Source organism: Lagopus leucura, unplaced genomic scaffold (genome assembly GCF_019238085.1).
Source record: "Lagopus leucura isolate 7727_CA_CO unplaced genomic scaffold, USGS_WTPT01 Super-Scaffold_100008, whole genome shotgun sequence".
NCBI classification, from domain to species: domain Eukaryota; kingdom Metazoa; phylum Chordata; class Aves; order Galliformes; family Phasianidae; genus Lagopus; species Lagopus leucura.
In genome coordinates, this window is record NW_024962265.1 from 6,521,910 (window position 1) to 6,666,088 (window position 144,179).

The 144,179-nt window shown below is 42.9% G+C and overlaps 1 protein-coding gene across 4 annotated transcripts; it reads right to left on the minus strand.

Annotated features, from left to right (window-relative positions):
- Positions 1–50,064: 50,064 nt before the first annotated feature.
- On the minus strand, positions 50,065–111,350 carry FAM107B (family with sequence similarity 107 member B). 4 transcript variants are annotated; one of them, XM_042872807.1, is made up of 5 exons: positions 111,224–111,266; positions 109,105–109,218; positions 59,321–59,504; positions 54,607–54,760; positions 50,065–53,178 (listed from the first exon to the last, which is right to left on the minus strand). In XM_042872807.1, exons 3-5 carry the CDS (start codon positions 59,446–59,448, stop codon positions 53,062–53,064), a joined length of 399 nt encoding a protein of 132 aa, XP_042728741.1. In that variant the 5' UTR covers positions 59,449–59,504; positions 109,105–109,218; positions 111,224–111,266; the 3' UTR covers positions 50,065–53,061. The 4 variants fall into 4 exon arrangements, with proteins under 4 accessions (XP_042728741.1, XP_042728744.1, XP_042728742.1 ...); XM_042872810.1 differs by lacking the exon at positions 109,105–109,218 and having other exon boundaries at positions 111,224–111,350; XM_042872808.1 differs by lacking the exons at positions 109,105–109,218; positions 111,224–111,266 and adding an exon at positions 73,689–73,756.
- Between the last annotated feature and the right edge of the window lie 32,829 nt (positions 111,351–144,179).

Genomic DNA, 144,179 nt, shown 5'->3' on the forward strand with positions numbered 1-144,179 from the left:
TCCTGGAGAGCTACATAAGTGACTGTCTTCAGCTCTGCTGCATTTTATCATGGTATCTTTTTTTTTAACAGACATTAATCACCCAATTATTAAGAGTGACACAGCACTTACAGTCTTATCGCTGCAATCTAATTAACTTCTGATCCTATAAATCAGTGTTGTACATCAAATATGTAGTATCTATGGACCGAATCTCTTATTTGCTCCACAGGAACATTTAGCTGTGCCAGTTACGAGTGAAGTGTGGTATAAAAGAGAAAAAAGCAATTTTTGCATACTTTAGTCCTTCCTAACTTAAAGCACTAATTTCCCATGGATATCCCAAACTGGAAGGGACTCAAGGGTCATTGAGTTCAACTCCCAGCTCCAAACAGGACCATCCAAAACCCAAACCCCACGTCTAAAAGCACTGCCCAAACTCTCCTTGAGAACTGGCAGCTCAGGGTTGTAATCCTGAGCAGCCTGTTCCCCAGGAAGCAATGAACTTGAGGCAATGAGAGAAGAATACTGGACAATTTGGCAATAGAGAGCTTAGTTCTGCCTGGTGACTGTCTTTCTCCTGCTGCATCCCAGTGACTGCTGCACCCAGCATCCTGATGCACCCTTTGTCAACAGCTCAGTCTGCACTGAGTTCTTCAGAGCACATCCTCATGGTAGATGGCACCAGATTTTATAGATAATTTCCCTTTTGAAGCCCTCAGAAGGTGTCTGGCCAGATTCTATGCTTTTGAAAGATATTTCTTTCTAATGTCTTTGGAAGAAAAGCTTGATGTGACTTTAATAATAACAAGCACTGTTCCACTTCCTTGGAAATGCAAGTACAATGTTGCCAGTGCAGATGTCACATCCTTAACAGTCCTTGACTCACTGAGGGGGAAAATTTCCCCTCCCTCCTCTCAGTATGAAGTCTATCTGTTCTGATATTCATGTGCACAGCAGTAAACACAGTTTCAACATTTAAATGTGGTGGCAATGGTGACTGACTACATACATCCTTCCAGGACTTCGAGCAATCAACAATCTCTGCATTAAAACAGGGGAAGGAGAAATGAGGAGGGTTCTTTGACTCAGGCTGAAAAAGCAGCCAGGTGCCATGAGGTGACAAATGCTGTGTTCCCAAGGTCACATACCACTCCAGAAGGACCCAGACTTTAATCCTGTCCCTGGAGAAAGGTTGTCGTTTGAGATTACAAGCAGAGCACTGACAGCAGACAGGGAACCTGACTGAAGAGTGAGGCTGAGACATTGCTCCATGCGACTGTAGCCCCATGGCCTGGGATTTCGGGTTGGATATTAGGAAAAAAGATTTCTAAGAAAGAATGCTGAGGTACTGGAACAGAGTGCCCAGGGAGGTGGTGGAGTCACCATCCCTGGAGATGCCCAAGAAAAGGGCAGATGTGACACTGAGGGACATGGTTAGTGGGCGTGCTGGGGATGAGCTGATGGTTGGACTAGGTGATCTTAGTGATCTTTTACAAACTAAATGATTCCACGATTCTGTGATTTACAGGTGTGGGTGCAAGAATGCCCACCCATTGCTGCACCCATCGTAATGCAGACCAGGGCCTCCTGTGCCACCTCATGGTGGCTGCAGAGCTGCAAACTCCAGTCACATCCAATGAGACATGACAGTCTCAATGAAATTTATTTTGCTTCCCTTGGCTAGATGATCAGTGCTCTGAGCATATCTGACAGCTTCAACCATCATCAATTACTGCTTTCACTATGCAGTGAATCTGTGTCACACCTTCTGTTACACAGACCATTGAAATTCCAAAAAAAAAAAAAAAAAAAAAAAAAAAAAAACAGAAAAATGCTGTGATTCCTCTTTTTATATCAGTCTTCTAAAAATATTATACCTCAATAATAGGAACCTAACAGGAGACTCACCTGCTGTGGGATTTCTTCCTCACACGGTACTCAGGCTGCCTGTTGGAAAGCTGTTCTCTAAATGCAATGATATAACTAATGTGCTTTTGTTCTTTATAGATTTGGGTTCACAGCAGACCAGAGTGAAGTCACTGAAGCAGTGCCTTTGTCTGCAGAAGTATCCAGATCTCCTAGTGCTCATGGAGAATCATTGCTTCCCAGCTCTTTGGGTTCCTCTGTGCAGGCTCTGATGCTGCTCATCATAAGAACAGATGGGCTTTGTGAGATGACTGAGCACAAGCTGCCTGCCAGGCATGATACTGATGAGTGTTACATCTCCATCCTATTTGTGTATGAAGAGGAAGGAGGGAGTGGCTGAAGCTGCAGGATCCCAACCCCTCACCATGCTGACACCCAACATGCAGAAACAAGCCCTTCTTACCAGGCAGGAGAATTAGACCTTTGCCATGAGCCCTGCATTGAGGTGCATGATGGATGAAGAACTATTTTCTCCCAGGACATAACTGAAGGATTTTGCAATTCCCTACTTCCCCACATCTTCATCCAGGAAAACCCCACTGTAGTTAACCATGGCTGCAAGGCCAGGAAATGTGTCAAGCCCTGAGAGATTACTGTGCTTGCAGACAGCAGCACATTAAGATTTTCTGCCATCACAATTCCTGTGTGGGAAGCAATAAAGCTTCACTCTTGGAAAATAAATATTTGTTCACGTCAAACAAAAAGAAATCAATGAAAACACTGAGTTGGAATATATACAGAGATCCGAAGCCTCAGCTTTCTGGTTGAGCTGAATTAGGCATCAGAAGGCCTGGGTTCATATTCTGAGAGAGTCACTGTTCGCTGAGTGGCCTGGACCAGGTTGTTTGCTTGCTCTGTGCATCTGTTTCTCCTCATGAGAAATGGGGCCAGTTGTATTGATGTGAAGTAACATCTATTGGTGCCATGGAGTCTCATTCATATCAGGAAAGATGCAAACAGAACACCTCTTGAAGCTGTAACAGTCTCCTTGGAAGTGCCTTTCAGTAGCACTATCTGCAGCTCATACATAGACCCAAACCTGCTATCACCAGGGATGCTTAAACACTCTGATTAAGATTGGTGTTGAGTTTTGCATGGGGGACTATCTACCAAGCATTGCAAAGCTAGATAATTACATAGCCTCAAGCTTTGGGATGCTTGGAGGTCTGAACTTGTCTCTAAGCCTATATTATCTCTCTCTGCTGTAGGAGGCTACAGGTTTGTCTGATGCATGCAGAGCAGAAAGCAGTCTGTGGTTTCTAGGCCTTCCACCAGCCCATAACTTTCCATATAAACTAATCACTGTGCAATATTATTCCACTTGTCAACAGTTCAGGAGGAACTGACAGATCCTGGTTTAACTATTTAGCTCTGCCAGGGGTAATGAGCTCTCTCATGCATTAAATTAAAAATGACACTTGAAAATAAGTACATTATGGACCAAACACAGCACACAAATAGGGTGCAAAGATTTAAACTGCTGCCTGGTGGAGAATTGCCAATGAAGCAATGTGCATCTCATTATCCAGACTTGCACTGAACACATCCACTGCAAAGCCCATTGAATATAGATGCATTTGCTGTGGGCAGTGCCTGCTCTCAGCATAGACAAGCATGGCTGTTTCCCCTTGGAACAGTGCTTGAGTTAAAAAACTCACTGCCTTCCTTAGGGTAGGCAAATTCTGGGCATGGCAACTTGTACTCCTCTTCATCCCTTGCAGTTTTTGGGTTGTGCCTCATGGTCTGTTTGCAAAACTCCCTGCTACTGTCAATGGTGGTTCTCTATATGTTCTCTAACAACTGTGGACTCATGGTGGTCCATGCATTTTCCTCCTTTCTGCATTTTACTTTGTAATGCTTTTTAACCCAAGGCTGTTCATTGTTGTAGCAGTGTCTACAACTTCTTACACAGACACATAGCTCTATTTACCTGGTGTAGGGAACCTGCTTTGGCAGGGGGGTTGGACTTGATGATCTCTGGAGGTCCCTTCCAACCCCTACAGTTTTGTGATTCTGTGATTTAGTCTTGGTGATGAAGCACAATTCCAGCCCACTGATAGGCAGAATCATAGAATAGAGTCACACAGAATGTCCCTAGTTGGAAGGAAACCATAAGGAATCAGAATCAATGGCTTTAGTTGGAAGGAACCTTAAAACTCACCTGGTTCCAACCCCTGCTGTGAGCTGGTTGCCACCCACCAGATCAGGCTTTCATTCAACCTGGCCTTCATCACCTGAAGGATATCAAGCCCAGCTCCTAGCTCCACACAGAACTACCTAAAAATTGAGCCACGTTTGAGAGTTTTGTCCAAATGTTTCTTGGACTCGAGGTAGATTTTGTGCCCCTTAACCCAAAACTTGGTTTGTCCAAAGTCAGCTATGTGAGTTGATCTTTGTAGTTAATGGAGAGTAACTGGAATTTTTAAGGAATAACTAATCTGGTCTTCTTGAATGAAGTGCATTATCTGCCCTGCTAGTATGTCTTATAAACTGAGTCACTCCACATTTTTCCAGAGCATCAAATAACACTGGGAAAGTAAGACTGCAATAGAAAAGACTACTGGCAGCCCAGCTAGCTGGCTTAGGTTTAGTCTGCAGACATCTGAAGTTAGGAAACAGGAATCTCCCCATGTCAGTTATGCTTTTAAGTGAGATGACACTACAAAAAGAAAACTTTGAATGAAGAACACGTGTAATACTCAGAGCCATTAGTATGAGCTGAAAAGGAGTATGTAAAAGGAGATGTAATGAAGCTTGAAGTTCTCCAAAACTGAAAGCCATGGACTGAAGCTGTGAGCATGAAAAGACCAGCTTCCATAGCCAGGCTGGCAGCTGTGACAGCTGACACAGATATATATACCTGCCAGGGAAGGATATAGATGCAGACACTGCAGAAAGCTATGAGAGTGTGGCTGTGCCAGAGAACAGCCCAAGTTGGACATAGGACACATGTTGTATCCATCTGTCCCAGGAGGATAACAAAAATGTCAACAAGTTATCCAGTTGCTGCTAGCACTGTATTCTGCATGTCCTCCCATAGTACAGAAAGTGCTCTTAAAAAGAGACACAACATTTTCAGCAGATTTATAGGCTGTCAATTGGCTAAACGTATACTAACTGGTTAATAAATTCTATCAAAACAGTATCCTCTGGAGTATGGATATGGAACATTTTCTGTCAAAAGTTTGCTATCCAGTATATGGTGGTGATTTTAACAGTGAAGTTCTTATTAGCTGAACACCCCTTCAATTTGATGTCAATGCCCTGACATCAAAGGTGGACATTGGTGGTCTGGCAGTAGAGGTTGAACCTTCCACCCAGCATTCCACTATATTTTGTTGCCCTACAACAGATGGCAGCAGAGGGGCAGTCTGACAAAATGATGCCTGACACAGCAGTGCAGATGAAGCAAAAGTGTGTCACTGAATTCCTCCATGCAGAAAAAATTATATCCATTGACATTCATCAATGCTGAAAATTTATGGAGACCAAACAGTGGATGGGAGCACTGTGAGGCAGTGGGTGGTGCATTTCAGCAGTAGTGACAGCAACAGTGGGTCACCTCCACTGGTGCAGAATTTTATGAGCACAGAATGCAGGCTCTTGTTCATCACTGGCAAAAATGCATAGATAACAGTGGTGACTGTGCTGAAAATGAGTGTGTTGTAGCTGACAATAACACTATCAAATAGTGTTATTGTCCCTTTGTATCTGTTGAACTTTCCATGGAAAAATAGGAGGCTTTACTCAGAGAGTAAGCTATGTATAAAAGAAATTATCCTAGTAAAAGAAATCCTAATCAAAGCATTAATTTCCCTGAGGTTGCAAGGAGACATCAGGACATTTACAGCATTACAGAATGGCCTGGGTTGGAAGGGACCTCAAGGTTCATGAATCTCCAACCCTCCACCACAGGCAGGTCCATCAACCTCCACATTTAACACTAGACCAGGCTGCCCAGGGCCCCATCCAACCTGGCCTTGAAAACCTCCAAGGATGGGGCATCCACAGCCTCTCTGAGCAGTGTGTTCCAGCACCTCACCACTCTCACAGCAAAGAACTTCCCCTGACATCCAACTTAAATCTTCCCTCCCTCAACTTGAAACCATTTCCCCTTGTCCTGCTGTTATCTACCCTTTCAAAGAGTTGACTCCCTTTCTGTTTATAAGCTCCTTTTAGGTACTGAAAGGCTGCAATGAGGTCACCCCGCAGCCTTCTTTTCTCCAGGCTGTCTTCATAGGGAAGGTGCTCCAGCCTTCTGATTACCTTCGTGGCTCTCCTCTGGACCCTCTCCAGCAGCTCCCTGTCTTTCTTGTACTGGGGGCTCCAGACCTGGACACAGTGTTCCAGATGGGGTTTCACAAGGGCAGAGTAGAGAGGGATAATCACCTCCCTGTCCCTGCTGGCCACCCCTCTTCTAATGGAGCCCAGGACACCATTTGCTTTCTGAGCTGCAAGAGCACACTGCTGGCTCATGTTAAGTTTTTCATTCACCGGGACCCCCAGGTCCTTCTCTGCAGGGCTGCTCTCAAGGACTGCTCCTTCCAATCTGTATAAATGCCTGGGATTCCTCTGGCCCAAGTGCAAAACCTTGCACTTTGCTGTGTTAAACCTCATTAGGTTCACTTTCTGAAGATGCACTCAATTCCATTGTTGACATCATTGGTAAAGATGTTAAAGAACAACACTGGTCCCAAGACAGACTCCTGGGGGATGCTGCTTGTTACCAGCCTCCTTTTATCAAAAAGCCACTGCAAATAGGAGAGACATGCATGAGTGTTGTAGTGACAAGCACTACATGCTAACAGTCAAGCCAGATGTGTGAAGATATCCATCTAGAGCAGAAATAAAGACATTTATTCCTATAGATATTAGAAAAATGAAATTCATATCATTTGGGGTTTTAATCAGAGGCCCCAATCTGTGTTGAGTAAGTCTACTTCCTCAGACTGTAGAAAGTCTTCCACCAGGAGAATGTTTCTCTAGGAGAAAAAAGTGAGTGGCCCCATCCACTCTGCCAAAGCACACTGAAAACTGAGTTCTCCTCCTCTAGAAACCTGGGTGGCAACCAATCACCCCTTTTCAGCTGCACCATGACTACATTTGTTAAACTGGCTTGTACTCATTCCAGCAGAGCATCCCTGGTGCCTGGTACCAGCTTTGTCCCACAGTGATGAGCTGTGCCAAAGCCAGAGGGAGTTATAGCTGGTATCCAGAGGGGTTGCTGGGAAGGGAAGAACTCCCTGAGAGGGAGAATCACCTTATGTGACCGAAAGGGAGGAATCAAAATCAATCTTTTCTCAGCAGCCCTGTGTGTCATAACTTAGCTGACTTGCTGCCTTGAACAATGCCTGAGGAGCAAACAAAATTCTCAGAAATCCTTTCCTGGATTGCTCAGAGTCATTCATATTCATTAGTGGTTATCAGCACGCAAGCAAGACCCACATTAATTAAATATCTTTGGCATTTGGGAATTGCGGAGTTTGTTCTTGTTCTGTTTAAGTTTGCTTATTTATTAGGAGAATTAATTTATTCTGACCTAACTTCTTCTGACATCTTTTCCACTTGCAGACAGGATTATAAGCAAGGTATTGGAAAATGCATTCACAAGGGTGGAGAGAGCATAGCAGGGATGTTGAAACCCTACAGTCCAACCTCCAATTTAAGAAGTGCTTTTTAAGGCATCATATAAGAAAAACATGGGACAACTTCTTCCTTTCTTGGCTCCTTCTCAAGAAATCATTCTACCAAGAATGCTAATTACCTTTGAACTTAAATCTAAATGAATTGCTTCCATTACCGAAACAATGCATGCATGTGTAGTTATTTCCAGTTCTTCAAAAATCAATTCACAGCGTTAACACATGGCAGTTAAAAACGCTGTGGTCAGGGATGTGAATCTGCTGACAGACCCATTGTTAAAGGCAGATACCTTCATTCAAAACCACCACGTTCACAAAGTTCATTGCCTGATATTATTTTTGATAGCATCACTCTTTGTTGTTGGTAACTCAATATCATTACCACAATGGCCTGCAGGGTCACATTTCAGCAGCAATCCTACAGTGACTCCATCTGAGCATTGATTTATTCCTTCATTTTTATCAGACAGAAAGCCTTCCTATTGCACCATTTTCCTTGTTAACTGAAGGATGGAAAAAAAAATAAAAACATCTAAACTACTTCAAAAGCATGAGGTAATTTATAACAGGTATTATTTCACTGATATGAAACAACTGCTCCAAAGGGGAATAAACTTCAAATAATAATAATAAATAAATGGTTGTACACCTTTGCATCACAAGCAAAACAATGTAGAAATCCTTTCAGTAGAAAGAAGCTACAGAAGTGTTGAAGAAAAGGATAGATGTGTTACTTAGGGACACAGTTTAGTAGTCAATATTGATAGCAGATGGGCAGTTGGACTAAATGATTGTAGAGGTCTTTTCCATTCTTAATGATTCTACAGTTCCATCTCTGCTGCTGCTATACTAACAGCACATGACACTTCTGCCTAAGCCAGGAGAGTTACAGATGTTTTATATGTATATTCATAATGAGGTGAAATTTTTATTAAACTTGCCTGTAGAAGCTATTGTAGAGCCTGAATTATATTTACTACAATATAATAAATTTTCAAAGCAGTGGTGACACCATGGTAACAATATTGATAATGCAATTATTCATGCCTCTAAAATAGAGTCACATCTTTGTGACACGCAGCAGCACTGTGCAATAATTGAACACAATTAGGGTTCCTTTTTTCTAAGCAGGAGATGAGGAATTGAAAATACACTTCTCGGTGGTAATTTGAATCAGTAACTATTTACAGAGATCCATGGGAGGAATTAGCTGAACACAGCCCTTCTGTTTTGTTGTTTTGCTGTTGGAAAAGATCACTAAGATCATCCAGTCCAACCATCAGCCCATTCCCACCATGCCCAATAACCACATCCCTCGGTGCCACATTTACCTTCTCCTGAACATCTCCAGGTGATATGACTCCACCACCTCCCCGGGCAGCCTGTGCCAATGCCTCACCATTCTTTCTGAGAAGGTTTTCCTAATATCCAACCTGAACCTGGTGCACCTTAAGGCCACTGCTTGTTCATTATCCATTGCTAGTGCCACCAACACATACAGCTCCTAAATGAAGGCCGAAGCTACCTTGCTGTGACATACGTTGATGGAGCACAGCTGAAGCCAATTAAACTCCAGTGTATTCTACACTAAAAGATGCATTTCCCTTCCAGGTTTTGCTAATGATAAGTCATTCTAAAACTATCCTTGTTAAAATTAAGTTTCCTCATTTAGTTTCCCCTATATAGTGAGAAGGTATTTGATGGGATGGGATGGAAAATCTCATGGAAAAGGACTTAAGATGTGAATGTCAGACTGTTTTATTCACTTTCAGTGAATTCATACTTCAGCCTCTGAAAACGTAGAACAAGTACGTTACTATGACTGTGAGATCAAGAAAAAACACTATCTCATGTAGGAGAAACCTATTCCATTGAATTTGCTGAAGATATTGGCTGCATTTTAGCAGGCGCATTCAGTCTAGTCTGCGTCCATCACAAAGACTGCTCAGCATTTTTCACACTATGGGAAGTATGGTCAGGAAACACCTGAAGGGAGTTAATAAAGAGATCTCTATCAAAAGAGGCTTTTTTTTTTTTTTTTTTTTTTTTTTTTTTCACCAAAAGCCCACTGCAGTCAATAGCATTACTCGCACGCTTAGTATTAAACATGTGCTTAAGTGCTTTGCTGGACAGAGGCCAGGTGGCTCAACACTTTGCAAAAAAGAGCTGTAAGTGGAGCTTCCTGAGTTCTGGCTGCCCTTCAGCATGGCCCTCCTTGATTCTCTAAAACTTCCTGGAATAAAGAAATGCAATTAATGTATTTGTTAAGAGAAACTTAAATTTGGGCTGTTCTGATTGTAGAGTTTGTCTGACTCTGCAGAAATTGAGCTGCAGAAATGTTGGCAGTGCAGTTTCCTCTTCAATGAATCAGGTGGGTCGTGTTAATCAGAAGACTTATGCTAGAAGAAGATGGCAAGAGAAAGCTCCTTGCATGCAGACAATGAAAACAATGAGCAAGGGGGTGCTTCAAGGCCCTGCAAACAGCAGTTGGAACAGAGAACTCAGCATCAGTTCTCAATCCTTAGAGGCCTCCATTTATTAAAAGCACCAAGCACATTTCAGTCTTTGCTTTTTGAGACACAGATGCTCAGAGAGGTTGTGGATGCCCCATCCCTGGAGGTGTTCAAGGCCAGGTTGGATGGAGCTCTGGGCAGCCTGGTCTAGTTTTAAATGGGGAGGTTGGTGGCCCTGCATGTGGCAGGGGGGTTGGAGATTCATGATCCTTGAGGTCCCTTCCAACCCAAGCTATTCTGTGATTCTGTGATGCTGATGCAGTCCATCCTCTTGTCTTTACATTCTGGCCGGTCTGGACCATAGGAGATTTACAGTCAAAGTATGTGTGGTCAGTTTGATGGGGACTTGATGATTTTAGTAATCTTTTCCAACCTTAATTCTGTGATTCTATGATTCTGTATACCAAGACAAACCCATGTATTTCATGAAATAATGACAGGGGAAGAAGCGTGTGTGCTCCATTCTCGTGCAGATACAGTCAGTGCAGACACCGGCCCCTGGGCAGAGAGAAGCACCAAAGTCAAACAAGGAGCAAGCAAACCCAGTAGTGGAGCATTGTCCTGGGACAGAGAAGTTGGGTCTATTCCTAGGTTCTGCTTCATGTAAAATGTAGAAAAGGTGCTGAGTACTGAGAGCCAATCCAGAACTCACCTTTTTCAGAATTGCCAAGCTCAACTCTTCTGAGCACGCTTTGATACTTTGCTTTTCCAGAGCCTGAATAGAGACACTGTACTACTTTTGTTCATATCATAGATAATGGCATTCAGCAATGATGTGGCTGAACTGAGAATGTATCTAGGCTAAAGATGAAATTTCAGATGTTCAGGTGCAGATGAAAGGAAATGAGACCCCTACATAACAGTCTGCACTGAGATAAAGGAAGGGTTAAAAAAAACTTGCTTGCAACTGAAATTGAGAAGGAAGGGGGGAAGTTATATTTTGTTACCTTAAAACCCTGTCCTTTCATTTCCAGTCCTATTGCTAGAGTGACTCAGACAGGGGCTGTCTGGCTACAAAGATAAGGACAGATGTGATGACTGGTCTGTACAGTTAATGATATATGCTTTATTGTCAAGCTTCGTGTTGTGTAAAGTCAATAAGCCTCATAGCTATCGATCATGTTGGGAAAGGAAATTAATTTGGACATGGCTTGTTTTGCAATATGATAGGTATGTCTGCACATCATCACCTGACAGCCCTGAGCTATTGTGCTTCCTTGATTTTGATGGGATGCATCTATCCAAAATCTGGATGAATAATAAAAACCGGTGGTGATCTTTGAGAAACATCAGAGTTGTGATCATGAATAGAGGGCAGTAGCTAGGAAATGACTTACAGGATCTTTTTTCTTTTTCTTTTTTTTTTTTTTTAATCAACATGGCATATTAATCAGTGTTAGAACAAGCACACTTCCACTAAGTTTCACACAGACAACTATTTTTGCTCATAAGCAGATTTACAGATATGAAGGTCAGCTGGAGATGTAAGGTTTGCAGGTCATAATCCTTACTTTGCCGATTGTGATTAAAAAAAAGTTACAGTTATTACTACAAAGTTCCTTGCTGTTTTTACACTTACGTCCATTTCTCCATTAATCCATCATGAGCTGTGTCAGAGAAAAGCCCACAGATTTTAATCAGGTGGAAGTGGTTTGTTTTTCTGAAGGAAGAAATTTCCCCCGAACCACAGCACATTATGAATTTTCCATCCCTAGTAGATCGACCGAATGATATTTGAGTCACAGTGAGAAATGGAGCTGCATGGTTGGATGAAAGCAGTAAAAATAATCAAGTGCCTTGCTGAGCATGCAGTGTTGCTACTCTGCTTTGCTCCATCTCTTCATGAGTTACTATCAATTTTACTGCATCAAATGAGGGAAGATACTTCAGAAAACCACCTTGCAGGAAGGTACTAACTCTATATATGTGTTTGGACTTCTTTTGTGGGTAATTTAGATGCAAAACTGATAAACAAACAGAAAACCTTTCTTGTTCCAATTTTTCAGTCTACTAGCTTGCAGTTTCTGGCTCGTATCACACAACCTGCAGACAGTCAGTATATACACATCCAAAGCAAACCGGCACAAATTCTTCCATCAGTGCTAGTTGTTTGCCTGGAGTTTCGTTTGCCTACGTTTATAGCTGTGGAGATGGCATTAACAAAGCCAGCAGTAATAAGAGACCCTGTTGCTGCTCCCTGCAGGCTTCCCGCTACCCCAAGGCAGGATCCCTGCACCCTTTTATCTGTCTTTTCAGCCCTGACAAGTTTCAGGACCTCATAGAATCATAGAATCACAGAATCATTAAGGTTGGAAAAGACCACTAAGACCACCAACCACAACCCATTCCCACCATGCCCACTAACCATGTCCCTCAGTGCCACATCTGCCCTTTTCTTAAACACCTCCAGGGGCAGCACCACCTCCCTGGGCAGTCTGTTCCAGTGCCTCATCACTCTTTCTGAGAACAAATTTTTCCTAATATCCAACCCGTGCTGGGTGTGTTCTATTCCCATCATCAGTCCTACCTATGGGTGATCACACAATATTCAGAGGTGAAAAATAAACTCACTCCTCAGGATCTGGCTATTTTTTTTGAGTGGGAACTGGCTTGACAGCAGAGCCTGTGGCTTCCTGAAACGCTCCAGATAGGGGATTGATCCTGGAATCATCATGTGCAGGTAATTCTCATTTACTGCCCTTATAGCAAGCTTTAATCTTTTCTAAACAGCTCTCTATGGCTCCAAAGGGACACATCTGAATGGCCCCTGATAGGTTGTCATCATTTCGCTAATGGGGGTTTTAGCATTTGACTAATGGGCAGAGACCTAATTCCACTTCTCACTGCTGCCCTGCAGAAAGTGTGGTCCTGCTTTACTCCCCCGTGCCGGAGTCTCTCTGCAAGACAGGTGTGACATTAAAAACAGAAGTGCAGAAGGATCAACCCAAGACCCCTCCAGAGTTTAATTAAACTGAAGTCTTCATTCATCACAGTGGTGAGTAGAGATGGGTGAGAGAAGACTTGAAATATTTCCACCAATTGATCTATGCAATATTTTTATTCTTTGCTTTTGGAAGGCATTAGGATGCTGGGGCTTGGTGTTCTTCTTTCTGATGGTGAGGATATGAATGGACAGAGACTGTTCTCAGCAGTGCATAGAAAAAGTTGGACAAAATGTACAGAGCAAAAGGAGCAATGTGAAAAGTCCATTTGATTATTAAATGTATACATTTGGAGCAGAATGCCCTGACAATCTGTGTAATCACCATCACTGGAAATTTTCAGAACTCAGCTGCATAAAAAGCATCCAAGCAGCCTGACCTGATTTGCAAGTTAGACCTGTTGTGTACAGAAGGTTGGAATACAGACCTGTGTTATTCAGTCAGCCTGTGACTCCACAGGCAGTTCAGAAACTGGGCTGCTAACATTAACACACTGAGAATTACAGAACATCCAGATGTTAGATGTTCTCTTAAAACTAAACTCAAGATAGATGAATCACAGATCTTAAAATAAACAAAGAAAACCAAACTATCTACTTACTGAAAGAGTAAACTCGTTCTTTTATTCTCTGTGTCCTTTTGGGAAGCTGAAGATGTAACTCAGATAGTGAGGTCTCCCACTCTCCATACACATAGTGTGTCTTCAGGGTGTAATTATAGGTGAAAAATCATATTTACAGAAGATCTTTATATTCAGTTATTTTCCTGGAAACCCTCTTTCCACCTTGGAGCCAAACCTCTTCAGCAGGCAAGTTCAGCATTTCCCACTCCGAATGTGTGGTAGTCTTCACTTTGAGAACACCTCTGTAGCTTTGGGCAGCTTAGATCTTGTGAACTTCATCTGGTCCTAATGAGGATTCATCCCTATTTAATTGGGAAACCATGTAAATATCTCAGTGCAAACCTTTTTTATGCATGACAGTTCACACCAAATTATGAAACAGCTGCACTTAAACGAGGAATTACATTGTGCCTCTCATTGCCGACTCATTTAAAGCAAGTTATAATAATAAAACAGTTGGAGGCCCTACTGCATTAGGCAGACCTAAACCCAGTGTAGTCTCCAGACGTATCTTTGAAGAATGTTTTGATTAAATTCTTAATTTAGATTACATAAAACATCGCTCGTGCAAAACCTGTAACTATCATAGAATTGTAGAATAGTAGAAACAAAGAATGGCTCAGGTTGGAAGATCATCTATCTCCAACCCCCTGCATTTCTAACTGAAAAAGAGAGAGAGAGAGAGAGAGAGAGAGAGAAGGTGAGGTTCAAACAAACATCAATAAATGAAGAGGCTGAGGGTGTTAGTGACTGAGATGGCAGCACACTGCTCAGCACAGACTAATCGACCTAGTTTTTCACTATCACATGATTACATTACCCCAGAAAGAGCGCCCTGACCTCACACCTTCTGCTGGAAGAGAAGTCCTACATCAAACCCACATCCTGCCCTGAAACCACCAGGGGCTCTTAGGAGAGTGCAAAACATATTAACATTAAACAATGCTAATGCACATATGTTAACCCAACAGTGGGGATCAGGTGTTGAAATGTGAATCCAGAACGTGAGGTGTAATTGCCAAGTCCTGCCTATGCCTCTGATTATCCCAGGTCAAATCACTCCCTAGGCTTCCACCTGTAATTTTATCTCAAGTTTCCTAGCTACTTTTTTTTTTTTTTACTTTTTTTTTTTTTTTCCAGCTGATTTATGAGAGGTTTCTGCCCTGTGGAACAAGCAGGGGAAGTTATAGTTACCATACGAGCTGAGATTATTTTTTCTCCCAGCTTCATGATTCTATCCTTTCATTTCACTCTGGTATCACATTTTTTCAGCTCTATGTGTTGTGGAGTGTTGTGCACAATTGCTGGGAAAGCACATTAATTTTCTTTAAGGTGCCATACACCACATAACACATGTATCAGTAAAGTAAGCAATTTCACTGTAAAATCTATGTGTTTCATTATATGCTCCATATGATGTATATATTCTGTTGTGAAATGTTGCCCTCTGTTTGCTACTTAATGTTATGGTCCTCAGGAGGTTACCTTGACTTTCATGTGGCTGCTATACTAGATTTTTTTTATACTCACACAACCTTTTAAGACATACATGTTTTTTTGTTACAGGTACAAAAGGAGTTAGGTTCACACATTGCAGCTTTTATTAGAGCTCACAGAGAGGCCTCATTACTCTGAAAGAAGCAATAATACCTGCTTTAAGGCAAGGCTTCATCTTTTCAATAGCCATATATGTTCCTGTTGTCTGCACGGTAATTTTTTTTTCTTTTGATACTAAAACAGGAAATACTCTGAGAGAAAAAAAAAAGGTTTACTCTTTATTGACTTCACACAGCCTTTTTAATATCGGTCCAAGGGATGTAAAACACAGCAAATGCAGGCTTCACAGTGATGGTGGGAGCAGCAGCTTCTACAGACAGCAGTCCTGAAACTACTGTCAAAAAATCAATTTTGGTCTATTGGAGTCAAAAGACAACAGGGTATAAATGAGAGGGGCAACTGACCTGTTTTCTTAGAACAACTTTTCTAAGACTAATTAATTGGCTTGTGGACACCCTTTAAAGTCACAGCCCTACATTATCCATCACCTTGTCCCACTTTTACACAGTTACACCATCACAGAAGACACACCAGCTGAAATAGGAGCAACGAAGCAATGAACTGGTATCACAAAGTCCATTACACAGTCTTGGAAGTGATGTTTGAAATGAGACCCAATTTTCTTGGCATGGAGGAAAAGTGTGTCAAATTTGAAATCTGACAGGTTGCTTTGTGCACTGAGTAGCGTTGTGCACTAGGTAATAAGAGGTGGCTGAGATGCATGATGTGTGTGATAGTGAACAGACCCTTGTACAAGGAGCTTATAAGTGACCCGTCTGACATACAATTTTGTGGATTAAAATAATTCTGTCCAGAGTGAATGTGCAATGCAGAAAGATGGTAAGCTGAATCCATGTTATGTAGCCATTCGGTATGTTATTCCTGTCCTGGTAGCTTCTCTTCACAGTTGAGATCCTCATCTGCTGTATCCCCAGATCAGCAGCTTGCTCACTTTTTGATCAGTTGAGAGAAGGGTTCATCCGGTGGGCAATATAAAATCTCAGGGAAAGTTAATTTTCTTCTGGAAATGTCTCAAGAGACATGCAGACCTCAAGGGATCTAAGTGTCATTAATCAAACAAGATGATTCTGGGTCAGCTTCCTCAAAGTCAAATATGGTGTGTGGGGCAGAAATCATGACTCAAAAAGGAAGTTTTCAATATACGTATTGACAGTAAAGAGTCGAAGCTGTGTGTTATCAACTGTAGGCACCCAATTTGCATCTAGATTTTAGGTATCAGTGAAGCTGCTCTGCTAACATAAGCATCTCTGTAGGGTTGATGAAGGAAAACCAAGTCCTCTACAGGCATTAGAATGACAGAATATCCCAAGTTGGAAGGGGCCCGTCCGGCTCCAATCTCCACACAGCTCCACCTCAAATCCAAACCCAGTATCTGAGAGCATTGGCCAAACACCCCTTGAACTCGGCAGCTCGGTGCCGTGCCCACTGCCCTGGGCCGGCTGTTCCATGCCCACCGCCCTCTGGTGCAGACCTTTCCCTAGCACCCCCTGCCCCTCCCCTGGCACAGCTCCACGCCGTTCCTTCGGTCCCTGTCGCTGTCACACAGAGCAGAGCTCAGCGCTGCCCTCCGCTCCCTGGGAGGAGCTGCAGCCGCCGTGACGCCTCCCCTCAGCTCCTCTGCTCTGGGCTGAGCAAACCCAGGGCCCTCAGCTGCTCCTTACACACCTCGCCCTCTAGGCCCACCTATATGTCATTCCCCTGCATTGGATGCTGCCCAATAGCTTTGTGTTCTTGTGGCACTCACACTGCACCCCGCACTGCAGGTGAGTGCCTTTTTTTGTGGGGCTGCTCTCCAGCATCTCTTCCCCCAACCTGTACATCCTTTTCAGGGTCGCGGTACTGCCGCCTGTGCACAGTTTTTGTGGCAATCGGTACCTGTTGCTCTTTTACTCGCAGCAGCCCCACAACAGACGGATCTTCTGACAGGCCAGGCAAAACAGACAGCTGCTTAATGTTGTCTGTGTCCACAGCAGCTATTCCAAAGGCCCATCGATACCCCTTATGATCCTTGAATAGCTGCTGAATAGTGAGGACAACGCCTGAGATATGGCAGAAAATCGTGACAACAGCACCGGACAAATATGCCGCTACACTAACATCAGCATGTGACAGATACCAAGAACAACAGAGAACGCCCTTAGTTTATGAATTAATTGTTACGCTCCAAAACTACGAACAATTGCTGTCCCCAATTCATGCTGCCGTTGCTGCTATATCAAAAATGACGGAGCAAGTGTTTCAACTGATTAACCGTGACAAACCTGTAGCAGTATCAGAAACGCTTGATGAAGATCAGGATAATCAAATGAGTCTATTGAAGGAGATGAAGGAGATGATGAAATGTATGCAAGCCCACCTAACTAAAGACGATGAACCTTCCTTCTCACGTGCACCATCAAAGATCTCAGCTGTTAGAAGCAAACGCTCTCCAGCTCAAGTAAGGGATAATACACCGCGAATTGTCTTATGGTATTACCTACGTGACCGTGGAGAAGACATGAGGAAGTGGCACCGTGAACCTACTGCTGTACTGCGAGCACGGGTGAAAGAATTACAAGGCAGATCAACCACCAGTGCAGTTGCTCCAGTTACCACAGGTAATGAATAGGGGGGCCCTGCCCTCAGTCAGGGGGGGGGAAAGGGATAATAGAGTATATTGGACTGTGTGGATTCGATGGCCTGGCACATCAGAACCACTGAAATACAAGGCCCTGGTGGACAATGGTGCACAGTGCACTCTGATGCCCTCAAGTCATGAAGGGACAGAATCAATCCATATTTCTGGAGTGACTGGGGGCTCTCAAGAATTGACTGTGTTGGAGGCTGAGATAAGCCTCACTGGTAAGGACTGGCAAAAACATCCTATTGTGACGGGCCCAGGGGCTCCATGTATACTAGGTATTGATTATCTCAGAAGGGGGCATTTCAAGGAAACTTGATGCCGGGGGAGTGCAGTTACTAATTCTATGTATATGCGTATAACCATGTGTGTGTAATGCATTTAATCATTTTTTTGTTTGTTTGTATATATGTATATATATTTTAAGCATGATGTAACGATGTAGAATAAGGGGTGGAATGTCATGGTTCTATGTTTTTTGGTTTTTTTTGTTTTGTTTTGTTTTGGTTTGGTTTTTTTGTTTGTTTCTGGATTTCAGTATTCCACATCAGAACATCATGTAGTGTACGGGGCATTAAAGTGTCACTGCCCCAATCCCAGGTACCTATCCCTGAACGTTACAACAGTCATGGGATCTGGCCCTTCCAGGTGGGGGGGGCGCTCTCTTGCTGCCTGGCAGTGGGTGCTGGAGGTGCTTTCCTAGCCGTTCCAAGCTTTTCAGGTTTGAATCGGTCCCGGGAACTCTCTCTCTCATCTTGTCTGATTTATTAATCCCAATTGCAATTAAATTGTATATATTATGTTATCTTGTATTCCGATATTATAGTAAAATAAGTTTTCCTCCATAGATTGTTGCCGCTGCTCTTTTCCTCCCTTCCTTCCTTCCCATTTTTGTGGGACTGGGGTGGGGGGGGAGGGCAGAGGCCTGTCGCCCCTGTCACGGACATAGATTGATCTGGTCAACTCCGTGACAACCAGGAATACCCCATCACACGTGCAAAACCTGGCAGTTGCTCTTGTTAAACTTCACTCCGTTGGTGATTGGCCAAGTATCTAATTTGTCAAAATCTCTCTGCAAGACCTCTCTACCCTTTAGGGAGTCATCTGTTCCTCCTAATTTAGTATCATCTGCAAATTTACTTAGTATGCACATCAGTCCTGCATCAAGATCAGTTACAAAGAGAACTGGCCTTAAAATGGCCATTTGAGGCAGAAGTGCACTGTATTTCATGCAGTGCATAGAAAAGATCTGAAGAAATGCAAAGCCATTGCACTGTACAGCAGAAGCGTGTTTTTGAGAAGATAGCGAGAGGGCGTGTGTGAAAAGGAGCAGTTAGGATTAACACAGCCACCCGTATTTTGTCATTTATTAACTCATGAGCTCAGTGCTAAGCCTGTCTGCCCCGGTAAGGGAAGAGTTTTGCCAGGAATATTAATAAGAAGTACAATTTACTTTCCCTTTGTTCAGGTGCAACTTCTATCAATGTTAATGGAACTCAGATAAACAAATGCAGGAGGGAAAGTGGAATAAGAAGGAGTAGAAATGTTAGTGTTCAGATAATACCTCTCAAACATAGGCTTTAGACAGTGGGCTGTGATTTAACACTGTCTTTCATACAAATAAAACACAGCAGACGTGATCTCCCCTTGTTTTTCAACTTCTATACTGTGCAGTCATAAAAATGCTGCCATTCTTATAACTTGTTTTATGCTGATTCCATCAAAGGCATCTACTGGAGAGCACAGAGAAACAGAGCAAATCCTCTAGGATTAAGGGCAGGATTAACATCTCCGGGTTGATAGTTACACCCATGGAGAGGTTAGCCCTATAAAACATTCAGAGGTAAAATACTGCAAGCAGTTAAAAGTTTGTGTTGCTGAAATTGCCTTTTGTATAAAATTCCTGTCATGTATTTACAAAAGCCCTGCCTCTACTAGATAATAGCATATTACAAATTACAAATGAATGCAGCTGTATTTCATTATTAATTGTTACATATTCCCAAGCTGTTAAGTCTCATGGTCTGCTGATCATGCCTGACCCACAAATGGAAGTACTCAGAGCAATAAAATTTCACACACACTCAGTGTCCTTTCTAATTAGCGAATGAGTCATGCCCTATGTCTACAGAGTAGAACTGCACTGCCTGGGTTCCAAGAGCATCGATAGATTGATGTGTAGATGTCAATTCAGATTGCACTGCATATCACACTTTTGAAAGGATCAGAAAATCAGGAGTTAAGTTTTACACCAAAATTACCTACAGGAGTCTGTTTGGGGAGCTGGCTCTCTCAAGAAATGATCGGGGTTTTATTTTATTTTCTCTCGTGGTTATACTTGGGAGGTTTGGATGAGTTTCACATTAGACTAACTCTAACTCTGCTTGTGTTGTTGCTTCTGTGTACGACAGTACAGTGTCCTTCAGTTGGAAGTGGATGCAGGGAGGCTGTTTCCATGGGTATTGTCAGGACATCACCACATGGTGTACACAATTAGTTGTGATGTGCGAATTGCTGCTCAGCTAAAGGGCTCTCTGCTGACAGCAAAGTTTGCTCTGTGACTGAAGTGACTTGCTGCCAAGCGGTTCTGCTGTTCAAGAAAAAGAATGGACTAGTTTAAATGAGGTCATTAAGTCACTTGGCCAAATTCCTACCCCAGGCATTTATCCTGTATGTCTTGTCCAATTCTGTAACACAGATGTTAATTGAAAGCTGGATTTTGCCTAAGAGTGATGCGAATCTCATCCCCCCAAGCTCTCCGAACCACCAGGAAACTTGTAATTCTCAAATGCTCATGGACACCAAAGTGACCCCTTACCCATACTTTGAGGTATTGCTTAAATGCCCATTAAGTTATTCCAGCAAAAGTCAAACTACTTTCTCTATCAAACCCTTGACTGCTGATCAGAAGGATGGATGTATTTCTGACCAGCTGGCTGTCCTTTCTCTCTTTGTGCCTGACAGTATCCCTCCCTCAGCCTGCCATGTGGATTAGAGGACAGTGGCAAGGGCAAAACAGAAAGGGAAAATAGCCCCAGATGACATATTTACTCTGTTCTGCTCTGATTTGCTGGACAACAGAATTTAAACTGTCCAAGAGAGAAGCACAGTTATTCAGAGTAACAGCTGGGTATGAACACCATCACTCTGCTCAGCACATGGATTTTGCAGTCGGCCATTCCTGCAACACCCAAGTTCTGTGAGGAAACGTTGAATCATAGAATCATTAAAGTTGGAAAAGACCTGTAAGATCATCTTGTCCAACCATCCACCTACAACCACTTTTGCCCACTAAACCATGTTCCTTCAATGCCACATCTACACATTTCTTGAGCAGCTCTAGGGACAGTGACTCCACCACCTTCCTGAGCAGCCTGTTCCAGTGCCTTACTACTCAGTTTTTTCCTAATATCCAACGTGAGCCTCCCCTGGCCATTCCTATTCCTTCTCATCCTATCGTTAGTTACAAGGGAGAAGAAGCCAACCTCTTTTCAGGCAGTTATAGAAAGCAATAAGGTCTCCCCTGAGACTCCTGTTCTCCAGACTGAACAGTCCCAGTTCCCTCTGCCACTCCTCATAAGACTTGTGTTCCAATTACATGAACCATTTTCCTCTGAGCAGAGCTGTACGAGCACACACCAGCTTCACATTTTGGCCAAATGGATAGTTTGTCCATTGTGAAATCTTCATGCAGGCTCAGAGAGCTCAGCTGTTTTGCTCCAAAGGGACTTGACTCTATGATTTGAGTCAGCCCAAGGAAATAATTACCAAAGAAATACACTTCCTGGCACACTGGGGTCATGCAAAGAGAAACAGAAATTAGGCTATCTAAAATTTTAATGGCTCTAGCATAGATTAAAATGTTAATTTGCCATCAGTCCTTTTCCTCCTACATTATTTTTTTTCTAATGGATCTCTAACAAAATTCCTTTTTAATCTAGTTGTACTTCTTCCAGCTTATTAAATTTATTTATATGTTGAAATTATTAGTCTCATTACTATTAGCAAGTGCAAGATGAAAGAATGAAAGAACAGCAGAAATTTACATGACTGCATGAGGCTGAAGTGAGCTTTCACATGAGGCTACCAAGCAGCATCCCAGCCCCTGGTGGGTCTATCGTGACTCACAAATGATTCAGACTTGTCTGTGGACCACACTCACAGTGACAGACCAGAAACACAGCACAAAGTGCAGAGAGTTGTGTTGTCTGTGCAGTTTCTATAGGCATTGACTGAACAGAAGGGAAAAGAAGTTATGGAGTTCTTGGTATGGAATGAAGAAATTTTCCACTTGCCTGAGTTACTGTCCTTTGCTGACCTTTACTAAAGCCCTCTTCATGCCAGAACTTCCTAAGAACAGTCTAATTCATATAAATCTATGTAAAATGCACCTGAAAGTCACCTCTATGGACATAGAGATGCATATATAAGGGCTTTCTGACATCGATGTCTTCCCTACACTATCCATGTCTCATTGTAAGCAAGAGCTTCCCAGCACATTTTATTTGTCATTCTTTTTCCTCCCCTAGAAAAACAAGCAAGTAAACAAGCAAAAACAGGGGAATCCACAGATATTTTCATGGTTTCACATCATATGTACTAAAATGCTTTGTCTGTACATACAAGTAATACATCTAGCCATTTTCTCAACACAATATAAGACAGAGGAAATGGCTGGTTCCCAGAATGAAGAGGGATAGATGCAGTGAAGCTACAGCTATTATGCTGCAGTGCATCCAACCCAGAAGTAATTAAAGGCTGCCAAATTTGAATAGCCAATCTTCAAAAGATGTTCCTGGAAGTAGATACCTGCTGCTTCTTCCAGGCTTCTGCTAACTGACTGGAACCTCCAGTAATACCAGCAGTAGTCCAGCTTACAGCTGGGGACATGATGTTTAGCACATAAGAAGTCTAAGCATGGATAATGTCCCACTAACAAGTACCAATTCCAAAGTTTTAATATTTCAAGAACGGGAAGAAATGTGGAATTTGGTATGAACTTGGAAGATCCTTTCATAAATATGTAAATGACTCAAAGCCACAAAGAGAGACAGCAGCCTCAAATCTCTCCTGAAATTTGGTAGTGATTAATGAGACAAGTCCATGAATTAGTCTTTTATTTCCTACTCAGAAATTTTTTTCAGTATTAAAAGGATGGAAAGTTAGCTGTGATACCTCTCCACATCTAAGAGATCTTATACTCTCAGTGCTGGATGAGGAGGTGATTTTGTGCAGAGAAGGTTTACTTTGGGGTTGTTAGTGAAGCTGCAATTCAATCGAACTCCTAATGAAAGGGTAAAGGTGGCCATAATGAATTCCCCTTTTGAAAAAAGGTTGATACGAATTCCTCATTTTCATAATGAAATGATAACACTGCCACTCCCTATCAGGTGCTGTGAGGTATAATAGGCATTTTGAGATATTTTGTTATTCTGGCAGCCAGAATCAGCTGTGCATGAGAAATAAGCATTGTATAAATCATTAAGAAACAGGAGCTTCATATCACGAAAGCACAGACCTACAGGACTGTTTATGTTGAAGAGACTTTCAGAGGTCTCTAGGTACCCTTTACAAAGCTAGATTAGATTCCTAACTAAATCATCTTGCTCTGGGCCATGGCCCACTGCTTTGAAACTTTCCAAGAATTTTCTTATATCCAATGTGTGACCATTGCACCTCTGAGAAAGTACAGCTTTATCTTCTGTATAAGCCACTCTAACAATCAGAAAGCTGATGTCACATCCTTCTTAATCTCTTGGAAGATAAACAAAGCCAGTTCCCACTGCTTCTCCTCTACAACTTGTGCTCTTCATAGCCTTTAACTCTCTCCAGTTTACCAATAAATCATTATTTATTGGTAATGCATAGTATAGAAATGCAAGGTTTTTACATACGTGCAAGACATTGGATTTCAGATCTGCCATACAGTTATGTTATATATGTCTATATAGACCATATAAAGCTAGTTTAAGCATGTTCATCAGCTTCCAAATGTTTTAGCTCTATACATTTCTGTTTTAGTCCTCTTAAGTCATATAGTTTGGACACCTGGCTTTGCAGATGGTCAGACAATAAAAATACAAATATATTCCTGGTACATCTGTTTAAACATTTACAAAATAGCATCTTACTAAAATTTTCAACATATGTAGGCTATTGCTAATATTCCTAATTCACAGTAGTATCCGATGGCCCCACACATTCAGTGGTGATGCTTTATGGTGCAGCACTTCCCTGCAGGAGGAAATCAAGTAGTCTTAAAGAGCTCGGACCAAGGAGTTTTCAAACAATGCTATATAAAAAACAGGACACAAAAAAGGGGAAATGGTGTGTAGGCATGTATTGTTTGCACAAACTGTCACCAGAACGGCCAGAAATAAGTAAGCCTTCAGACTGGCAGACAGTTCTACATGTCTCATTGTTTCCTGCTTCCCACCTTTGAGTTTTGTTAGGATATCTACTGAATGACACTTGTTGAAGTTTTCTGAATCCCTCAGATTTTGTGAGAATTATGAAATATGAAGTGACCATTTCAAGCTTAAACCAAGAAATCCCTTATTTCTCATCTCACCACTGCACACGTTTCTGTTGTGCACTCCTTTCTGGTACTGTTTGTGCCAGAGCTGATGCTGTACACTCTGATATTACCCTAATTTCATGTATTTCTGAGCACAAAAGAAAATCACACTCTTGGATTAATTTTATATGCATAGGTAAAGGCACTATATCTAATCTTCAAAATGAAAGCTTTTCTCAACAAAGCAGACTGTGAGGCCAAAATGGATTTGATAATTCAGCAGAAAAGCGTTAGCAGCAGAAGTCATCAAACAGACATTTTGCCTTACTTGCTGGAACACAGGACTACAGGGACTCCAATGGACAACAGTGTCAAATCGTCTCATTCACAAGTTCAGAATTTTTCTCCATCTTCTATTACCATCTCTGTTTTGGGCAACTAAATTGGGCGGAAGAAAGAAGCCCTCCTAAGCCAGAAACCTAAATGGGATCACCAGGTATGAACAATAGGAGTGATTGTGTGGCTTTCTCATCTGCCTGTCTACACAGCAAATCGGTTAGTTATCTCTTGACATGTTCAAGGAGTCTATTTGTAGCACAGCAGTCCCTCCATCCCAGCTTCATGTAATCTCTTCATCCCCTGAGAAAGTCTGACATATTTAATCTAAATACATCTTCCCCTTGCAGAGGAGAGCTTCACACACAGATGGCTGCTCAAATGTGCATCATCTGTTGGTGTTTCAGCAGTTTCAGTCTGTGAGTTAAAGATTTTCCTGTATCTCCTGACATTCGCTCCCATTGCATGGCTTCCACTCTTTGCAACCTCTGGGCTCCAGTTGAGAACTCTTGGAGATGAACTGTCCTATCTTCTCATGCAAGGAGCCCAGCAGTCATTAGAAAAGCTGTTTTAAAAAGTGGCAGCTCTTACAGGCAAATGACAGGCTGGGAAAGACCTGCTAAGGATGAGGTGTATTTTAAATACTCTCTCTCCTACCCATGGTGCCTACAATAGAAACATAGCTAGCTTAATGGGAAGGCAAACCACAGGCTGAGTGAGCAGAGACCAAAGAAATGAATGTAAAACATAAAATAAAGCTTTTGATATTGTGGTACCAAATGGATTACTCAGAAGAATGTGCTGAAAGGAAACAAGCATCTCCCATTCAATATTTATACATCCCTAGATAACAGCCTTCATTGAGATGGATTTGTCAGTTACAGTGCTGAGCATCCTTTTATGGTTAGTTTCTCAATTTTATGCCTAGCAATAAATGGAAGTGATACTTTCTATTAGCAATGTACAACAGCTGGATTTGGCATGAAGTTCAAAATCTGATTCCAAAATGGCAGCAATTTATGAGACTTGGACAAAAATACATAAATGCAATAAGAAAATATTGATTCCTCTGACTTTCACTTTATAGATTTGACACATGCACTTATGGCCCGGTATAAACAAACAATAACAATAATAGTAGTGATTAATTTCCTTCGGAGCTTTCAGATCTCGCCTTTGAAATTCTGCATGGCTTTGTCTTATTGCCATGACTGTTCAAATTCCCTCATGTTAATCTTACTTTTAATAACTGTTAGCTACAATGCAGCATCTCCAGAGGCTGCAGCAGTTTAAAACCCCATTTTAAAAAATGGGACCTAATTTTTTTACCAACACATATTGTGTCCGTGCTGAAGGGTTCATGATATTATCACAGGTAAGCCAGAAACAGTCAAAGATGTCAAATATGAGAACATCTCCTGTTCTCATAGAATAGACAGGTCTATTGCAACCTGTCTTAATCCTTCATTTCTCCCATTCATTCACTTGTCACAACTTGTATGGGATGTCTTCCCATTGCTGGTGTCCATGATCTGTGTTGGCTGAATTCAGAGCTTCGCTTACAACACTGTTCCTTGTGAAGCTCTTCATTGCCAGTCCAACAAAAAGGGATTTCATGATTACGGAAACATCTCTGCTAGGATCTTAAATTTGGGGCAACAATGAGCATGATCCCCAGGAGCAGTTCATGATGACTGGTATCTATCTTAGCATTATGGACATAAGCTTGTTTGCTTCACAGATGTCAGATAAACTTGATCAGGAGTGCTGGTAAGAATCATAGAATCACAGAATCATACAGGTTGAAAAAGACCACTAAGAGCATCCAGCCCAACCATCAGCCCACCCCACCATGCCCACTAACCACGTCCCTCAGTGCTTCATCTACCATTTTCTTGAACCTCCAGGGATGGTGACTCCAGCATCTCCCTGGGGAGCCTGTTTCAATGCAACACCATCCCTACTAAGAAGAAATTTTTCCTTACATTCAACCTGAATCTTTCTTTGTGCAGCTAAAGGCCATTACCTCTTGTTCTATTGCCATTACCTCGGAGAAAAGGCTGACTCCCACCTCAGCACAGTCTCCTTTCAGGCATTTGTAGAGCATGATACAGTCTTTCATGAGCCTCCTTTTTTCCAGACTGAACAATCCCAGTTCCCCCAGCTGCTCTTCCTATGACTTGTGTTCTGGAGTAGAAGAAACATTACTTTTTGCTCCAACTGACTGCATTGTGTGAATAAGCTGAAGTTTTCTGAATTTGAAGTATTTTGTCAGAGAGGGTTGAGAAAGTTGGCCCTGAGTATCTCAGAAGATTTAAAGAATGAAGGGAGAGCTTCCATCATTCCCCTTATCAAAGAGGAATGCTTAGAGATGCAAGCTAAGAATGCACAGATGTAAAAGTCCAAGAGGTACAGCACACCTTGTTTTCTTATTTATTCTTTGATCTTTAAATTCTCTTGATTCTTGGGTCTCCTTGATGTTTTCATAAGGCACAGATCTGACAGCATGGAAGTTCAGCTTCTTGGTCTGGGAATCCAAAGGATTTTTTAAAAATGGAACTTATCATGACTTGTGTTTGAGACTGCACAGAAACAATGGTGCATAGGATGTTGTAGATCAGCGCTGAAACCAGGGATGGGCATTCCCAAGAGAATTATTTACAAAATGCACAAAGAACTCTTTCCAACCACAGCTGAAGAGTTTGGAACACAGACTTGTCTTTTTAGCTAGAAATTACGGACTCTCATAAGCTGTATTTCATTTAAAAGCCTTTCAAAGACTGGAAAATTGACATCAAAGACAACAAGCAAATGAAGTGTCTGAAAGGAAAGACGATTTTTAGCTTTTTAAAATGCTACCGAAATTCAATATACTGAACACAAATATTGCCACGAGGCTCAGAAATTCTGCAGTTTTTTTCATCTGATTCACTTAATTGCCATTCATACACCTGAGGAGACATTGCTCAAAAAAAATCTTTATTAGAATGTCATTATGCCCCTACCTTTTTAACAAAGGTTGGAAAAAATTTGCAATATAAATCAGAGATCACTGAATCACTCCCTAGAATAAGAGAACACAAGTCCTATCTTAATATTTTAAACTGACCAAAAAAAAAAAAAAAAAGACTTCCTTTTGAAGATGAGTGAGACAAAAGAACTTCCAGATCTATTTTTATGCATGGAGGGAAGCAAAAGATGGGAAAATGTCTTGGTTATTTTCTTCCTACATTTAATTATTGTAGAATGTCACTACTGAGGCATGAAAGAAAACTGCATCATGTCCTGTGTGCTTTGCTGATGTTAATGTTTTCTTACTGCTCCATATTTTCTTCTTGATCCCCACTAAGTGGAAAAGCAGGAGAAAAAAACTGGAAGTAAGCAGATTTCTTGTGAAAATGGCAGGTGTCTTTGGGCTGCAATTCTAAGTCATCCTCATCCAACCCAATGTAGGTTTACTGATTTCACCCAAAACCTTGGGCTTATCTGTGAGGTACTTTGAGCTTCTCCAAATGAAACTACTACTTCTGGAGAGCATAATATTATTGGATTGCCTTTTGGGGGCAGGTGGCTGCAAAAATCTATGTTTTAAACCTTAGGAAATAAAGACAGGAGGCTGACAGGTATGTTCATCAGACAGCTTTCAGCAACAGGGCTTTTTTCACGCATCAGGTCTTTTTGGATATTTGTGATGGTTCATTCTACTCATTGGTATTCTGGAGGGGGTCTGCAGGAGTTCAACTCATATTTCTTCTGTCAACACATTTGTCAGCAACTTCTTAGCATGTCTGACATGCTATGAATATATGGTTCTGGAATCAAAAATACATCAGGACTGAGACATACACTTCTGACACTCACTGCATAGACTAAAGGTATTTTGCTCCCATAGGAAACCTGGCATTCTTTTTAAAAATGTCAGTCATAAGAGAGCACTCTAAGTTTCCTTGAAAGTCTTTTAAATATTAAAATTGACAGTTAAACACCTACTTAATTTTCTCTCCATTCCAGGAGCTCATGTAATGACATTTTAATTAGAAAATTGCATTATTTTGCGATAGGAATGAGGTTTGCAGTCCTGCAGAAAGGAAAATAAAACTTTCTGTTTCCATTTCCATTCCACTTCTAGATAACCCAACTCTAGGAAGAGCCCTTCCCCATTTTCTTTTCCTAAATTAGTTTAAGGTGGAGAGAAAGGTGATCGTCCGATGGAATAATGTCTTTAGAGAAATTATGCATCTATACAAGTCTGTAACACAGTAGTATTTTCGTAATACCAAGGCATCTTTAAAACAATCTTTCCTTGTAACAAGGTCTGGTTTTAATCTTCTTGTCTAGCGATTGCAGATTTTTGTGTAGCCTGCAGAAATGCCAGTGGTTTTATAAGGGAAAATAAAATTGTTTGCAATGTCAGAGGCTCAGTTTGAGTAAAAATTCCATTCCAGTGTTTTCCTTCCTTCCTCATACAGGCTGCTGTTTTGGGTCAGCTCCAAAATTGAACATAGCAGGTTAGCTTAAATGGGAGACTCTGGGTTTTGCTCACACCACATTCAGAGTCAATAATGACTAGCACGATTGCACCTATGTCAACACGTCATTCCCTTCCCTGCATATTTATGCTGGAATAATTCCTCAGCATGATAAAAGCTTGGGGTTGATACAAGGAGAATCTCACACCAGGGTTGTCACAGCAACTGTCCTTAAGGGCTTGTGCAGTTTAAAATAAAATTATCTAATGTGGTCTGTTGCAGTGGGCATTAGAGACTGGAACAGACTTGATGGTCTGCACAAAAGTTTGTCTGACTTACTTCTTGACGGCAGCTAAAACCAGTTATCAGGAGAGGAGATAAGAGTCTGACAGATCCTTACCCTTACCAAAGCTTCTAATTCCAGCAGTGAGGGCCCTTCCAAGCCACACGCTGCCCCTGGGCCATCACATCTAATAGTCCAGAGTGGGTGTATTTGCTGTGAATGTGATCAGCTCCTCTTTAAATCCATTTTTACATGTGATTCCACAATAACTTCTTACAAGGGCAGCCAAATTTTCACACTGTTATGAGAGAACATGTTTCCATCTCTTACTTAAAATGTACTGCTCAGTCATTTTGAAGGTGCTTCCTCAGCACTGTGCAACAAAAGCATAAGGATGGACACACAGTCAAGAACGAAGAAGGGCCCAGCCTGGTGCTCTCTGACAGCAACCAACAAGAGTTTTCATAAAAGAAGACAGGGCTCTGATCCATCCCTGAAATCTGTATCTGAAAGGCTCTCTGACTCAGTGACTTTGTATTTAACCACATTTATTGGTTTTTCTTTTATCACTTTACCCAACTTCTGTTTGAAACCTTCTAGATTTTCAAGACCATCCTGTGACAAGGAGTCCCGTAATTTTAAGCTCATGTTGTATGGAAACCAGTCACTCTCAGGGCATCGCTCTCACTGTACAGCTGTTCATCTGTTCTTTTAGATGTCTTCTAAAGCTTTCTGCCTGTGGGTTTATGTTGGTGCAATTCTTGATAGTGAAAGAAAGAGGAGCTGGACCTTAGGCATTTTCTGACCTGGTCAGGCTGACTCAAGGTCAGGCTGGACAGGCTCTGAGCTGATCTAACTATAGTTATCCCTGTTCATTGCAGGGAAGTTAGACTAGATGACCTTTAAAGATCAATTCCAACTCAAATTATTCTATGATTCTGCTACTGATTTGCTCTACCCTTGGTCCACCAGACACTTCTCTTTTACTCAGGACTGTTCAGTTCTACACACTCTCTCTGAGAGCATAATCACACTTGTGATTCATGGTTTCTCTTTACAAAAGCCATGCTTATTTTCACAATGTATTTATTCATGTGTCTGCTGATTGTTTTATATTACAGTTAAGGAAGATTTTCCTGGTATGGAAGTCAAATATACTCATTAGATACACTAGCAAACCAGAATACTTGTGAGGACATAGTAAATAACCGCTTCAACCCAAGTAATATTTCTGTGGACTCCCCAGAGTCCTTTTTAATGCAGAACCGATTTTTAACAGAATTTCTCTGCTAGCGTAATTGATTCCAGTGACAGGTTACACACCACTGCAGGTAGTTTAGCAAATTCCTACGTGTGTTCATTTAAATTGAAAGCCTCCTTTGGCTCACTCCCACCCAAATAACGTTCAGAAGGACTGTAAATCAAGAACTTGAGACTCACTGAAAAGTGTGGGCTCTTTTTCCTCATGCTAAGCAGAGTGGACCTCCTTGGATCTAGGCAGCTGCAATTACTGTAGAGGAGAGTAGTCAGGAAACACCTATGTTTGTTTACAAAAACAGAGCAGACAATTAGGACCCAATTACTGCCCTTTTTCCAGTTAACGCTTCATTTTCCCTGGCAAATGATTCAGCATGGTGGATACAGGTGAGATCTAAATTGTTGATGATGAAATTGCTCCAGTTGCTCTACAGGCATTTCAGATGAGTTTGATTTAGTTTGTTGCTTTGCACGAAGGGCAATCATTTGTCTTATTGGAGGTATATGTCCCTGTGAGGGGATGGAGAGCATTAGTAGAGGTTGCTTGTGTTACAGAAATGATTTAATCAGTGTGCACCAAACTGTCCTGAAACCCAGACCAAATCCTGCATGAGAACTGCAGGGGGATTTTTTGCAGAATCTCACCAAGGCACTGAACCAATTTGCTGTTGTGGATGAATCTTTAGACTACAAGATTTTTGAAATGCCAAGCTGCCCTTCAGGAGCAAAGATTAGACCTAGTTTTACTTCTGCTTATGTAAACTGGAATAATAAGAGCTCAATTTCCAGTGGGCCAGAAAGGGTTATCAAATCTCCATCTATGTAGCTGGAAGTTTAGGGGATTTTAATGGGGCTTGTTATAAGCATTCCTCAAACTCCTGGCCTTATTCTACATGCTGTTTCACCAGTCTGTCTTTATCTTGACCAGAGAAGCATGGGTCACCAGGCTTCCCACATGCACCCATGTCCGGACTGACCTTGAGTGTCTCCAGGGATGAGGCATCCTCCACGCCTATGGGCAACCTGTGGCAGTGCTTCACTACCCTTACTGTAAAAAAAATCCTTATATCTAATCTAAATTTCCCCTCTTTTAGTTTGAAACTATTTCCCCTTGTCCTATTACCAAAAACCCTGCTACAGAGTCTGTCCCCTTCTTTCTTACAGCCCCCCTTAGATACTGAGAGGCCACTCTCAGGTCACCTCACAGCCTTCTCTTCTCCAGGCTGAACAGCCCCAGCTCTCTCAGCCTGCCCTCATAGGAGAGGTGTTCCATCCCTTGGATCATTTTTGTAGCTCTCTTCCAGATGTGCTACAACAGGTCCACATCTCTCCTGTACTGAGGACTCCCCATCTGGATGCAGTACTCCAGGTGAGGCCTCACCAGCACAGAGCAGAGGGGCAGGATCACTTCCCTTGCCCTGCTGGCCATGCTTCTTGTGATGCAGCCCAGGATACAGTTGGCTTTCTGGGCTGTGAGGGCACATTGCTGGCTCATGTCCAGCTTCCTATCCACCAGTACCCCCAGGTCCTTTTCAGCAGAGCTGAACTCCATCCTTACATCACTCAGCTTGTGGGGGTTTGTGGACGTTGACGTGACCCAGACCGTAAAAGTAAGTATTCTATCTGCACACATGCTGATCATTTTTGTTATGATATTAATTCTGTCCTCTCCTCAATGTAGTTGCCTGATTTCTCCCACCCAGTGTTTGGAAGCTGTATTTCACCTGCTGTGTGTGGAAGCTGTCTACTTACATACCTATTTGACTGCCTTGTCGCCCAGAGGAAGCACAGCCTCCAGGCTGGTGCTGGAACACTGGCCAGGATGACAGAGAAGTAGCAAGCAAGCCCCCCTCTCCTGTCAAAGTAATCCCCTCATCAAGGAGCCCTGAATAGCTCCCAAGGATGAAGCAAATGGGGCTTCCTCTTTCAGACCCAATGCGATGCTTGTGTCCTCTCTGGAGTAAGATGTTTGTAGATAACAAATAGGAGAGGGAGACAGGGAGCATAATGGGGGAGGAGGTGTTGGAGGGAAAAAAAAAAAAGCAGCTCTGCTCATTAGAGGCACAGGAAAGTGATGCCTTTCATACCTGCTCTGCTCCCTTTTACTCCTTCCATTCTTCAGACAAATGAGATACCCACGGCGCACGCAGTGTGTCGGCATGCTTCCTCAATTATTAATGGGTGATGCTTTGTTTTGTTTAATGCCACGATTTTGATTAGTTCATTCCCCTGGGGCATGTTTTTTTCCTCTCACCCTCTTCTTTCCTCCTTCTTTCTGTAGTCAACCGTTAATCCATTTTTCCCCTCATAGCATCACTGAGCCTTTGTTGTGCTCCTGCCGCCTGGCATTCTGCTGACCCGGGCTCAGGTGAGCCAGGCAGGAATGATGTTTCTCCAAAAGGCCATACACTGCCAGAGCCCCTTCTTGGGAGAGAGTGAGGCTTGCTCAGAAATAATGAGAACTGGCAGCTCTGATGGTCCAAAGCTGAGAAACATATGCCTGGCCTGCCTCTTTCATCTCTGTAATTGGGTTTTCCCACTCCTGTCAATTAGGGCTTTTTTCTCTTCCTTCTGCCCCAGCGTTTCTCCTTTGGCAGAGCAACGCATGCGTGTCTGGATGGCTGATAACAAGGACAGCCCTATGGGAGCAGGAGTGGGGCAGTGCACAGAAGGAGGCTTTTACGGGATCATGGGAGCTCTCCGCAAAACCCTGCAATTACTTTGCTGGGAGGGGGAGCACGGTGTTTGCCAGAGGTAGGTGACATCTCATGGCTTTATTTTACTTTGTTGTCTTCAGAGCAGCCGGGATGCTACTTGCTGGTGTAATTAAAGATAAGCTCCTAATCCCATGCGAGGCTTCCTCTTAACTCTACTTCCAGCCATGGGCTATACTCATACTTAAGGTCCAGCTCCTTTCTCTTTCACTATCAAGAACTGCACCAAAAGAAATCCATCATCCCACTGGATCATAGAATCATAGAATACTTTTATTTGGAAGAAACCATTAATGACCATCTAGTTCAACTCCCCTGCAATGAATGGGGACACCTACAGCTAGAGCAGGTGCTCAGAGCCCATCCAGCCTGACCTTGAGTGTTTCTAGGAATAGGACATCCACAACCTCTCTGGGCAACCGTGCTCTGTGCAAGTGCTTCACCACTCTTATAGTAAAAAACTTCTTCCTTATATCCAGTCTATCTCTACCCATTTTTAGTTTGAAACCCATGAAGACAAGCCATGTAGAAACCATATTTATTGATATTATTCATGTTTCTCAAGTCTTTTAAAAATCACTTTCTCTAAGTGCAAGAAAATGTCCAGCTCAACAGCTCAAGAGGATGTGAGAAAGGTGAATGCGTGTGTTAAGTTCTGCCAAATAATTAAAATACCCATCCTCTTCTTGGAGCAGGACATAGTCCATTGCTTCTGTCTCCCATCACAAATATCAGTTCGTTTCTATCAGGAATTCAGAGCTGGAACCTGAGTTCCCAGGTTGTAGGCTGTAACTGTTGGCTGCAGTCATAGCTTTGGCCATCAGCTTAGTTCCCAATCTGCATGCGCTGTTATGACTGGAAATCATAGAGAATTATTCATGGAGTGGATTCAAAGATATTTTTTTCTGTTCAAGAAAAGAAGACAAAAGCTTGTAGCTTTTAAAATTACTTTAAATTTCACATTGCTTAACACATTTATTTTTTTATTGGATAGATAATGTTAAAAAAAGATGTAATTTTTCATTTTTCTTCACCACTGCAAATCACATTTCAAAAAGGCCTACAAAAAAATGAGTGCATCCAAAAATTCCAGAGGCCTTCCTTATTCTTGGTCTCTGTGCTTTTTGTGCATCTTGATCGGGTGCTCAGAAGTCTGCTGGAAACACCCAGTATTTTGTGACTTGGGGTGAATGTGAGTGGCTGCTCTTCTGAACTATGCATCTAAAACCTGGGTGTTCACAACTGGAGAACCAACGCTTCTGGGTCCAAACTCTGTGCAACAATCCAAATTAACGATACTTATTTTACAAAGAATTGGGCTGTGCTGTAGATATCATAGCAAGAACTTTCCTCCGTTCATCAAAAACAGTGGAGTCAGAAGCCAGCTTTGCATACTATATTAAATATTTGGCAAGGTTTTTTCTGTCTGGTTGTTCCCAGAAGGGCACACAGAGGTGGCCATGGGTGTCTGTTTATGCAGGCAAGGAAGCAGCACACATACTTTTCATGTTTCACCCATTTTTCACTGGAAGAAATGCTGAAATGAGCAATTACTGTGATATTTTATATCGTGTTTATCTTTATCCAACCATGTAGGCTTATACAAACTGATGGCAACATCAGATGCCTGGAGGTAGTTATACATCATTTTACATGGTGAGATTCAGGAAAGACAAATTATTTCACAAGCCTCAGCACCAATTAAATTTGTGTTTCATTTTCAAATAATATACTGCAGGGATCTATCCAAGGAGTAAAGGGCTTTGTTGCTAGTGGTCTCTTCTGTGCCTGTGATTTTCCGCCTAACGCTCCTCATCTGAAGCAGTAAGGACAGTACACCAGCAGAGGAGCATCATTCCCTTCCAGACCTTTCTCCCAAGCACATTTTTAGCTGAAATTCCGTGCTGATACAAAGCAAACTGGCTAAGCTAAAACCTTTGAAGCTATGTTATGTCGTGGCAAGGCAGTTGCTGTTCATGTTGATCCCCTCACCCAGCCACCACAAACTCAAAGCATGAGCCAAAAAATTTTAACCTGAACCTCTACAGCTGCTAGAAGGCAGTGGCTTGAACTATAAACTCAACCTTAAGGCCTCAACTGGTGTCACACTGCCAACCCATTCTTCATAAAGGAGTGACCTGCAAAATAAACTTGAAAAATTTGGCAACAAAATAGATACATCAGTTGAAAATCCAGCTCTAAATTTTCTCTGAATGTAATTGAGGACAAAATATTATCTGCATTTAAAGTATTGGGCCTGTACATTGTTTGCACCTTTTAAATTACATGCGATAATTTTATGTCTTTCATTTGTAGCTCCTCCCAAGCTTCTTCATTTATTTTCCCTTTTCTTCCATCATTTCATTATCAAAAAAATGACTAAAAATTAACAAAGGCAGACACAGCTTGAGACATCTCTGCATGTCCAGGGGAGCTGGGAGCATCAAGGTCAACGCATTTCTAGGGTAAGAGGAAGGACCAGCACCTGGCTCTTTCACACTTGAGAGGATGAGCTCATTGCTGGCTATTAGTCTTCTACATGGCTTGAAAGTCTGCCTGTGCCAGGACCTCTTCCTCTTACCAAATCTAAACCTAAATCTAAATCAAATCAGTGGGAATTGCCATTAGGTGCCTATATAGTGCTGTAGATTTGGCTATAAGCAGTAAGCCAGGGAAGGAGATGTAGCCCTGCCTTTATCCTGTGCTTCAGTTATGTGTGTGGAATACAGGAACACTGGTTATGTCCATCTGGACACACAGTCTCAGTATTTTCTGTCTAAGTGTTGAAGTGCGTTGAACTTTGCTTTTGGAAGTAGATCCACCACCCATAGAGGTGTTACTGTCCCTCTGAAGACTGCAAATGTCTGCATCTGAGTCCAATTTCTGTGTTTTCTAGGCTCTGAGCAACCTGATTTCCCTATCGATATCCCTGCTCATTGCAAGGAAGATGGACGAGGTGACCTTTAAAGGTCCTTCCAGTTCAAATGATTCTATGCTGCCTTTCTGAGAGCACTCCCAGACACCCACTACAAACTGCCACTTCTTTCCATCTCCCTTGATCTCACTCATCCAGGTGCTTATCCTAACCAACACTGGCCCCTAGAAGCCAACCTCAGCAAGATGAGGGATGTATCAAACACAGAGCTTGAAGCTTTCATAGAAATTATGGACTTTGCCATCTCCTTCACCCTTTACCAGCACTTGCTGAGTAAGATTCAATGTCCAATAGCTATAAAAACTGTAGACATTGATTTCCAATAATTCCTTCTTATTTTAATCTTCTTTCCAGCTTGTCTGAAATCCTGTGATCATCTTCACTATGTCTTGACACTCTGGTTGGACTAGATGGCCGCAGAGATCACTTCCCACCTCTAAAATCTGTGCTACTGTCAGTTCCAACATTTTGGTGATAAGGATTGGTGATTTCCAGTGGGAAATGATGATTATCTTCCCCATTGCAAGTGCTTCCTCTCAGCATGGATCTCCCAGGTCACTCTGTTTCTTGTCTAGGTCACTTTGGTGGAGAAGGGCCAGCGCAGGGGTTCCTGTTGCGCTCCCTTGAGATGCAGTTTCTTGTTTCCATCCAGGATAACCATGTGAAGGTTGCACAGTGCAGCAAGTTAAAGGAGATGCTGGCATTTCATAGCTGAGAAAAGGACAGACAAAGGAGGCAGCAGGGAAAGAATGGCTTTGAACCACTGCTGTTCAGGGTGTCCCTCTTTTATTTTCTGATAGTCAATTTTAGATTTTTAAACATACTTACTTTTTGATTTCATGCATTAACAGATAAAAGAAGCAAACCTTAATATTAGATTGAATGGACCCCTCTCCCAGCAGCAGTCATTAATAATAACAAATGAGTAGCATTGTTCTGCTGGTCACACCTCTCTGTGGTGCATTCAATTCTATCCTGCTGACCCAAACTGAAACAGAGAGGGAACAGAGAGAGAAAAGGAAAGCTCTCTTACTTGCTCATGGTCCAAATTTCAGGGAAGTCACTCCAAACCCTTCCAGTCTTTCTAACTAATTGTAGAGTAAAACACAGAGTGGTCTTCTAACACATTCCCCAGCATCTGGACTCATCACAGTTGATAGATATTCCACAGTTATTTGGGAAAGAAGAAAAAGAAGCAAGAAAAAGAAGCAATAAAAAAAAAAAAAAAGAAGAAGAAAAAGAAGAAGAAAAAGAAGAAGAAAAAGAAAAAGAAAAAGAAAAAGATGTTAAGTTACTTAAACCGAGAAATGTGTTGCTGAGATGATTCAATCAATGTTGCAATAGACACAGTACTTATTCTTTTCTATTTTCTCCTTTCAGTCTACAGACCAGCAAAGAAAAAATCCTCATTAGGTGATGAAGGGTAAATCACAGCTGTTCCAGCTTGATGTGTTCTGTAAGATTTTAAGGTCATCGTGCTGCACAGAGAAAGAAATGATCTCAGGAAATATTGAGCTTCACGCGTCTGCAGCTGGATTAAGTGTTTTATTACTTACCGCTGAGGACGCTTCTGTTTGACACAAACATATTTGTTAGAGTATTTTATTAAATTACACCAAACATCTGAATTCAGAGTGGAGCTATTGAGAAGGTAAATGTAAAAAGAATTGATGCTACAGCATCTTATCAGCAGTAAAGCTGTAATCAGTTCTGGCAGATATTACTTATGTGCTTGAGGCTTGGTGAGGAGTTGTTCGGATACCACCATGAAGCAGAAGGGGAAGAAATACCAGGAGCTCTGTGGAAAAGGGCTCTCCGGAGTTGTTTCACTCTATTTTTCACTGACCAAACTAAAAAATGGAGGACTGTAGGTAAATCACAGGAAAATAACACTATTTGGGAGAAAAAATGGCATATTTTTTAACAGCTCTGCCTGCACAGGGAACGTTTCTCACAGCCACGATCTGTAGAAGGCATTTGCTGGAGGTAAGGGCTTTTTGCTCATCACAACACAGTGACTGTCCCAGAGGAATATTCTTAGGTTCATACTTATTCCTTTCAATCTGCTTTATAATCCTGAGAGTTATTTGAGCACAGGTACATCCTGAGTCACTTTTGAAATACCAAAGGAATTGCACAGCAGAGATTACTTCCCCCCTCTAGCACGCAAATCATCCTCAAAAGGCTTTGCCTTGAAAGTATTTTTTTTTTCCCCAAGGGTATGTGCTCTTTTATTTGTCAGGGATCAAAATGCTTATGTGAAGATGGATAAGGACCTATTTAAAGCTAGAGTGCTTTGAGACGGCAGCAGCTTTGTTTGCTGGTGATGGTTCTGGAGCACGAATCTTATGGGGAGCAGCTGAGGAAACTGGTTCAGTCCAGAGAGGAGTGTGCTCAGGGGGGACCTTATCGCCCTCTACAACTGCCTGAAAGGAGGTTGTGATGAGGGAGGGATTGGCCTCTTCTCCCAGGTAACTGCGACAGGACAAGAGGGATTGGCCTCAAGTTACACCAGAGGAGGTTCTGACTGGATATAAGACAAATTTCTTCTTGTAAAGAATGGTGAGGTACTGGAACAGGCTGCCCACAGAGGTGGTGGATTCACTGTCCATGGAGGTGTTCAAGAAACGTGCAGATGTGACACTGAGGGACGTGGTTAGTGAACATGGTGGGGGTGGGTTGACCATTGGATCATAGAATCATAGAATCATAGAGTCAGAGAACCACAGAATCATAGAATCATTATGGTTGGAAAAGACCTCTAAGATCATCCAGTGATCACCTAATAATCAGCTGATTAACTGTAAATTCTTGTTGTGGACAAGTTTTTCCTCTGCAGACTCCTCAGATTTGTCCCTGCCGCCTCTCGCTGTAAGCTGTGTCCCACACAGACTCCAGTGCAGAAGTTTTGAGATGTCTGCTACTTTTCTATTGAAGTTCCTTGACCACAATCATGTTTTCAAATTATCCATTCAGCAATGATGAGCACATGCCAGTCTTCTGAAACTGAGCACTGCACACTGCACATGAAAAATCCTCTTAAAGTATCCAAATTCCTCATATTAATCAATGGAAATAGAAGGGTGGTTTTGAAGATTTCCAAGGGGCAAGCCCAAATGAGGGGCTTTACTTGATTAGATCCCTCAGAAGATGAAGGCACTCAGCCATGGTGCTTTCTCCATGGTTAGGTGTCCTTCCGGATGGCAACATTAAATACATACTCATAGAATCATAGAATCATGGAATGGCCTGAGTTGAAAAGGACCACAATGATACTCATGTCTCAGTGATTTCAGTAGAAATTGAAGGTCTGGTCCTAGGTCACAAATGAACTGCACACAGCAAGAGTGAGATTCACATAACTAGGAAAGAGCACTGGTGTGCAAATGCACAACACATTTCAAATGTGTAATTGTGTCTGAATGCAAGCAGCCCGTCTACTCTTTGTGTCGGGTCCTCTGTCCAGTGCCAAATGCACAGCAAGGAACGAGCTGTTCCACTGACTAACACCACAGGGAGTCCTTCCACCAAATTTCATGTTTCTTCTCAAAAATAAAACCGTAACAGACCAGGAAGAGTTTCTAGTTTCTGGTAGACCCCTGCTAACTAAAGCTGACTGATAAATTGGGCACTGTTTTTCCTGGTGCTCCTAGCTTTTGTGAGCCAAAACCACTACAAGTGGCAGGATCTTGTAGGTGAGCTCAGGGTTTCCTAATGCAACAAAGGACTTGTGCGTTCAGCTCTTTTCCTTCCTCAAAAGAGCAAACTCTTATTCTTTTTCAGTTTCCTCTCCAGAGAGAACTTTATTTAAAATTCTGTTTTTACATCTTTTTTCCTTAGTGCCTCTGGGCCTTGAGAAATCTGGAAGCTTATGAATTCAGGCTTAAAGGAGGATGTTTAGAAAAACATCGGCATGCTACAGCCTTTTGTAAAACCCAGATGCAGGCTGGTGCCTTTGATTATCGATACACACCATTCTCTGTCAAGAATCTTTATTTGCATGCTATTGGGTGAGAAATTCCCCATCTAGCAATTGTCTTACGAGGCAGAAAATGCTAATGTTTGTGTCTGCTGCATTTCACTTTTGGCAGAAAAAGAGGCTCTGTGCAGAGATCTTAGCGTTGGCAATCCCTCCTTTCTAGGTGGAGTATGTACCTATATCACATTTGTATATAATCACTGCAGGTTGGTTCCAGCAGAGAATAAAGTGCTTAAATTTATGGCTTCTCTGACTGTGATTGCATCCTGCATCTCATTTGACTGTTTATCATGCTCCATACTCTCAGCCCTCCCTACGGTTGCGGATGTCATCTATCAGAGGATAAACCCTTTGTCAAGTCGTAAATTTATCATTAAACATTAAATAGATACATATTTCTAAGTTACTGACATAAGTAGTTTTTATCTATAGCATATATTACACCTCTGGAACACCTTGCAAAGAGATTTCAACTGCCATGTCCTGCTCGCTCTGCAGCCCCAGGAATTACACAATACTGTCAGGAACAACCAGACCTTCAGCTGGTTAAACTGACAATACGTAGCACCACAGTTGCAGCTCTGCTGATTCGTAGCACCTTGGCCTGACAGCATCTTCTCCTTAATGCCATAGAAGCTGCTTTGTGAGCTCCTTACCATCTCCCAGGGACTGAACTCAAGCTCAGTGTTACCCACATGATTAAGGCAATGCACTCATCAAATGTAGAAGGATGTCTGATTCTTGCTGGGCATGGAAGCTGCAAGGCCACAAACATGTTGACCTGGCTGCAGACACAGAAGATGCAATATCACTTTGATGCAGTTCTTGTTCATGCTCTCCCGTGTGATGCCATCAACACCCAACAGCTGCAGGTATTTTTGCATTACCTTCTCCTTTGCAGACTGTACTGCTTCTTCCTGCTGTTGCTCTTCTGGTCATGCTCCAGGCTTCATTCCTTCCCATGCTTTGTACAAAACCATTTACAGAACCTTGGAGACACTCAAAATTCAGATGGACGAAGTCACAAGTAACCTCTTTTAAGCTTATAGAATCATAGCATCATTAAGGTTGGAAAGACCACTAAATCATCAAGTCCAACCATCTGTGACTGAAAATTGACCCTACGCTAAGGAAGGGTTGGATCAGAGACACCTGAAGGTTCCTTCCAACCTCATCTATTGCACAGACCTATGATCAGTGCCCAAGTGGACAGTCAGAAAGCCACAGGGCCTTGGAAGAACAAGGAGCTGTGAGCAGCAACAGAAATGCAGGCACAGCCAAGGGAGAAGCTGAACAGTCAAAAAGAACTGGTTAAGATTACCTGTGGTATCCACAGAGCCAATGAGCTGAGGAGAGGCCCACAGGAAGGGCCATGGGACAGGGCACTGGGGTTACCGACTCCAGGTCTTGCTCTGGCCCCACCGAAATTTGGGGAGGGAATGATATTGCATGTGTCATGTTATAGTCTGACTTTCCAGAGAGGAACCACAGCAGAAGAACAAGTGTATTAGTTTGATCTTCATGAGCTAGGCGTACAAATAATCCATGCCACTTGATCTTTCCTCTTGCTTTCCAATTTTACATATTTTTTTCTCAGAAAGATGCTAGAATTTAGAAATACTTCCAGGCAACCTTCCAAAAATCAGAAAGTAGAGTCTATCAAATACCACTTTTCCTTTTCTAGACTTCTTAATCAATTTTAATCACAAGAGGATACATCTTCAAAGTGGCACTTAGAGGCAGACAATTCATGTTATAAAGTACCGGGATTTCAGTCCCTGAATCACCATGACTGATGTTAAATAATGACCTGAAGGCAGCTCAATTTTCTGTCCAGGCAAAACATGAGACAGAGGAAACAGCTGTGGGTGTAAGAACAAGCCTGAAGCTCTCTTGCTTAAGAAACTCTCTTTCATGGCACATGTCTCAAGAAGATCCCAGGAGTGGCTGGGAGTTGTGACCTGTGTCCTATATCCTCTTGTGTGCCAGCTTGTTTTTGTCATTGCAGAATCACAGAATTATGGAACATCCCAAGTTGGAAGGGATCCACAAGGATGATTGAGCCCAATTCCTGGCTCCAGACAGGACCACCCAAAATTCAAACCACATTTCTGAGAGCACTGTCCAGATGTCACCCATCCCCTCTGCACCCCACGCAATACCCCCAAGATGAAGGCCCAAATGCAGACACTTTTAGACACGGGATGTTCTACTGAACCCAGTGGGATGTTGAGAGTCTACAGAGGAGTGAGGAGCTGCCATGGTTGTGTTGAAGCAGGAAGGAGGAGGCCAAGACCACACAGTGAGCTGAACAGAGTGCCAGGAATACAGCCCAGCAGCTTTTTGGCTCCTTGTTCCTCATTCAGATCTCAGGATCAGGCTCCCTCTCTCCATTCATTTCATGTAAAAAGAGTAAGGAAAAGCAGGGTCAGTGGTAGGAGGCTGCTTCCAGCGAGCTGTGCGTTGTTTGGAGATGCTCCATGCTTCTGTGCGTTCACAGCAAAGTGATGCAGATAAGAAGATATCTGGGGGGAGCTAGGTAGCTACATTTGAACATAGCTAATGGTTGACAGTAACAAAACAGAGCTGCTCAAAGAACGGGGCTGAGAGCTGAGATCTAAATATAATAAAATACATCATTCACAACATTATTTTGTACAGTGATATCTGAACAAAACACGGGGCTTCAGAGCATGTGGCATTTGTGGGACTTGCAGGAACACAAACAATTCTGTGAGTCTTAAGGCCACGCTTCCTCCACACTCCTGAACATTCTTTCAAAAAGAGAATTATTTTATTACTTGAAAAGGAGCACTGAATTTTTGACAGAAGAAGTTAAAGTGGACATTTGAGATACAAAGTCACTCATTGGTGCATTTTTTAACACAAAGGAGAAAGAACTACAACTATAAGAAGACTCAAACACTGCTCTGCTCTTTGTTTTTCTTTATGAATCATAGAATGATAGAATTGCTCAGGTTGGAAAAGACCTTACAGATCATCGAGTCCAACCACGACCTGACCATACTACCCTAACTCTAATAACCTTCTGCTGAATCATGTCCTGAGCACCACATCCAAATGGTTTTTAAACACATCCAGGGTTGTGAGTTGTCTGTAGGCAGTTTTCCTCTGGCACAAACCCTGCCCTGCCCACGCCGTGTTTGTTCTGCAATGGACTCAAACCACGTTTAAACACTATGGAGAGTGCCAGAGCTGCTGTGCTCGGAGCACAGCCACGAACATCTCCGGCTCCGTTCCTAGCACTGATGCTGGCTCTGCCTGCCCTGAACAGGGATATCTGACCCGACTCAGTGATCTTTCCATGAACTAACCACTGCCTCACAGGAAATGAAACACAATGACTGGAAGTCATGGCTGGAAAGGAATTGTGTGTCTTCTCGCCTTGTTCTTGCTGCACTTAGGATAACCACGACATTTGCAAGACAGCAAGTGATTTTTGAAGCTTCCTTGGCTCAGTCCTTGCCTTTATGAAGACAGCTGCTGCGGAGGAGTTGTTATTCAAAATGTTTTCAGTGAATAGCATCACTTAACTATGCAGGCCTTTTCTTAGATGCTTTCCTCTTATTTGGGAGCTTAGACATCCCAAATACTGTCAGTTTTAAATTAATCTAAGTATATGGGTGCTACCATTGGTACACTTGTCCAGGTGGGTGGCAACCAGATCTAGTGGGTGACAACCATGCCTGGACTGGAACTGGATGATTTTTAAGGTCCCCTCCCACCCAAACCATACTTAAGGGAGCCAGTTGCTGTCTGGCGAGAGAACCCATAGCATGTACCAGATTCATTAAAGACATCCTCACTTCATCCTCATAGGATGGAAATGGGGCACCAACCCCTGTGGTCCCATGAAGACCATATGCTTCCTCACAATGTCGGAGGGGCCGCAGCATCTCAAATCTGTCTCGAGCCTTTTCCCAATTATCAGAACCAAGCTGTGTGAAAAGCCCATCTGTGTGCTCAGCCAAAAGCATTTTGTACCTAAAAGCTGTTTTTTAAAAAAACCAAACTCAATAGCTTTGGAATAAGGGTGCTTTTGAACGCATCAATCTGTGCCGAACTGAAAGAAGCGTGTTTTTAAATCCAAAGCTACATATATAAAGAAGCAAAGTTATACTGAGGTCAACACCACAAAAGCACCAAAAATATCAGTAGCTGATATTCAGTTCCAGCTGCAAGCATTGCTGTGAAAACGGTACATTGCTACAAGCAACAGACATCATCCTATGTTTTCATGTTTGCTTGTTAATTTTTTGGTTTTGAAGTGATTTCAGTTAGTCAGTGAGTATGAGACACAAATGTCAAAGGACTGGAGAACTTGGAGACATTCCGAGCTCTGAGCATCTGATCTAGATAAAGGTATCACTGTTCATTGCAGGGGAGTTGGACCAGATGACCTCTGAAGTCCCCTCCAACTCAGACAATTCAATGTCTCTATGACTCTATGAACTTCAGAAGGCTCCAGAAGCCACTCTGGGGAATGAAGGCTCAGCACATTGCTCCTGGCAGCTCCTGGCACATTGCTCCTGGCTCCAACACTCACACAGGGAGAGCTGTACCCCAAGGCCCTGCAGCTCCAGAGCCAAATGTGCGCTACAGGGTTTGTCTTGTGCAATTCCTGGGTTTCCCTGAGTCCTGCCGTTGCTTCAGAGGTTGCTTTGGGGTTTTTAGTTCATTTATTTTTCTAGACTTCTGTGCTAGACACAACCCTGTTGAATGCCAGCTTTTGGGCATGTCAGGATGGAGCTCAGGACACATCTATTTTACTATATTTTAAGCAATTCTCCTATTTTCAGGTGTTCATTTTGGATTTCATGGGCTTTCCTCAAGCATCAGCAGATCTATTTCCTGCACAGGAAAACCCCAAATGTCACCTGCAGGTCTTAACCCCAACACACAAGAAGGGCTGGCCGTGGCCTACATGCACGCTCTTACAAATGCCATTGAGTGGCACAGGCATGTCTGTGTACGAGGTGGAAGGACACACGGCTGTGCAGAGGGCCAGCAGCCCCCAAATGGAGCATTCCCTGCTGCAGACAGATGGTAAAGGCTGGAGGAGGAAGTGAGAGTGTTCACACGTCAGGAGGTGGTTTGATGCAGGCAGGGAAGCGTGGCAGGGTCTGGCTGATTTGGCCAGGCTGCTGCTTGTCGTTATGGCAACGGGAGGATGCTGCTGGCAGTGAGAGAATGGAGAGCGGGGATGGGGAAGGGGAAAACTTTAGGAAGAAAAGGAAGGATTCAGAAGGGCAAAAAGAGGGAGAAAAGGGTTGTAGATCAAGACGGAAACTGAAGAGGGATGAGTGGGAGCTTGGGATCTTAATGGTGTCCCATTGAGCTCCTTTGTGAAACAAAGCAATCATAGAATTATAGAATAGTTTGAATTAGAAGGGACCCTAAAAGGTCATCTAGCCCAATTCCCCTGCAGTGAACAGGGATACCTACAACTGGATCATGTGCTCAGATCTCTGCCCAGCCTGACCCTGAATGTTTCCAATGCTCTGGTGAGGTCTGTACCCTGCCCAACCCAAGAGGAAAGGGCTGCCGGGCCAAGAAGGACGTAGCAGTGCTCTCCAACAAGACCAGCACCGCTGCTGATGGCTGGAGGTGTCTCCATGGGCTGATATCAGGACCTGGGGTGAGGATGAGCCCTGAAGATGTGCCCCAGCACACTTGGGGGCTTTCATGCCTTCTGACAACACTTTGGGTCTCTGCAGGGATCCACCACTGCAACAACAGCTCGCAGACACCCTCATGCCATTGGCAAAGCATCCCTATGGCCCACAGTGAGCACATCCGTGGGGACTGCAGCCCCATAAAGCGTTTGTAAATCCATCTCCTGAATCACTGAAATCTTCACACATTCAAGGCTTTTTTTGCACAATGTCTCAGCGCAGAGGGACCGTAATGTAATTTGCATCGCAAAATCGCTAATTAATCCTGTGTTTCCCCAAGAAAGCACCAGGTTTTGGTACAACAAGCCCCCAGAGCTCGGCAAGGCTGCGTTTTAGTGGGAAAGCTTTCGAGGAAGAAGAAGGGAAACCCTCCGGACCGCCCAACACCGCTCCGCTCCCTGCGCCCAGGAGATGGCAGCAGCGGGAGCAGCCCGGAGCCTCACACAGCCCCGGCGCAGCGCTGCTCAGCTCTGCTGCTCTCGGTTCTGTCTGCAAGTTATCCCCCAGTGTTCCCCGTTTTCGTTCCCCGTGCTCCCACAAACCGAGGATACGGGCTGAGTTCCCCTCGCTCTGAGCAGCGCTGCGGTTCTCAGCCTCACACACTCATTTTAGGATCCATCCCAAGGACTCCTAATGAATGAAACACCTTTCGTTACAAACCGGGCCTGGGAAACAATCCAGGGGCAGGGAGGCCTGAACAGGCAGAAGGAGCCGGGGGTGAAAGGGGGCAATGGGAAGGGAATTAAAGCACAGTGAGGTTTCAAGGAGGAAAAGAGGGCAGAAAATAAAAAAGAAAAGGTACGGTACAATAGGTTTGAACACAGGAACATTTTATGCTTTGCACAGGGCTCAGCTTTTGGGATGGACTTGCTGTTCAGCCTTGGCACAAGTCTTACAGGGAGCTGGGGTTGTTCATCTGGAGAAGAGGAGCTCAAGGGAGACCTTATCGCTCTCTACAACTGCCTGAAGGAGGTTGTGCTGAGGTGGGGTTGGCCTCTGCTCCCAGGTAACAGCGACAGGATAAGAGGGAATGGCCTCAAGTTGTGTCAAGGGAGCTTCAGGTTGGATATGAGGAAGAATTTCTTCTCAGAGCAGTGAGGCATTGGCACAGGCTGCGCAGGGAAGGGGTGGAATCACCATCGCTGGTGTTCAACAAAAGGCAGATGTGGCACTGAGGGCCGTGGTTAGTGGGCATGGGGGGTGGGCTGATGGTTGGACTGGATGATCTTAGTGGTCTTTTCCAACCTTAATGATTCTATGATTTCCTGATTAATATTTTGAGTGTTTAGGGTGCAACTCAGAAGGAACTGTCTGGGACCAAGAAAATGACAAAAAAAAAAATCAAGATCCGCATTTTGAAGAGAAATTACTCTCTGGCATTCGATGAGTTAATTCCTCGTAGAAGAAATTGATTTCTATAATTAACCATCAGTCTTGAAGCATAAGTACCACTGCAATAAACGTGTCCACTTTTCGGAGCAGAATCCTGGCTCAGCCTATGCCGGCACCGTTCAGAAGACAATTCACCTCTTAAAGGCAGATATCCTGCTGGCTGTAACACGAAAAGCCCCCTTTAACACCTGATAAATCCCCTTAGGGAAGGAGATGGCGTGGGATGCACCAGGCTGCTGTGCTCCAAATCCAGAGCAGGTGCAGTTCCACTGGTGCACAGGGACTGCTCTGCAGGCAGTGTCCTCTGCCCCTTCATACCGAGTGGCACACGATCCCAGTGAACCTTCATAAGGGGTTGAACCTCGCTGCCTGGTTTTTAGTTTTCAAGCACAATGAAGTAGACTTGGCATTTCAATTGCATTACGAAAGACTGCTTTCAGAACAGCTGAAGAGGGGGAAATAAGTATACTTCTTCCCATCTAATCAGACTGAAGTTTCCTGGTGCCAGCCTCAATCTGTGTTAAATTGCTCATGCCATCCGCCTGATCTCAGGCTTGGGTACATAATAGAAGCTAATTCTGAGAACGATTGCTTGGATAATTAAGTGCTACAGCTCTAGAGGGAGATTGTGGTTCCTGGATCCCCTCTCAGGTGTTCGATCTCCCTTGCCACAACCACAGGTGCCACCTCCCCTCACTGCTTGACCCAGGGCATGTTGCTTGTTCCCAGCCCTTTTCAGAAGCCACAGTACCTCATCATTACAAGGGAACAAAATTCTATGAGAATGAATGGATGTTTAGAGGCAGCATTCAAACGTGGCTTCAGAGTCCTTGCAGTGAAGATGTTCCCTCCAGGTCAGGTGTTGCAGGCACCCTTAGAGTCAAAGTGGAGCTGAACTGCAGAGGGCTGCTTTCTCTGCACTGATACAAGTGAAATCCAGGCAATTAGCTCCAACGTGCCCATGTGAGGCAACACCGAGCCCCTGGGTAACCAGTCAGTGGAACAGAAATCCCTGTCTTGCCTCAGAGGGGCAATGTAGGCAGCAAGTGATGGCCTGGCTCCAATTTTATGTTATAGCAATGCCAGAGGATGGACCATGGATATCAGTGCTCTTTTACCATGGCTTTTACCATAGAGAACCATCATCAGTGTTTAAGAGGGCACGGACAATCTTCATTCTGTCAGATCACAGCATAACACAAGCAGTTTAAACTGGTGTGGTGGAGTGAAAAAATATCTGGTGTTCCACTTCTTCAGATCTCACTAACTGCTGGTGCTTTTCCCATTGCTTAGTGTTGTGAATGCAACTCACCCTCCCCTTCACCACCCTAAAGACATCAGTTGTGATAATACAGAAACGGCACCACTTGAAGCTGGTTCATCTCCAGCCACTTTGCTCACTTCTTTAGCACCTCTGGTCACCGTGTTTGCCATCAGCCACTGTAAGGTGTGAATGACATCTATGGCTCCTGCATCTGCCACCAAGAAGATTTAAGAGCGCTTCTCTCCATACAGCTATGGCACAGCGTAGCCAAGTTGCACATGGCCACAGGAGCACAAGCAGAGCCCCGCTGTGAAGATCCCTGTAGAGCAGACCCATGCTTGCAAAGCCACACGACAAAATGTATTAGCTCAGTGCAATCCAAAAAGGCATGCAAAAGGAAGATCAGCTTTTCCACTGGACTTGCTGCAAAAGAAATATCAAATGACCTCCACTTTGTTTTCATTCTGGAGCTGGAGTGAAATATCAAAGGATAATTCAAAACACATTTGGATATGCTTGAGGTAGGAGAGCACGAGGCAATATCTCCACCAGACCACAGAAACCTATTCTCTATTAACTCTATTCTTTCTTACCTCCCCCACATTTGACAGCTCCTGGAGCAGGCCCAGCACCATTGCATCAGCATTACTGCCAGGATCCATTCCACATGCTGAGCAGTTTCTGAAGGAAAAAGCATTTCCTGACATCTGTTCTGAATTCACCACTCTGGTCCTCCTCCCCCACTTCATTTCACTGCACTCTGCTCTGTCTCCCCATCCACCAACACCTGTCTCCTGCTAGTTGGGGCTCTCCAGGATGAGCTGAGGTTCTTGGGGGTGAACTGATCACTCCCACCTGTTCCAACCGTGTCTCCAATGCCCTGCCAGCTTTTCCTCCTTCTCTTAACTAAGATTTTTCTTTCCAAGGCACAGAACAATCTGACTCTAAACCAGCAAATCATTTACGCACACACTTTCTTTCACCTGTCCAGGGTTGAGTGGTAGCTAAATTAAAAGCCCCTTTGCAGGACTGAACCCAGGAGCAGACTCGTTACTGCTTCCTCACTGCCTCTTTCAATGGAGCGGTGATAATGCTTGTGGTTCCAAGGCTGAATTCTGCTTTGATAAACTTAGAAGAAGGAATGACTGCCAAAATTGTTTGGTTCCCATCAGGAGTTTTCCCTCATTGCCTCACTTTGCAGTGGCTGAAAAGCCCTTTTTAAAGATATGAGGAGATAACAGGACTAAGAGACACAACTTACCTTGCTCCTGCAAATTACTTTGTCAGTTGTTTTGCGTATACAAACACAGATGGAGTTTTAAGAACCTAGAAGTCACCACAATCTTGATGCTTCACAGTTTTGATTCCAACAGGACGTGACAGACACTGCTGCATACTCCAAGCATGTAGAAGATTTTATTAAGCATGACTTTGGTTCTAAGTATTCCTCATTTTTGTAATACCTTTAGTTAAAAACAATTATACAAGAGCAAATACAAAAAATATTAAATTATGAAAACAAATCCTTTAAGGCTCCCTTTTTTATATTTATATATATTTATATATGTACACTCAAACAAGTGCAGATATTAACAGAAGGTTAAAGCCACAAAAAATCTAAAAAATTTACTATTATACTATCAAAAGCAAGAATTTTTTAAAAATACTGCCTTATTAGAGGCAGAAGTGGTCAAAGTAAGCAAGCCATTTTCAAATCACTGAAGTATTTGCAGGATTGCTTCAGATCCCCTGCAGCTGAAGGACAGATCAGGAAGAGCTCACCTCCATTGGCAAGCAGCCGCCCAGGACACTCATGCTCTGATAGCTGACTACCACAAAGAGCTACTCATCCCAGCCCAATCCTGACATTAAAGACAGGCTTTTGCTTGTCAAATCAATAGGAGAGTGATTTGGGTTCCTAGACTAAAAGGTCAGCAGGATTCAAAGATGCTCTAATGAACACACTGAAGTGAAAACAAAAACAAATCTACTTCACACTGTATGTACAAGGGGGTTTTCTGGCCACCTGTGTTTCGTAACATGAAACTACCCTGAATCACAAGCTGATATGGAGAGGAAGCAACACGCTTTCTGCTTTGGAAGGCCCAATCCAACGCTTACAGAAGTCAAGGAGAAACTGTTGTCTCCACTGACTCCTGTGCCATTTGGATTGCACCCAACTCCACTCATTTTGCTGTGCCTGCACAGTAGGATTGCCACATTCACTGAAGACAAAGGGCTGCAAAGAAATAGCCTGCTGAAGCCAGAGGAGGGTTTCCTCACTGATTCCCAGACATTTCCACACTGAACAGCAGGTTAATTGTAGAGTGGAATCCAACAGACAAAGCTGGGTAGGCTGGAGAATGGTAAGGTTAAATGTGTGGCATGGAACTCTGGTATGTAACACTGTCCCAACAATCAACAATATGGAACAAATCCAAGCAGTGCAAGTGCCAGAACTGTAGGTCCTCTTCTTATAGGGGAAGAGTGAGGGAGAATCTGCAGCACTGAGTGTTCCTCTTCTGAGAAAATACAAAGAGTTATATTTGGCCTTTGTTCTTTGTAACTCCATAATCAGAATGGTCTGGCAGACCATCTTCACATTTAATCATCTAGATATGAGTCACACTGCAAATCTAAATCAATGGCAATACACTTATCACAATTCAATTTACTCCTGATATGATTATGTCCTCATAATAAATGCCTGGATCTTGAGAAACTGAAGTCTGTCTCTAAGAAACACTGCTAATTGTGAGCGTTTTGTGCCACGTGCTATGCTGAAATTGTGTTCAAAACGTCTGATACTTACAGGAAAGGCAAAAGAAACTAAAAAATCAAACCAACAGACCCTCCCCCACAATACAAACATGCCACTGTTGATATTAGTAAAAAGTGTTCTTGGACAGTTACGTCCTTTGTAAATACAAAGTCAAAATCATTTCATTTAACATCCTAAGGCAAAGACTATGATTAGATCCTCAGCTGATATGGATGAGTACAGCCTTAGTGAAAGCTAGGAACATGCTAAGCAAGGAAGATGAGGAATTCTCCCCACTTTCTGAAGACAAAGCATCTACTCGCACCAGGTAAGAATCCAACTCTATAATCCTACATGAGTAATCTGTTCCCCCCCTCCTCATCCCAGGCTTTCCTGGATAACTAGTAGTCATAAGCATGAAGGACCAGATTCTGCCATCCCTATAAAACTGAACAGTATTTTATTTAATGGCAAGTCATGGAATAACTCGCAGAAAGGCAGAACGTGACAGAATTGGACCTGAAGAGTCGGTGGTAAAACATTTCCCCTCTGTTGAAGTTAGAGGAAGGACGGGATAAAATGAATGTCATTTTATGCCTCACTTCAGGGAAGAATTCTCCATTTTGGTAAATCCCAACCATCAGTTTGGTCTGGTTTAAACACTGCTCTGTTGCAGGAGCTACAGAAAATTCCTTCAACAGCTGAGCAGGAATTGATGGCAGAAAAGACTCCTGATTTCAGTTCCAGCAAATGAGTCATGTGCCAACACTGCACTCAGACCAGCATGTTCTAGGAGGAGAAAGGCCACAGCAGTAAAGTAGGTAGGATTTAAAAATACAAAGGTTAGAAGACAGGTCATTTTGCATTGAGAGGTAAGAGACGTAAATACACAGGTAGCACTGTACATAACATTTTAAGTTTAAAGAAAGAGATAAATCAGCTTCTTGATTCTCTAGTGAAAGGATCATCGAATTTCTGCTCTTTCATAGCCCAGATTCTACATGCAAAACAGGGAGAATTGGGCTTTAAGGCTGCTCACCTGTTCACTGCTGGTGAATTTTAAGCATTCCCATTCTGCCTGCAAGTGCCTGTCCCTGTGGGGATGGGCATCGATGACCAACACACCTCTTGTCATCCCAGATTTGATACAAATTCCAACTGAACACCAATAAATTGTGAGACATACACAGGCTTTAGGTCTAGATGGAGAAAACTTATCTGCACAGTAAAGTTGCATAAGATATCACAGGAGGAGTTTGTTTTGATTTAAAGCAAAATATCATCTGTGTACCTCCGCTAAACTAGAATCACAAGAGAGAAAAAGCAGTGCAACACTGAAGAAGCTTCCCCACTATCCCTGGTTAGAATCTCTGAGTAAGCACTTCCATAAGCACTGGTCCATGACACTGAACTGACAGACTCCCGATGCCACGCATCAGTCCCACAACTGCATTTGGCAAGTCGATCTGTTACAGTCTATCATCCACTCGTCCTAGGAAATAAAAATCTCATCTTCAGTAAGTGTCAGGTGAATGCTGTTCTTTTCCCTCTTGATGGGGCAAATGTGAGACAACTTGCAAAAGTCTCTCTGCAGCCAGAGCAGGAAAGCTGGAAGTCTTAGTGGGCGCTGCCTCTATGAGTCTGGTGCTTCCGCAGCTTCCTGGACCGTCCTCCTCAAGTTACCCTTGACTTTGACAAATTCAGGTGCATTTTCCTGCTCTTCTTGTATCTTCTGTTGCTCCAGCTCCAGCTTAAAGGAGATTCATGTGTTAAATATAAGCATATAAAAGAGAAAATCAAAAGAAAGGACAAAAATGTAACAGTTTCAATAACTGGTCATGCAAAACAATTTAAACTGCTTCTTTTCTTTCTCTCCTAGAAAAAATAAAGCTGAATTTTTTTGGGACTATCTGTTCTCACAAACTATCAGCCTTTTCAAACCTTTGGCTGTAGATCATTCCAGCAGGCTACAAAAACCTGCACTATGTGCTAATGCAGCAGCTTACTTACACACTGCACAGAATAAAGACTGCTTAGCAATCCACAGTGAAGGCACACAGGTCATGTCACCAGAAAGAAGGAAACAACCCTTTAGAAAACTAACAAAAGCTCCTGAAAGGATCTTTGTCTTAGAACACACCATGGTCTCTCTGATTAATGGGGACCACGTTGCTGGTCTTATTTAGCTCACCTCAGTAATGCCTCCTTTGTCTCTGGTTCGCTGAGGAGGAACATGCCCTGTTACAGTAAATCACAACAACATTCCTCCATGTGTCATACTGTCAATTAATGACATCCCCATGATGCTTCCAAAGTCACAGCATTACTTGCAGTGAGCAGGCTTTTCCTCTCCTAAGAGAATTTTCTATTCTACCTGTGTCCTTGGGTGGCTGAATTCCAAATCAGGCATCTTCCCACAGACTGAGCCATTTGAAAGCTGACCTTATCTCTCTGAGGGCTTAAGGCAAAAGTGACAGGATGATATATTTAAAATTACAATGGTTTTCTCCCTCCAAAAATATTTCTATGCCTGATTAAGAAAAACTGTAATAGAAAAAAAAGGGCCAAACATAATAATTGATGTGACTACACCTCATTTTCAAGAGAGTTATTCGATTTAATTGATTTCTGTTGAGAAATTTAATTGATTTCTGTTTTAGAGCATTCATTTTTTTAGAAGTAAATACACAAGGTATTTAATTGAAGAAATTCTGCCTATCAGGTACACAGAGTGCCTTACGAGGCCCAAAGACATTTGGCTGTCCCTCTGCTTTGCAGTTAAGTTTCCCAGCAAAAGACTGCACCTCCATATAATTCTTTGTTTTAGGGTATGAGAATGCTTTCCTTCATCTGAAAAAGCCAATTCATTCATTAAAAAAACCCTCTGTAGCCTTACAAAGTCACCTCGTTTAGTACAAAGCCCAGAAGAAAGAAAAAACTGAGGTTTTTATTCACCAAGTATCTAGTTTTAGTGCACTACAGTCTACCATCTATTTTGGTGGATCATCTCCTCATACAAACGAGGCAGTGGTAGCGTGTGAACTGACTAATTGAGAAAAATTCATTTGCATTTTGTCAGAGGAACTGTGCAAAAATCATCTGCTGCTTCTTAGAAAGAGAGCACCAGGTGACTAGCTCAGAGATTGATGTGTGAAGTCAGTGTTATCTCCCATCTTACCTGCTCCAGTTTCTGCTGCCGTTTCAGTAGCTCTATTTCCAGGTCTGACTTCTTCTTCTGTGCCTCCTCTTCTTTTTGCTGTTTAATAACTTGATCCCTTTTTCTTTTCTCCATCACCTTTTGTAACTCTGGTTTGTTCTGAGGTGCAAGACCCCTTCAAATTAAATGGGAGTAGAAGGGAGAAGGAAACAAGGAAGAAAGATCATTTTTTAATAAGCTGACAAAACCTGTAGGCAGGTTTTCTCAAGTCAACTGGCTGCCCATTTAGGTACTTTGAAAGACAAATATTTAATTAAAAGCAAAAAATAGGCAGAAGATGTGTTGGTCTCCAACAATAAGTTGGAAATGAAGCCATATTATCACTGAGAATGTTTCCCTTTAACACACATGCTAATGTTTCTCCTGAATAATTCCCTGTTAGGGCTCTCATCTTGAGCCTTCCCTCTCTTTTTCTCTGCTCCAGAAGAACCAATTTTAAAAACATCACAAATCAGAGCTGAAAACTAATTTTGGAAAACAAACAAACAAACAAAGCTGGCTGATAATTCAGAGGGACTGCATTCTGACAGTCCTGCACTGGGTAGCATGTCCAGCTGCATGGACAGAACAAAAACATATTGTCCCTCTGGATTTTGTCACATTGCTTCTGGAAATCATTAATGCAGTCCTTCCTTGACAATATGACAGCTTTAGCCATGCCTGGCTGCTGCACTACTTCCATTGAGAACAGTGAGAGCTCCCAGGCTATGCTGAAAATCACACAGAAAGGGGCTAAAACAACAACAGCCCCACATAAAAAAAGGTTGCAGTCACCTTGGAGATCGGACAAAGGGGGAAGGATGATCTGATGAGATTTTAGTTAGTACCAAATGTTTTCTGAGCCCACAGCTCTAAAATGGCAAAGCTTACTCTTTGCAGTTGGACTCGATGATCCTTGTGAGTGCCTTCCAATTCGAGATATTCTAGGATCCTAATTGGAATACCCTCATCATTCCATTATTAGTTGGAGCAGAAAGATCCAAAATATGCCTTTGTTATTGTAGTTTTCAATGGGATGACTGTTGTATGAGCACATCGAGTTCAACATCAGCCATTTTTAACTTCAATCTCAAGAAATTCAGTAATCTGAGGAAGCTTTCAAAAAAAGCATATTTTTACCACTTCTCAGTGTAATATCTGTGCTCGCCTAATTCTTCCATGTGTATCTGATAGCATGTCTAAAAATATATTAAAAAGCCATTTTACAGTGGCATCTATGAGCAACTCCATATATTATGCAACATTCTATCAGTGTACATACCCTGGCAGCAAAATCAAATATTTAGCAACACCACATGCTGCTCCATATTTCTCATAATGCATCTCATGGCCTGAATGCAACAAGCTGCAAGACTGTATTAATATTTTATGTTTCATGCTATTTTAATTACATTTCAGCAGTTAAAAATTAAGTCAGGCAGAGAAAAGCTGAAGTAATATTTTATTATAATGATTACTGCTACTACTATTAACGACTTCTACTACAGCTGGGTCAGTGAGAGCTGAATCAATGGGAACTTCTACACTGATGAGCAGTGAAGGTAGCCATCAATCAGATGCAAGCTGCTAAGTAACGTTACACATCGCTGATTTGGGTGTCCAATTGATCCTAACTACAGCACAACTAACACCTGCAGAAGACCTCTCCATCTCATCAAAAGGGATCAGCAGTCAGGCTGTGAAACAACACCTGTAAGGTCAATCCTGTTCTCACTCCTGCATTTAGAGAGGGAAAGCAACAAGCAGGCTGCTACTGGATTAAGTAAGTGCCTTGTATCACCTCTGCATGATTAAAGTCTTAAAAGTTTTAGCGCAGAGCAAACAAATTGTGCTTAACCACTTCTATCAGAGCACTGAAATTCCTCCACATACGTGGCAATTTGCAATAGCAAAGCATACCCCTTATTTATCTATGTCAGAGGAGGAGGAAGTTTTTCACACAGATGGTGGTGAAGCACTGGAACAGGTTGCCCAAGGAGGCTGTGGATGCCCCATCCCTGCAGGCATTCAAGGCCAGGCTGGATGTGGCTCTGGGCAGCCTGGGCTGGTGGTTGGTGACCCTGCACACAGCAGGGGGTTGGAACTGGATGATCATTGTGGTCCTTTTCAACCCAGGCCATTCTGTGATTCTGTGTGTGTGATAACACAAACCTAATACCTACATCAAGGAAAAGCCTCATATCAGAGGTAGTACCACAGAATAAAGCACGGAGTCCTAAACATCTTTTCAAAGAAGATTTTCTGCTGCTGAAACCCTCAAAGTATTTCATTTCTGCACCAATAAATAAGGCTCTAAAATTAACAGCTGCAACTAATCAAAATCATAATAAGAGAAGAAGGGGTATTGAGGGCAGCACAACTGTTTTGTGTAATAGGATATTCTTCAGAAAGAAAAGAGCTTCATACTGGTTTCAAGTGCTTTATGCTTTCATAAACTTAAAAAGGAAAAAAAGTAGACTTAATTTAGTGCAGTCTCCACATCCTTTACAATAAAATCATAAGTTGAGAAACTTCAACTATCTTCCTTTCAATGCCTTTAAACTCTGTGGTGCTGGGAACTGACTTTGATGTTTAATCCCATTAACAAAAAAAATAGGACAAACACCTATTTAGGCCAGTTTCTTCCAATTCAGTTGGCATTCTGTAAAACATTTCTACTTCTTCCTACCTAAAGAAATGCTGTATTGTGTAAGCAGTTCATTTAGAATTAAGTATCTAAGCCTAGCATTTGTGAGGATTTTGCTGTTACACATAGAAAAGGCCCTTTTCTCCCCTCAAAACACCCCTCTGCCAGAAAGGGAAAAAAGGAGAAACTTTCAGAATGCAACTCTTCTGCCAAATACACAAATCCAGCTGAATTGAAGTAGTTCTTCCTCTACTTTACTAAGGTCCTGGGTCTCAAAAAGCCTGAATGGGTGTTAACAGCAACTTTTATTCTCAAATGTACTCTGAAATAGTTCTTTCACTTCTGCTTTGGGGATCCCCACACCCCTGCCTGTGGGATATGCCTCTTGAGTGGTTCCTTGTTTTGTAGACAGTCTGTAGAGAAGACACTCAGGTGCATCTGTTACTGCAGCCTTAAGTAAGAACTGCACAGGCAGCTGATAAATGAGGGCAAAAGACAAAGGAGCAAATCAAGTCCAAACCACTTCCTGATGTAGTAGCATCCACACTGCAATCCCTCGTAGCATTCGAGTTATCGGAAGAGATGTGAAAATGATGATTAAAGGATCTACTATCACTCCAGCTGCAAGTGGACAAGGAATATTAGGACTAAAATTATGTATCTTATTGAAGGATAAAATAAGATTCCTGAATTGCAAGTTCTGCTTAATCTGTGAGGAGGCAGGAAGACAACACGTCTTCACTTACTCCTGCTAGGACAGCCATGCAAGGTTACACTCTTGACATCAAAGTAACACTGGATATCTTCATCAAATCAGGAATCTATATAGATGTTAGTTTGTTTAAATGGTGGTTTGTTTAAATTGTTTAGATGTTAGTTGTTTAAATGGTGGAGTCCCACAAGCTTGGAGGCTTTTTCTCCTCTGTGCAGTTAGGCAGCTATTTTTTAGTGTTTTTTTTTCTTTTAAAGAGTTGTTTGTTGTTGAAGAGATTTAACAGCAGACCCTCATCTACCCCTGGGCCAAGCCCCTCTGTCTCAGCACAGTTGATGAAATCACGTTCCAATTCTTTACATCTTCACAAGCAATATATAAAGCAACAGCTGCTCAATCCCATCCAACTAAGAAGGAAGCAGAATTTGCAAAATACACAAAGAAACACTTGTGCAGCAGCAGAGCAGGCATCAGGCTATCACTGCAACGTAAGAAAGATCAAGTAAGCACAGAACAACTTCTGAAATAAAATATACAATTTCTTCAGCTTAGAAGTGCTGGGAATGGTGAAAATTCACAGATTTGATGATACTGTTGGTGACTATCAACTATCTGACAAAATCCATTTAGGTTGAGAGCTGAAGACAAAATAGAGTGCTGATAACAAATACGAAATGTGACGTGGGAGAACTGAACCTCTTCCTCATGAAAACAGCCTTTAGTGAGTATTCACAAATACCACATGGCAAGTCTGATTTACATAAGCTTTTACTGAGCTGATCAACTGAATGCTGAATGATCAACAACTGATCTTGTGTTTGACATCTTCAGTGTAGTTTTTGACTGAAACAGACATGGACGACCTTCAGTTAGATTAAGACTCAGATGAAACAGTAGAGCAGCCTATGGCTTTCTTACACAACTATTATGTCAGCACTGTTTTAGATTTTGTTGGTTATACATAGGTTTTTAAGTATCCCATTTGCAGCTGGCATAGGTAGCACCACTGATTACACAACACATAAACAGTAGGCAATACGGCAAAGCCTTTGTAATGAATATAATGATTCAATACTAAAATGGGTATCAAAGCTGCCTGAAAATAAAGCTAACGATTAAATTTGGAAATGAAGATAAAATTCTCACAGAAAGAAGGATTGGACCAATTGAACTCAAATTCAAACAAATAAACACCATGGTTAAGAACTGCAGTCTTTTCATCTACGAGGTTTCCATCAATGAATGTCCAGTGGGTGTGGGGACAAACATCATTTTGATGAAACTCAAGCTGTGTGTCTGGGGTTGAGGAACAGCACACGTGATTGTCAGACTTTTACCTTTTCTGATTCATAAGCAGCTCTCTATGGAGATCTTGATGATTCCGGGATGACTTCACAGGATTAATTAATTTCTGAGGTCTAATTAACTCAGGGTTGTCATCATCTATGTAGTCCGGTTCAGCCATAATCTTTCTTGGAATGGGAAATGGATCTTTGGGTTCGGTGTCCTTACTCACAGTGTCTGGAAAACAAGGGGGGAGGGGAAGACTATGGTAAATCAACACTGAAAGGTCTTTTGAAAATGTACTGAAACACGCAGAGGCACACTTTAATAACACACATGAATAACATTTAAGCTTTTCTGGATAGATTTTGTCTTAGTAAATTAATGTGCTCAGTACAAACACCAGTACCGTTTTTTTTTTAAATAGATGGCAATTTCAAAACCCTTCATCCCTTCACTGGGATACAGAGATTCCTCTCATTCTAATAGCTGGACAAATATTCCAAGTCAAACATGTGAAAATCCCTAATGATCTGAAATAAGTCATAGAATCGTAGAATAATTAAGGTTAGAAAAGACTACTAAGAACACACAGTCCAACAGCTGGCCCATCCCTACCATGGCCACTAACCATGTCCCTCTGGCTTTCCTTGCACACCTCCAGGGACAGTGACACCTCCCTGGGCAGCCCGTGCCAATGCCTCACCACACTTCTGAGAAGAAATCCCTCCTATTCCACTAAAAGCCTTGGCCACAAAAAGTTCAGCATCTGAAACAAAACACACTCAGAGCAGTTCTGTCTCCACTTGCTGTCCCAGAAAGCAGCACACAGAATCCAGCATGCTGCAGCTTGGTGAAACAAACATTGCTCTCTTGATTGGACAAGAAAAAACAACCTCACAGCATGTGGGTTTTACAGAGATGAATCAATGGGACATAAAAGTAAAAAACAGAGACCTCCATCAGCCTGACTGACAGAACAGCTGAATGCTGCATGCTGTAGAGTATGGAGCTCTGAGATGAGTCAGTGAACCACTGGGGTTTGCCACGTATCTTCCATTAGAAGCTGAATCTGTGTTTTAATTCAGATCCCACTGTAACCAGTGCTTACCTCTTGGCACAGTGAAAAGGTTTCCACTGTAAGATACCTTCATACAGAACATTACCAGCATGCAGCAGGGCTGCAAGCAGGCTTACAGATGAAGAAGGGAAACCACAGCACTCGTTTGTCACTGGATGCAGGGAAGCCATGCTGGATTTGAATGTGTCTAACATACCCTGAAAAGCCCTTTCAGTGTCTGTACTTGAAAGCACAATGGGGGTTGCGTGCTGTTATTGGTGCTACATCTCACACATCTAGCTTCTACAGAGCTAATCCCATGAGAAGCAGCTTACCAGAGTGAGCTGCTCTCAGGGTGGCCCTGGCATTAGTTTTTCATGGTGAGGACATCTGTAGCATTTCTGATCTCTGTGGGAGTGTTAGTTCTCACTGGGATCTCTGAAACTAGTAAAGAAAAAGTAGCTGTCAGCAGTGCCAGTGGTTCAAAACAACGTAAGCATATTGCAGCAGATGGCACAAACCCATTTCTGATGTTGACTATACAATAAAAATACTTCAGTCAGCCCTTCAGAGTCGTTCTTGCTTTACTCAAGCAACCACCTATCCCCACAAACACCACATACAAAGAACCCTTGGAAAATTCAGATGAGAAGAAAATCAGTTCTAGTCTAACCTCCTGCTGAAGGTCATATCAGCTATGGGTCAAACCAGGCTGCTCAAGGCTTTATCCTGCAAGGTCCTAAGTCCCCTAAGGCTGCACAGCTTCTACAGGCAACCTGCTCCCAGGCTCACTTTGTGGTGAACTTTCCCTTATGGCAGCTGTGTTCCAGTTTCTGCCTGCTGCTTCTTATCCTCCTGCCACGCACTGCTGGGAAGACCATGGTGCTGTATAATTGCACGTCCTATAAAAAGGCCAAAACTTAAGGAACTACCCCAAACAGAGCCTATTTCTCGATGCACATCACTTACAAGCGTGGAAGTTTACCTTCTTTATCAAATGACTAAGTAAACTAGGTTTTTTTCCCCTTTTATTTATTCTACATAGGAATGCAGCAATTCATACTTCCTTGGTATTCACGTCAGGCCTCTCAACAACTCTGGTATCTACAGGTTTATTTCAGTCAGAGGATGGGTATTAAGTTCTGTTCTTCTATACTCTCAGCTCTGTTGCTCTGGTAGGGCTGCCAGACTCTTGGAAGGCATTTATCATGCACAGCTCTCCATAAAAGCACCGTATAATCATAAAAGTATAGTCTTCTATATACAGTATAACTGTGTAATCAGCCAGAAAATGACCTGCTGCTTCTTTAAGACAAGTTTTCCATCTGCTTAGGCAAAGATGAAAAATGCAGAATCACCCACAACTGTTCGTCATGAACAACATATTGGTTTTCTAACATGAGCCCTCGAAAAATCAATCGTTTCTCAGAAAGTTTGATGTTATATTTTGCAACTTGTATATTTGCTTTTGGCAAAAACTTAAAGTGGAGTCTATTCTTTCTTCTGTCCCATGTCTATTTTTAAAAACATGTATTCAGCTCCAAGGTCAGAAATAGTGGTTTCCTAATGTAACATGAACTCTACCAGAAGCAAGCATGAATGAATGAAATTCCTTTGGGAGCTGAAGACGCTTTCCACATGTGATTAAGCTGCAAGTGATTTCAGCTAGGATTTCCAAACAGAGCTACCACTGCAGGGGACCCAGCTTCTGCTCACTGAATCCTCTTCCACCCTTTGCGAATCTGGGCTGGCCTGGCTGAAGGCCACCATCCCAGTCCTGCAATACGCAACCAACACAATCAGCACAGTGTGATTTCTACCCACACCCTTTCAAAGCAAACACTTAGGAAAACACAGGTAGATTTCACAAAGGGAGACTGAGGCCCCAAGAGTTCAGCACACAATAGACAGGAACCGTGCTGGAAGTGTAAATAACTACTGAGTTTCATTCTGATATTCAGACAACACGTCGGTACATCAGCTGAGCTTGGTAACAGAATCCCATAAGTTCAAAAACAAAGTTTAATAGAATGACAGAATCATCATGATTATTCAGTGAGTCCCTACTATTCATCACTGCAAAAGCCACAACACATAGAGCTGCTCTCAGATCATCGCAGTGGAACATGAAGTGCAGTACTATTACATGTCATTAGTAATGTTCCAGCATTACTGGAAAAACTGGGGAGGTTCAGGTTAGATATTAGGAGGAAGTTTTTCACACAAAGGGTGATGAAGCACTGGAACAGGTTGCCCAAGGAGGCTGTGGATGCCCCATCCCTGGAGGCATTCAAGGCCAGGCTGGATGTGGCTCTGGGCAGCCTGGTCTCATGGTTGGTGACCCTGCACATAGCAGGGGGTTGGAACCAGATGATTAATACGGCCCTTTTCAACCCAGGCCATTCTGTGAATGGTCTCTGCACAATTCTGTCTTGTGAATGTACACAAAGTATTTTATATTTTTCCAAGCCTTAATCCAAACAATCACTTGGCAGGAATATGCTGCTGGAGAGACTCCTTTCAGTCATCCACACATCAAGCATAATCCATTTCTGCATTTCACTGTTACCTTACAACAAAACTGAGATAAAGAGATTTGGATTCACTGGATGTTCTGGCTGAGCTTGTTCTCAATGTAATAATTGCATGCTAGAGGAATGCAGGTAACTTTTAAGGGGAACATCTCCAGGATACATGTCCATTTCTGGTGTTCTTCATTTTTTATTCCATCTACAGAGTTTTGTCCAGCAAAACTCCCCGCAAGACACGTGCCAAGATTGCTATGGACAGTCACTGGCATTTTGAGCAGATTCAAGGTAGATCTTAACAACACTGGGGGAAGGATTCTCCATATGCCAGAGTATTTGCAGCAACAGAGCTCATAAGGCTTCAGAGAAGGAAGTTCATGCAAAAAAAAAGCTTGTGTTTATATGGCATTCTGGGAGTTGCATTTATTTTCTCTTTGGTATTTGTCATACCAGAAATCACCCTACACACATGGAATCTATACATAAAAATTCCTGTGAGACACCAGACATTTATATGATTGTACATATAAGAGACATTTTCACCCTTCAAATGGCTCCCACAATTATTTGCAGCTGTGGAAGCAGAGGTAGACTTGAGGCCCCTTAAAAAGCAGACAAATAAATGCCTAGGAATACAGATGAACATCAAAATAAGACTAGTCTAGGATCCAAAAATTACATTAGAGCTAAATTCATATCATTTCCTCTTTGTCTTACTAAATGACTGAATTAATATCTTCCCCAGAAGCATCAGCCCAAACACTGGATTCCTCCTGAAATCGGATTTTATTCTGGAAAAAGCCAGAACATCTGTTCTGAGCTGTACTGCAAACCATCAAACGCTGTTTTTTAAGACTTACATTTTTAGATCTTTATACTACTTCATAGACTCGCGGTTTGTTACAAGTAACCCAAAGGCATTCTTTAGGAAGAAACATGGTTTTACTCTCCTCCTTCCCATTTTGAGAAGAATTGGAATAAGTGTTCATGCCAGCTCAAACAGTGCTGCCTTGCACAGTCCAGCTTGGACAGAAAGCTAAAGAGCTGCTTCCAATCACCTCAACACTGTACATCAAAGCCCTTCACCATTATCATTTTCGTCTAAATGCACTCAGTGCAGCAAGAGGCACTTGACTGCAAAGATATACGTGATTAATCCACGATTACAGATATCATTAATAACTTCCCACAGTTCACCCTTTCATTCAAAGTTAGAGTTGCTGAAAACAGAATGCAAAATACTCTTCCCAGGCAGGATGCTGATGCCAGCCCATGTCCAAGCAGCTTGGCTTCTATCCATGCAGGCTTCTGCAGCTCAGAGGGACAGTAAGATCTGGATCACAGCAGACTAAATGAAGTAGCAAGCCTGAAATTTTGCTGTCAGTACAATGCCAGAATAATTTAACTAACAACACCCTTCTCACAGGCAGATTTTATAAGCTCTCTGAATATATGTAGCCTTTCTCCTTTGCAACAACGTTGAGATTACCTCACTGGAGTACATCAGTAAGAAAGACCTCCTAAACTACTATTAAATGCAAATAGAAATGGTTAATTTATTAAAAGTATTTTTAACCCTCCTCCTTTCATTCACCACAGTCTGATGGCACATCTCATAGCAACACTCTTAAAAGATGTGTGAGCCTGACAGATGACACTGCAATTGGGCCCACATAAACACAGTCACATTCACTCAGAACACCTTCCTGACTACACTGGCAGTGAACAGGGTCCGTTGGTCCCCAGCCTCAAACCTATGGAGTGAGGTATTGGTACCAGCTGCTAATGGCTTCATTAGCCACACAGCTGCCAAAAGACTGAAGGACCATGGAGACTCCTCACAGTAACTGTGGTGCTGCTCCTGCTCACTTGACCAGAGCAGCACAAAGCAATTTCAGCGATGCCATGAGTTTGGAGAAAAGCAGGGCTCACCAGCTACTGAAACTATTTCTACTGTCATATTAAAATGAACTAAAGCACTCCAAACCTTAGGGATATCCAGTTAACATTCATTTTCTTCCCTTAGTACTGCTGACAACGTAATGTCAACACAGCACAGATAAAACACCCACTAGATGAGAAACTAGAAGAAAAAGGGTCACTTCAAAGATGTTTGTATTGGCACTGACACCTAAAGGGGAAGGGAATGCAAGATCTGGGGCAGTGTTCCCTACTACCACAGTTCTCTCCAATGCAAAGCGTTGCTTATGGCTCTCATACAATTTAAACACTGCCAGGCAATCTCTGTTCCTGCGCTTTGAAGTTCAGTAAAGCCTTGGGTGCTAAGAGAAGAGCCTACATCCCCAGTGAGGCTAATGGCTAAAGGGTGATGCTGGCAAGAGCACAATGACTGGTCCCTCTTAGTTTCCAGTCTATCTAGAAAAAAAGAAAGAGAGACAAGAGTCTTTAAGAGTGTTTTCACCTTATACCGAAATCATGAAAACAAACGAGCATGAATTTACTGTAATCCAAAATAATTTTCCCTACAGCTGCAACCTCTGTCGGCATATCTGAAACGAGCTAGATGTACCAACAGCCCTACAAAGTTCAATTTCTTCTCTTGCTTGGTTAAAATGCTGAAAACATACCAATGAAGATGTGCAATAAGAGGTAGAAAAGGAGAGAGAGTGCCTTGAAAATCTGCAAACAAAGGTAACTGTAAGAGCACAGGGAAGGAAGGAAACCAAGACTTGTGTTCACCACGGCAGATGGAGACCAGGTCTTCTTTTTGCCAGGCAGGCAAAACTCAGGTGTGGATTTTCCCTGTAAAACTGGTTGGCATCTATGTTTTATTAGAGCAGAGAAGGGACAGAAAGACACAGGATAAAAACTAGCGAGCTGTGAATAGCACACATCTTCCCAAAATGTTAGTCCCTGGCCAACCCACTGGCACGCTAAGCTTCCAATCTGAAATTCACAGAAAATAAAGCAAACTATGCACCTTGTTCCCAGAAAGCACTGCGTGTATTCATTTCACAGATCATTGGCATGCCGTGCACACCTCCTCCCTTCCATCTAATCTAATGTCATTCACTTGGCAGGAATAAATCACAACTACTAAAGACGTGCAACTGAAAATGTGTATGTGGCTTTCACCTCTGTGCTACACGGTAATTCTTACGCACCACAGTAAACGTGACGTTCAGGAGAAGTAGGTCAGTGTACATTTCATACAAAAACAGAGCGTTGATTCAAAACCAGAAGTTCCAAGAGTCAGAGGACAGTTTCTTCAGGACTTGACTATTGCAAATGTGAAGAACTATCAAACAGTGTCACCCAGTGGTAAAGGGCTTCCTACAGACAGGAACAGAAGCTTTTGGCACAGAGAGCAGTCAAAGCAGGGGAAGGGAAAAGACTGACCAAAATCAGTGTTTCTGTACAAAACTGCTAAGCTTCTGAGTAAACAAACAAAAAATCCCACGGCCTTTTAGCAGAAGGTCCTACTTTTAAGACGGTCTGTTTGTGAAGCCATCAGCATTACAAGTCGGTCATTTCTCAGTCATAGGAGGCTTTAAGATTAAGGAAGGGTATTTCCACTGGGGGAAAAACATCCAGAGCAGCCAGCAGCATCTTATTAATATGGAGAGTGGAAACATTTCAAACATCTGACATCAGCTGCCAAAAAGAGACTGGTGAGTCTTGAACTCTGTTAAAGTCTAGTTCACACAGTTCAGCAAGATTCTTCCACACAAGAGAGGAACACATGATGATGGTTGTTTCTGTATTTTTTGTATATTTTGTTCACCAAGAACTGGTGAGAGAGGTGAGAGAGCAACGTGTGTTTCCATGCAAGATCCAGGAACACAAGAAGTGAAGCACTGGAACAGGCTGTCCAGAAAGGTGGTGGGTGCCCTGGAGACATTCAAGGTGCGGCTGGATGGGGCTCTGAGCACCTCATCTAGCTGTGGGTGTCCCTGTTCACTGCAGGGAAGTTCATCTAGATGACTTTTAAAGGTCTCCTCCATCTCAAACAATTTGATTCCATGATTCTTAGTTAAATCATGCTCTCTAAATGGAAATCTTCTTCTGGATGCTACAACAACGATGATGACCAAGAGAGATTTGTGCACTTGATTCATTTGAGCGTAAGTCTATGCCAGTTAAAGGACAAAAAAGGTAAACCAACCTTTGATAAGTATATATAACAAAATTTTGGAGTAAGAGAGCAGCTAGGTTACTTGGCACTCCTATAAATACAACTGGCAAGGGAGCACAGCTTTGCTATGTGTAACAAATAGAACATTAAAAAGGAAATCAGCACGTTTGCTGATGACAACAAGCTGTGGGGTGTGGTTGACACACCAGAAGGACAGGATGCCATTCACAGGGACGCAGACAGGCTTTAGCAGTGGGCCTTGCTGAACCTCATGACGTTCAACAAATCCAAGTGCAAGGTCTTGCACCTGGTTGTGGCAGCCCCCAGTACCAATACAAACTCAGAGATGAAAGGATTGAGAGCAACCCTAACGAAAAAGACCTAGGGATATTGGTGGATGGGAAGCTGGATTGAGCCAGGAGTGTGCCCTCGCAGCCCAGAAAGCCAACTGTATCCTGGGCTGCATCAAAAGCGTGGCCAGCAGGGCAAGGGAGGTGATCCTGCCCCTCTGCTCTGTGCTGGTGAGGCCTCACCTGGAGTACTGCGTCCAGATCAGCAGTCCTCAGTACAGGAGAGATGTGGACCTGCTGGAACACGTCTGGAAGAGAGCCACAGAAATGATCCAAGGGATGGAACACCTCTCCTATGAGGACAGGCTGAGAGAGCTGGGGCTGTTCAGCCTGGAGAAGAGAAGGCTGTGAGGTGACCTGAGAGTGGCCTGATCTAAAGGGGAACTACAGGAAAGAAGGGGACAGACTCTGTAGCAGGGTCTGTGGCGACAGAACAAGGGGAAATGGCTTGAAGCTCAGGGAGGTTAGGTTAGGTGTAAGGAAAAAATATTTTACAGTGAGGGTGGCAAGGCACTGACACAGGTTGTCCAGAGATGTGGTTGATGCCCTGGAGACTGTCAAGGCCAGGCTGGATCAGGCCCTGATCTAGCTGTGGTGTCCCTGTTCACTGCAGGGCAGTTGAACTAGGTGCCCTTCAGATGCTCCTTCCAACTGTAAGGATTCTATGATTCTACGAAATGCAAAAGCAGTAACATTAAGAACTGGAGAATACACTGTATATTGGTGTGGTCAAAAGAGCTCAGTCTACTTGACTTAAAAAAATGTGCTGTTTAAGACCAGCTTGTTTATTCTACAAGCAGCAAGGCTGAAGATGGTTGGAGACAGGGACTAGAAAACACATTTCTAAAAATAAGGCACACACTTTTAAAGTGAGGAAAATGCAGTAGTAAATTGACTGAAAGACTTGTAATGTGAAGTCAAAGGCAGTTCAATCACATGGAGAGATCAAATTACAGGATAATTATCCCTTCTAATTTTACAAATTTCTAAGTCTATGAATGCAATTAATAAGCATTTGAAATTAAACCTGTAAATTAGAATCTTTGCATTAATCAGATTTACATTAAGCAGGAACAGCAACAAAAATGAGACCAAGTGAGCTGAGTAGTTTACATGCTGCTTAAGTTACACCAATGCTGTAAATCTTCAACTCGTGCCTTTTGGAGTGCAAGGCTTTAGTGAACCTCCAGATCTTGCTTCGTGCCTCATGCTGATCTTTGGGAAACACCAGCACTGTTTGGAGTTATGGCACAGCACGATCTGCTGAGCTGTCATGTCTCCCCATGTTAATAATGGGTGTAAATTGTTTCTGAATGACAACTTGAAAGAAATTCTACACAAAAGATGACTATTTTCAACACATTTAAAAACTCTGGCATAATGAAAATCACACAGTGATTTTTCAGTGCAACTTGCCCATTTCCTAAGTAAATTCATAGGTAGTTACATAAAAACAAAATACTTCCTCAGACCAGGCAGATGTGAATCGATTACCTGCCAACTCAACCTCTCAAGTTCTCTTCATTTTCCAGGAAGAAAATCCTTTCCTGGCTTTAAAAAAAAAAAAAAAAAAGAAAAGAAAAATCTTTGCTAGTAAAATTGTTTTTTCCAAGTTCTCTCTTCGCTGGCAAGGAGCTTCAAAGAGGCATCCAGCTTATAGGAACTGGAGTTGGACTTGATGATCCTTATGGGTCCCTTCCAACACACGACATTCTTTGATTCTATGAATTTTGATTTCTTAACACAAAGAATATCTTTTCTTAGAAACAGAGAAAAGGAAACTAAAAGGAATAGTTTTCATACACATATCACTACTCCAAGCTAATACATTTCCAGCTTACTCACAGGAAAGAAAAAAAGCCTTCACCTCTGCAAGCTGGTTTTGGCTCTGGCAACTACATCCACATTCCAGTCTGCACTGTGTCCACAAACCGACACCCTTCCTTGCCCAGACCTGTTTTATCTGCTCTCACACTCTGAGATGTATTTTAGGTATGTGGCTCCTCACTGGCACTCAGTCCAAAAGGGCACCACTACAAAGGCAAGGAAGAAAGACCTGAAAGAAAAGGCCAGAATAAAACTGATGACCTGATCCTCCAAAAGGGAGGCAGAGCAAGAAATTAAAGAATAGGCTGTTCCACACCCTCCTCGTGACCTTAACCAAAAGTACCATAATTTCCTAATGGATTTACAAGCATGTCAGTCAGAACAAGCCTTCAGAAAATGTATGACATAGGAGCCATGGCACACATCAGATGGCTTTAAGACAGCTTTGAGATACATGTGAAGTTACAAAACTGCAAAGGTGATTAACAGGGGACCTGAAAGAACACAATGTGCCACAATGCATCTACAGAAACATCACCTCTTCACTGTTTAATGGAAGGAGTCAGAGCCCCAAAGACACGAAATTATAGAAAGCAAAACTATTGACATTGGGTCACATCTGTCAAAGCTGTTGACTTTTACATGCTCTTTGAGCAGCTACAGTCAGCAGCTCTTACTGCAACACCATAAATCAGGAAGCTCTGAAACCAGGGCAGAGCTGCATATCACTTGGTACACAGCAAGTGAAAGGACAGCACATCCTGCCTTGCTCGCAGAGGAAGGGCATTGTTTTCTGAAGAAACAAGAAGCCTCCATCCGAACACCACATTCATGTGCTCCTCACAGAGATGAGCTGCCCATGTCCTTTTAGCCTTGCTTGAATGAAGAACCTACAGTGTCAACATTTAAACCAAAAGCAGTCACACCAGCTTAGCAAGCACGTAGGTGAGATTTTAGCTTATACTCTGGCAGAACAAATTAAGCAATGTGGTGACACTGAGCTGTTTCTAGGGGGTTTTCTAGAACATCACCTTCTTTGGTTTTCTTCGAAAGGTTTGATGAAATTCAGGGAGGGAGAAACAAACCACCACTCCATAACCCATGGATTCCATAAAGGAACTTCTCAACAAATTCCCAGCAGCTAACAAAGAGAAATAAGAAACCAGAGGGATGACCCCAGTCCCTCACAAAGGGATTGTTTGTTGAGCTTGAGTTGGTGACGGGAAAGGAATTTCCTACAATTGTTACCTTTCTGCTTGACAGACCACCTGGAGGGAAGTCCCAGCCTGTCCTCCATTAGCAGCACTGATGAAGGGGCTCAGCCGTGCCACCAGCATCAGTCAGAGCCCCTCAGCTCTGCTCCTTGCTTCCTTCCTTCGGGGTTTCAGCAGATGGATCACTTGCTCTATGTGCTGCAGAAGAAATGGGCTTGGATTTGAACATAAACTGGGAGAACTCAAACTGTCAGCTCAGCTTGCAAAAACGCAAAAGAACAAAACAAGTCAGCAGTCCTATGAGGTACTGCAGGGATCTCCAGCAAACTACTAAAACAAACCGCCCGCATCCCAGAGTCACATGCTAATTCACAGAGCTCCTGTCTCCTCATGTTTGCAAGAGAAAATAAAGATAAACCTCAAAGAAAAAGAAGCCAAAGAACAAAGGGCTGCACAAGACTCGGAGCCAAGAATGGACTGAAAGTCTTTGGCTTAGATGTCTGCTGCCTAAACACATTGTGGCTGCGGGGAACAAAACCAGTGTTAGGTCACAACTTGGCTCTTGCTGGTGAAGATCCGAGGAAGCAGCGCACACAGCTTCTGGAGAACAGAATACCATTTGTCATTCACAGACAGTCAGGCCGTGGTGAATATCTACTGATGAACTCTCCTCACTGTCAGTAGCCAGCTGTACCTGTTGGTGCCTGAAGGCAGCCCTGGTTTTGCCCTCTGCTGAACCGAGGACATGGGCTCTCACTGCACACTGGGCCCAGAACCAAAGACGGAAGCTTGCAGGCAAGCTTAATGTGCAACAAACCATGCTAGGAATCCTTAAGATGTCACCATACTGCATCCCCAGCAAGATATCATCTTACTGTCTCAGATATTTGTAGAATGAACAAAGAAACGTCAAGAGTTTTTTTCTGTGGTCCTCTTCCTGCTCTCCTTCAATAGTTAACTGAGCTATTTAAAAAAAAAAAAAAAAAAAAAAAAAGCCAAATACAGAAAAACTGCAATTAAAATTCCAACAAGTATACATGATCGTGGTTTTTAAACACATGCCTCTGTTTTGGAATCATAAGAGACTAAACAAATGGTCACTGGTGAATACTCAGAGCAATTCAGTGAGCTCAGTGTGCTCGGTCATGGCAGCAAGCACTGCCACTGTTAGCATGCTCCATGGCTATGCAACCTCCAAAAATGTAATGTCTTGTTAGAAGGAGGGAAAAAAATCCTTGTGATCGAGGGTTCAAGGGGAACTGATGTTTGGGTAGTTCTCTCATGCATTCTTGACTTCTAGAGCTGTGCTTCACCTGCAGGAACGGTGGCTTGCAAATACACCCATGTTTCTATCAATAAAGGGAGGTGGAAATCCCTGCAAATTCTTGATCTGTACTACACTCCCACACATTCTAAGCTGTGTTGCTCAAGCTCCTTCATCTAACAGAGCCAGTCCATTCTCTTGCAACATAATCACTTCCTCAACCTCCTTGATTAACAAATATTGCTAAAGCAGAAATTCAACATTTCCTTTTTACTATGTTTCACTGGGGAAGTATGTTTCAAAACTGCAAAAGAATCACTAAGGAAGGAGAATTCATCAGAAAATAAAGTGGAACCTGTTCATTATAACAGGCTTGGTCATGATAGAAGTTCACTCATTCAGAAGGAGAGCTGCCCCATAATTACAGTGAGGAACTGAGTTATGACAGAAGAGAGACTCTATTCTCAGCCCTACCAAATACTGGATTTGTGATGCTGAGCAGGACACTTGGGCTTAAATTAATCTGGAACAGGCTGTGGTTGTCAGCACAAGACAATATGTTGGATACCAAATGCAGAGAGCACAAAACATGCTTTTTTTGGTGAGCAGATCAGTAAGAGACATCATAAATTATGACAGTGCTATGCTTTGTTCTATTATAGGCGCACTTTGTGAAAAAAATTTGGAGACATTTCATGTAAAGCAGACTTTTATGATGGAAAAAATGCTTGTTTCAGAGTCAAAAGATATAATTCAAATAGGTAACTGGCTGCCTGAAGCTTAGAAAATGAAACTGATGATGTTTAAAATAAGTTATGGGTTAGCACATACACAGAAGAAAGCTTAGAAAGAGATTAAAATTAATAACACACCGGCTGGGAATTTTCTCCTGGTGTTACAAAAGAAGTGCATGGGATTTTTAATTCTTATGCCTTAAGGACCATCACTGCCATTTTCACTCTGTATCTATTTCTATGAATTTCTTCCTGCCCAAGTTATTACCAGCCACAAGGTTATTATTATTATTATTATTATTATTGCTATTTGTCTATTGATTTCTCATTCAAACAACAAACCCAGACACATAAAATGCATGTTTTCCTAATTTGCACTGGGAAATATGTCCTCAGAAGCATCTCCAGGATGAAGGGCCAGAATAAGAGCTGGGAGCCTTAGGGCTTTCCTACCCGTTGGTGAATACAGCACTTTCTTCTCAAGTGTGTCAGTAATAAGATGGAGACTCATTTATCAAAATCTGTCCTCTTTAAAGCAGCATGCACTCCTCAGTAATCTCAGTGCTCAGCAGGGCACAAATTCTGCCTCTTCAGACACTTCATCAATGCAAGTTTAACATCTACGTTACCATCTGAATTACAGTAACCGTTTGTGGCAGTCAAGTTTTATTTCATCACAACAACATTAATCTTTTCAACACCAATGTCAAAATCAGCCTTTTTTAAAAATTATTCTGTATCTTCTACATATACAATATTATAAACACAGACTTCCTTCCCAGTCTGCTTAGCCAACAGCCTGTTTGCAGAGGGAATGGTGTCCCACCTGCTTTCATTCTGATCCAAAATGAAACAATCCCCAAAGCTGCGCAGAAACACAACAAAGGATCCATTAGCGGTACTTCAGCGCATTCGGCTATGAAAGCAAACAGGCCATCAAAACTCATCCAGCAGCCCTCCCCTGCACAGCCCATACAATCATAGGATCATTAAGGTTGGAAAAGACCACTGAGATCATCTAGGCCAACCGCTGACCCATCCCTGCCATGCGCACCAGCCACATCCCTCAGTGCCACATCTGCCCTTCCCTTGAACACCTCCAGAGACAGTGACCCCCCACCTCCCTGGGCAGCCTGTGCCAATGCCTCACCACCCTTCCTAAGAAGAAATTTTTCCTAATATCCAACCTGAGTGCTGTGTTTTGAATTCTGGTCCCACCTGTACGTTTCCAGGGCTGCCAGGGGCAAAAGCACGGGTACAGATGTTAACAAATTACAACCAGTAAATGTCTGGGCATGGTGGTTTGAACAGTGTGTAGCTCAACCACATTTGCCTAACGGATCTTTACCAGCAGATGACGGCTTGCTCCAGCCAGTCCCAGATCTTAGACACCTTACTGCAGCATTTGGCTCATGATGTACCCATGTTTTCAAACAGGACCTGCAAGGAAGCAAGATCTTCTAAACAAACAGGCACTGTCAGCTGCCATCATGCAACTTCTTCCAATGCAATATGCTAATGAAAATCAGAAGACTCATCTATTTGTGTAGGTAGCAAGCAAAGTTATTCCAGTTTGGAAACAGATGTGCCACATAAATATAGTCAGTTCCTATAGGAAATCGTGTACGGCCACAGCATTGCAACCAAAGCAATCTGTAGGAAAAGGTTGGAATTTCCTAACAGCTACATCAGACTAGACATCCACATCGGTGGAAAAATACAATCTCCCTTTTTAATAACATAATCAGGAAAAAAAAGATCCCAGCTTCCTCACTGTTCATGATGTACTCAGGCGATGAGGAAGGGGTCACAGAAAGCTGACTGAAATGACAACATTTCAATCATTATTATTTGAGTTTCATTAGAGCTCATGTTATAAATGTACTTTACAAAATGAAAAGAACTTTGCTGTCCACAGACACAGCTGATAAAGTTACTAACTAGCTATTGGAAGGGCTGCAGCATTTTCCCCAGTTTATATCCCAAACCTTCCAGAAAGTCAACGGACTTTGGAGCCTAAATTGGAGAGCTTTTGGAAGTTTTACTTTCAACAGCTTTCAGTCCTTTTCAATCCTGCATTCCTGCAAAGAAATATGACCCTTGGACAAGCATCTCTCACTCAAAGCTAATATCCCAATATCCCACCCGTGTTTTAGTTAATGGTTCAGTTGAATTTCTTCAGAAAAAAAAAAAAAAAGAAAAAAAAAAGTTAAGTGAGAACCTCCATCACCAAGGCTCACCTTGTCAGCTCTACAAGGCTGGTGCTACAAAGCAAGCAGTGCAAGATGGTGTCTTCTGTATCGTTAAGCAGCAGAGCTGTCACCTCCCTCGCAGCGCAGTGTTATGGCACTGTTCTGTATGCAGCTCAGCTCACAACTGCACCGTTTCAAGCTCAATACCCTCTTTCAAGAGTCATTTCCTTCTCACAAACACACCTAATTAAACACACACCTTAGGACCTGGTGAAAAAACAATAAATCTTTGCGGCTCTACAGTGGTCCACATTTTGAGACAGGAAGTGTATGTCTGCAAATTGATTTCGATTCACATCCTACTGTGCTCTGTGTTTTCCTATGGCTTCTGTTCAGCATAAACATTTACTACCGTTGAAAAAGCAGCACTTCCAGGAAAGCAATGCTTACAGTCTCATTCACACAGTGATAAAAATGACAATGTGAATGTTAAAAGTTGGAAGCAAGTGGATGAACTTTGAGAGTCAGCAGCAGGGGTTTACTTGAGTGCACGCCAGCAGTTGTGCCTGTCCAGCAGCGTAAGTGCTGGTCTCACTGCTGGGGAGATCAGCACATTTGCTGGTTGTTTCCAGCACTAGACGAGAAGTTTGTAGAGGCTACAACACAGGAGATTTTTCAGGGAGGTTTATGAAGAATTTCAGAGTTCTTTAAGCTCAGGTTATTTCCATTGATGGAGAATGGTGACATTCGTTTTAGAGAAAAAAAATCCCTTCCCCCAAAATCCCAAAGGACAGCTGCATTACATCAATAAATTGTTTGAGAGACAGGAGGAGATAGCATGGTACATGAGTAAGGCAGATACATGAAAGACCAAGAAGAACTTCATTGGAATTCTCACATCTCGTTCTCCCCTTCTTTACATCAGAGAAATAAATACTTCCAATAGTTCAGCATAGTCCAGCTGTAGACATTTTCTATTAACCTTACTCAAGACCTCAGTTAAAAACTGAAGACAACAACCACTTGTCATAGCCTTCTTCAACATCTTTTATATATCCCACTTGAACCTCTGTTTATACCATTACTGTATTATCTAAATATAAACAAGGACTTGATTAAAACTATGCATATTTATAGAAGCATTCATGTCACCTACGTTTAGGCCTTCAACTGCTGTAGCTAAAATAGGCAAGCAAGCTCCTTATAGCATTAGCATGGTGATCCAGGGGGCAACTGAGAGCAGCTACCCTGATCACTAATGTCAGTTATCATCGCCCTCAATCAGTTGCCAGAGACATTCACCTTCCTCTGCTGGGATTACATGAAGCTCCCCAGTCTGCTTTTTGGCAGCACTGGGAAAGGTCTCCTCAAGAAAAAAGTGGAAAGAATGAGAAATTCCACCCTAGCTTTCATAAACTACAATAACACTGAGCACATCAACCTGTCACTGCTTTCTGCTACATCTCCTGTGAGCCGGATATGCCAGGCTTCACACACTGTATAAAATAGAACAGTGGAAAGTAAGCAGTTTAATCATTTCCTGTATTATTCACCACATTGTCTGCAATACCTTGTGGATTAATTAGCTAGATAAGAAAATGTCTGCACGGGGCAAGCATGTTGTAGGTCTGAAGCAGTCATCTAAAGCCATGTGCTCATGCAAACTGCTGCATTAAGAAGGAAGCTGAATGAGGAAGAACCTATCCTAGCTGCTCCCCATGGGTGACAAAACCCCTTTCCAACCTGTGCAGGAAGGTAATCAAACCATTACACAACTGTGGAAAGTCCCAGTGATCGGGAAAAGAGAAGAGAGGAAATTTGTGCCTGGAAATCAAACTGTTCAAAAGGGCAGAAGGAAGGGTCATTAAGTCTGACATATCTAACTTTGTTCATTTGAAATCTCATGAGGAGTCAAAAAATCTCATCAATCACTACATTAAATTACCATGTCATAAATATTGCATAGTATAAATAATTTTTCTGTCCTTCATGTAGGATTCCAAAGAGTAGTGCAGTATCGTCAACGTTTCAACCCGCTGCTGAGCCCAGCAGGTCCTCAGTACCAAAAGTTCCCAAGCATTCAAACCTGGCCAGAAACTGCAACACATCAACTCCAGGTTGGCGATTAGGAAAAGGTTCTTCACTGGAGGGTGATGGGGCATGGAACTGGCTCCTAGGGGCAGTGGTTGTACCCCAAGCTGCCGAAGTGTTTGAACAGTGCTCTTGGACATACGGTCTACTTTTTGGGTGGTCCTGCATGGAGCCGGGGGTTGGACTCAACGATGGTTGTGGCTCCCTTCCAACTGAGAATAGTCTGTGAAACACTGAGGTCGTAGCCTGGAGGTGGCTACTCAAGAAGTGGGACCAGGGCATGGAGGAAAGGAGAAAAAGAACAGAAAACAGCTACTGTGATCCTTGTCATTCAACCCTGGCATCTAAAAGATGTAACATCTCTACATTGCTGCTTTGAGTTGGTCTATGCCCATTTAGGCTTTATCTGTAGGGGAAAAGAAAAAAGATAAAGAACAGCACCTCCAGGAAGTGCCCAACTCCATTTATCTTAGCATTGGGTAAAACTTCCTTTAGAGTGTGCTTGTGCTGATTTGCCAAAGTCAGCCCAATGATGAGATACCACAGCCAAGACAACGGAGCCCTGCTGGACCACTACAGCAGCCACAGGAAGCCCCTGAGCAGAACTTCTGCTCCCCTAATAGAACCCATGGGCATCCACTCCCACACAGCTGGAAATGTCTCATTTCTGTGCATCCTGATTAAGTGGGAGGCACAGATTTCTGTTTGAAGGCAGTATAAATCATAGCACTGGAAATACCACTGGAAATATTTCTGTTATTTCCAGGCCACCAAACACAAGTAGCACTTACTAGTTTACTACTCTGGTTTCCAATATGAGAAATGACTTGAAGAGAAGCACTTTCTTAAATATGTACCAAATGCCACTGAACACAAATGTGCCTAAACTTTGTTTGAAACAGCTGTGCCTTTAAATTAGCTTATTTTCTAACTTAAAAGTAAGGGACAAAAAAGAGCAGAGGAGAAAATAGTTGTTGGTGTGAGCAGCAAGAAAGACAGATTTACATCTAGTTTCAAAGCAAAGTGCTAGCAGCAAAAAGATTAGATTATTGATGCAGAGAGCAAGAGGAAGTTGCAAAGCTGCTCAACATTTCAAGAAGCTGCGAGGTTTATTGCACTGTAGCTGGGGAAAATCAAAACATTCTTTGAGTAGGATTTAGTAACCGAATAACAAAGTCAAACAGATTAAATGCCACATCTGTTGTTATAATTAAATTAACAAAGTAATGATAGAATCATGCATGTTTTTCCCCTGTGAAATATACCTTGGGTAAAGATGGGTTGTAGTTATACATATTTCCCATTTTATAAATGAAAGAACAAGCCAAAATCACCCTTCCTGCAATGCTATTAACATGAAGGAAAATTACCCCAGGGATAAATCTGGCCAAGAGCTGTTTTTTACCAGAGATGAGTTTCAGAAGCAATTCTCCTGAAATAGGGCTGCGTGGAAATACTTGAAACATTTTCACTGACATCCCCAGACCACTTCTTTAAAAATATATTGGAACAGATTTTCCCCAGTATTAATTAAGTGGAAAATTTGAAGATGGAGTTTTACACTGCTCTGTTTCCACGGAATCAAGTTAATATTCTTAAGGTCTGGATATGAGTCTTACTGGGGGGGGGGTTGTTGTCTTTATTTGGGCAGGGTTGTTTTTTTTTTGTTGTTAGTTTTAAAATAGCTAAGTATCTGTACTCATAATTAACAGCCACTTGATGTGCAGCTCAGCTTGGGTACTGAGAATTGATGAGTTCAGAAATTACAGGTCTGCCACGAGAATGAGAGCCACACACTCACAAAATTTCGTGTTTTGACATTGAGATTCCACGATCAGATGAAGAACTACTATAAATAACATAAGGTTCTACTTTGGGCTGGAATGGGCTGGAGATAGTCTATTACAATCAATTAATCTTCCTCAGGTTATCTGACTCGCTCAGGAACGTGCACAGTTGTTGATGTTACAGCTCTCCACGAGCTGATATACGCAGTACTGCCAAGGGCAATGGCCTGGGTTCACCTTCATGTGTGGGAGTGCAGTGCTGGGGACCTGCAGCAACGCACCCGTTAACACTTCTCCCACAAAGTGCACCAACCAAAACGATGTACACAGACACCAAGCACATGCAAGTTGCTGAAAGCAATGTATCTACAGCAAATTGCACAGCTAACAAGCACTGTAATCGTGTTTTTTGCAGAATCTTAGAAAATGGGGCTGGAAGGAACTTCAAGAGGCTGCTCACCCCATCCCTGCCCCACAGCAAGCTGCTGCAGAACCTCAACATTCCTCATGTCTCCATCCTCTGACGTTCCTGAGCCAAAATGTTTCATTCTTGATCTCAGTCCAAAACAAGACCTGACTTAAACCTGGTTATTCAACTTGTTTTAAGCTCCAGCTGCTTAATTTTTAGTGCTGATACATATACAGAACATCAAACTGGCTGGCCAGTTCCAAAGCAGTAGTGAATACAGAGCTAGGCCTTTGTTAACTTGGGGATAGAAGAAGATACAGAGCAAGAGTCAACCGTACCAGAAACAAAATCGTAATGAAAAGTCTGTTGAAGAGATTTTCATTTCAGAAGCTATCTTTATCACATCTGGAGAACAGCACAGAGGACATGAGAAAGCAGTGCTCCATGAGGCTGCCCTCTGCTAAGAGGGGGTACCAGGGCGTCCATCTTCCCACCACTCGTTCTCATCAGCACAGAAGGATGCAGGAATAAAAGAAGGGTCTGGACATCAGATCCTAGTTTTAGAAAAGTTTCAAGTTATCACAGTAACACATTGGTTCTTGTAAGAAGCAGCTACAGATTATTGAAAGAAAACAACCCAGTACTAAGAATGTTTTTTCATTCCAGAGCTTCTTGGCATGGCAATTAGGGCTTGTTTAGAAGGGTTTCCATCACTTCTGCTACAGCCCTGAAAACAAACTTGTGCACATAAGGAGATGCAATCTTGTCTCATCTGCAGTTCTAAACCAGAATATATATTTCTTTTTTTTTTTTTCTTCTGTCTGCTTATTTCTTTTCATGCAATTATTCAAACAAATCACACATCCATCTCCTGGGAGTCAGTTTTTCCCCAATAATTATGAGTATTTTCCCCTTCTCTGATGTTCTGCAGGGTAACATCATTTGGAGTTGACTGATGTTCTTTCAGGGTAGCATGGTTTGGGGTTTTTTTTGGGGGGGGAGGTGGTGTATGATCCCTTTTCAGTATTACAAAACCTAAGGCAGAGTGTAATAAAAAAAATGTGACACCTCTATTGCTTATTTTTGCAATCTGACATTTTCATTTCATGTCATAATGAGTCTAATCAATCTCTCCTACATTACACACATACCGTATTCCTAACTACTCACAATTAGAAATAGCTATCCGATTTCTTTCTTCCAGAATTGCATGAAAATTAATGTCACTTGTCACAAAGAGTTCAGACTACAAAAAGCGGCACAAAACACTGAGTACTTTAATTCTGCATCGCTCTTTATGCAGATCTCAAATCAAAAGGAACACTGTTAAACACTATTATTAGCTCCCTTGCTTGGATCATCACTCTGAATAGAGGCACTAATGAGATGGAGCCCTGCAAAGCATTTTCTTAGAAGCAATAAAAATCAAAACTAAATCGGAACAACTTGATTCTCTTTTTTATTTAAATTAAAAATCCTCTGCAAGTCACATCATTACCAAGAAAAGTACTAAACGAGGAGTATTTCTGGCGGCTCTGCTTCTTCTGCACAGCTGCAGGTGGGGTACCTGCAGTGACCCATGTGGGAGCCTCTCGGTGACCCTGTTAGGGATGTGATGGTATTCATCAGTGCAGGAGCTAACAGCACTCCAGCACAGGGCTCAAATTCTCAACAAGGAGATTCCACCAGCTGCCTACTCATGGGAATTGCCTGCTCTGCTCCTACACATTTGATCCATTCTCTGAGATCCAGCAAGGACAGTTATCCCAGTAAAGCAGGAGGAGTCCTGCATCGGCTCACGCCATCGCAAAGGCCCAGCCCTCTGACACTGGCAGCTGCAGTGGAGCAACTGCTCTACTCCTGCGAGGAATGGCCAGTTGCTGCTGCAGCCACGTCTCCCCCAGCTGATGCACATGAGAAGCAGGGACATTTCTTCACGTTGCTTACAGAAGCCTTGCCTTTTGTGTCACTTCAGACAGAGCTCATTCCTTTCTATCAGATTCACTTACTTGGTGCGCTTGAATCTTCTAAGGAGCAAGTGGCAAACAGAAAAAACAAAAACAAAGACGACCCAGAAGCTGGAGTAACACTGAGCCCTTCTCAAGCTACAGCTCCTGTATCCAGCACTAAAAGCAGCTATATTTCATCCAGAATGGACAGCTTCACCAACATGGGACAACTCCTTTTCAATTCCCAGTGCTGCCCATCACTGCTATGCTAAAACTGAAATACAGACTACATCTAAAGCAAACAAGGGAGAAACAAGAAACCAGTGATTCAGACTCATCTCTGTACCATCTACTCAGATGTAACATCTTTTTCATAACAACAACTGCCTGTTCTGCCTATGTGCTAAAGGGAGATTGAAAAACAGGGGCATAGAGTCATAGAACAGCCCGAACTAAAAGGGACCCGTAAGGATTCAGTCCAACTTCTCTTGCAGATGTGCAAAGCTCAGCCAGTCAGAGAATAGGCTACAGGTCAGATAAACAGTCAGGACATGTGCATGGTGGAAGACAGCGTTAATTTTTTTTCTTCACAAGGTAGCAAGATGGACAGACAGTAATGCCTACTGCAAAATCATCCTGCAGAAAGTGAGTGACAAAAGTAGGGATCCAGAACAAGTGCATACAAACCTATGTAGTCTGAATACCATATGGAACACACAGAAATGGGGACGTAATAATTGCACGCTGAATCCTGGACAAACCACCTATGGTCCACCATCCAGGGGATTTCCAGGGAAGCCTCTGAAAGTCAAACAGCTCACCAGCTATTAGCGAAGCCCATGCTAAACAGGACACTAAAATAATACTGGAGGAGCCCTTAAACGATACCAGGTGATCCCTCATTAGGTCTTGACTTGCCACTGAACGCAGTAACAAGACAGAACCCAAGGACTCTTTCATTTGAGCAGTTCCCCTGAGGCCCAGTTCCTCCAAAACAGAAAGCAATTACAAAGCTTTCTGTCATGAACCATTAACCTCTCCACTGCCAAAACCTTAGGATTCCTAAAGTTTCATTTCACACACGAAATGCTTTCATACTCTTCTAAATCCTTTATTCAATCCACACATATGAATGAATATTACCTTTATTTGGCTATTAGCAAACCAAATATAACCCTGCTGGCTTTCAGTGAAGTAAAGAATCGAGTGCAGATGGTTACATAATTTGCCCACAAATATTTATGTGCATCTTCCAACTGCTGACTCAACCAAAAGCCACAGAGAGACATAAACCGTGGGGCAAATCTTTCAGCAGGTACAAGTCAGCACAGCCTGAACAACTTGACATACATAATTACATTGCCAAATACTTGATCAAAAGAACAGAGCAGATGCCAGCATATGCTTCATGTATAACAGACAAGAGGGTCTTTGTTGGACAAGAGTTAATTTAAGACTCGTAAGAGGAACTGTATCATATCGTTTAAAAGAAAATCACACTCCAAACACATGTGCAGGCCTGAAAAGAGACAGTGAAAAATGTAAGAAATTACCAGTGAGGTCTGCCCCAACACATTTGTTCTGTTCTCTGAGATTCAGCAAGGACAGTTGTCCCAGTAAAGCAGGAGGTATCCTGCCCCAGCTCGTGCCATCGCAAGAAAGAGATTCAGTGGCAAGGGATAGTGTTATCTACTGCACACAGAGAACAAATGTTAGAGCAGGCAGCCTGCTTGCTGCTCTAAAGCAGCTGCTTTAAGATTTAGGCTGACTGTTGTTCTTTTCTTTGGTGCATCATGTAGCAAACTGCTTTGCTGACCCAATAGTGCCAGCTGGCAAAAATGTTCCATAGAGGAGCAGAAGGCCTTTGGGCTGAATTAGTGCCTGGTAAAAAGTTCATGTTGTTTATAGTGCTGTGAAGCAGAGACCACAATGCCATACTGATGCCAGAAGCATGTGGAAGCTGCTGCGTGTTTGAGGATGCAGCTCAGTATACTCACAGCACAGCGATGTCCTTGAGTCCTTCCAGTGATGGTTAAAATTAGCAATGCAATGGGATGTTTCCTGTCTTGTCTGTTCCCACACCTTTGTCATAAAGGAGCGCCGAAGAGGAAGCCATCCGTTAAGGCACAAAAACCTTGTGTATTCGGGTGAGCAGCAAATGACTGTGCTGTAGATATGCACACAAGAGCAGTCCATGCCAGTCAGAGTTGTGTACTGTGAATTAAAATTCAAGCAGCTTGCACTGCACAAGCACCACATTTGCAGCCTACTTGTCTGCCAGTTTTCTTGCATACATCCAGTCACCCACTAGCAACAGTTCCCTTTCTTATTTCAGTCTTGTGTGGGTTCACCAGATCCAAAAGGCTTGAAAAACACAAGTTGCATATTTTTGCTTTTTGTTGGAACAAAAACAACTGATAAACTGAAACTTTAAAAAAGCAACCATAAAATTGAAGTTCACCAACCACAAACCATTTCCAAAGCCATGGCACTTTTCAGTTCTATTTCACACATTCACACACACGGAGTTTTTGCACATCTACTGAAAACAAAAGATGTGTTCAGATGTGCTCTGAAAAGCCCATCATGCAACTAGGTATCTCATAAATACAAATAAGAAGCAGTTCTAGTCTGATACAATACAGCAGTTTCAATTCAATGCAAAATCTTGTTGGCACTGTGGCTTGAGCCACACAATTGAAAGGAAAGCCATCAGACCTTCTCTGATGTGAATATTTAATGTTCAGAGAGAAGTGAGGGAATTTTGTGTTGAGAAGCTGTTCCATCAGAAGCACATGCTGTTCTCTTAAACACTGCATGTTTTAAATTAGGGTTAACCAGCTTGTAAACTTGCTCAGAAGATCTCCAGACCCCAGACAAAGCCAGAGGAACTCAATCGGAAAAGCTGTGGACAAACAAGATTACCACCCTGCCATACTAGTAAGAAGAGCCTGTCAAAAAGAAAAGAATCACATCACCAAATGGAACATTTTAAAACAATCATGACTAAATATAACATCTTGGTGATGGTTTTTGTGTCTTGTTTTGCCCCTACAACCTCTCTTTTACAATAAAAACATACATTTCTGTGTGTTCCATTAGATAGCGAAAGGCAGCAAAGTCGTCTTCAAATTTTTTACGCCTCAGGCCCAAAGTGATGGCACCCATGGGGGTGAGTTGGAGCTTTTCCTTCCAGGTTCCACAGGGTAGAAGCAGCAGCACTAAAGCCAGAGAATGAGACCAGTAAGAGCAGGGGAAGGTAGAGGAAATACCTTCCCAGACCCATCTTCTTCCCAGGTCTCATCAAAATACCCGCAAGGCAGCCAGGATTCCCAAGCAGACTGGAGGGAGGAAGACTCATACAATCACATCTGAAAGTGTCACTGAGAATTAGAATTTTGAGCTAATTACAAAAGGGCACAGGAAATCAAGCAGAGGATCCTTTTCACACTGAACCCAGACGGCAAGGCAAAGACTGTTTATTCTACTACAGTGAAATATTGTATATTCACAGTCATCACCACAGTGTTGAATAAAGTGAAGGAAAGTGTTGTTGCTTCTTCCTTTTAGCATTCTCTGCTGCTGCACCCTCTGCCATCCACATTCCCACTTCCACTGACACCTTCCTGAAATGTCAGTGCAGTGACTTTCCAGGAATTTGATCCGAGTTCAAAAATCCCCATCTGTTCCCACTGGAGAAGAATGAGATCAGATTGTAAATGCGTGACAGCCTCCTCACAAGGAGACACGCGAGCACAATTTGGTCACATATAAAAGTTGGTCCCAGCTTCCTTTATTTAAATTAAAAACTACAGGCTCATCTCTGTCTTTCTGTAATTAGTTATTCAGATATTCAGATCATAGAATCATGGAATTGTAGAATAATAGAATCCTTAGAGGTGGATGGGACATCTGAAGACCGTCTAGTCCAATTTTCCTGCAGTGCACAGGGACACCACAGCTAGATCAGGCTGCCTAGGGCCTGATCCAGCCTGGCTCTGACAGTATCCAGGGACAGGGCATCAACCACATCTCTGGGCAACCTGTTCCAGTGCCTTGCCACCCTCACTATAAAAGATTTTTTCCTTATATTCAACCTAAATCTACCCTCTTTGAGCTTGAATCCACTTCTCCTTGTTCTGTCACCACAGACTCTGCTAAAGAGTCTGTCCCCTTCTTTCCTGTAGCTCCCCTTCAGATACTGAAAAGGCACTCTCAGGTCACCTCACAGCCTTCTCTTTTCCAGGCTGAACAGCCCCTGTGCTTCTAATCATCACACGCTTAAGTTAAGTGCACACACAGGCAAGTACTCTCAAGACACTTCATTAATCTAGATTTATACGAAAGATGTTTAAAGTTATAGACGTGCATGCACACGAGGAGTTTTTCAAGACTTAAAAGCTACTGGGTCTTGAGAAATGTGGCTCTGGTAGTACTTATTACAGTTATTTAAATAAATTCAAAATAAATGTATGTTTAAATTAGCATGAGACTCATCGTTAGACACCAGCATCATCGTCATCCCCCCCTTATCATTTTAAGAGCTTTTATGAACAACTCAGTTCTTTATTTTGAAGCATGGGATGGGTACCCTTGACAAAAGTACACGTGCACATTAGGAAAACGTGTTCAAAAAAAGAGATCGTCATAGTTTGTCATGACAGTATGCAGCCTCCAGGACACAAATGCTACAAAAGATGCCCTTCACGTGAGCGCATCCATCTTGCAAGTGACTTGCAGGAAGAGAACAGGAGAAGGACCAGCAGCAGGAGGGTGGAGGAGCACATCCACTGGGATGGGGCACAGGGATTCCCTGACTGCCTGCAAAAAACTTTGTGCCCTTTGAGCCATTTTTCAAAGACATTAAATAAATTTGTAAAACCTCAAATGCTTCAGAAGGCAAGATTGAGATCTGCTTCAGGAGTGCCTAAATGAGAAACTGGAGGTGCAATTTGGATACTGTCTGTGCAGCAGGCAGACTGTGCTATGAAGCACGTCAGTGGCAAGCTGAGCTGGGTGTTAGACTTAATGATGCTTGTGGATCCCTTCCAACTTAAGATACTCTATGCTTTTATGGGCACAGGTTTTTGCTTTGCTACAATTACACTGCTACTCTCAGTACCAATGGCAGCACCATGCTGCTGTCAGGCTCTTTGAGGAGGCTGTGGTCCTGTTGAGTGCTGCTCACCACGTGGCACATGTGAGCATCAGACACGTCCCACAGTTTGTACAGAGGTGTCTGTGCTAACTTTCACCACACCACGTCACAGTTAGGACCACCACAGAAAGTGCTGTACAGCCCCAAGTTTACCAAGACCAACATCCAGAGGGAGTTCATGGTACCACTACATGCAGCTGGACACCCATGGTAGAGAAAAGCCACTACATCATAAAAGAAAGGCAGGACACACCACAGCTCCTGGGAAACTCACATTTGTGTGCTTGTTTATCATCTGAAATGCATGAAGTTACCTTCCTGAGATGTTTCTCTTTACCTGACTGCCTCCACATGTAGACCAGGGCTAATGGTAGGAGTAAGAGCCTGCAATCATCCACTGCACATTTCCCAATTTGCCTTCATGGCGCTCTGTGGAGTGCCAGTAAGATGAGGACTGTAAAAAAGAAATGAAACTATCTGTCCAAAGCTCTGTAAGAACTAAAGGCAGACCCTGTGAGTCCCAGCTGAGTACTGTAAGGTTAACTTTGCTGCATTTGACCATCTACTCCACTTCTAGATGCACAGTAACTTCAAATTCAGCCTAGTTAAGTGCTCACTGAGCACTGCTGAATTTTCCTCCACTGGAAAAAGATGACCCAAACTTAGGGAAGATTAGACAATTCCAAGCATCCCTCTTGCTTGCATCTATCTGCACTTCTTTTAAGTCCACTACATTTGCAGCCAAGAAAAAGCAATGTGTTTGCATTCTGCATGTGGTTAAAGCCACATGACTGAAGTCTTCAGTTCCAAAATATACAAATACACACACATATGTATATCCTTTGTCATTAATTAAAATAGTTTTTAATAAATAACCTGGATTTGATTATTTTTTTTACAGTGGAAAACAATGGAAAACAATTCCCCAAATGTGCAAACCATTAACAAAATATGTAAAAAAACCTGAAGTCTGACTGGCAGACTAAAGTTGCAGAATGAGTAAGACTGAAGTCTGTTTAGTATTAATACCAGGAGATCCCTCTGCACTCTAAAATGTGACACATCATTTGCATTATTAGCCCTGTATCAACTATTCATTCAATTTGCATTAGAAACAGGAAGAAATTAACACAGACAACTTAGAAGACATTCAAAGACAGCACTACTTTTTTGTAAGAGTTTCAGTTATAAAAATTCTTCCTGAGCGCTGAATTGCTTTGACAGCCCACATGGCCAGCACTAGAAATCTGTTGATATAACTAATAAGTTTTCATTTATTAATTATAACAGACTCAATTAAAACAAGGCTTCCTTTTCCACTAACTGAATACCAACTGTTATGCATTTTAGAGCTGACCATATGAGCAAAGCTCGTGCACCACTTTAAACTGCAGTTTTCACAGATGAAGGAAAGGTCTGTTCATTTATTTTAACAGGGAAAAGAATAAAACAGAAAAGTAAGAAAAAATGGTGATGTAACCTTGAGGCCAGCATCATGCTGCAGGAAAACACCGTCATGCTTCTGGAAAGAAAGTGCATTTAGACTTAGCAGGCTCTGTCATGATCAGAAAATACTCAGGCTGCTTCTGAATAACTTCAAAGATACCTTACTTAAGTGGAGCTCAGCACACCAGCAATGAACTGCAGCCTCACCTGCTTTTGGATGGTTTGTGGGCTTATTAGTATCAGAGCTGTGTCCATCTCCATGCTGACAAAGGAGTGGGACACGATGATAAAGATCTGCATTAAATTAGAGTCTACTTTTGTGACTGCAAAAAGAACAGGCAACAAAGTCAGGATGAACAAAACTGAGTGCAGGAAGGTTACTCATTCTACCAGTCCCTTATATGTTTAGATCTTCTGGGCCAAACATTAGCATCTACCCACTTCTCCAAAGCAGTCAATCTCACCACCAAGTTCATTTCTTTGTCATTACCAAACTAACCCTCCATGGGGAAGGAGTATTGGCTTCAATAAGCCCCAGTCAATGCACCTAATTTCTAAATTTCAGGTTAAGACAGTAAATCACCACTACTATCAATACACAAGGATAGTGGATATGGCAAAAATAAGAAAACCCTCTTCCCATTAAAAGAAAAAAATAGCAAGAAAATGATTTTTTTAAAGAAATTACTTGCAGAGCTGTTCCGAAACTCTAACCCCCAAATTCCCACATAAATCACATTACTGTGATACCAAATTCCCAAATTCAACTGTGTGCACTGCAGATGAAACAAAGCAAGGGAGAGTAACAAGGCCACTTCTGGAAGGAAAATACCATCATGAAAAGCTCATGCAGTGAATATAACAAGAGCAACAGGCAAAGCTGAGAAGGCAGAGAATGAAAAGCAGTAATATTGATTTAAGGAGTTCCTGGATTTCTTTTTAAGGGATATCAAAGAAGCATTTTATGCCTAATAGGTGCCATCAGTGTGCAAATATTTTCTAAAATAACGACAGATTTATTCTTACCAACAGAAAAAAAAATATCTGTACCAAGTCATAAATGACTCTTTCCTCCCAACAGAAGCCTGCAGCAAAGCACACAGGTGAGAAAGAGCAGAAATGTGCACAAGCCCTCTTACAGAAGAGGTCATGGTGGGAGACAGGTACCTGCAGATTTCAAGAACCAAAGTGACTCACAGACCACGTGAAACAAAAAGAAACCTTATCCCCAGTGAGAGCCCTTTGATAGTGAAACAGTTCAATAGGAGGTGGGTGCTATGGACACTGAACTGATCTGCTGTCTTAATTTCCAAAGCAGATTAAAATGTTTTCATTTGGCAAGCCTGGCTAACCCTGACTTCTAAGAGAAAGCGTATTTATTATTAAATGCCCTTCAAAGGGCTTCAATTAAAAAAAAAAAAAGTGCATTACGTGTCCTCAAAGGGCAATTGAGAGCTTTATCCAAAGCCCTTCTACAAACTGCCCTGAATACATGGTGTCTCCATGAGTTCTTCCCACCTGGCCAGGCACCTCATATGCCAAGGAGTCGTCACCAGTGTCACTACAGCCAGCAAAGAGCTCTCTTGCTCCAGAGACACAGCTCTGGCTCAGTTTTGTTCCATATTACCTTCTACAAGCATTTCTTGCTGGAAGAAGGACACAGACATTTCAGTTATAATGCCAGACGGGATGAAGACAAGTCTCTAAATTCTAAAAGAAACTATCCAGCACTGAAGGGATATGATACTAACACATTAAAACTTCAACAGTTAAGAGTTTTTTATTATTTATTTTTGCATAAGCATGTCTTTCTCTCCTCTCCCCCCATCATTTACTGCTTTATTTGGTCACTGTAGTTGACAGATGGGCTACAAGCACAGCCAGCTGACCCACACTGGCATCCTGATAGCACTGAGCTGCATCCTCAAAACTCGACTCCACAATAAGGCCTCTGCTACCACATCTTACAGCTTTTTGGTTCTATTTTAATTCAAGTTTTCTGACACAGCTTTATTTTGGGTATAGCTTTAATGACATAAGCACATCCCTGTTGTTTATTTAATTGTCCACCAGACAAATCACAGTTTCACTGCATTTACCAAAAGATGCAGTGTTTTGAAAGCCTTTAGCTTATTCTGCTTAGCTTTCAGCTTCACCCCTTCTGATCAACTGCATTAACTTTACATCAGATTTTGATGAGAAATCTTCACTTCCTTAATTAGATTTATGTTTGCATTACAATGCTACTCTTCCATCCATGGTGAAGAAGGATTATAACCTTAACCATACACAGAAAAATAGTATGCTGCTGTTCTGTTATTCCCAGGGGGAAAAAGAAAACAAAGCAGATTATACAGATATCTTACATTTTTTGCAAATCTTTTTTCCTTCTTTTTAAGCATCCACCTGAGGGAAGGAGGATAATATATTTGGAACTAATCATAAATATCAAAAGCAGAAAAGCCACTCTATAAGCCATTTGGGGCACCATCCCTGCAGGCATTCAAGGCCAGGCTGGATGTGGCTCTGGGCAGCCTGGTCTGGTAGTTGGCAACCCTGCTCATGGCAGGGGGGTTGAAACTAGATGATCACTGTGGTCCTTTTCAACCCAGGCCATTCTATGATTCTTTGATATGATTCAATGTTTGATGTTAAGAACATACAAATTCTCACTGACTTTCATTAGCTTTTATCAATGTAAAACAGCAATGGTGCCAGTTCAGTATCTTCTTTTAGTGCTCTTAAAGGTTGGGAAGAATTACAACACAGTTAATTATGTAGATGGAATCAAGACATTTAAGCAATAATCCATGCTCCTTATCTTGTAATAGGTGCAGTGCACAGAGCAGGATGCTTTTTTCCAAGGCTTTGCGTCATGCATGCCTTCATTGCATTGGTACACCTCTTTGGTCAATGCATATTCTTGAATTAATCATTTCAAATCATTTCTGATAAACATTTTTCTCCCATTACAAAGCTACTATCATTCCAGCAAGTTATTGAGAAAAATGCAGCATTAGTACATTATATTTGTTCTTTAAGCCACTAACAAGAATTGAAAGCAAGTCTTTCTCTGAAACAGAATTATTTTTACAAATGTGAGCTTTCTTCCCTTCTGACCTAAAGATCTGAAGTTTAAGAAACAAACAAAAAAACTGGATTATATTCTCTTTAGACAAAAAGTTTATTTGATTGGAAAAAAAAGTGATTAAAAGAGAACCAATATTTAATAATGAAAATGGCTGAGGGCAATAAATAAAATAATTTGGATCCCACAAGCCCTGAGCAGAGCTTTACAAAGAGACCCCAACAGTTTCTTTCTACCTCTTCCCCTTCCTCTTTTTGCATCCTGCTTAATTGCTTTCAATATTTGTGTTTTGAACATTTAAGTCTATTTCATGTACGTTAACAATAAAACTGTAATTCTGCTAATTGATCAAGTCCCATCACTTGAAGTATAAATTCTAATCCTTAATTAATCTGCAAACCAAGGCCTCTTTTCATTCATCTTGCATAAATTGCTCTCCTTCTTTCCTAGTCTTCACAACTGAGAATTTCATTTGTTGATGTTTTCCCCTGTAAGCTCATTAGCAGACTCTTTCCCTCTGCCACTGGTTAGGTTTTGTACTTGGATGGAATGGCTTTCAATGCTGCCAGGCAACAATTGCAGCAATCGTATGGATGGAACTGAACGTGCTTTTCAGTTTACTGCGATTTTGTTAATAACAAATACTCAGATAAATAGCAAGGGTTAAAAAAAAGTTACAGATCTCCAAAGAGGTAACATACTTGATACACATTTCCTTTATTTACTGAGCAAACATACAAAGAAGCACATGATCTCCTCCAGAGAGCCAAAGAAGCACATGAGAGCGTCACAGGGACTGAAGGAGACTGCAGAATCACTGCCTCCCTGCTTGTCTTGCGCACAGGAGACCAGCTGGCAACGACACAGGAAAGCACAGACTCAAAGACTTCCTTCTGCCTGCCTCAGTGGTTCCATCTTCTATGGTAATGGGTAATAAGTCTTCAGAACCAAAGGGAACCAAGAACAGACTATTAAAGAACTTCAAACAGCACTGCGAAAGCCCAAAGGGCACTGGAGAGAAGTGCTGGGACACGACCAGCAATCACCTTTCAGAAACCAGAGCCTTACTGGGGCAGCTGGCAGACATCCTCCACCTCAGCCCAGAAGGATGAGCCAAAACCTGCATAACTGTCCATGTCAGCCAAACCTACAACAGTCCTGTGCTGAGGAACACCCATCATCTCTTTTACCTCCACTGGCAGACACAGACACACAGTGGAAATCTGCTTGAAACATCTGCTTTAACACGCATGCAGGCTTTAACAGACCAGACAGGGCCTTGCAGAACCTCATGTTACATTACCACTTATTGACTCTGGTGGTGGAGAGAAAGCTGAAGTTGTAAATCGCTGACATAACCATCAGCTTTGAAATGCAACTGAAACCAGCTTTAAGATTTCTGTCTTATGACTAATTCTCTTTATCCAGGCATCTGTTAGATCTAAGAAGTCATAACAAGCTTCCATTTCCAAACTTGCTTTTACCCAAGGTAGTCCTGCCTTGAAAGGCTACAAAGGCTCTTCACAATCTGCACACAAATATATTCATGCATGGCTAGGGGGAACTTCTGCACATTCAAAGCTTGCAGTCTGTGGGTGCAGTGTTTTAGAACAGAGCAAGGGACAGCCTCAAAATAATCCCATGCTTCCATTATTCACTTCAGCTTAAAAGGATTCAAGACGACACCAGGGAAAAAATATCAGTGTTGATTTGTATTCCAGGACTATGCTAAATGCTTAAATGAATGATTAAATGCTAAAATCAAAATGATTTAAGGACACATCTTGACTGAAGTGTTTGTAGCTTTTTCTATGATTCCAGCTGCACTCCGCAGAAGGGTTGCTGTAATACAAGCATTCTATTTGCTTAACAGGCAGGTAAGATGCACTAATTGTTGCATACGATACTTATTCAAACTCTTTATTACAGCACTGAAAATGATTCAGTTCCAGTGTTCAAAGCAAATACATTTTCAGCAGCTATTCATAGAAAAGTTGCTCTAAAACAAGTGAAGACAAAGCAAGTTTGCAAAATCACTGCTGCAAAACTGATTTTAATTACTTAAAGACAATCACTTGGAGCAGGTTGGATGCACGTTGGCAACAGATCAAGTTTATTTAAAAAAAGTAATTATCATCTAAAGTTAACAATTTGACTTTTCTTGGTTACTATTCCAGTTGTTTTAAAACTAGTACACAACTTTCTCTGTGTATGTATTTCTAATTTTAAATAAAAAGTTTCAATCTGCCAATTTAAGAGACCTATCCCCACACACACATTCACTCTAGAACAGGCCCTTTGTCAATCCTGAACATACAGTCAATGTTTGCATCTCAGATCCCCATCAGAGGATCCTGGTCAGGACTCACTTCTGTATCACAAGGTTGGCAGGATGCCTACACAGCAAGGTAAGGCATGAACAGCAGCTGTTTCCATACTCCATTTGGCTCCCAGTTAAAGAGCAGAGCAGGGGAGACCACAGCAGTGATGAGTGCCCACAACGAGATGCATGTAGAATTTGCTGCTGGAGCCATCACCTCCAAAATGTCTTCTTAAAAACTTTTATGCTCAGTAGAAAGTCTTCAGGCTCTGGTTATCTGTGTTATTTCCTCCTCAGGGACACAGAGAAGCATTCTTCAAAAGGCACACTACTCAGTGCACAAACCTTTACCTTTTCTTCTTGCTACAGCTCAGCAACCTGCATCTGAATGACTGCTGCTTAGGTACAGACTGGCCCCTTTCCTGCCCAACTTCTCCTCTCACTTTTACTGGCAAGGACAGAAACCACCTGGCTTTCTAGCTCGGATAGCAGAAGCTGCTCTAACCTCCCCACAGCAGCTACCACCCACTTTCCCTTCTCTTTTCATACCTTGCAGCTCTCAGGGCTGGCACAAGATGCTGCCACGTTACCCAAAAGCCAAAGATGAGGGCAGCACATTACCAGATTTGGGAATTTTCAGTGTCTGGAACAGTCTGGCATACAGATGTGGAACCACCTAATAATGTGGGCCTGTTTGCTAAAAGCACAGACCAAACATCAGATTATGTGCTTATGTGTACACGTCAGGATAAAAGGAGGCAGAGATGGTCAAAAAGATACCACTGCATAAATGGTTGCAGAAGCTTCCAGGGCAAACATAGGAGCACAGGGGGAACATGCCAGAGGCCTGCAAAGCACAGCGGAGAGCCACGGCAGGTTTGTTGTGATGAGGGACAGGATAACAGCACTGTAACAGAGAAACCTGAACTGCTTTAACTGGGTCCTTCTCCTTATAAAATAGTTATAAAAAGAAATGTGAGATTACAGGACCAGCTGAAACTGGAGTGCTAATAAAACACAGGAAACCATTGATCTCAACAAGAGTCATTTACTGCACGCATACAGAGTGCTGGGTCTGCAGGGCTGAAATATCCCTTTTTAAATAAATTAAAAGAAAAAAGCAACCATGTGCAGTACCTTGGGAAAGTGCAAACATCAGCACAGCAATTGGAGAGAACCCACATAGTGCAGTGGCCATAGGTTTGCTGGAATCATGGAGACAGAAGATAAAACTTTTTCTGCCAAAACACCAGAACGACCCCTCTAAAAAGCTTTTCACGACCTGCCAAAGTAACTCGGACAACATCATACCATATCCAAAAATGTAGGAAACATACGGAGTGCAGAGAAAAGCTCGGAAGCAGATATAATTTTTTTTTCCACATCACTGACTGTGCTGCTGAGATCTTTTTACCCTGAAGTATCACTAAAAGATCAGCCAGTAGCCAAAAAGCAAATCAAGAACACAAAAGGAGAGACGAAATGCACTTAAGATGTACAATTGATGCTGGCACATCTCAGCCTCAGGAAAAGAAAACCAACTGAACAGATACTTGCCAGAGGATTTTGTAAATACAGATTGATGCTCACGTACCTCTCAGTATTGCATGTGGTTGCAAAGATTTGCCATCTCGTGAGACCATATTCATACACCCCAAGTTTCAAACTTATACAAGTTTTTGCCAGAAACAGTCAGTCAGACATTCTCCTTTATTTCCTCAGATGCTGAAAGCTATGATCTCTTCCATACTCTATCATGTCCAAATTTTGCTGGCTTTTGAAATGATCCACACTTTCTATTTAAAGCTTGAGCCGGAATGGATGCTTAATTCATTTCACAAAGAGTTTGGTTTACGTCTTCCTTTATGAAAGATTTAAGTCATCTAGCTGAAAAGCAGTGTCTTTTTACCCTGAGCAGCTACTCCAGCAGCAATGAAGTAAATAATATGAAACAAAAACAAGGGAAAGAACCAAAGCGTTCTGTAACAAACACAGAAGAGGGTTTGGATTTGTTTTCACGAAGTTCAAACACATGAAGTTTTATGGCTTAATTAAAAAGAGTACAAAATGGTTGAGAGAAGGAAGGCTTCCATTAAAAAGATCTGAACTGGTTCAGCAGTCATTTGAGCTCTGTCTGAGCTCATTTTTTGCCTGGTCACAGTAGCAGATTGCTTCAGCAGCAAAGCAAAAGTTTAGAAAACATAGGATCGAGCTGATGCTAGATGAGAGGGCAAGAGGCAAAGCAGAGGTCATCTCTAAAATAATTACCAGCACTGTATTACAGTCTGCCACAAGACAGCTTTTCCCATTTTTAAAGCTGCAATTATAAACAACACTTACAAGGAAATTTAATTTGAATGGTGAGCAAGGAAATGAAAAAGTGGGCTGGAAAAAAATGATGGATTTTCCTGTGACTCAAGGAGCAGCCCTAGGAAGTCCCTGCTCTCAGAGAATTCCACTTACTGGTCATTGGGATTCTCTATCTGCAGGGAGTAGGCTTTCAAGACACTGTTTCCCCTCCCTCCTTTTGCTGGTCATTACCAGAGGCTGCTATCCTCTGCTATAAATGTTCCTGTGAGACATGGAGAGAGCTGTAAGGCAGCTCAGGACAGCTAACATGCAGTGGACTTCAGCTACTTTAAGAATCTGGGACTCACTCTGGTTTAGGGTGGAGTCATCCTTCATCTGCACTTTTCAGATAGCAAAGTAATAATTTGATGGTGAAAAGATGCTCCTAAAATGCTTTCTTGCTGCAATGACTCCAGCAAAAAAGCAGAGCTAGGAAACTGACAGCATCTGCAATTTACTAGAAATGGCCAACTAGCTGCAGCCAGCCAGAGCAGTGCGTGGGCAAGGATGCTTGAGCTGTGGCCATCAGCATCCACACTGCTGAAAGGCATCCTGAGCACAATTCCTTGGAAAAAGGCCACCACAACCACAGAACATCACCCTGCAAAAGGACAACTGGAAGAAGCTGTGTGTGCCAGCTCACGCTGAGCCCATAGCTGAAGGCAAGTCTGCACCCAAAACGTCAGCCAGGGCCTCAACTCACACTCAGGGAGCCAGGCTTGAAACAGGGTGTGGATGCTGCCACTGCATCCTTCCTTTGTGCACTGTGGGGTTGTGTCCAGGGATCCCCATTAAGGTGGCACAGCTGACATCGCAAATACATGGATATCACAGCCCTGGATCCAGAGGGACACAGCACTCTGGAACTGAAGCTCCACTCCTGCGGCACACCGTCATTCTGACAAGGAGCTAACAAAATGTCCTTTCATCTCAGGCAGCTCAGCCAGGACCCTTTTGACAGCTTAACATTTCATCTGCAGATCTCTGCCTAATCAGCTCAGCATTAGGATCTGCAGTTAAACCTCATTTGCTGGAGCTGAAGATTAGAGATAAGAAATGGGCGATTCGAGAACAAAAAGTAAACAAAGACAATAAGAGCTCTAATTTCCTTCCTCATTAATTCCTCATTGCAACTGCTCTCAAAGGACAATCACCTGACAGTATTTATATCAACTGAGTTTCTGAGGGCAGGTCAGGCAGGTATCATTCTCCAAAAAAGCAACTCAGAACTACAAACACCTTATACAAGGTGAGAGCAGGGAGATTCATTCCTCAAGTAACACAAGCTGCTGTCTGCTCTGGGCAGCCCAGCTGCCCAACACTGGCTCAGACAGCTTAAATCCTGACTTACTGGGTTGAGGAGTCCTTGCCCATTGTGGGTAACTTTTTGCAAGGCAGAAGTTGTCCTGAACAGGAATTTTCCTCTCCAAAGACTCTGCAGAGGGCAGCCACATACTGCAGTCACTCAGGTAGACAAAGCCAACAGGAATCCTACCACATATTTCCTGTGTTGTATATCCAAAGGCAACTTTGAATATGGATCGGCTTGATACAGGTGAGCCTTTAGGATAGCAGCACAAACACACACGTGTAGGGAACCAGGTAAGCTGAGTAAGCAAGATTTCTTTGCATAAAGGTACTTGCTAGCAGTTTTTCCACAGCTCCACTGTGGGATGGAAATGGAAACGTTTTTGCTAACAGATAATAATGACTTAGGCAAGTTTCTCTAGTTTGTATTTATTATGTGGGCTAGAGGCCAGATAGAACATTTACTTCATTAAAGTTTTATTGAAAGTAAGAAGTGGTATGTTCCTAACAGCCCTCCATTTTCCCCAGTAGAACACGGCCCTTTGCCTTCCTTTAATATACTAACATAAAAGAAAATTACAAAAATATACCCATGCAGCTCCCTGCAAGATCCAAATAAAAAACTACTGCTAAAACAAAAAATTAAATTCATCATTCAACATAGCATCCACACAGAAAAAAAAAAAATAATAACACGCAGGAAAAATAGGCAAGGGAAAAGCTACATTAAAAAAGTGAAATTTGGAATAAAAAAGCAAAGGCAGGAAATAGGGCAAAAACCAACAAGATCCTTACACTCCTCAAGTTGGCCAAACACATCAAGCCTTGTTATGTTTGTTTTTCATGCATTACTCACCAGGCGTGTTCATGCACTGGGAAGGACACCAGCTAAAACATGTGGTTAGCGGCCAGCAGAGATAACACAGATAGAAGACACACAGGTCTGCAGCAGCTTTCCTTGCCAACTATTTCCTATTTAAGCAAAGATTGATTTTACATGATGTGACAAAGCCAATGATCCAAAGAAACCACTGCACCATGCAGCCCTTTACTGTAATGCACACTGTGAACGTATCCTCACTGCGGGCTTACTGAGTCTCAGACTCGCTTAAGTTTCCATTTCATGCAAAAGCAAGCTGTGTTTTTCTGTGGCATAACCCTGCTGCATGTTGAACTCAACGGCTGCTCTTTCAGCTCAGAGCCCTGCAATTAGCTTACAAACACATAACAGTTTGAAATAACGAGGTTACTCTCAGCTCTAGTTTTTCAAGACTGCTCAATACACCTCACTGAATTACAGGAATTGTTCATTTGGTTACACTCAGCTTCTAGAAGGAAGTGATACGTAAGCACTGCACTTTTACCATGGTAAAGGAACGAGGGGGCAGACTTATATGGGGTTTTCTCCTCCATCTTCAGCTTCACCGAGTTTTGGTATGGTTCATTGGTCTGACAGTGAGAATGAAAGCGCAGCCAGCGCTCCCCACTGCAGCTACCCACAGAATGACAGTTTAAATCGTGCTGAAGGAAATCAGTGTGGTCTGCTTCCACAACAGGCTTCTACAAAGGTAGCAACCATGTTGTAACGCATTCAGACACATGGAAAGAATGCTGCTCTGATATGAGAGATGAAGCAACCATGAAGGCAACACCTGAGGGTCTGCACATTGACTGCATGAGAACTGGATGACAACAGGGATTTCCTTATGCAGCACAGAAGAGTCCAAGCTCGTGATTCTGGTGCAGAAGGCTCATGCAACTTATCTCACACAGATCAGCTAGAAAGCTTACAGCTCCAGCTCACAGTGCAAGTTCAAACAGATAAACCTCAAAGACTTTTTTTTTTCTTGAATTCTCTCATTTCCTTTTCTTTCCAGTCTACTATAACAACCTGGTATCATAATCTGATCCACTTTTTTCCCCTCCGTAAAGAAATTGGGTCAAAATTTATCAAATAATGATGAAGAAAAGATCAAATCTAAGGTGCCAGAATGCCCATGTTCCATCTGAAAGAAGATGTTTGAAGATCTCTGAGAAGAGAGATCTCTGGCATCTGTAGCACATTTGGAAAAATAAAAATTAAAAAAAAAACATCCCAATCTCTTCCAGCTTTAAGTACAAAGAACTTATAGAGAAAAGCAAACACGCCATTGTCACATTGGACATAATTAAAATCCACTAACATCCCCTCTCTGCTCTCACTACATGCTGCCTCAGCGACCTCCATTCATATCCTTGCAAGAAGCACTTTGGGTCATTTTACAGACTTTGTCATTTGGCTGCATAACTGACACCTATATTCCAATATAGGTGGATATATATATATATATATCCAATATATATTCCTATATCCACTTTTAAAAAGTTAAATTTTAGCAAACTGCCTTATACTGGGTAATGCTAAAGGTTCAGCTCTCCTGCAATAAGAATAGCCCCAGGCTTAGTTACTCAGCTGAGCACAAGTTATATCACTAAAAGTCTTTACTCCTGGCAATGCCTGATTTGCCTTTACATCTCTTGCTTATTTTGTTCATGCCTAGAACAGACCAGGCAGAGACCCACCTGCAGTCCAACATCATTACCTGGCTCTGGAAGACATACACAGCCCTGTACCAAAGCACTCAGCTCTGCTCTGCACTTCATGCCCTGCCTGTGAAAGGCAATGAGGAGTCAAGTAGGGTGCTGGGAGGAGAAGCTCAGTGACACCACCAGCAACAACTGCAAGGCAGACTTTCTCTTCATTGATATTTAGTGCACATGCATGTACACCTCAGCTGGTTTCCAACCAGCCTTTAGTTCTGAAGTTAGAGCGCTTAGGCTGACCACACTACTTGAGCAGTATGAACTCAGAACAGCAAAGTGATTCCATATATAAGATATACTTTATAAGATATACTTCAAGTTCTAGCTTCAATTATAAACCCTAAGCAAAGAAAAAGGGCATTTCAGATGTGCTGTTCTACTCCCCTTCCATTAAGGGCTTCAAAGGAACAGCACTTAAATCTAGTCTAAGCTTTAAATGTCCCAAACTGTAACGATTCAAGCTTTTAAGCTTCCAACCATCCATCCACTTCTCATTCAACAGCTGGTTTACAGAAATATTTTTAAATTGTTTTTAAGATCACTGTAGGACCTTCTGATTGTCCAGCATGCTCTATCACCTGTTTACCTCAGGTTTTCCCTCAGCTGAATGCTGGCTATTTCACATTCAAACGAACCACAGGCACCAGAGCAAACATGAGATTGTTAAAGCAAAGGAATCTGGTTCAAACATCATCCAGGAGAGAAAACCCATTATAGTATGGAAAGCTAATAAAAGTTTGGTTTGCTTTTTTAATTAACTATGTTTAGAAATAAGAAATAATCATTAAGGAAGTCCAAACTGCTTAAACGCATACAGGAGCAACAAAAAAAAATCCTCGTCTCTTCATTTTCACCATAGATGCAAATGCTTTGACCAAAACGTGGTGCAGTGAGTCAAAGTGCTTTCCAAATGCTTCAGAAAAGGGGAAAATCCCCAGTGCTGTTACAATAGCACACGGCTGTCACTCAACATACAGACACTGACATTGCAACAAGAAATGCTCATCCTTTGGCTCAGCCTAAATTCTAATGAAATTCCACACTTGACCAAGATAGGAGGAAAACTGCAGTGTAGCTCAACTGTAGCTGATGACATCCCACCAAAGAATGGCAACCACTTGTCTCTGAGTCAGCTACATTTCCACATTTAGTGCAGTTGCTTCAGGTGATTCACACGCACAGCCTGGGAGGTGAGTGCGGAATCTTAGCAGGATTCTGTTGCAGCTTTTCAAGATGAAGCCCGATTTGCCTGGTGTTCCTCATTTGAGCTTCACTTATTTGGAAATATAATTTAAACTCCAATTTGTCTTAAGGAATTTCCTGAGAAGCAACAAATGTAATAAAGGTAACAACAGAGGCACAGAACCATCAGGTAAGGAAATGACCATGGTCTAACCAGATCCTGTTTTCACCTCACAGCAGTTTCTTAAGCTGCCAACTTACCTAAAGGCCTTTAAGGGAAGATGATTTCTATACTGGTGCAGTAAGCTCCTGCTTGAAATACAAAGTTTAACGTGTTTATGTTATCTTTTCATTCACATTGTTTGCAATATTCCATCCTGTTTGTTTTTTCGTCTTGGTTCAAAGTCCTGACTTAAAATTCTATCCTTTGCTAATTAGTTATAGCTGTAATCAAATCATTTCAGCCTTTGCTTCCCAATTAGTAAAAAAGGACAACAATAAATATTTATCTCATCAAATACATTTGTTTACCCTGACAGTTTGATTTTCAAATACGCAATGACTCTACAGAATTCTAAGCAGAAATTACCTAGTTTCATATCCTGCTATGACCGAGTTACAAGCCAGGTGGACGAGGGAAGGGCTGTCAACATAGGCTACCTAGACTACAGCAAAACCTCTGGCACTGCCTCTCGTGGTATTCTCCTGGAGAAGCTGGCAGCTTGCACAGGTACACTCTTTGCTGGGCAAAGAACTGGCTGGAGGGCTGTGCCCAGAGAGTGGTGGTGAATGGAATTAAATCCAGCTAGCAACTGGTCATGAGTGCTGTTCCCCAGGAGTCGTAGTGGAGCCTGTTCTCTTCAGTATCTTTATTGATGACCTGGATGAGGGCATCGAGTACACCCTCACTAAGTTTGCAGATGACACCAACTTTGAAGGAAGTGTCAATCTGCCTGAGGGTAAGAAGACCCTACAGATCTGGATCTGGACAGGCTGCATTGCTGGGCTGAGGCCAATGGGATGAAGTTCAACAAGACCAAGTGCTGGGTCCTGCACTGTGGCCACAACAACCCTAGGCAACGCTACAGGCTTGGGGCAGAGCGGCTGGGAGACTGTAAAGGACCCAGGGCTGTTAGCTGATGCTCACCTAAACATGAGCCAGCAGCATGTCCAGGTGGCCAAGCAGACCAGTGGTATCCTGGCTTGTACCAAAAACAACGTAGCCAACAGGAAGCAATCATCCCTCTGTATTCAACTCTGGCAGAGCACAACTCCTATGAGAAGCAGTTGAGAGAACTGAGATTATTTAGTCTGGAGAAGAAGAGGCCCAAGTAAAACCTTACTGCTCACTACAACTGCCTTAAGGGAGGCTGTGGTGAGGTGGGGGTCAGCCCCTGCTCCCAGGTAACAGTGACAGGATGAGAGGGAATGGTCTCCAGTTGTGCCAGGGGAGCTTCAGGTTGGATATTTGGAAGAACTTCTCTGAAGGAGTAGTCGGGCAATGGAACAGCTGCCCAGAGAAGTGGTGGCATCACTGACCCTGGAGGCACTCAAGAAACGTGTAGATGTGGTACTAAGGAGCATAGTTTAGTGGCAGTGTTGGTGGGAGGTAGATGGTTGGACTAGATGATCTTAGAGGTCTTTTCCAACCTTTATGATTCCATGATTCTAGGTTAACTACACTAAATAATTATCATAATTTTTTGTACATGCCTTGATGAGCTTTCACATCCCCCCCTTTCTGAGGGATACCAATTCTTACTCCGCACTTCTAAGCTTGCCATTTTGCAAAACATGATATCCAAGAAGTTGTTTGTAGCATCTTACCTCTGCTGGATTTTTGAAAGAGGACTAATAATTGATTATAGAGCCTGAAGAATCTGAATGGTTGTATTTTAAAGTAAAGCAATCTTTCCAGTCCCCTTCCTGGAGGAACAGGATCCAACAGGAAGGAGAGTAGAGCTCCTTATTTCATTGCTTTTATAATAATGACTTATCTTTCTTATTCAACGTTTCATTGATTAAATATGTATAATCTATCCTGCCCAACTTCATGGAACTCTAAACATCTTCATTTCGATAGAAAACTACATCAGTGGCTGTTCTAGCAGTCAATTAATCTTCTTCCCATTAAAAATGAAAAGAATAACAACAAAAAAACAACAACAAAAAAAACCAAACCACTAAATATCCTAAAACAAGGGACTTCATTAATTCAATTCCAGTCAATAATGGAAGGAATAAGCCCTTTTAAAGCACATAGTCCTTCACCTTAAAGTTCACTACCAAACCACCCTTGCCTTCCAGTGCACATTACAGTTCATTACAATTGCAGCCCTCTGCCTGTATGCTACCAGATATGGCAGTCAAAGGAATTAAGCATTAAAACAGAGACATCCAAAGATACAGTGAAACACAGACAGGTAAAATAAGTGACAGCATTGTCCTTTGGCAGCTAGAGCTTTTTTTCTTGCATAACTCTGAAGGAGGAAAAAGTTCTACTGAAAGCTGGTACTGGGACAATTAAGAATTTTACACGGCAGACACTCAGAGACTAATGGCACAGCATTGCAGTATCTGGTGGAAAGCTACATACCTCACAGAGCTGACCTCAGCCTCAGTGTCACAGAGACAGGAACCCTCCTGTGGCCGATGCCATCTGTAGTCACGCTGTGCCAGCAACATCATGGCAGTTTTGAAGAAAGGAAATAAAATGACTTCGCTGCAGGACACCATGGCAGTGGATTAGGAAGAGATCAGATACATTTGAATTGTAATTCAGGCAGAAAATTTAGCTATGTATGTGGACCACTGCTATAGCATCCAAGGGGCCTCCCAAGACTTAAAACCTTCCCTTTCTTTTAAAGTTCTTTGCCTTCAAAAAGTTATCACTGGCCAGACCAATCTTTGACTGCACCTACAACTGACCTCTATTATTTAAGGAATCAACTATAACACTGCACAATGAAAGTGACATCTGTGGCAGAGATTTTCAAGAGAGAAGTTTTGCTTTAGGGCTCTTTCAGTCCTATTTTCCTAGACAATAAGATTTGCTGTATCTACCAGTGTTTCTCCTCTTTGCTATTACTTCCAGCAGATACTGGGAAGTGGATTACATTTGAGTAAAGAAACATGTTTTCTTCTATCTGTCAATCCTGTTAGTTCCCTGGAAGCAGATAATAGGTTAAGTAGATGACATTTTAATACTTCTGCAGAGAAGAGTGGACCTTAACTAGCTAGAAAGTACACAGATTCCTGTAAGGCAGCTTGAAGAGTAGAAAATTACTCACGTAATGCAATAAGCATGAGCAATAAAGCAGTTTATATAGATACTAAAGTCTGTAACTGAACTAGTGACAAAAAAGTAACATGCTTCATCTTTTTGCATTTCTAATCAGCATTTCCTCACTCTCTTCCTTATTTGAACTGCTCCTTGTGGCTGAGACTGTCTCTTTAGATGTGACTGAACAGTGCTGAGCTGACAGGACCAAGAACTCAATCTTCCTCAAAAAGAGGGTGTTTTGATAGAATGATGTCTGTAATGCATTTCAGCCTTTTAAACCAAAAGAGACTGATTGGTGTGGACATTCACATCTGCAATCTTCATATTACATTTCAAGGCTAGCTTTCCAGTTGCTGGAACTTCAGAACATCTTTGTACAGCTTTTCAATGTAACATGATATCAGCCCAAGAAATAATGTTTGCTGCTCTTCAGATACCTAACATTTCTCACATATTACAGCTAAATTTACAGCTAGAATTAATTTCCCAGAAAAAAGAAATAACGTACTCATATTCACTCATATTTTACAAATATGTTTGTAAATATGACTTGTTTTCTTGTACTTGGAAGATGACATGGGTAAATGAAGAAAACAATGGACATGCTTAGACTGTCTTTGGAGAGTTAGCTGCACTAACAGAACCACACAGCCAGGGCTTTCCTTCAGAACACACACAACTCCCTGTGCCCGACACAGGTCAGTGTGTCCTTGTGCAGCTGTGTGTGACAAAAAGTACTCATAGGAGAGTCACAGAGCAAGCAAACCAGGCTGCCTACCAGTCACTTACAAAGTCATCTCTTCGGCTTGCAAAGCCTACTGCCAGCACAACCAGGAAGTCAGTTACAATGCACAATGCTCTGATTTGCTTCTTTGTATTACACAAAAGTACTTCTGAGACTTGGAAAAAAAGGAAAAAAAAATGGATTACTTTTCAAAATAGCCCCAAAATCCCTCTTTTCCCTTTCTCCCCTCTCCCCCCCCAAAAAAAAACCACGCCACTACTCCTTTCCTGCCCTTTTCTCCATTATTTAAAAAGTGAAAATAAAAAACTTAGCTATGAATTTTTGCCAGACTACTTTCAGTGGCAATGTGCCACACATTATGCAAGTTGAACTGTATACTGACCATACATTACAGCTTGCATTACATGACATAGCTAAGCTTCAAGAACAAACAGCCTAGGAGAGTTGGATGAAAAATAAATCATAACAAAAGACTACCATAACCCAATCAAACTCCTTCATATCCTCTCCAGAAATAAACCCCAATATCCTAGTGGATTCAGACGAAAATTGGCTCTTTCTCTACAAAGAGGCAAGCACCGAGCTGCATCTCAGCAAGTCTGGGAAGAGGCAGCCTGGTTCATTCTTCCATGAATGGCAGCAAGGAGCTCAGCTATGGCAGCAAGCCTGAAGGACACAACAGCAACACAGCGGGATAGATAGCCCATCATCTTTTTCCCTGATGATACCTGCAAGGAAACTGAGGTAGCAGGGATGTCCTTCATAGGAAACAACGAAGCAGGGAACATATTTAAAGGACTGCTCAGCAACTCATCCTGCCAGTAAGAAGAAAATTTCCTTTGGCTCAAACTAAATTCCTTGCTCTCCAGGAGTATCAAACAGCAAAGCTTCTCCTTTATTTGCATTAACATGCAAAGCAACTGAAGACCATGCATTTGGATCCGGATCTTTAAGTGCTCTGCTCAGCAAGAGGTGCTCTTCATGCATCTGACAGCTGAACTCCAGCCCTTCTGAAATCTTTATAGCTTGTTTAGAAGCACCCAGCACAGCCATTGGCCTAGATTAGGAGTGCATTTACGCACACATGAACAATCTTGACCCAGTTCTTGTCACATTGTGTCCAACACTGGGAGCTGTGAACTCCATTTTATTATTAGCATGAGAACAAAGGCCTGTGTAAATACATGAGGTGTTATGAACGGCCATTCACTGCACATATGAGGAATGAAATGGAAAGAATCATTCCATTATTTGCCATCATCATCCTCGAAGACCCACAGAAGGCCATCGCTATAGAAATACATCTGGCTGGCAGTGTTTGGTTCTGATTCAGAGCAGATGCCACTGGACTCTGAGAGTTAGCTAGCACCAGCTGGCACAGGCACAGTAACAGAACGTCGTTCTAGCACAGGCGGGAGAACTCTCAACATTCAAGTACACAAAAACAGCTTAATGTGGGTTTTGCTTTACGGTTTCAAGACTCAGTTTCCCTCCCAACAATGTACTACGCTGCAAAGCAGAAGGACGACTTCAACCAGTGCCAAACATGAGGGCATTTTCTCCTCCAAAAGCCTTTACAGGTTGTAGCTTTCTTGCTTACAGGATAGATGACTAATTCCTGGCTGAGGGATAAAACTAAGACCCACCCCACCACAAGAAACAGCAAGGCTGTTGTTGTCCAGGTCATTAAAGCACTTTGCATAGCAGAAGCACATTTCGTGCTTGATCATCCTAACGATAGTTCTCCACAGGATTCTTAATGAAGTTCTAAATGTCATGGGCTGAGACCTGCTAGAAGACACCACACAGGTTTTACATTTTATCCTGCAAGCACGTACACTGCCTGAACTTTCAGTTTAAGTGCAAAAAAGAAGGAAACAGATCACACCTGAAGGAAACAAATTTGTTCCTAGCAGACTGAGCTATTCCTCTCTTTGAGAAGCCCAAAAGGCAAACTTCTAGCTTTGTGTTGCCAGAGAAATTTTTAAAATGTAAGCAAATCCAGAAGTTTTGCTCATTGGATAAATAACAGTGCCTTATTTAGTCTGACTGCATTTGTGCTCCTTGCTCTCCTCATCAAACCAGCATCCTCATCTCATCAAAGTAAGCTGATGACTTGCTAAAGGCTCGGTTAATTCCAAGCTAGACTGTATCTATACCAGAACTCAAACTGCACCAAGCCAAAACATACCCTGCCCTGATAGCCTTAGATCCAGGACAAAAGAATAGCAGTAAATACTAAGCTGAAATGCGTCCACTGGACTGTATCATATTTTTAAATCACAAGCGTCCCAAAATCTCTGTGGCTTGTTCCTTGATAGACATAACTTGGAAACACTGATTTCTCACCTGTGATTTTCCTACCCTTCACCACATGAAACATAAACTAAACACAAAGCAGACTGCAAGCTCAAAATATGTTCTGAAACTAAACATAAGACAGTGAGAGATTGCAATTCCAACCGCCAACAAAGCCTTAGTTCAAACTTCTGTATTCCCAGTGCCATGAAACACAAGCAGGTACCCTGTAATGTTTTCAGGTTCTGTGGAAAGAAGGAAATGCCTTTCCTCACAGATATTAGTGCTGCCTCCTCACAGAATCCCCACGAGAACTCTGCCACAAGAGAATTACCCCCACTGCCCCCTGCTGCACACAACCCTTGGCACTAAGATCAGCTAGGTGTGTGACTGCACAGAACAGAGAAGCAGCAGGACCTACAGAAAGTACCTTTAGAGAGGGTCAGGAGCCTGGTCTCTCATGCTAGGATCTGCACTCACATCATCTAACCGAGCCAAAGGGGCCACAGAGAAGCAGCCATGGTCTCATCAGCACCTTCCTGGCTCTGCAGGGCTCCCACTTCTCTTCTGTTGGCTCTTGCTCACCCGCAATGAGCTGAAGGAGCACCCCAGAAATCCAGCCAGAGACATGTCCGAGAAAACCATGCCCATCATTTAAAGGAAGATGTAGAAAGGAGAAGAAAAATGTTTCTGTTTTCTCTCTCCTGTATGTGCTGAATGTCCTTGTTTAAAGACTCATCAGTACAAAAAACTCCTCTTTGCCATGACCTAACAACAAGCAATATGCATGCTGGTAGTGGCCAACTGCTTCTTCAACCAACCTCTCTGTTCAGGTTATACAACCAGTTCTCTTTCTAGAGATGAACCTTTCTGTCGTCTTGCTTTAGAAATAAACATTAAAGCCTCAATTTCCATGCTCTGCAGGTACATTAACAAAAAAAAAAAAAAAAAATTCAGGCCTTCCACCATCATCTTAAGCTTCAAACCATACAAGCACTGATACTCAAGAACATGCAAGCTATGGCCAAACCAGAATAAACTTTTGACTAGTCAGTGAACTGAAGAAGTATTAAGCACTTCTTTTTTTTTTTTCCACAGAACCATAGAGTCACCAAGGTTGGCAAAGACCTCCAAGATCATCCAGTCCAACCATCCACCTGTCACCAATATTGCCCACTGAACTACGACCCTTAGCAGAACATTTAAACATTTCCTGAACACCTTCAGGAACGATGACTCCACCTCCCTGTGGTAGAGGGATGATCGTTCTTTCAGAGAAGTTTTTCCAAACATCCAAGCTGAATCTCCCCTGGTGCAACTTGAGGCCATTCCCTCTAGTCCTACAGCTTGTTACTCAGGAAGAGATGCTAACGCTCACCTCACCTTAACCTCCAGGTCTTCTTCCTTTGCAGTCTTCCAGGCACTTTGCCCCAAGCCTGTAGCGTTGCCCAGGGTTGTTGTGGCCAAAGTGCAGGACCCAGCACTTGGTCTTGTTGAGCCCATTGGCCTCAGCCCAGCTATCCAGCCTGTCCAGATCCCTTTGTAGGGCGTTCCTATCCTCAGGCAGATCAACACTTCCTTCCAAGGTGTAACCTGCAACCTTACTGAGTGTGCACTCAATGCCCTCATTCAGGTCATTGATAAAGAGAATGAACAAGACAGGCCTCAGTACAACCCCTGGAGAACCCCACTCAAGACCAGCTGTCAGCTGGATTTAACTCCATTCATCACCACTCTCTGGGCCCAGCCATCCAGCCAGTTCTTTACTCAACAGAGTGTACCTGTGCAACCCATGGGCTTCTCTCTGACGTTAGACAATACGTGGAGTTTACTCTTTAATGCTTGCTTTTTCCAAAAATGTCAGAATAGTACCAGCTGGGAAGTGTGTCTGACATGCTCTTCTTTTTGTACTTATGACATGAAAACAGACAGATCCAAAGTTGTACTGTATCAAACTGTCAGATATAAAAATGAATCAAAGATTTTGTAAAGCTGAGCACTGAAGCTTACTGTCTTTAAAACTAACACAGTGCCAGACAATTTAGAGTCAGACAAACATATTTAGTATGGTTACATGCATACAAAGATAACATAGTTCTGTTCAATTAAATCATGTTTTGAAGCTTTGTTGGATCCAAACATCTATCAAGGCCAATTACTGGTTTTGCAGTTCCATTCTTCTTCCCACAACTTTTAAGCAAGAATCCTTGCTTTTCTCTCTACCAGTTTTCTTTTGCTCCAATTTTTAGGTGGTTTTTCTTTCCTTACTAACATTATGTTACATTATGTAACATAACTGATGTTTAGATGTGGCGTTGAGAAACAGAACTGTTTTTGATTAGCACACATAGCACTGTGTAAAAATTCAGTGAATTTTCCCCCGCACACCCTGATCCGCTCACTCAGTCTATCTCAAGCCTGGCTGTTACACTATGTGACTCTGTCAAACAATCTGCCACTTCAGCAAATGCACTGACCGTAACTACCACACAGATCAGCTTGTAAAGAAGAGGCATGTGCATGTGTGAATAACGAAAGATGTCCAAACAGCAGCTGCCATGCAGTTCATCACTTACCTAGTAGCACAGTGTTACTGTAGGACAGCTCAACACAGCTACTCTCAAAACCCTCCTGTGCTCATGATTCAGAGAAACTTCTTAATTTTGAAGAGAGAAAAAAAGGTGCCAAGACTGAAAAAGAATGAAGATTTTAAACCAAGGGATATAAGGTCTGTAGCAGAAGGGGGAGAGCAAATGGGAGAATATTTAGATCTGATTATAAGTGGATCCCCACTTCAACCCTAATTTTCAGGGAAAACCAGCCTAACACTGTAATTACTCATGCTTAATGACACTTAAATGCTGGAGATAAAATAGCAACATTACTCATGGCATTTTGGACCCTGAAAAATACAAGTGACACTTCACCTGCCAAAATCATCCTGGCAAAACGCCACTGACATCAGTGGAGCTTCACTAACCATGAAATTGGCTCATAGTTGCTTTAAGACAATGAAAGCTTTGTTTTAGGAGATATAGGGTATTCGTGTTGTTCTTAATAAAGCCCAGCAAACAATCACTTACTGTTAGTGAGCAAATGCCACTGACAATAAGCAAGCAGCTACCACATTCGTTGTATACACTGCCCATATATTGCTGGGAAAACAGCCATCAATAAGGGAAGAGATTCTCAATTTGTATCAGGAGGAGATTGCTTCTCCGGTTGCCCAAAAGAGCCACAAGTTATTTCCACTTTTAAAATGTTCTTCTATGCTCCTACCTCCCTGCCAAGCCAAAGAAAGTTAAATATCCTGATCAGTGCTGCAGGATTTAGTCCACACATATCTACATATTTAGTCCCACAGTGCAGAACAGACTGCTGCCAGAGTTATTCAATAACACGCCTGCCACAAACTACACACAACCACACTGTGCTCATTCAAAAGACTTCTTCTGCATTTTGATACATTTTTGTTGGACTCCACAAATTCTTAATGAAAAACAAAAGTTCACACGTTCCTATCACCTAATAGAATCACTGAACTATCTGAATTGGAAGGAAACCTTAAAGGTCATCTAATCCACCTCTGCTGCAATGAACAGGGACTCCTACAGCTAGACCAGGAGTTCAGAGCCGAATGTCCCCAGGGATGGGGTGTCCACCAGCTCTGTGGGCAACCTGCTCCAGAGCATCACTGCCCATCACATTGTAAAAGACTTTTTCCCTGTATCCACTCTAAACCTCCCTTCTTTTAGCATGAAACCATTTCCCCTTTTCCTGCCACAACAAACCCTGCTAATGACATTGTCCCCTTCGCTCTTACAGCCTCCCAGGTGTCCTATAAGTGTGCCCTGAACTTGCAGAACCAGCTCCAACCAAGACAGTACGCAGCATTGACATACAGCTCAGTGAGTTCCGGCATTAAAAAAAAAAAGTCAAACAGAAGAAGGAAACAAATAATTAAGTCACAGAGACCTGTGTACACCCCTTACTCATGTGAGCACCCAAGTTCACAGAATCACAGAACTGCAGGGGCTAGAAGGGATGCGTGGAGATGGAGTCCAACCTCCCTGCTAAAGCAGGCTCCCTATAGCAGATCTCACAGGAAGGCATCCAGATGGCTCTCGAATATCTCCAGAGGAGATTCCACAACCTCTCTGGGCAGCCTGTTCTCCTCGATGTGCAGCCAGTTGCACCATTGCAACCCAATGCAGAGGAAGATCTGGACTCGCAACACACAGGAGGGTTGAAACCCCGACTGAGCCACAGAATGGGCGCACAGAGCAAGCGGAGCCTGCTCTCGCTCCGAAGTAAAGATGGGTTCGGATGCACACTTTGCACAGAGAAGTTCAGCTGCGCTCGCTGCCCTGAGCTCTGTGCCATCCCAGCCCCACGCAGCCCCGGACGCTCGGGCGGCCGCCCCCAGGCCACGGGCTCCTCTTGGAGAGGACAAAAGTTGTTTCACGGAGGAAACCTTTCCACCAGACCAAAACCAGGAGGAAATTTGCCATCACGGGCAAAACCGCCGTCTGCTCGGACAGGAGCTCTCCCGTCTCTCTGCCCCCCTAAGAACGACGGGCATCTCCTATTCCCGCGATCCCGATCACACCTACGGGCGGGCAGACGGGGCTCCGCGGCAGCGCCTCCCCCAGCCCAGCCAGCCCGCCTTTGTGTGCCGGCAGACGCTGCACCTACCTCGCCGGGGCGGCTCTCCGCGGGGAACGAGGAGAAAAAGACCCCGAGACGGGAGGAGGGAACGAAAGAGGCCGCGCGGTACCCGCCCGCTCGCCCAGTGCCGGCGCGGCCCCAACACACGCGCGGCTCCGTCCCGGCCCCGCCTGAGCGAGCAGCGGGGCGGGCCGGGGCGAGGCGGGCCGGGGGCGGGTCTGCCGCTGAGTCACCGCCGGGGCGGCCCCGACCCCCAGCCCCGCGTTGTCTTTGTTGTCAGGAGCTGGGGGAAGAGGAGCGGGGGGGAAACTGCGAAAGAAAGGGGGAAAAAGCGATGAGAGAAAGAGAGAGAGAAGGGAGGGGACGGGCTGCCCGCGGGGCCGCAGTCTATCCCGAGGCGGGCGCGGAGCGCTGTGCTGCCTCCATCCGCGCTGAGCGCAGCGGGACGGGCTGCTGTAAGCGCGGGGCTCCTGGTCTCATCGCAGGTGGTTCCCAAACGTGCCGAGGGCGTTAGGCCGTCGACTGAGCTCGTCTACCTGCGAGTGACTCCTCTTTTTCTTCCTATTGGAAGAGGAGCCTCTGTTTTTAGCTCCTGCGTCTGTATTTCTGCTCTCTTTGTCCAAATCTGCTGAAGCTTCGCTTTGTCCCACAGAATCACAGAATGGCCAGGGTTGGAAGGGACCTCCAACCCCCCTGCCATATGCAGGGCCACCAGCCTCCACATTCAATACCAGACCAGGCTGCCCAGGGCCCCATCCAACCTGGCCTTGAACACCTCCAGGGACGGGGCATCCAAACCTCTCTGGGCAGACTGTTCCAGCACCTCACCACTCTCTCTGTAAAGAACTGCCCCCTGACATCCAACCTGAATCTTCCCTCCTTCAACTTAAAACCATTTCCCCTTGTCCTGTAGTTATCTACCCTTTCAAAGAGTTGATTCCCCTCCTGTTTGTAGGCTCCCTTTAGGTACTGAAAGGCTGCAATGAGGTCACCCCACAGCCTTCTTTTCTCCAGGCTGAACAAGCCCAGCTCCCTCAGCCTGTCTTCATAGGGGAGGTGCTCCAACCTTCTGATCATCTTTGTGGCTTTCCTCTGGACCCTCTCCTTTGATTTTCCCACTAGAGAGGAATTAGGATCCCCACTCTGTAAGCAGACACATCCAGGCATTACCCAGGTCCAGAAAACAGGCTCAGATTGCTCTGCAGTTCATCCCTATGGTGCTCTGTGCCCCACAGTCTGTTTCATTGCAATAAGTGACAGAAACAGGACGGAGTCTGCAACATAGCACAGTGTGTGGATGTTTAGAGTATGAACCAAAAAAAAATGACCTTTTGGGATGAAATGTATGTTTATATATTGCTGTACGTACTTGGATTAAATCAGCTTCTTTTGTATATTTATCACCAGGATTATTTTGAGTTTCTTCAGAGCAGATGCCTTGCGTCATGGCACAGTGACAGAAGCATCTTGAATCATCCCAGTGATGGAAAGCTGCTGGGCCCGTCAGACTGCAGCTTGAGGAGCTGAGTAATGCTCAGCAGCCAATGTCATGGGCTCTCCAAAAACCCCAGCCGCAAGAAGCAAGTCTCTGTCGGAGGGATATTGGGCACTCAGCAGGTGGTGCTGTTTCCACTGGGTCTGTCCTAAATAATCCACTGCCCCTGCACGTCCAAGGGAAATTAGTGAGTAGGGAGAAGTGTCTTCTGTGGGGAAAGGCTGAAATCATGAGTGCTGGCATGTATTAAAAGACTACTCAGGTCTTTGTGTGCAGCTGTTCTATCACTGGGGAAAAAAAGGCAACCACAAAGTACCTGTGTGAAACGTGGCAAATGGATGAAAACCAGAATGTGTGTGTTGCTGCTCTCAGTTCTGATGCCTTTTAAGTCTGTTGTCAAGTGCCAACTTATGCAATCAGAGCTATGCTGAGGAAATGTTTTGAAGTGCAACATGATCCCCAAAAAGTCAATATCAGCACTGCAAGCTGGGCAGCTATTTGTCTTGTCCATGTCCACAGTTTTGAGCCCTGACTGTGACCTGTCTCATACCTCAGGTGAGTATTTCATCACAAGAGTGAAGGTAGGTGTGAGGTACATTTCTTCCTGTATGTAGATCCCATGGTTACTATAGAGAGAAGAACCTCATAAAAATTGATTATTTTTAATTAAATGCAGTAAAGTGATGTGCCTAGACAGATGAGACAGTACAGTATTGAATATTGAGTTCCCTCTTCTGTACACTATCCTTCTCTTAGAAACATGCAAGGAAGGTGTATTACCAGACACATGCAAACAGTGAAGAAAAAAATGAACAGCAAAGGCAGCTGGAATGCTAGATTTCCCTATCTTTTGCATTCTTGACCTTACAGACCTCTCCACATCATTTTTGTGTTTAAGCATTAACCATTTATATTCTAAGAATACTTTGTAGTCCTCATCAAATGTTATCTCCATTGCTTTAGACACTGCAGAGGCAGTTGTCCCTGCTCTGAAATCTAGCACTTTACATCAGTATTTCCCAACCCTTTCTGAGCTCAGACAGCTATTTTGCTGCAATATGTACGATTTCCCCAACATATACTGCATATCCACACCTTTAAACAGAATGTAACACTTTGCTGAAGCTACCAATAATTTCTGGGTACCTTGCCACAGGCGTTTTGCATGGTGATAGCTAGCTTGTTCCAGTGATACATTCAGTTTGAAGAGTGTGGTTATGTTACACATACTATCAACTTGTGCTCCATTAGGTGTCTGTAACATCACACAACTACCATGGTTACATCCAGATTGAAAAGCATTGCTGTACACACACAGGAAAGGAAGAATTGGGAGAGAGAAGCAGAAAGTTGGAAGTACTCACACATCTGAGGACCAACGATGGCAGAGATCAACAGGTTATCTTAGTTTCTTACTCGGTGCCTTATGCAGTGTCAAATGATAACCCTTGAGTCAGACATCTCACAAGTAATTTAAGGGGCAGGTCTGTATCACGTGGTTGTCTGGTTTTGGTGGAATAGCTGCTTGGAATGCCTGGGTCTGGAGAAGCTGAGTCACTTTAGCTCAGCTCCAGCCCATAACTGAGGAAAAAGGGCTCATGAGGAGTTAGTATAGTCTCCCAGCCACGAGCCACTCAGGTTCCTTGAGTTCCCCTTCTTCCTTTAAGGCACACAGTGTGTGCCTCATGGCCCTTGACCACAAGCAAATCACAGTGCATGGTCCGTGTGATGAGGAAATTTAACCACAACTGCACTGTACTCATGATGAGCCTTCCACCAGCACACAAAACACAGTACTAAAACTCCAGAAAGAGGTTGAGAAAGTCTCAGGGGTCTTTCTAGATGAAAAGCACTGTATAAATGTCAAGCATTACAATTATATTTTAAATGAAAAGCACTATACTGGAATCTAAACCATGAATAAACTTGCTGCACTTTAGAACAACTCTCAGGCAGGACGGGGCTCTGGAAACACTCAAGATAAATCCCCTTTTTATTAATATCATAGCAAAAAATATATATTCATTCTATTATGTAAGTTTCAAAGAATGTAACTAATTTGGCATTTTGGTATCTTATGAATCACATCTTTCTATTTTGTATTTTAATTGCCTGTTGCTGATTATATTTCTTTTCAGCCAAACTTTGGAATTAAAAGCAAAATCATCCTTTTACTACTGGAGTTCTCTTTGTAGGGCAGGGATTGCATCTTCCTCCATGCTTGCACCATACCTGGCCTTGGAGTGTTACCATAATGTAATCTGAAATAATGATAGTAGCTTTTTTGTGTATGGCAGAAGCAAAGTGGATTAGAGCCATCTGCTGTGGGATTCCCCTTGCTTAATTTTAGCTGTCTGAAAGCAGACGTCTGGTCTAAGCAGGTCATCTAGGGTAGGTGAGAGATGGGGGAGAGAGATTTGTGCCTCCTACCTTAGGTGTCTATTCTAGAACTGGTTAAATTCCTTCTGGAAGTGCCTGTGCTGCTTACAAAAGGCAGCAGCTTGACAAGCTTCAGCTAGTTGCCTTCCTCATAAATTCTTTAGTTGTGTGTAATTCCTTTCCCCAAAGTGGCAAAACGCTTCCCCATTACCTACTTTCATTTATAAATATGAGATGAGCACTGCTCATATAGCAGATAACATGGAGAAGCACTGACTGTACCAGAAAGTGATTTTCTTTGTTGAAACAAAGTCACTTACAGTGTTGTTGATTTTCTTCCTAGAATTTTTCCTTTAATCAAAGTAAATCAACTGGAATGCAAGTTGCTATAAAGACTTTTCTACACCATAATTTTGGAGAATATCTGAAAAAACATCTGCTATGCACAGAGATGAATGAATACAAATGGGAGCCAAACAATACGATTTCCAGTTTGCAGTTCTCCACACAAAACCACAGGAATAAAAGGGATTTCCTCCAAGTTTTCTTGTGTATTAATAATGAAGATCAGGATGCCACCTTTGTTTCCTCCCTTCTGAATACACAGTGGAAGGAAATGATTCTGGATCGAATCACAAGGAACAGTGGAAAAAAATAGTACTTTCCACACTGGCACTCAGGAATTTAATTATCCAGCATGCTGCATATTTATGGAAGAAGGAGACAGATAAATCCCATATGTTAATAGCTGCCTCCCTGTGACTGACCCCTGGCTCAAATATTCCATATTGTCATTAATGTGGCACGGTTGGATCCAAAGTGTGCTCATTTCCCAGGCTGCAGGGGTCGAAAAAAGGAGGATTTTATTCACCTTCCAGCCACAGAATTTCATTTGACCACTGTTTTGGAGACTGTTTTCTCCTTGCCTCCGGACATCTGTTCTGCTCTCCTTAAACTAGGATTAGGACTCTTGGTTTCTACCTTCTCCTCCAGCTGCTGGCTGGCTGGGCAGCCTGTGATGTCATTTTACCTCATGTTCTGATCTAGCAGACTAACAAATATCACCGACTCATTTGATGACACAGCTTGAAATCTACAGATAGGAGACTCTAAAGAGGTTAATCTCTAAATGAAATTAAGTACCGACCTTTACAATCTGGAGCTTTTACCGGATTGGGTCAGGAAATCATCGCTGAACGTGGATCATGGTTTTCTGGGCACCTTCACCCCATAGCGTGCAATTCTTATGTGTCCATTGATTCAGTTTGCATTCTCATGTCCTTGTAGTCACTTTTGATCATTCTAATACCATAAATTGTATTACTGTCCCTGACACAACAAAGCGGGCATCGAGATCTCTGTTCCCAATGTGCCAGTTTCATTTCTGTGAACATTCACCTCATGCATTACAAATATGAGGTGCATAGCTCTCACGGCACTTTTCTGGGGAAATGAGATCCTCAGACATGTGGTAATAGGTGGGCCCAGAGTTGTAATACTGGGCATGTATCAGATTCACAGCATGCCATGGCATCTGCTCTAGACTCAAAGCCTTGAAGTTCAGTGATTAATAATACCAGAATTCCTCTCTGTTTGACTTCTCTAGAGAAAACACAGAGGATGTTTCCCAAATTGAAGCCATTGCAAAAATTCCCACATCCTTCAAACAAGTTTAGATTGAGCTCTCATTTCTTCCTTTCTCTTAGATGGGATGAAGCAGCAAAGCCTAATGAAGACCTAGGAGCTGCTCCTGCTCCCATGGGGATCACAAGAAATTCTGCCTGTACAGGGCCTACAAAGTTGTGCCCAGCTGTCTTCCCGGGAATGACAGAAAGGTTTATAAAAATACAGCTGTAAAAGCTGGAAAGACAGGAAAACGTGACACAAAGCCTGTGAGAAACTCTGTCCCCATCTCCAGTTAGACACATCTGGATTGATATGCAGACTGCATTTTTGTTGTTGTTGTTATTTTTTACATTTCCAAGCTATTTTATTTACTGAAAAAGACAGGCTGCTAGCAGACTGTACTTAAGGTAGCCTTACAGAGACAATGTTGTGTCATTTCCCGTGACAGCACATAACAGTCTTTTTTCCTCCATGATAGGAAAGACAGACAGATGTCCTCCATCCTCTGAACCATAAAGTAGAAACACAGAATCATAGAATCATTAATGTTGGAAAAGAGCACTAAGATCACCTAGTCCGATCACCAAGTACATGTAAGTAGCTTTTTTTTCTGTATTCTACGTCATAATGATTGAACTCCAAAGACTTGCCATGAACCACATACACACTTATAGAAACCCACACACCGGTTGAGACTCTACAGCATCTTCTATTGCACAGTCTGAAAGTGCTGGTTAAGCCTAACAACTCTTGGAAGTCAATGTCAACTCTTGGAAGCACGTCTTTTCCTTATGCTTATGTCTTTTCATGCTTCCTGCCATAGTATATAAGCATGTCTATTTTAGAAATGAGTAAACAGGAGATTTTCTGTTTCAGAGAAACTGTATTTGAAGTTAATGGGAACCTTATAGTTCACCACATTTGAATATAAAATAAAGCAGGAAGAAGAAAGGAAAGAAAACATTGTTTTTGCTGATACCTGACACTTAAAAGCAGAAAGTTTCATCTCTAGGTGTTGAATTCCCAGTATTTCTTTGGGGTTTCCTGGGCAGGAATCCATGAGAATGGGTCGTGCTGTGCAGAGCAGCAAGTCCCATGCAAGCTCAGAGCTTGTGTGGAAGCCCTGCAAAGTCAGTGTACACCCCTGCAGTGTCCAATGAGTTCTGAGTGCATGCAGCTCCCTGTGTAGACAAATTAGTTCTATTTGCCATGCCATAGCTGAGCTGCCAAGCACCCAGAAACCTTTAACGTGAGAGTTAAGATAGCAAATCTCCACTGTTTTTCCATAAAGTCATAGAAAAAGAGAAAAAGCCAAGGGATGACAGATAACTTGGAGAAGTGATAGAGTTGGCAGACACCCAGGTCAACACACTGAGTTTGAAACAGTATTGGCAGTTGGAGTCAGCACCAGCTGCTCACTGTCCAAGTCACAGGCAGGTTGCACACCAGAGTCTATGTCCATCACAGCAGTGGTTCACATGTGTGACCTGCACATGACAGCTTTCTGGCTTGGGCAAGTCTTAGGCACTCTCACTGAAATTCTGCCTGCATTATCTCTGGCACTGCATTCTACCAGTGCAGCCTGATCTAGTGGTTGGCAGCCCTGCCCAAGGCATGGGGATTGCAGCTCAATGATCTTTGAGGTCTCTTCTAACCTAAGCCATTCTATGATTCTGCTAATTCTAGGGTCGTTCTTTCAGGGGAAGTTGTACTAAAATGAGTTAAAATTCTCTCATTCTTTCTCAGTGAGTCATCAATCAGGGGAATACTTGTCTTGTTCTTCTAGACACGTGGGAAAAAACTGTGGGAAGAAACTAAGGACAGAGTAAATGTGTTAGCATCCCAAGGGAAAGCAGAGCCTTGGCCATAACCTGCACTTCCACCCACGGCTTCAAAGTCAAGCAGCAGTGGGTTGTGTGTGATCAAGAAAGAAACCATGGGAAGTGTTGCATCAGAGCCCTCTCCAGTGGATTGTGAAGACATCATGCAAACACAATAGATCCATTTCAGCTTGATCAGCTTATGTTCTCAGCTGAATCTCTAGTCACCAATTCTAATACGAATAATCATAATTTATGACAGGAACATAGGCAATTAACAGAAATAGGTTGTCAACATTGTTCTGCTTTCCCACTTATAATAAATCATTATTCCATGCCCAACTTCTCATTTTTATTTTTTTTTCCCTGCCCCCTGTGGTTTAGCAACCAGCTGGCATTCCTTATAAAGAAATCTGCAGGTTGATTGAGACTGTGGCGACCCTGAAGACCTCTGAGGCTTTCTTATTGACTGACCATATCTTAGATAAGTAAACTATAGCTTTGCTTGAGAGCATCTGCTCAGGGCTGTTCTCCCCTCATTATAAAACCTGATCTAATCCTGCATGTCTCTTCAATTACTGGAGAGCTCAATTCAAGAAGTGGCTTCCCCAGTGAACACAAAATGAGATAAGCTATTCCTAAGTAGGGTAAACATGAATACCCAAGAGTGAAGCTAAGCATTTCCAGGACAGTCTCCTTCTGATTTCTATGTGGTTTCCAACTAAATAACATATCACCACTCCTGTTAGTGTTGACTTATTTCGTAACAGAAAAATGTGTTCAAAACTGGATGTCCTTACACTTGTCAGTAGAACTACTTGTAAGCATTTCTGTCTGCAAGAGCTACATTTGTGACAATTCAGGTGATTGGAAATGCACTAAACAAGCCACTTGCTTTAGTGCCTCCAGTTGCCATAAGAAGTCTTGGGAGATGCTTAATCTCTGTCTGAAGATACAAGAAAGACGTTTTATTTGTGAGATCAGTGAATGCCAGATAGCAAATGGAAAAGGAAGAAGCTTATCTTACTATTTTAGGCAGATGAATTATGTCCTGGACTGGAGGATGAGTTCAACACCTCAGTGCTGATGGAGACAAGTTGTTCTGTTCATAGTTCAAGTACCTGCTGCAAGTTCCAGCCATTGAGACAGCTGCCATCACCGTCTGTGACCATCTGCACATGTAATAACAGGAATGGACAGCTTTGCAGGTCCTGCCTGAGCTTCAGCCCATCTTGAACCTCACCACTGTGAGTACCCTTCCACTGGTGATAGCGATAAGTAGCGTGTTGTGTCGATACAAATATGACAGATATGCTTCATCACTAGTAGGTAGTCATTTTTTATTTACAGCTTTGTGTTTTTGTCTGGATAAACAGAAAGAAACAGAAGGATTTCCTTCATTCAGGGGGCGAATTTATATCTACCAACAAGATCAATGGAAATAGTGAAACCTGACCAAGGTCTCATGCCAATTTGACCCACTGTAACATTCTTGAATTATCCTAACTGTGCATTAGAAACCCAGGTTATGTTCTCTGCACAGCATTTATTTCTGTCTAAGGGAAGTTTGTTATTCTAGTTCAAAAATACAGGGTGAATTTTGACACGTGGAAGGAAACAAATATGCAGTCTCACCACTGCCAACATCTATGTGTGCTATTTATTAGATCACAATTTAGCACTGAGGAGAGTAAGACTGTTTGGAATACCAGATGATAGATGGAGGAGGAGCACATGTGGGGATATGGTGGAACTCTTAGACCACACTTTCTCAACCACAGCTACACAGCCTGCACAGAAGTGGAATCTGTCCTCTTAGAAACTTCTTTTCTTGCCATTTCATTCTGACTGATCATAATATAACGTATGACCAAGATGTTATAATCACAATATAATTGTGTATAATCAATAGATATCAAGATGTTATAATCGCAATATAATCAAGAAAGTAAGGCAAAGCAAACAAGGATCACAAAAGAGAATAAGTGGAAGAGCTTACCCTTGGGTTGAGCTCACCAGAAGATACCAAAAGAGGGGATCTCCAGAAGAGATCCTTCCCCTCTGGTAGCCAGCTCTTAAATAGGTCCAGGAGGGCTGGAGCCTGGCTCCACCCCTTCCGGCAGCACAGGTGAATTGCCTTCACCTGTGCTCCTCTGGCTGACTCAAGGCTCACCTCAGGTGATTAATCAGAGGTTCAGGCTGTGACTCAGCAGTTCCCATACATATAAGGATAGAAAGGGTGGCTGTAGTGTTCAGATTGCAGATCTATCTAGACCATCCTTGATGAAGAACAAATGCAGATGCTTAGGGAATGTATCAGAATGGGGCAAACATGCACAGTATCCCACTGCTCTTGCAGCCTTCAGCCACCTGCAGCCTCTTGAGATGGATGTAGAATTCTACAAATCTGATAACTCAGCAGAGCTTCCCATGAGCACATTCCCTCACATTCACATAAGGTTTTGGCGACGCCATTTTGGAAAGAAATTCCAAAATTTGGTATTCTTTTCATGAAGAGAATACTCTGCTACCACTGGGGGAAAAAATGTGTTTTGTAAATGTTAACTACTCACACTTAGTAAAATCTTATGGGAAACACTATCCTACAATCAATGAAGGCAACCTTTTCCAGCCTCAGCAACGCGGCCTAACCCAAGCCCTTCAAAATCAGTGAGGGTCATTTTACTTGGGCCTACAATTCCCATCTGCCAACATAAATAAACGAAAAGACTCAAAATACATACAGTGTCTTTCAAAACAACAACCAAGTCTACATGAGGTTTCACTTCCCCTAAGTAACCAGCACGGGTCAATGCACTGGTTTTGTATTTTCTAGCTTTGTAACTCTGCCTTTGGCTTATAAGAGAATGTTGATGTTGTTTCAAAAAACCTACGGAGTGTTTCTTAAGGAAAGATGAAAGGATGAATGCTAATGAATGGTGAGTGGGGCTGCTCCCCTACAAACAATTACGGAAACAAATGAGTTCAGTGAAAAGCTCTGCTCTGATTTGCATGGCTATAGTGCTCATCTAGCTAAATTGTGGCCCTTTATATCAAAGGATTAAATCTAGCTGATCTCCTGTGTAATTCCCTCAGGCTTATACCCCGTGTATTCCATTTCTGATCAGCTATTTTCTGTTTTGCTATTAATTAAGGCCAAGGTGCCCTGTACATACAGTAGGTTTTGGTGAAGAGGACTCTGTTATTTACATGCTTATAGGTAATATAAATATTTCCCCAAATAGATGTGACCCATGTAGCCAGTGTGTGCTGTATTTGCATTCTTTTATAATGCAAGGCAGTCGTAGTGTTATGCACAAGTAGATCTCAGGAGGCCCCTGCCTCCCGGCTGCATTGAATAAATCCCCATAAGCACAAAAGAGGGAGAAAAAAAGGAAACAAAAAGCTTCCTGCTAGCTTTTCCTGGAAGTGCAGAAGTGAAATATTTCACTTCCTTCCTGTCCTGTAATATTCAAGCATGGTTAGAAAACATCAGAAATGAAACTCTATAAAAATACAGCCCCCGAAAGGGGAGCAGCAAACGTCTTGCCTTTAGAAACAGATGGATTTGTCCCTGTATATCTGGTCCTCATTACAGCCCTGCAGAAAATGCCTGCTCCTTCCTCTTTGCTCATAGTTACAGGGTGTTTTTTGCCAGTCTGTATAAACTCTTCTGCTCTGTTTTACTGAATTGCAAATTTATCTCCTTATTGATGCACATGCAATCCCCCAGCTGATCCTGTTCTGATGAAAAGAGCTGTTCAGACATAATTTCTGTGTGTTTTTTTTTCTTGCAAATCCTTAAATGAATATTTGAAAACAATCTTGTTTCAGTTTAAAATCAAACATTTTCCACATTTAGTTCATACATTAATTAAACAATGCATGCCTTCCTAAAACTTCTGACAGATATTTCCACTGAGTCTAAAAATCAATTTCTTGTTGGGGCAGGAGAAGAACAGAAAAATTCTTTTTGGAGATACCAGTTCTTCTTCAAAAGCTGATGTTAGACTTCTCGTGATCCTAGGAAAAACCCAGTTGTGTGGATAATTGTCAGTGCTTTCTTGTCAGCAGCTTATGATGCCAGCCTATGCTTTAAGCCCTACACAAATGGCATCTCCATGCCTTTACCACTGAGTCCCCAGGAGCATGCACCCCATTGTCTGTGATCCCTGGGTGTAATGGGCACTGGAGGGATCTTTTATTCATCTCCTGTGATGAGCAGGGTTTTTTTCCATATGTCCCCTCCCCGAAGAGACAGAATGGAAAATCACTGAGGTTTTGTTTATGTGTATGTTGCAGGATGGGTTTTGGAGAGGGAAGCTCTGTGGGGTTTAGTTATGATACTTTGGTTTTGTCCACTGATTTCATTGTCCTGGTTTCACAGTAGCCACAGTAGAGATACCTGTTTGTTTAGTAACAAAGTGAATGGAAAAGTGATGGCAAAGGTTTGGCTTATTGCACATGTCATTTCAGAGACTGTAAGATCAAGTGTTAGGAGAGAGCAAGTTTAATCTTACCATGTGTCACCAGCTCTCCCAGGACCTGCCGTGTCTTGCATATAAACGTGATTTTACCAGTCCTAGAACCATGTCAGGAGCCACATTTGCATATGATAATCTGTGCTGCCATATGAGCTTTGTTTTGTAAAACCCAAAATGGGAATGACTGGGATGTAATCAAAACTCCCTAACTGGGAAGAGTTAGATAAATGGTTCTGGTTTCAGCCTATCTCATTTGTTAATCTTATTAGAGCCATCTCATGCTCATTTAAACTAAATATATAACCCAATTAAAACAATCCTGAGCTATTACATCTACAGAAGCAGACTAAATTTCAGTGCTTCTGACATTTTAGATCATCCAAACCTCCAATCACAGAATGGCCAGGGTTGGAAGGGACCTCAAGGATCACGAATCTCCAACCCCCCTGGCACAGGCAAGGCCACCAACCTCCCCATTTAATACTAGACCAGGCTGCCCAGGGCCCCATCCAACCTGGCCTTGAACACCTCCAGGGACAGGGCATCCACAACCTAAATGTCCAGAGCATGAATATCTGCACTGTCACTTCAGTTTCTTTCATCTCACCCATCATGAATACATTGTGCATATGGGTTAGGAGGTTGGTATGTTTCAGATACGATGCAATAGTCCAAAGTTCTTTAATAGCCAGCATCTAAAGAAGTTATTGGGCATAGAAATTCCTTTCTATGGCTCTACAGGACGCAGGAAAAAATGCTTGGGTCCAGGGATCATGGCAATGTGCTGAAGTGATGGCAAGGGGGGACAGAGAAAAAGGATGGAGATGGAAATTTCTGGTCTATCAGCACAATGGCTTTCCTAGCAGAGATGGACCCTCACCAGGTTCTTTTTTTTTTTTTTGCTGCAGGAAGTAATCTGCTAGCTGGAGACCTCACAGTGGAAGGAAACAAAGGGAAGGGAGTAGTGAGACTGAAACAATGAAATGCTTTTCTCATCAGCTCCTCTTATACCCAGCTGCAAGACGATCTGTTTGCTAGGAACAGGCAAGCAAGGTCTTTTCAGGGAATTCTCATAAGGTTGCAATTAGAAACAAGACACAAGAAATTAAAATGAGCATTTAGCTAAAACGAGCAGAGAAGTCATGGCCAATTTAAAGCTGAGTAAATAACTTCAAGTATATCATTTGTTCTGTGGATTTGTACAAATTAAGTTCACAAACTGTTTGCAAACAGGTTGCAAAATTAAAACCAACAAATAAACAAATAAGAAAACATTAATTCATTTTTTAAATGATTGGTTTAATGAACTCGAGATAATTCTTTGTCTCCAAATTGTATTAACTAGGATTGTATCACAGCTGTAATTCACACAGTGTAACTTTGCCATGTGAATGACAGCAAAGAGAATGGCTCTGCAGGACTTTAAAAAAGCAGCACAATTCCATCTTGAGGTGACTGATAGCTCTCATGTATCAAAATCAGCAGAGGACCCATAGAGCTGGGGAGGCACAGACAGATGGATCTGCAGCCTTACAGTAGGGGATAAGAAAGGCTGGGACTCTTCACTTTAGAGAAAAGGCACCTGAGAAGGGGTACAGCTAAGGTTTACAAGCTCACAGAGGTAGTGGGTAAAGTCCAAAGACAGTTATCCAGTTATCCCACAGGGCCATAGCTAGCATAGCCCCCCAGTGACACCTCTTCATGGGGGCACCCATAGAGCTGATTCATGACTGCCAAGAGGTGTCCAGCAGCACCAGGGAAGGCAATCAAGCCCTTCCAACACTGGGATCCCAAATAAAAAAGTGGTCGTGGCCAAGAGAAAGTGGTGAAAGGAGACTTTAAGCTGACTATTTGTTGAGTATCCTACATCTGTGGGATGTCCTTCATGCGGCATAACTGACCTGAGTATAAAATGAGTCCTAGTTGTATGAACTTGATCAAGTGTGGGAAAATGTGTGAATGACACCATCGTAGATTTCCCCACCTTCATTTTGGTCTGAACAATTCAGGTCAGACTCCACATCCTTGTTTGCATACATGTACAAGAACATGGCTTCCCAAGGTCAGAAATTAAAAGGGGTGGAAACTTAAGCAGAGTGAAGAAACTTAACAGCTGTGTGCACAGAGGCTCAGCTATAGGACATTACTGTGACTTGCTTTTGGTCAGCAGCAGATGCCAAGGCCATGGAGTCCATTAATCAGCATGTGGCCTCCACACTGTGTTTTATCTTCTCAGCTTGCTTTCCTGTTGTTCTGCTTTCCTGTCATGCCTTAACATTCTTCCCTGTAAGGAAGAAATGAGGCTGCTGGTTCTCTGTCCACCCACATCTCCTTTCAGTCCTCCATCCCTTTTCACACTCTGAATACACATTTGAACCTGGCAGACGTGTAGGGGCTGACCCTGCTGCACAGCAGTGACATGATGTGCTGGGAGAAGAGTTAGCCTTACAGGAAAAGCTATTGAAGGATCCGGGCAGGAGAGCTTTGTGCTTCTCTTTCAGTGGAGCTAATGCTTCACAGCTGAGGTCAAAGTGTCCAGCTGACACATGCATTTACACCTCATGGCACATGGATTGGATGCAAATCAAAGATGAATCACTTTGTCAAGTGACTGAAATCCTGAATTTCAGTGGTGTTTCAAACTGACAAAATGACATTTGTCTTCCTTTTTTTTTTTTTTTTTTTTTTTTTTTTGGCACCTGCAAATGACTGTGGGAGTGATTTTCTGTCATCAGTTATATAGGAGGGTAATTTGTGCTTCTCGGAGGGCTTAGCAAAACTGCAGGCATTGCTTCTTTTGTGCCCAGTTCCAGAAGAAAAAACACACCTGCAATTACATGTACGTGGGTGCAAATTGCAGGGATAATGCTTAAACAAGATTTGGAGTTTTCCAGGGAGATTGCATTTGGCTGGGAAACAAAGATAATAAAACTGATGTACCTGAGCTGAGTTTTTTCATGGGAATGTTCGCACCCATTTCAACAACGGTGACATCACAGTATGGTTTGGATTGGAAGGGATCTTAAAAGTCATTTGGTTTTAACCCCCTGCCATGGGCTGGTGGCCACCCACCAGTTCAGGCTGCCCAGGGCCGCATCCAACCTGGCCTCGAATGCTTCAGAGAGTCTTCAAGCAAAGGTAAGGCAGGTGACACCAGAACAAACTCTTCAAATCACCTCTTTAATCATAGATATTAAGGTTGGAAAAGACCACTGAGATCCCACAGTCTGACTGTCAGCCCATCCTCACCAAACCAAATCCACTAACCAAATCCCTCAGTGCCACATCGACACACTTCTTGAACACCCACAGGGACAGGGATTCCACCACCTCCCTGGGCAGCCTGTGCCAATGCATCACCACTCTTGATGAGAATTTTTTTTTCTTAATATCCAACCTGAAGTTCCCCTGGCACAATTTAAGGCCATTATCTCTTGTCCTACCACTGTTATGTGGGAGAAGACACAAGCCCCCACATCACCACAACCTCCTTTCAGGCAGTTGCAGCGAGCAATAGGGTCTCCACTGAGTCTCCTCTTCTACAGGCTGAACATTATGTGTACCCATGCATCCCACTTTGATGCAGGGCAAAAGGAAGCTTTGTGAATGTTGGCTTCTTAAATGTCTACCAATAAAAATACATTACCTTGAAATTCAGGAAATATTTTTCCAGATAGGTTCAGGTGTGCATATCTTCTACAACCCATTTCTCTCTTCATAGAGGATTTGTAATCACAGAAGGAGAAACCATGTGGACTAGGCTTCAACAAATAGCCTTGTTGAAAGAAATCTACTTGCAAAGTGATATGAAGAGATGTCTGCCCCTCTTTTCTGTCTGTCCTTTCCTTTCTGTGCTGTGGCATATACGAGCTGTGAAGAAGAGGATGAGCCACAAGGAGGTTTGTCTCTCATCAGTTTTGCTGATACAAGTCCTTAACTTTGGCTGTCATGTCTCAGATTCAAGAGTGATGAGCCACAAAATGACAGAGGGACTGGAGCACCTCTGCTATGAGAAGACAGAGACTGAGAGAGCTGGGACTGGAGAAGAGGATGCTTCAGATCAGGGGATCTGATCAATATCCATAAGTACTTGAAGAGAGAGTGCAATGAGAACAGAGAAAGGCTCATTTCAGTGGTGCCCAGTGCCAGGACAAGAGGCAGTGGGCACAAACTGGAACACAGGAGGTTCTATGTAAATATCATGAAGCACTGATATTGCCAGAGTGCTGGCACAGGTTGCCTAGAGAGGCTGTGGAGCCTTCTTGAAGATATTCAGGAACCACCTGGACGTGACCCTGGGCACTCTGTGCCGGGTGTCCCTGCTTGAGCAGGGTTGGGCCAGATGTGCCCAGAGGTCTCTCTGACTTTTTTATGTTAAGAGCTGCTTTCGTCTAGAGAAATAATCTAATCAGAATGAATCTAAACTCAGAGACTGCTGAATCCTCCAAGTTTCATCTCAGTGACATATAACATTTCTCCTCCAGCTTTGCTGAAAAAGAACAGACATTGGAGCTCCTGCTTCATTAGAGCATAATGAGGCAAAATTGTGGGGCTTGCTGGCGCCACTCAGCAATTCAACACCATGATCGTCCTCAAAGCCAGCAAAACAGGAGAGCTGCCAGCCCCTCCTGCAGCACGTGGCACTGGCTCAGGGTCAGCAGAAAACATCCATTGGGGTTTTACTAAGGAGCCTGCCATCGCAGTAGCAACAACCGAGTCAGAAGTAGCCCCGATGAGAGCAGGGACAGGGCAGGAGTAGCAGCTGAAAGGCACTGGGGCAGAGCTGGTCCAGAATTGCCATTCCTAAGGGCTGCAGGGAGTGTTAATGGGCCCCATGTGCTGCAGGAATGCAAAGCTCTGCGTGGGCTGGGAGAATTATGCTCTTGACATTGGGAGAACTTCCTGACTGAGAGCTAATTGCTTTGGCCTGTGAGTGTCTCTGCTCCAGATTAATGTTATTGAATGGTAAACCTAAAGGAGCAGCGAAACCAAAGGCAGATAGCTGTCCTGCGTGAGATGCTGCTGGTTTCACCCCACATTTCTGGGGATATGGAGCATGCTTTAGTTCAGTTTGTGTTTAATTGTCATTTAACTGTAATACAAAGATGAGATTGGTCCCATTATGGTTATTTCATAATGCATGTCTCCAACAAGGGCCTACAGTGAAGGCGTGCAGTCAACCATCCCTACCATGCCACCAACCACATCTCTCAGTGCCACATCTACTCTCTTTCTGAACACCTCCAGGGAAGGTGACTCCACCACCTCCCTGGGCAGCCTGTGCCAATGCCTCACCACTCTTTCTGAGAAGAAATTTTTCCTAACGTCCAACCTTCACCTCCCCTGGTGCAACTTAAGGTCGTTCCCTCTCACTGTTACTGGAAGAACATGAGACCAGACACAGAGATCCAGCTGTCCCATTTTTTTATTATCTCTGATTGCTGACCAGTGAACCTAAAGCTGAACTCTTCTTGGGGAAAGAATCAATGTGTTTGAAGGATGTGCTTGAGATGAGATCAGCTGAAAATGTGGACATTCCATTGGAAGCTCGGTGTCCAGGAACTTTGCTTTTATTTGTAACCCACTAAAACACTCAGCAAAGGTTTGTGTGCTCAGTGAGAAGAACCTGCAATGTATTGTAAGGAACCTGCTCAGAGGGGGATTGGACTTGACTAATTCCCGCCTGGAATTAAATCTGGCAAAGGGGATAAATGATAATAAAAAAGGTTTTTTCAAGTACATTAACAGTAAAAGGAAGACTAGGGAGAATGTGGCTCCCCTGCTAAGTGACGGGGGTGTTCTGGTAACGGGGGATGCTGAGAAGGAGGAGATACTGAATGCCTTCTTTGCTTCTGTCTTCAGTGAAAAAGCTCCCCCTTGGGAATCTGAGACCCTGGAGGTTAGTGAGAGGATCTGGGGAATGGAAGACCCCCCTTCTGTCAGGGAAGAGGTGGTCCGGGAGCGCCTAGGCAACACCAATGTTCACAAATCCATGGGACCCGATGGGATTCATCCACGGGTGCTGAAGGAGCTGGCAGAGGTGATTGCTGAACCGCTTTCTGTCATCTTTGAGAAGTCTTGGAGGACGGGGGAGGTGCCTGAAGACTGGAAGATAGCCAGTGTCACCCCGGTCTTCAAAAAAGGCAAGAAGGAAGACCCAGGCAATTATAGGCCAGTCAGCCTCACCTCTGTCCCTGGAAAGGTGATGGAACAGCTTGTACTGGATGTCATCTCCAGACAATATTCAGCCTTGAGAAAAGAAGACTGAGAGGGGACCTGATCCAGGTCTATAAATATCTAAGGTGTGAGGGGCAGAATGGCGAGGCCAGACTGTTTTCAGTGGTGAGTGGAGACAGGACAAGGGGAAACGGCCGGAAACTGCAGCATAGGAAGTTCTGCACAAATGCGCAAGAACTTCTTTACAGTGAGGTGACGGAGCACTGGAACAGGCTGCCCAGGGAGGTGGTGGAGTCTCCTTCTCTGGAGATGTTCAAGACCTGCCTGGATGCCTACCTGTGCGACCTGCTGTAGGGAACCTGCTTTGGCAGGGGGTTGGACTCAATGATCTCTGGAGGTCCCTTCCAACCCCTACAATTCTGTGATTCTGTGATGATCCCCAGAGGTGCCTTCCAACTCCTGCAACTCTATGATTCTGTGAAAAGGTGGAGGGACATGCTGCCAAAGGAGAAGGAAACAACCCTGAGAGAGAAAAAGTGAGTGGCTCTGGAAAGATCTGGAGAAGGCACATGCACAGAGGTTCAGTAGAGATGTCAGTGGGTTGGAAGGAGAAAAAAAGAAATGATGCTCTGGAGTTTGTGTTGGTTTGAGCCCAGTTTGGTTCTTGTGTGTGGGCAGAACTGACAAAAGTCACAGACCGCAGAAACACCAGAAACTGAGGGAAACAAGGTTCCTTCTTAAGGGACTCCTCCACCACATATGATGTACTGAATCTTTATTCCCCAGCTCCTTGTTAACACAGTACTGTCAGGCTCCACTGCCAACCTTGAATACTTCTGATTCATTCCTGTGGTTCCCTGAGCATCCAAATGAGACAGAAATTTGGTCGGCTAACTTATTTAGGAATACCTTCTCCCCTTTCCTTTACTGCACACACTGCAGTATATTGCTGGCATTGTTTAAACTGTTACTGGCAAACAGTATTGCTCTGTACATTATAAATAGAAAGCAGGCAGCAAATGGAGTTAAATGTGGACCGAGAGGCACAAATTCCTAAGCAAACAGTCTGTGTGTCTGACAGGAAATAGAAGAACGTTGTTAAATTTGCCATGGCCAGTCTAATCTAATCTTTTTTTTTTTTTTTTTTAAGAATGTGATATTGTATGTCTACCAAATAACAGCTTCTTAAAACTGAAAATAAAGCCACTAATACAAGATCTCCCCAGAAAATCCAAATTACTTAAACCTTAACACGGCTTTGAATTCTGCTTTTCCAGTGTTCTCGGGTGTCAGATAACAGTGAACAGCAGCTTACACAAACACACTGAGTTGCACAGGCAATAACCCGCCAACATGTCTACAAAGGACAGGCTGGTAGCAAACCCCCACCTTGCTCATAAATACCCTTCATCTGTAGGAAAGATCACAGTGACACTCAGCTCCCGTTATCTGTGATAAAACAAAAACTGTGCTGCAATCCAAGATGCCCTGCAGTGCACTGGTGGTGAAGTGCACCCATCTGTTGTGAGTTCTGCATGACGCAGGCATCTTCTGCATGAAACGCAGCACAGATGTAAAACTTCTCACTGAACTTCTCAGAGTCTATCTTATTTTGATATATATTGATTGGTTTTATGGGTTGGGTTGTTTTTTTTGTTTTCCTTCGAGATTGAAGTTTTGGAAGAATTGTGGTCTCTTCTGGTGACAACTGGAGTGAAGAATGTTGAGTTTGCAGCAGTTTCTATCATTTTCTGCTGGAGTAGCAAGGACTTCTGGAAATTAAGATTAATCTTTCCTGCTTCCTGGCTCCTAAAGATAGCAGGATGCTCTCCCCTAACTGCACTGCAAGCTCATTTCACAGCTAAAAGCTCTTAATTAAGAATTATCTATTCCTACTTCTCCCTCATTTCTTCCTCAGCTTGCTTCATCTTTCAGATTTTAGAGAAAGGTTTTGCCACCCTGACAGTTTCCATTCCACACTCAATATGAGTTGCAAGAATCCAGTCTGTTCAGTGTTCACTGAATATTCTTCTATAGATATCTTTGGGGGTTTACTGTAAACTTGGAGGACCAAAAAATTTCCTTGGACAAGCAGATCATTTTCAGTTTCGTGTTGCAAACCTTGAAACACCTTTATTTTTTAGTGAGATTTACATCAGAGAATCATAAAGATTGGAAAAGATCGCGAAGATCATCCAGTTCAATCATCAGCCCATCCCCACTTATGACATGCCCACTAATCACATCCCTCAGTGCCACATCTGCACATTTCTTGAAGACCTCCAGGGATGCTGACACAGGTGGGCAGCCTGTGCCAATGTCTCACCATTCCTTCGGAAAAGAAATGTTGCCTAATATCCAACTTAAACCCTCCTTGGCGCAACTTACGGCCATTCCCTCTCCTTTTATGATCAGGAAGCAGAAGCTGATCCCCACCTCATCACAATCTCCTTTCAGGCAGTTGTAAAGAACAATAAGATCTCCCCTGAGCCTCCTCTTCTCCAGACTGAACAATCCCTGTTCCCTCAGCTGCTCCACTTAAGGCTTGTGCTCCAGACCCCTTTTTTGAAGGGCACGCATTTTGGTTTTGGAATAGCTTACATTTTCTGCTGTAAGAGCAGGCAGAGTGACATAAGCTTTGCTTTGCTGGAACAAAATACAGAAAAAAACTGCTAGAGGATGAAGAGCTGTATGTATCCCTAGCACTCAAGGAGAGGTTGATAGAGGTCTGGATGCTTCTTGACCTTCCCCTCATGTGAAAGCCTAAGAGCTGAACATCCTCAAACTCTCCATCTCTGCAAGCCAGGCGCTCCTACTTTCTCCCTTGGTGTAAGAAAAGAAGAGGAAGAGAATGCAGACAGGAATTAAAAAACAAGGGCTGAACCATGCCTGCGACTGTACTGAGGTCAAAGAGGATCCTGTGCAAACCCAGAGACCTGGACCTTATTTCACAGTGGGTGTACGTGATCCTACATGCAGGGCACAGCTCCTGTTGATCATTGTTCTGCGGGATGAGGACATGAATGAGCTGGGTCTGAGCAAACACTTAATACACAACAGAGCATTGTGAGTATTTTAATTACAGCCTCTTGCTTGAAAAACATAATGGTGTTCCGCAGTGGTAACTTATACTGCAAATTTGTAATAGTATTATTTACTTATCTTTAGACAGACAACACAGTATGGCAAATGGGAGCTTAATAACTTGTTGATTACTTTAGAAATGTCTTGCAAAAAATATGCAGAAATAAGTGATAATAAAAGAGGAAAGGATTAGTGCTGCTGATTTAAAACTTTATGAGGCAGATTCTAAATCCTGACGCTGGAGCATTTGTTCTAGCATATAAAAATGCAAAGAACAGACTGGCGGAGTCCTTGATCGAACAACTGGCAGGCAAGTAGCAATAAATCATGAAAATTACATTTCCTAAACTTTACCTTTTAATAAATGAGGTGCTGTTCGAAAAAATAGCCTGGGAGAACATGCTCATACAGCACTGCTCGCTCAGTAACGAGCCAAATCCAGCTCTGCATTTTGGCTGAGCTGCACCAGAGATAGATTTGGCTCCGTCCCTCCATAAACATGAATCAAGCTGTTTGCATTTTGTCATTACACTACCCTGGCCCAGGAGGATACATTTCCTTGGCAACTACAATTAAGGAGCTGACAAAAATACTACATATTATCTACCTCATTTTTTCTTCCTTAACGAAAGCTGCATTTCCCCAGCCCTACTCCTCCCTGCGTGAGGAAGATTAAGGGGCCCATCCAACTTCCTGCAACACGAGAGATAACATTTCCAGTGGTTTCGATAGCTACAGCAGAATTCACTTTGTTTTGCAATTATTTATCAGATTGATAGGCTGAGCCAGGCAGCACTTCCAGCCCCATTGGCTCTACTGCCTACACTTCAGTTTGTAAAACTTTTTCTGTCCAAGGTGAAGGGCAAAGAGAAGGAGAAGGTGGCTGCAACAGCGGCTGCACTGAGAACACTCTGAGTTTGCAGGTGTTTGGGCAAGGTTACACTGACTAACACTCTAGGAAATCACCAAGAGCATGAGCTACACAGGTGCTTCAGGATCACACGCATATTTAATGAAATAATAGAATCATAGAATGGCCAGGGTTGGAAGGGACCTCAAGGATCACGAATCTCCACCCCCCCTGCCACAGACAAGGCCACCAACCTCCCCATTTAATACCAGACCAGGCTGCCCAGGGCCCCATCCAACCTGGCCTTGAACACCTCCAGGGACGGGGCATCCACAACCTCTCTGGGCAGCCTGTTCCAGCACCTCACCACTCTCTCTAAAGAACTTCCCCCTGACATCCAACCTGAATCTTCCCTCCTTCAACTTAAAACCATTTCCCCTTGTCCTGCAGTTATCTACCCTTTCAAAGAGTTGACTCCCTTCCTGTTTATAGGCTCCCTTTAGGTACTGGAAGGTTGCCATGAGGTCACCCTGCAGCCTTCTTTTCTTCAGGCTCAAATGACTCACAAAATGCTGTTCTACACATTAAGGCTTTCATCCAGTTGGCCAAATGGATCCTGGTGATATCAAAAGCAAAGCAGTGGGGTTTGGGTCCTAGTCCCTTAGACACTTCCTTGGATACAAAATGCTCTTATATCTCATAGGCATTGCTTGAAGATGTTACACTTCATGGATATCTCTAACTGAATGTGCCATTGGGAAAATGGAGTTGCAGCTCCTTCCTTTTACTACAGTGGGACCTTCAGGCTTGGCTCCCACTTGGTTTCTCTGTAGCAGAGCTCAGATCCTGGCTCGCCCTTTAGGAGCAGCTGTAATCTTTGCCTTCCTCCTGATATGTCAAATAAATTATAAAATAAAGTATTTATAGTCCCTCATGATTTTATGCTCTGTAAAATATTCTGATGAATGCAAATCCCTCTCCCAAACCCTTATCAGATTTCTATTCCTGATCCAGCACAAATCAAGACTAAATATAAGAGAAGAACTAATAACTCAAGGAATTTCCATCATGACTTTTCCCAGCTAGATGTTACATTTTAGGATGAAAATAGCAACATGTGCATCGATTGTAATAACATAAGATAGTCTTCACTGAGCATCAGGAAACTCTTCAAGAACACAGTCGCAAGAAGTTTGTCAAACTTCACTTTCAGGGGAAATGTCAGTGATTTCAGGACTTGTGTACAAATTTTAGGCTGCATCCATGAGCAGTGCATTTGTTCCCTCCTTGGGAGGAAGCTGACAGTGCAAGTTGGCTGCAACGAATGCTCACTGTTGTTAGAGATAAATTCTAGTTCAGCCGACTGAACCCAACCTGCAGTCTTCTGCCTGTCACTCCGACTTGCCAGGAGGTGAGTTCCAGCCAACATATCCATCCCCTGCTGTCTGAGACACAAGAGAGCAGTGCTTCTGTTGACTGCACTCCACAGACCCATCTTGGTGACCTGTGAAGTTTTCACCTGGCTGATGGTAAGTCAGAAAAACAGCAAGAGAACAAAGCAAAGTCTGCTTTCCTCATCTGTTGCTTGCTTGCGTGGCAACATGATAACACCACTATCAGAATCAGCAGCCCTTTTCCGTTCTCATAACAAATCAGTCGTTGCCATCACATAGAAAACGAGCCTGAACCTGCTTTTGGTTGCTTTTGAGTATTGGGTTAGGGGGATTTCCACATCTGTTTCCTGTGCTTGCGGCTGTAGAGCAGGAAGAGCATTGCTCCACACAGCAGCTGCTAACCCTTGGGGGAGCCAGCCTGTGAGCGTGCCTGGAAGTCCTTCACACTTCATCTCCTGTAGCTTTGAAAACACAGACTGCCATTGAACCCACCCAGTATGTGGAGTCAGGGCAGGAGCCTGAATGGGGAGAGGGTTTGATTTGGTTATAGTTAAGAAAAAAAAAGGGGGGGGGGAAGGAACAAAGCAGTCAGTGAAGGGAAGGAAATAATGAAACTTGGCCTGAGCAGGAATATTTCGATTACCAAGCATGCCAGTATGAGAACTCATCTCCTCCCAGGGCATGCCTTGGCTGTATCTTCATGCTCTAATATGGACAACTGCTGTGAAGATTTCCCTAATTGCTCTCCTTTGTTTGCTTCATGAATATCTCCAGGATGTCCTCTCTGCAGGAGGAGACATATTTTGAGCCACTCCTGCTACTGACCTGGGTGGAATGACTGAAACACTTTCCTTGTCACATCGCTGGCTTCTCGCAGCCCTCTCCCCTCTAGTCCATGAGGCTGCAAGAAGTCAACCTTCACTTGCTTAGGAGAGCCACCACTTCCAGTGCTACCAGTCAGCATCATCCTCTGAGGTTCTCTCCAATCTCAGCAGCCAATAAACTCCCCCCTTGATCCATTTTCTTTGTCAGTACTTCCTCACTGTGTGTGGCTGTCAAGTCTTGCACATTTATTTGCTGTAACAAGGCTGTTGCTCTCTTTCTTAGGCTTCAAAGGACATAAAAACATGTAGCTCTTCCCCACTCATTCCCTCCTCACAAAGAAAGCTTATGAGCAAGGAAGGATAAACACCTGTCATTCAAAACCTCTTTCCCCAGTAACCTCTGGCCATCTGGCCCCTGTCTCTTATTCCAAAGCCAGGTAAGTTGTCTGCCTGATTTCCTTCAGCTCGTTTTCACACTTTCCAAAACTTGAAACTTGCTCACTGCTGAGCGCTTGAGACTGATTAAAAATAGCTTGTGTTGGGCAAAACAACCAGTGAGTTTTCCACTGCCTGCCCCATACAAGGATCTCATGTAGCACCTTGTTGAATGCTAATCACAGAATCACGGAATGGCTTGGGTTGGAAGAGACCTTAAAGTCCATCCAGTTCCAACCCCTCCTGTGGTCTGGTTGCCCCCACCAGCTCAGGCTGCCCAGGGCCCCATCCAACCAGACCTCAAGTACCTCCAGGGATGGGGTACCCACGGCTTCTCTGGGCAGCAGTGCCAGTGCCTCACTGCCCTGATTTGAGGAGAGATGAGATGTTACTGCAGAGGTCATCTCTTCAGCTTGGATGTCCCAGTAAGACTGATGAGGGCCTCCTGAAGGCTGGCTGCCCTCATCATGAAGTGGTAGGAAACAAAAGAAGAAAGAATGCGTAATTTTAGAAGACTTCTGCTTCATATAGCAGAAAATAAATAGAGGACATTGAGTGTTGTCCACAAAGCAGCCAATGGCAGCCCAAAAAGCTGGCAGTGCATACAGAGAGACCTTTAAAGTCTTCCTGACCGCATTGTGTTTTGTCTGCATTTCTGTCTTGCATTGTCTGCAAATTCAAGAGCTGTAGCACAACAAAAGCATGGCAATGTACTTTAGATAGCATCATGCCTCTCTTCAACATGAGCTTCCTAAGTAAAAACCAGTGCAATGCAGCATTGCTTATCAAACACTGATGTAGCGTGCTTTCACCTTTATCCTCACCTTCACCTTTTAATCCTTAACAAAACGTGCTCTGAATGTGCAGCAAAGACGAGTGTTAATGAATCCCCAGCGTGCACGGAACTGCAGGGCTCAGTGTGGTGTTCAGTACAGCTCTGGGATTACATACAATTAGAGCGTCTAGACCGCATTCAGCAGGGATATGGGTGGGGTGAGGATTACAGCTGAGAAATCAGACAGATTCAATGAGAGAGTTGGGGGCTGGTCTGTGTGGGAGAGGAAGCCAAGTGGAAATGCAAGAATGCACCAGACAAATTATCACTGGGCCTGACTGTACACCTCCAGCTTCCTTGAATCGTAGAATCATGGAATCGTCTGAGTTGAAAAGGATCTCTAAAGGTCGTCTAGTCCCAACTCCCTTCCACAAACATGGACATGTACAGCTAGATCAGGCTGCTCAGAACTCAGGTTCAGGTAGGCTGAGCTTCACCACCTGTATGCTCTCTGTATGTGGCCTTCTGCTTTGCAAACACCAAGCTTTGATATCTCTTGGACACGAAAGCGCAGAACCTTTCATGTGGTCCCATCAGGTCCACCTGGTCCATATAGAGTCCTGAGTAGACTAAACCCTAATTCCAGGTCCCCAGACTCTTTTAATCCCCAGGCGATGCTGCCAGCCATGGCTCTTCCCTTACAGAATCATAGTAACGTAAAGGTTGATCACCTAGTTCAACGATCAACCTGTCACCACCATACTCACTAAACTATGTCCCTCAGTGCCATATCTACCTTCCCTTCTACTCATCTAGGACATTACTGCCATATGTAAGAATATTCCTAAAGAAATCAATGCACAGTCACAATCTATTTGACAAGCCAAGAGTAACTCTCACATCTGAACCAGAAAAAATGTCCTATTTTCTTTCTCCTGCTCCCCATGCAGGCAGCTGGGCCAAAACCAATCCCTTCATGCTGAATCTGAAGGAACACACAGAGAAGATGACTTGTCTCTCCTCAGCCTCAGGCTCATGGCACAAAGATTGGTTTTCCTATGCTGGAGCACAGCAGCACTGAGCATTATTCTCAATGATATCTGAAAAGTTGTGGTGATCAGGTGAAGTCCCTGGTGACTGGAAAAAAGGCAACATCACACTCATTTTTAAGAAGGTTAAAAAGGATACTGACCTGCCAGTCTCACCTCTGTGCTGAAAAAGATCATGGAACAGATCCTCCTGGGAGCTATGCTAAGGCACATGAAAGACTGGGAAGTGATACGGGAGAACCAGAATGGCTTCACCAAGAGCAAATCCTGTCTGACCAAACTAGTGCCCTTCTATGATGATGTCAGTGCATCAGTGGACAAGGGAAGAGCCACTGATGTCATCTATCTGGATTTCAGTAAGGCCTTTGACATGGTACCCCACAACATCCTTCTCTCCAAATTGGAAAGATATGGATTTGATGGGTAGACTGTTCAATAGACAAAGAACTGGCTGCAAGATCAAATCCAGAGAGTGGTGGTCAGTGGCTCAATAGCTGGATGGAGATTAGTGATGAGTGGTGTCCCACAGAGGTCAGTGCTGGGACTAATATTAGTTAATATCCGGTGGATGGCAAGCTGGACATGAGCTAGCAATGTGCCTTCACAGCTCAGAAAGCCGACCATATCTTGGGCTGCATCAAAAGAAGCGCAACCAGCAGGGCAAGGGAGGTGATCCTGCCCTACTGCTCTGTGCTGGTGAGGCCTCACCTGGAGTACTGCATCCAGATCAGCAGTCCTCAGTACAGGAGAGATGTGGACCACAAAAATAATCCAAGGGATGGAACACCTCTCCTATGAGGACAGGCTGAGAGAGCTGGGGCTGTTCAGCCTGGAGAAGAGAAGGCTGTGAGGTGACCTAAGAGTGGCCTTTCAGTATCTAAAGGGGAACTACAGGAAAGAAGGGGACAGGGTAGCAGGGTCTGTGGTGACAGAACAAGGGGAAATGGCTTCAAGCTCAAAGAGGGCAGATTTAGGTTGGATAAAAAGAAAAAGTCTTTTACAGTGAGGATGGTGAGGCACTGGAACAGGTTGCCCAGAGATGTGGTTGTGTACCTGGAGACTTTTGAGGTGAGGCTGGATCAGGCCCTGGGCAACCTGATCTAGCTGTGGTGTCCTTGTTCACTGCAGGACTAGATGGCTTTCAGAGGTCCCTTTCAACTGTAAAGATTCTATGATTCTATATCCTATTCTTATTTGTGTCTTGAGCTTTGGCACCCCAACAGTACCCAGGATGACATGACCTCTCCTTGTCTTCTGCCTTCCTATTCCATACTCGAGGGAAGTATGCGTAGACCTGCTTTGTGGTTGCTGTACATGGGCTCTGTGTGTATACAATGGCCAAAGACTGCCTTTGGGAGCTCACTCCTATTGCTCCCTCGTGTCAGGCTGCATAGATGCGTCCTAGTGTGTGTTTCAGAGCCAGATGGTCCTCCCACTTGTTGCTTCCCACCAGCCTGTGCATCCAGATCAGAGGGGCCCCAGCAGGAAGGACGTTATGCTGAAGCACAGAAGCTCTTTTAAACACATCTCCAAAGTCTAACGTGGAGAATACCCATGCTAGACTTTGCCTCCAAAGCATACTTAGCCAATTTGATCCAGAAACCCGACCATATTTTAGAGAGCATATCCTTTACACTACTCCAGGCAGGCCTGTGATTGGCAAGCTTCACACAGTTCCAAATGTGAGCAGGAAGAGTCTCTCTCCAGCAGACAGTTAAAAAAAAACACATTTTTCACTGCATGAATACTCAAGTTCACCTACTTCTTTACTTACTCATCCAGCAGTGCTGTTTGGTGGCATGCAGGCACGCCACAGCATCACTCCTGTTCTCTCCCTCTCCCCTCACTAAAATAGGACAGAAGGGTGAGGGGAAAGAAATGAATATTTGTGAGGACAGCAGACCTGTATACAGAGCTCCTGCCCACTCAGACCCTTCTATAATCTCTCAGGGATTTTGCCATCCCCCATGGCCCCAGAAGGAGTGGTGCTCTGTGACACCACACTTTATGGAGAGTGGGTGCAGAAAATACTCTGCTGATCTTTTTGGCACCAAGAAGACATTTTCTACTCTGAACAGACCCACAGAGACTCAGGGTTTTATTCTTGCTTGCATGACAAGCAGTAGGTGCGGTAGGTGTGAGGTGTTCAGGAGTGTTCCGCTATGCCAGAGCTGGAAAAATAAATCTCCAGCCTTTCCATGAAGTTTTCACCACCTGTCCCATTCCTTCCCTGCAGGAAACCCAGCCTCCTTCCCTCCTGTAGACAGTGGCTGGAGCTTTGCTTGTGGATGCTCTTTCACAAGTAACACCAGCGCTGAGTAGTAAACACAGTGCCACTAAACTGGGAAAAGCAATAATTGAAGTTTGGAAGGTCATGATGATCTTTTCTCCTTTTTCTCCTCTTGGGCAAGAGCAGCTACCAAATTCTTAGACTTCTTGTCTCCTCATTGTCTTTTGCCTTCCAGCAGCACCCTGGCATCCCCATGGGTTGAGGTTTTGCCATGGTGGTGGCAGCAGCATCACCTTTGGAAGTTTGTTCAACACAAAGACATGGCAAAGCTACAGAGCCAAGGGAAAACCCCTCTCAGCAGGAGCAGATCTGAATCCTTAAATCATAAAATCATAAAGATTGGAAAAGACCACTAAGGTCATCCAGTCCAACCATCAGCTCATCCCACCATGCCCACTAACCATGGCCCTCAGTGCCACATCTGCCCTTTTACCTGTACTAGTGTTTTTACCCAATGCTATATACATCATGCTTCACACATCCCCTTTAGATCATATTCACATCTGTTCTGCTTCGTACACTCTAGGTTGAGTGACTGAAATTTTAAGACTAGAGAGGCAGAGACAGATCCAGTGGACAACACACAAACCTGACTTCATCAGGAGAAGTTTGGAGAAGATTACTTGTAGAGCCTGTGGTATGCAAATGGAAAAAAAGGAACATGAGAATCACTGAACCTGATCTAATCTAAAGTCCTGTTAGCTCAGTATCCAATCTCCAAGGCCAAATAAGTGACTTCAGAAGCTGATAAGCACATATCTTCAGCCATGAGGTTTCTATTTCTCTTCCAGAAGTGCTGATAACTTAAAAATCCTTAAATTGGGTCTTTTTCCAGCCCTTCTGCCCTAAAGTTTTTCAAGCCTTGTATCTCCTGGTAAAAAAATAGGCACTCGAGACTAAATAATTTAAGATGTGTGAACACAGTTTGTAAGCCCAATATCTCAATATATTGTACTTCATGGTCTTAAGTTAAAAGAAAAGATTTTGTTAGAGGAATAGGTAAAACACTGATAATGGATCTTGGTAGAGCAAATTCCATGGGGAATTGTAATGGTGCATTTGCTGGGATGTGGCCATTACTGTGTGCATCCTCAAGCAGTCACAAAGATTATGCCCTAGATCCCATCCTACAGATCAAAAGTAGCATAAATGTCTCTCCTTCATTCACAAGCAGATACACAGAAGGAAAGTCCACCTGAACCTTGCACACAAACTTTCTTCTACTAAGAATGGTGACAGACCTGCTCCTGGAGAGGATGAATCTGTGGAGCACAAAAGACTGGAGGAAGGCTCCTTGAGTTCTACCCAGGAGGTCTGCCAAAGGTTCAGTACCACCTAAAGGCCATGTCAACAAGATTGCTCCTCTGGAATTTGCCAAGGAAAATTACTGTTATGATTAAAGGAAAGGTTTTGAACGATTAGAAGTTTTGCTGACTCGGTTTCATGTGTTTTAACTGAGTGCCAGATTCTCCAGCAAGACGTTTTTGATGTCTAGGGTGGTCCAAAAGGAATTTCAAGAGAAGCGATTTACACTTTGTATATGAGAGCAGGAGGTGAGGAAAGCCTCACTGAGCACAATGAAAGAGCTCGGGATTTCTATGGAATAAAATAATAACTGGGCTGAACTGCCAGACCCCTTAATGACCACATTCTCTTTCCAGAGATGGTAAAATGATGGACCAGCAGTTTTTAAATGAGCCTTACATTTCCAGGAATCTCTTTGCTTTTTTTTTTAAATAAAGGAAACATGGGATTAGAAGCAATAGTGTTAAGATACCGAGATAAAGGTTATCCTTAAGTATATTTAGCCTGATTGGAAGTAGCAAATATCACAAACCCCTCAAGATTTCCAGCTCCATTTGCCCATTTTAGGAAATACAAATAAATCCCCCAGTATTTGCTTGCTTATCTGCCACATCAAAGGAAAAGTGCTCACACAACAATGTCCAGTGTAGTTCACTCTCGTGCTGGCTGGTGGCTTCACATCCTATGCTTTCTCCCTGCCACCCATGGAGGAAAAGAGAAGGAATCCCATAAAGGAGGTGTTCCTGGCTCCTCAAAAGCTTTGGAGTTGTGAAATGGTCCAGAAGCACCAGGGAACCCATTCCTCTATAGATTCACTTTCCAATAGATGGCCAATTAGAAACACTCACAGTTTTAGGACGGCCAGGACAGGGCACAGCTCACGTGCAAATAACGTGAAAGAATCTGCTTTCTGAGCACTGACATGTTATATGGCATCTGTATTTTGGATCAAATCTATGTGCCATGGTGGCTTGTTTCAAGATGGACAGTATATATTTGCATACATTGTAGAAAAGAAGGTCTTTTTAGGTGCTTCTTATCTCAATACACACAAATGGAGCAGAGTTTAGAAGTGTATTTGTGATACTGATGATGCTTTGAGCCATTTGTTACTGGGGAATAAACTATGTTGAGGCAGTTCCTTTTAATAAGACATCTCCACAATCTGTGCCCTTTCTGCCCCTTTATTTCCAGCACTTCCCTTGATTTTCAGCTTCCAATTTGTTATGTGGCATTGCAGAGAGACTGTCCTAAGGTGTGGGTGCTGCACTGCTCAAAACATCCACTTTCACACACCACGTAGAATTATAGAACTGTTTGAGTCAGAAGGAAATCTTAGAGATCATCTAGTCCAACTCCCCTGCAATTAATAGGAACATCTACAGTTAGATCAAGGCACTCAGAGCCCTGTCCAACCTGACCCTGAATGTCTCCAGGGATGGGACCTCCACCACCTCTTTGGGCAACCTGTGCCAGAGCCTCACTGTTTGATGGAAGCAGTAAAACATTGGAGACCCAAATCCATCTCTGGTCTAACTCTGTTTGGCACTACTGAGTTCTTTCAGCAATATCCTTTTTAGACACTGCTTCATTTGTCATTTGTTAACCTGATGCTAAAGCAGCTTTTTTGCTGCTGAGGAAATAAACATCTTGGCCAGTTTGAGCTTTTCCTGTGTAAGTTGCTACCTCAGGAAGAGAAGTCTGAGATAGCAAAATGTTTCATTCCTCAGTAGCTGAATAAGGAAGTTGGGGTTTAATGGAGAAATTCTGCAAAGCTGTGAGCTAAGGACAGACAGACATGCTGAACTGCAGCTGCCAGCAGAAGAGCAGTGCATATAAACATGGGGTCACCGAATCATAGAATGGCTTGGGTTGGAAGGGACCTCAAAGGTTAACACTGGTTAAGAATACATATGGCCTGATCCTGCATTTAAGGAAGACAGTAAAAGAAATCGTTCCGAAATGCTTAATAATATGCATGGCGCAGTCATGTGCTTTCTTGCCACCAGCAGCAGACATGGCCTGGTGCCCAGGCCTTATTGGGCAGTTTACCACCCAATGCTGGTATTTCTGTCTTGTCAATCATTAAATGTAATGATAAAGTTAATTTAAGCATCCTTGTTCTCCAAACCAGATGCAGAGGAGTGATGTATCCTGTTGATGTCCATCACATTTTAAACCACTCCAGCTATATGCACACTGAGCTACCTGCAAACATTCCGAGTCTGGCACCAAAACGTGATTTCTGCTTTGCTTGGGTGGCAGCCAGCTCACTTGTGGTACAGCACATAACCACACTGTGGCAGAAAGAAGAGAGCAGCCATCCTGTGGATTTTCTTTAGCAAGGAGCCAGAACACTGTTTTCCCTTCATTTCCACTGGTTTCCTACTGCAGCTTTGCTTTCAGGCTCTGCGGAGGTGGGATGGGTGGTTTGAGGCTGCTCTGTGGAGTTTATCCTTCCCCAGCACTGTGGTATTGATGGCTGGTGCCAAGAGAAATGCCCAACGATGGGCTTGGTAAAGAGGGTGCAGTAGCAAAATGATACAGAGAAGAGAAACTTGCTGTTTGCACAACACAGCCTTATCTTGGAGCTGTTAGTATGGATCTCTGTGCCACTCATCTTTAAGCAGAGAGCTGCCAACTGGAGGGCAGTGGGACAGCCAGCCCCAACACTGCAAGTGATCAGAGGAGGTAATGGATTAAAGTTACACCAAGTGAGGTTCAAGTTGGGTGTTAGGAAAAATTTCTTCTCAGAAAGAGTGGTGAGGCATTGGTACAGGCTGCCCAGGGAGGGGGGTGGAGTCATCGTACCTGGAGGTGTGCAAGAAACAGCAGACGAGGCACTGAGGGACGTGGTTAGAGAGCATGGTGGGGAATGGCTGGTGGTTGTAGTGGATGACGTCTGTGATTGCTTTCATGTGTTGTTTTATTATTATACTTTTTACTGTCAAAGGTATTAAGGCAAAGAAGGCATCTTTGCAAGTAAAACTTAGCGA

Coding starts and splice junctions, on each gene's coding strand:
- FAM107B (XM_042872810.1), bottom strand. CDS start 59,448: ATGGCTGAACCGGACTACATAGATGATGACAACCCTGAGTTAATTAGA. Junction 54,761..59,320: donor CTGCTTATGAATCAGAAAAG/GTAAAAGTCTGA, acceptor TTTAATTTGAAG/GGGTCTTGCACCTCAGAACA. Junction 53,179..54,606: donor GGCAGCAGAAACTGGAGCAG/GTAAGATGGGAG, acceptor ATCTCCTTTAAG/CTGGAGCTGGAGCAACAGAA.